This window comes from Gallinula chloropus (assembly GCF_964237585.1).
Source record: "Gallinula chloropus genome assembly, chromosome: 4".
Classification (NCBI taxonomy): Eukaryota; Metazoa; Chordata; class Aves; order Gruiformes; family Rallidae; genus Gallinula; species Gallinula chloropus.
The window spans coordinates 71,594,704-71,738,882 of NC_140088.1; the positions used below are offsets into that span (position 1 = coordinate 71,594,704).

The 144,179-nt window shown below is 39.4% G+C and overlaps 1 protein-coding gene across 1 annotated transcript; it reads right to left on the minus strand.

Moving 5' to 3' along the window:
* Positions 1 to 54,615: 54,615 nt before the first annotated feature.
* On the minus strand, positions 54,616 to 93,960 carry DKK2 (dickkopf WNT signaling pathway inhibitor 2; the record flags this gene model as incomplete). Its single annotated transcript, XM_084263919.1, has 4 exons — positions 54,616 to 54,866; positions 55,397 to 55,546; positions 56,180 to 56,330; positions 93,703 to 93,960. 4 exons carry the CDS (start codon positions 93,958 to 93,960, stop codon positions 54,616 to 54,618), a joined length of 810 nt encoding a protein of 269 aa, XP_084120045.1.
* Positions 93,961 to 144,179: the final 50,219 nt, after the last annotated feature.

Here is a 144,179-nt window from a genome sequence, read left to right on the forward strand (position 1 = left end):
AAGTGAAATACTTTAACCAAAGCAATTGCCAATGGGACAAGTGACTTTCAAAAACAGTGCAGGTCTGTACTACCTCTGAGTATTGTTTTATTTTTTTTCCTGTATTTTGAACTAAATACAGATTCCATTGAAAACTTGATTAATATTTATAAGCTGATAGAAATACTTGTTGAAGTAGCTTGTCCACTATCTCTCTTGGGGAGGGTTGGGGGAAAATATGAAAACTAGCTGACCATGTTGGTTAGGGAAATATCTTCAGCAGTGTCTCCACTGGTTTTATCTGTCTGGTTTCCAGCCACAGCTTCAGCCAGAATGCGGTTAGCTTGAAGTTATTTCAGCTGCTGTTTGAGAACAGCAAGAGGAAAAGATTGTCAGTAGTTTGAAAACCAGCTTGGCATTTTGGAGACCAGGCTAAAGCTTCCTTTTCTGCTACAGGCTTCCAAAGTGCCTCAGTTCACTACCTGTAAAATGTGAGCAAGAGTACTTTGTTATGACTAGTGTTTTCTGAGGAAAAATAGAAATATCAAATATTCAGAAAAACTGGAGGGGGGGGAGGAACCTCCATACAACACATTTGACTGGAAAATTCTTTATTTCTGGAAAAAAAAAAACCAAACCAAATGTCTAATGAATTTAGCAGTGCTTCTTTTTGTTGGGGCGCTTTTTTCCCTTCCCCCTCAGCCTGTCATTACATCAATAGAATTATGATCCAACTTGGACCCACTATGAAGAACCTAGTAGGACAGTGGAGTTGAAATTTTTTAAGAAATCCAGGACCTGGAATTCATCGTCTCTAAATTATAACCCTTTCAGGAAACACTTTGAGAAACATGGGAACTGATGAGACTTTTCTTTATTAAAGAAAATCAAAGATGATGAGTTCTATAGGCAGTATTGAGCTGTTTGTCAGTAATTAGCTTCAGATGAGATTGTTGTCTTTAATGTTTCTTGACTATTCTTGGATGAATTGGAACATACGATGAAAGTGTAATTACAGCCTTTGATATTTTGGTGGATGTCGCGATGCTTCCTGGAAATAGTCCAACAGGTTGTTTGGCCAAGTGGTTTGTGGGGTAGCTGGTTGCCTATGCAAATAAAGGAAGAAAGAGAAAACTCTTTAATTGTTCATGCAGTAAAAGGTCTCCTCACACACATTTTATGATGTGGTATTTTAAATGCATCTAAGGAAAAGTCAATCTAATGAAAGAACAAATGCTTTTTGTCTTTTATGTGGATTGTGTTACTTGTATGCTTATTGTATTTTTTTTAAGTTCAGGCTTTTAATGCTAATTATTAAAACAATAAGTTCAGTGTGTCTGGGGTGGGGAAAAGGAACACTTTAAAGAATACAGTCTGTGAAAGTAGATTCTGATAGGATGTATGCTGGTTTTGTGCTGGTATAACTATTGCTAGTCTGGGAGTACATGAATGCATTGCAAATGCAAATCAGGGTTTTGGTGTTTTGAAAACAATTATATATCATTTCAATCTGAATGTTTATAATTTAGTAAATCTCTAAGTAGATCTTTAAAACAAGATCTTGAATTTAGAGGTGCTTGTAATGTCAGATTTATCTGTTAGATTGACATTTAATAAAACCTCAAGTATGATATAAAGTGGAAAGTGTGGACTAGGTCTAGTAAGTAGTAGAAAGAAAAAAATACTTTGGAAACTGGGAAATTTAGTAGCAAATATGAAAAAGAAGCAACCTTATACCTGCTGTGATGAGGTGGAAAGGAGTAGGGAGTGTTATCCCAGATTCTCTTCTACAGAAGCTCTACAAAGGCAAGGAAGAGAAAAAACTGTCCTTTGGTTGAGCTATCTTAGAACAGCATCAGAATACCTGGGAGGTTGATGTCCTTGCTGAAACACTGAGTTGACAGCCATCACCTTGCTGTGAAGGACAACTTCAGCTCTTCAGGCATCAGTGGATGGAGATCTGAAGAAAAAAACCTAAACTTAGATATAATTCCAGTACAGTAAGTAGGAACTGTGAACCCACCAAATGCCAACATGTTTGAACCAGCATTTTGGAGACCTTTGGTCATGACATGTTTTCCTTATGCTTTGCTGGATGTCTGTGAAGGAGAACAAACAGAGTGAAGGCAGTCTGGTGCCATCTGTTTCAGGGCTTTCACAGGTATGCTTCTTGTAATACCTAGCATATAGAGACAAGTGTGCCTTGCATGTTCATGTCTCCTTGCCTTCTCTGATAGCTGCACCTATCACCCCTTCTTGCTTGCACAGAAAGAATAGTCAAATACTGAAGTAGCTTGTTTAATTAGGGGCATGTAACAAATGTTAATTTTTTTGATAAATCCCTTGACAATAGAGTTAGTGTTGGTGTTCTGAATTACACCTGTTTGAAACAGTGGTCCAATAGTAATTGAAGCCTAGTTCAATAAGGTCTGGAGGCATTTCAGAATATTTTGCAATGTAAAATTTAGACAATTCATGTTTGTCAACTTAAACAAAATTGGATGACATCACAGGAATTGATCATAAACCTTCATTTCATCTACGATTAACTACATCATTCTTTTTTTCTTAGTACCCTTTGATAATTGGCATACCTGAGCTATTTGGAACAGCAGATGCCTTCTCGCAGCAACTCTCACTTCCATCTTACAATTTAGGGACAGCGTGCATCACTGCATATGTCTCACCTTCTAGTTGCAAACCTGGGATTACCAGATTCTAACAGAATGGAAATTTTCCACATATTCCAGAATTCTCTTAACAAACATCATACCTATTCTGAAGAATAAGGCAATTCTCTGGTAATGATTGCTATTCTAATCTTATTTTCAAGGATTTCTCTTGCATTTCAAAAAACAAATGATGCTATTTCCATTGTACAACATTTTGTTTCTCTCAGTGTTTGCCAAGGAATGGGTGGAAAGAAAGAGGGGAGGACTTAAGCTCAGTACATAAGGAGGTCTTTCAGTATTAGTGCACAAAAACCCCATCTGTTATGCAACTATAGCTTTAGTGTAATGAATTATCTGTGTATTAAAACCATACACAGTTAAGTAAAGTTACCAGCTTTATTTAAGATAAACTAAAGTTAAAACTCCACTGTGGCCTTCTCCTTCTCTTCCTTCCCCTCCCTATACTACCTCTGCATTTTCAGATAAAATTTGAATACAGTATTTTGGAGAATTTGTGCACAATAAATGTGTAGGTCTGAACTGAGTTGTATTTGAGTTTATCTTCCTTAGATATTTCAAATTATCATTATCTCAAACAGATCCCAGGTAAAAGCATTCAGATGCAATGCTGAGGGAAGAGTTAGGGAGAACCATCTAGATATCAATTTTGTCTGTAGAAATTGCATCACTGAAATGGATGTCAAATGTCACATATAAGAAGACATTTGCTAAGTTCTAAGCAATCTCTGAGATGTAATTTTCAAGCACTGCATCTCATCAGACTGGGGAGTGAGATTAAATATGAAATTAAATTAATAGTTGAGACATTTTTGTAAGTATTTCAGCTAATGAAAACAGGGACCCTTTTTGCTACTGGTGTGCTTGTTTGTACGTTTACTGGATAAAATGGTGTAATTGAGGATGACTGTGTGCTATTGTATTTCTGTTTGCTTGTAACATTACTCTTCCTGTACATAGGAAACTAGTTGTTTAAGTGCACAATTGAATTTGCTGATGTACGAATGACCTCAAAACTCAAATTAGTAATGAAATCAAACAGGCAATGCAATTTAAAAGATTAGGCCCTAATAGAATGCCTGCAGTATATATAATAACTAAATTCATAGCAAAAAGAAAATCTTACAGTAGGTGCAATTACCAACATTATATTTGTCTTTTTATAGGACTAGGGGGTCTAATAAATTACTAAGTCTGTTTTCTCTTAGCTATGTGTATGGTGGTGCCTGTGCTAGATGCCTTTCATTTTTCTTGCCTCTTGGTCTGGAAAATGATAAATAATGCACCCTCTGGTATGAATTTCTATTTGCATGTATTTGGCATAACACAGGAATCTTAGAAATGAGTGAACATTTCTCTCACATCTGGAACATATCTAAATCATCACCAATAACGTCCCAACTACAAATGGCTGAACAAGACAGTAAGGCACTGTGTCAAATTTAATCGAATTCCTTCTGCTGTTAAATGAACAACCAACAAAACCTGAAGGTGTTAGTGTTCCTAAAGTCCTCTCTAAAAACAAAGCAACCAAATTTGGAATAATTTGGGTTTAGCTACAAGTTGGCTTGACTATAAATTGGTTTCCAGAAGGGCTTATCCCCTGTGCTTAAGCTAATACATAATAGATTATGTGTTCTGTAACAACAGCAGCATTTATACTCTAGTGATGTTCTGCTAAAATGTGCCTGCGATCTTATGGCTGTGTTTAGTTGAAGTCATTCAGTCTGTGGACTTGCTTAGCATCTGAAAAATATTCCCTTTTCGAGATGCACAGAACCATGCCTAGCGTTTCTCCTACCCTGCAAGCAGGTGGCCAGCACATTGGTGCAAAATGTCCAGCCACACTGCTGTCTTCAATTAGGATCCATTCAAAGCTGACTCATCTGTTACTATGGGGCTCTTGTCAACCTGGCTGCTTTCAACCCCTAAGTGTTAATGTGCATTTACCGCAGTGCAGTTGTCAATCATTCACACCAACACCCTCATGGCAAGAATTTGCCTCATAGGGTTAGCAGTGGTGCTGTGGGGATGGAACTGCCTCAACCTGCAGAACTGAGGACCATGGTTTAGTTTCATGCATCTGTTCCTTTTATTTTCCATGGACTGAGTAACAATTTACCACCCAAAGAGATGAAGGGATATATCCCATGCGTGTTGTGTTTGGATACCAGCACAAAGATGAGATGGTCTGTGGTTAAGTCTTGTGGTTTAGGAAATTGTACTGCCTATTTTATTTTTCCAGCAGGGTAAATCAAAGAAATAAATAGAAAATAAGTATTATTTCTTTTAAATTTCATTTTCCATGACCAAGGTCATATTCAGAGTAATTAATGAGCATGCCTTAATACTGTGCCCTCCACCCAACCCCCTGCATAGTTTACTGCTCTGCCCCAATTTTAAGGAGCAGCAAAATGGGAGCCAGTTGATTTTGTGGACTTTAAACCATTCTCTGGAAGCCTTTTTACTACTGCTAGCACACCCTCTTTCTTGTGTAGATTCATCACAGCTGCTTGTGGCAGAGCATCAGCTGCTACTCAGACCCTGTAGTTGAAAGCATGCCCTTCTGCAGCCCAAAGGCAAATTAGTCCATCCACTTATTTCTTATGGGATTGTGGCTCTTGATTACTGGGCTCCTGCCGCAGAGGTGATTTAATATCTTTTGAGTCTGTGTGGACCAGGGTTGATGGAAGGTCATATCCCAGCTCAGTGAGAAACATGCAAGTTTTCACTTTGGGTTTCTCCCAGTTTAGGCTCTGCTGACACTGATGCAATCCTCACCTTTTATTTTCCTTTCCTGTTCCCCACTTCTGGCTCTTGTAGCTTTGTCTAGACTACAGATATGGATGGTGTGGGAATAATGGGCATGCGCACACACATTTTGTGTCTTATAAAGTTTGTATTACCTATGTGAAGGGCTCCTGCCTGAATGAACAGCATTAAATCAAAACAGGCTGTGAGAGGGGAACAACAGGAAATGAAAGAATGGCTAAGATAAGGTATTCAGCTGCATCGACTTGTTTAATAAAAATGTCGCTGGTACCTCTCTGCCTTGCTTATTTCCTTAGCTCATCACAGCTAGAACAGTGTGGTGACTACAAAGCACATCAGGAGGTGGATTTAGGGAGAGCGAGTTGTACACTGAAGGAAATGTTACCCGAGCAAGTATCCCAACATACTGAACCAGCCAGAAACTCCACAGCCTGTGGTGGCCTGCTACACCTTTATGCCAGGGTGTCATTTTGACTTCTATACAAGTGCTCGTTATGGCATTGAGGTGGGGAGGGTCTTACTACAGGCAAAGCAGAAGGGTCTTGTGCGCCATGACTGTGTGCTCTGTACTGCCGCAGAGGTGGCTGAGTGTTGGCCTACTGATGCAGAAGGGTTATTCATTGCTGAAAGCAGCCAGCAGTGTTTCTACTGTCTTTGAGGGTCTGCCTATAGCCCTATTTTCATTTCTATGACACCTTTCCTCTAATGGCTGCATGAGAAAAAGCATTCAGATATTTTTTTGTCTTGTTAGATCACTTGCACACACAGAGGGTGTGATAATCTAGTTTCTCCTAATTAAATAGCCAAAACATTTTCAAAACTAGAATTTTTAGTGGTTTAGGCTTAGAGTAGAGCATGCACTGCAAATATACTTTCAAAGGAACACTAAACTTTCACAGGACTCTTCATTTTCTGTTGCGAATGCAAAATGTGTTTCTTCAACTGGCTTTGTCCTCTGCATTGTGTGCAAGGGTGGGAAAACCCAACTCCTGCTAACACAAAACATTCCCTGCACACTCACTTGTTCCCCTGGCAGCAAGATGAGAGGGAACCAACTGCATATGACTGGTATTAGTCACACTGATTACTATGTCCTACTGGAAGGTATATTGCTCTAAAGAGGCTCTTACAGGGAATTATACCTGCACAGAGCAGGGCTGCTCACTCCAAAATATAAGGACTTTTTCTGCCCAGTCCAAAAGAAACAGTTGTAGAACTAAATAAGTAATAACAGAGTATTTAGGAATAAAGGTCAAAAATAAAAATGTTTGGAAGGCTCACTAGGTGCTAATTCTGGGCTTCCCTCAGTCACCTTCTCTACCTCTTCTATGTTCCTTCCAGCAGAGCATCTCTTGTTCTCTCTACAGCCTTTTCCATGCTTATCCAGAATTTGCCTTTCGTTTTGGGTCTGCATCATCCCAATGTAAATTATTATTGTTTAACAGCCCTCTCTGGTTTTCTGCAGAGCGCTGTTTTCTGTCCAGAGCCATTTTTACTCTTTTAGTAGGATGCCTTACTCAGTGGGGTCCTCTCTAGTGGTGGGGCTCCAGGGCTCCATGGCAATGAAAATAATAAAGGCATGATACTTCATCATCATTTGCTTTTATGTTGTTGTCAGTAATAGGCCAGTGTAATGAGCAAAAAAAGTAGACCAACTGCCATGTTTTGATACTTTGAGTCTGGTTTGTAATAATTATCTGGCAAAAGAGTTTTATTAGTACAGGTTATGTGGAAACCACTTGGCTGACAATATAATCAGACCCAAAGAAGCCAACCTAATGGCACCCAGATGCTCAACAAAATCATTGGGTGATCTGAGTATGATTATACAATCATTTCTTCCATCTTAACTAGCGTGTGACCAAATATATTCTTTGGTGATCTTCCTTATTGCACTGCTATGTAAAAATCCCCAGGGCTGCAAAAGCTTTTTCCCTTGGTATAGGAATAAATTGTGCTTAATCATAGCATCATCATGCTACAGGGGAGGTTGCTGGGCTGAATTATGCACTATGACTGCATAGGTTTTTTTATGCTGAGAGAGGTGAGTCCCTGACACAGGTTTCCCAGAGCAGCTCTGGCTGCCCCCTCCCTGGCAGTGTTCAGGGCCAGGTTGGATAGGGCTTTGGGCAGCTTGGTCTAGTGGAGGGTGTCCTGGCCCATTGGACATTTGATGCCTTTGTAGATATGAGGACACAGGTAAATACCAGGTATAAGGGAAGAGGTTTTTCAGAAGCCTATGCTGCAGAGGCTCTGTGAAAGTGTATCTTTTCCCTGTCTTTTTTGGCAAGCCATTCAGCAGTCTGTAGGTGATATGAGTAGATGAGGTCCTCGTGCTGATGAAGGATGTTGCCTAGCTGCTTTGGCTGGGTGAGGCTGGGTATGAGAGCAGATCGCGGCCTGTGGGAACTAGAAGAAAGGTGTTCACATGGGAGTGGGATGAATATAAACTGAGAAAGGATTGTTTGAACCTATTTGTGCCTATGCCAACAGGGTCCTGAAAATCTTTTCTCCCCTACAGGCATTAATCACTCTCTCTGCTTTTGGATAAAAGTCCATTCAAACCTTTCTCCTTTTTTTTCTTTTTTCTTAACTAGACTGAATAAGTCACCCTGGCTTTTAATATCCTAACCCTCTGTTCTCTTTTTTGTTCTGGTAGCTCTGTTCTGGTTTAAATAAATGTTTTATGAGTTTGGCTGACCGTAAGCATATGCAGTCTTCCAAAAGAGGCCTTGCTAGTGTCTTGTACCTGGACAAAAATGTTTGTCCCTGCTGGAATTTCCTCGAGGTACATCCAGGGTCAGATGGCATAAATGCGTGTTTGGAAAATGTAGCCCAATGATTTTCTCCTCTGCTGTTTCCATCTCTGGAGATGTCTCTGTCACAGTAGAAATCTGTAGTAATCCTGTTCTTGATTTGCTGCTTTTTTGCAGAATTTTTCTGAGGTACTGTATCTGTTTCTAAAATTACTGGTTTGGTTTTGGTTTTGGGGTGGGGTTTTTTTTGTTGTTGTTTGTTTTTTTCTTTAGGTTACTCCAGTCCTCCATTGTACTAACACTGATAGGAAATTATTCCTGTTTGAAAATGTCACTAAACGAAAATAATTGGCTTCAAGATTGAACTCTTGAGGAATTTGTACCAGTAACCTTCTTTTAGCTTCATAGTTTCAGTATTTCCTCACAATTAGAAGCCATGTCCGCTGTCTCGTTTACAATCCTGGTGCTAATCTCCACTTTTACCAGCTGAATTAATAACTTCCCATATGGCACCATATAAAATGTTTCAGTGAAGGCCAGGGGATTAGATTTTTCTGTGTTTCTTTTGTCTAGGAAAGGAACTACCTTATCTGATAAGATACGCTAGCTGTTTGAAACATGTTTATGAGCTTGGCTGAGGAGCCAAAGGGACGATGCTACCATCTGTGGGATTATGACTTACTGATTTTGGAGAGTTCTTACTGATTTTTTGGATAAGAACTGTGCTTACATAGAATACTTTGCATTTTTGTTGTGGCTATTACCCAAATATTACCTGTAATCTGCTTTTATTATGGTGTTATATTTTTACCTTACTATCATTGGTTAACCACTTCAGTTCATTTTCATGAAATTTTATCTACTCCATATTAAATTTTGATATCCAGTGGGGTATGATAGTAACTACTGTGTGAATGGAGGGGAAAAATGCAAAATGTTTAGAAGAGTTTCCTTTAGTTTACTGTGTGGTAGGAAAAATTGTCTATTACTTGGACTATAAAATGAGTACTAAAACCCACTTGGCTCCATTCTCCTGGTTTAGTTTCTCTGGTACCCTTTCCAAAAATAAGACTTGCATCGTAGCTTTCACATCGTCTGGTCTAGTCATCATACCCCACAATTTACTACTGAAGTGTTTAGTAAGGGGCACAGCAGTTATTTGTCCTAAGGCTGCACAGTCCTTCCTCACAATCGTTTAACAGGGAATTTTAACAGGTAATAGCAGTCTGTTAAATCTTAGTAACAAGAGAGAAACTTCTATTGAAAAATTAAGAGAAACTATTTCCACTGTGTATCTGGGGTTCTTTAGAAGTTGTTGCCTGCAATTATCAGCTTGGCAGTAGCCAAGTACCACACTGCACATTCTTTGAAAAGAAAGTGTTTGTTCATGAAGGTCTGAGCAGAGTTGCGTCAGTGCAATTTATGCAAATAAAGGAAATACTGCAAGTATATTGGGCCTTCCTTCTAGGGATTGATTAAAGAAACCCAGAAAACAAACTATCACACTTCAAGTGAACAAAATAATAATTCCTGTAAATGAATGGTCTCCAGGTTAATCATAGAATCACAGGATGGTTAGAGCAGCTGGAAGGGACCTTAAAAATCATCAAGTTCCACCCCCCTGACATGGACAGGGACACCTCTCACTAGACCAGGCTGCCCAAAGCCCCATCCAGCCTGGCCTTGAACATTGCCAGGGAGGGGGCAGCCACAGCTGCTCTGGGAAACCTGTGCCAGGGCAACCTTATAGGGGAGAATTGCTTCCTAGTAGCCAATCAAAGTCTACCCTCTTCCAATTTAAAACCATTCCTCCTTGTCCTATCGCTGCATGCCCTAGTAAGCAGTCCCTCCCCAACTATCTTGTAGGCCGCTTGAGGTACTGGAAGGCTACTATAAGATTTCCATGGAGCCTTCTCTTCTCCAAGCTGAATAATCCCAACTCTCTCAGCCTGTCTTCATAAGAGAGATGCTCCAGTCCTCTAATCATTGTCGTGGCTTTCCTCTGGACCAGTCCCAATAGTTCCATGTCCCTCTTATGTACCTCTGTCACTATAAACCTTACTTGTTTCAGTGACAAATATAATAATGCTTTTGCTTGTTAACGCCATTGTAACACTGCTAATGCTTAATACTCATTGATGATTTTTCCAAAGAAATATAGAGCCAGTTGTTACATTGGTGAAAATTAGTCTGGATAAATTAGATTTCAGGGATCATCTTTCATTTTTTCATCCGCTGTGAAGTGGTATAGTATTGTCCAAGCTGCCAAATCCTTTTTCAAAAGGCTGACAGATTTTCCACCAACTTTCCAATTTTTTTTTTATTTCCATTCTCATTTTCATGGGAAAACACTAATGGTTTGTGCAGAGAACTAAAATTGGATGCAGTAGAATTATTCTTGCAAATACAGCACTTAACTCTCCATGTACATCAGCTTCAATAGTGGGAGCACTGAAAGCTCCTTGTGCAAGTGGTAAGTGTGAAAACCTACTTGGCTTATGCAGAAGGTCCCCCCCACATCTATCTCCTGAGATTCGGAAGCTGACATCTGTTTTGGTTCCTTGACTGAGAGTTTGGTTGAGATACAATCAGTAAAGAATATAATTTTTTATCATTTATTCCTAGTGGTAGTTTGCTGAATACAAAAGCACATGCACTTGTCCGTATGACTAAATGCTAAACTAGTTAAATATCGAACTACAGGGAGTCATTAAACATGAGAAGATGTAATACTTAGAGGTAGACCTGCATATTTGAGGCTGGAAGGTATCTTTTTGTACATATGCGTATGTATGTTTGTTATAGGGAGGCAAATTGTACTTCTCTGGACAGGTTCCTTACCAGATGTTTCTTACTACATCAGATGATTGAAGAACCAAAGTACATCTGGCTATTAAAATATCTTTATATGGTTACATGATTTATTCGGAAAGCATGATTGAAACTAGTAAGTTTACAACTATGTGAATAGCTCTTTACTAGTATCTGGACAGAGATAGTAAGCTTTGGAACTTGAATTAGGCAACAGTGCTGTTCTGTGCTTACTTATAAGGCGTGTTTGTTTATTTTTAAGATTATTACATTCAGGCAGCCTTCTATTTACTTTATGCTATTTTGGTATTTTTGCTGAGAGTCAAGAGACTTAAATAAACCCAGAGTCTCTATGGATTACAGTTATGTACTGTTTTATACATGCTGGAAAGCCATAAGCCTTCAGGCTGAGATAACTGCATAATAAACATATATTTTATAAAATAATACCTTTAACACATGTTGCTTAAAAAAAAAAAAAAAGAGGGGGAAGACAGTTCATCTCTGTCTGCTACAAGAGACTTCTGTTGAAAATAGATCTAGAAAATCTCCAGTTGTTCTCTCAGTTTTGGAAAAGAGATCATTTTACTTGAGGCTTTGTAAGGTAGCAAGGATACACTCTGTATCTGTTCAGTGAACCTAATGGTAATGTGAGATCCAAATTCTAACAAGCTGGTCCTCAAAGGGGAAAGAAGAGGTGTCATTTGGAACATGGATAGGATGCTTTTCATTTTTACCTGTTGGTGATTGCCACCAACGAAGAATTAGGTATTACTGCATTTGGTGTTTGCAAGGATGTAATATAATTCAATATTCTGGTACTATTATTGGGCAAGTATTTGATCACTAGATAATAATCATTAAAGGAGTTGCTGAAAAGACAGTTCAGTTTTCCTTTAACTCTGAAATATTTACTGCTTCAGGTGCCAGCTCTGGACTTAAAGGTGTTTAACTTCTTCAACTTTTCTCAGTCCACTAGACAGCAAAAGGCCATGTCACTGTCACCTCCTTGGAGCAATTTCTAAATACTGCTCCCTTTGTAATATCTGGATACAATCTAAAAAATATCCTATAGTAGCACAGCAATTATATATGGCACATAACAGTTTGCATGGCCTTATACAGAACAGCATTGTTACAGCTACAAGGGTTTTTATTGTTACTGCCATGTTGCAGTAAAGGATTAAATGAAAATGTTTACTCTTATGGCGTTGCTCATTTTAGCTAAAATTTGCCAAAATAAGTAGCTAAACTTTGTTTTTCAGGGCGTAGTTCCTCCTACAGTTTCAGGTAAACCTCAGTGCTGTTATGCAAATAAGGTATTTTCCTTTAAAGTACATACTTATAAAAATAATGACTTGCAACTTCTTCAGTTGTAGATGCTGGCATAAATATTTAAGGAAAAAACCACATCTTTCTGACTTTACTGTCTTTTGATATTACATTTAGCCTATGGTATATAAATTTCTATTTCCTTACTGTCTTCCTATTTTGATATAGTTTTAAGAAAATCTAAGTTTTTAAGCACATTTCCTGTCCTGCAGATTAAATTCTAGTGTGTAATTTAAAAGGTTAGTCTTTTCCTGAAAGGTGAAATTTTACTTTTCTGAACTAAAATTTATTTCTGTGCACATATTGTGGACATATATATCCAACATCTAGAGCTGTAAAAGTAATACAAGCTGTCAAAAAAATTAAGTTTGTGATTTTATTTTTTTTTCCAGAAGAGCAAATAAAGTAACAAAACTGAGAGTAATTAATGTTTTTAGTAAGATTTTCCTGAAATAATGTCTAAGTTGCAAGTGGAAGAAAAAAAGTACTTTGGCTGTCTCATGCTCTCCTCCTCCTTTTCCTCCTTTATGGATTGAGTTTCTTGGTCATATTACAATATTATGATAAACCACAGACTCTCTTCTTGCTGAGGAGAACAGATAGATATATCATGAGAGATGCAGCCCAGTTGGGAAAGGAGCGTGGTTGGTAACTTCCACAAGGCACAGTTACATATAAATGAACAAAAGCTAATATTTTACCAATACAGATTTACTTCTAGGTTTTCAATTGTAATGCTTTCTAGTTGATCTATCAGTATTTTCTCATAGAAAGCCAATAGTTTTTGCAGAAACATGTTCATTACTTGGAAAATACTGCTGCTGTCAGTTTGAGTTTTAAGGTTGAAAGAATGTTTCTCATTGGAAATTTTGCTCTTTGGGAGTCAGTTACCAATCTAGATAGTTATGTTTTATCCTGGCTGGAGCTTCTGTACACAGGTAGTCCCAGTGAAGGCATAAGGACAATGAATATTCATACAGATCCTTCTTGATTTGTAGCTCATAGAGCCCTCTCCAACAGAACTTTATATTTGATATAATTCTTTTTTAGTTTCAGTGAATGTTAGACTTTTCTGATTTTTTTTAAAGTGACTTTTCATGGTCTTTTTGTTTTGTTTGGTTTATCTGGATACACCATATTTCTGTTAGTTTGGATTAGCAATCAAGATGTATGTTTAACAAAAACAGAACTTGAGATGCGTATAGAACCATTAGCCAGATGGTATTGAGAAATACGGAATTTTATGCACTGTTGTATTTCTGTGGCTTTTTGGCAAGGTGATTTCAGGGTGGAAAACACTTGAGGCTGAAATTTAGGTTTTATGATATGTGGATTTTTCCCAAAAATGCACTTTCATTGATACAGGGAACAGAAACACTGCAACCTGTTAGTTTCAACTTGCGTCTTTACACTTGCTTTTCTCTCTTTAAGTGTTTTTTTACTGAAGTGTTATTTATCTTAGATGTCATCTCGATTCCTGGCATAGCATCTCTGTGTGATCACTGTTGCAGTTTTGTGGAGCTGTGCTGCTGAGATGGCTTTTGCAAGCAGCAGCTAGAGCTCACTGCAAGCCCTAGACAGTAAACATCGGCCAATTCAGGGCCAAAGTTGCTGCTGACCAGGGCCAAGCCAAGCAGAGATGGTCACAGTGCCTCTGTGAATCACATATAGGAGAAAAAATAACTGTAGGCAGATGCATTTTGCCACTGGAGAAGACCATGGTGGAGCAGGTGTCCCCTCACAGCCCATGGATGAGGATGTGGAGCAGAGACATATATGGCCTGTGAACAGATTGATCCACGCCTCAGCAGGTTTGCCTGGGGATTTGTGACTTTGCAGGGGACGAGGCCAGGGGAGTCTGGGCCCAAATGTCAGCACTCACGGAAAGGAGTCCTGCTTGTGGTGAGATGACTCCCTGGTAGAGAGGACTCACACAGCAGAAGTTCGTGGATATGACTCCTGTGTGGGTGGGACCCCATGGTGCTGCAGGGAAAGTGTGTTTGTGTGGAATGCCCCTCCCCCTGCAGCTAAGACAGAAGACAACTTGGGAGGAATGGACTGAAAACCCCCATTCCCCATTTCCTGCCCCTCCCTGTGTTGCAATGGGAGGGATGAAGGGAGCGAATTTATGATTAAAGTCAAGTGTGCGAAGAGGTGAGGGGTGGGGGGAAGTACAAGTGTTAAGATCTGGGGAAGGAAAGCAGCTTGTGAGGAAACAGCCGGAACCCCACTCCCCATTCTCTGCCCCTCCCTGCGTCTTGTTGCGGGGGGAGGAAGGGAGTAAAATCGTAAATGAAGTTTAAGTCTGCTAAGGAAGGGATGGGGAGAAGGTGCTTTAAGACCTGTCCGCTTCTCATTATATCCAACTCTAGTTTACTGGGTGTATTAGTTGGATTAGTAACAAATCACTTTTCTTTCTTTTATTCTGTGTTGAGTCTGTTTTGCCCATTGCACTAATTGTAAAGTGATCCCTCTGTCCTTATTTCAGGTCCTAAGCCTCCTGACATATTTTCTCCCCTTTTCGGCTGAAAGGAGGGAGTGAGCAAGCAGCTTGGTGGGCATTTGGCCTCTAGCCAAGGTCAAACCACCACAATCACCCTTTAGACCTACCTCCATGTGTGAGCACAACTGAAAACTCCATTTTCCTGCAATATCATTACTACAAAAATACACATATCCATTCCATCCTCATTTACTCTGGGCTTTTTTGTTGTTGTTGTTAATGGTGTAGCAATATTACCATGACTTTGCTCCTTTCATGGGAGGGAAAAGGAAGCAGGGCTAGCTGGCCTTATACAAACATCTGTGCAAGAAAGCAACAAATAGTCACTCTCCAAATTTGTGTAGCTATGCATATCCCAGCTCTTCTGATGTATGAATATATTTATAGATGCATACTGAATATTTGGAGTTTTTTGCTGCAGGAGCAAGCATTTGCTGCTAGTGACAGCACTGTATCTTATAAAGTTATTTCAACTATTTTAGTGAAAGGCAACTTGATAATGCATCCTTACATTCATTAACTTGACTTGGAAAACAGCAGGTTTCAGATGTGGAAGTATTTTGTGGTTATGTTTAAAGCACAGAAAAAACATGCAACCCTACAGGTTATGATGTATTCACACTGCTGCAAAAAAACGCTAAACACGAATGAGTGTCAGGTAGCGTGATAGCAGATGACCTTATTGTGGTCTATGGCTACCTGACGAGGGGGAGTGAAGGGGTAGGCACCCAGCTCCCCTCTTTGGTCATCAGTGATAGAACCCAAGTGAATGGTATGAAGTAAGGGGGGGCGGGGGGGGGGGGGGGGCGTTAGGCTGGGTGTTAAGAAGAGGCTCTTTACTGAGAGGGTGGTCAGGCACTGGAACAGGTTCCCCAGGGGAGTGGTCACAGCACTGTGCTTGACTGAGTTCAGGAAGTGGATGAATGATGCACTCAGTTCTATGCTCTGTCTTGGCTGGCCCTGTGTGGAGCCAGGAGTTGGACTCGATAATCCTTATGGGTCCCTTCCAACTCAGGAGATTCTATGATTCTATGTTGGAGATACTTAGGAAAGTACAAATTCTGTGAAGCTGGTTTAGTTCCTCTTATTTAAGTCCACATGGAGTGGCTACTTGTTTGAACACTTGGGTCTGACTGGGCTGAAAAAGTGACTGGCTAGGATGGGCTGGCAATACTAACATGGAAGGAAGTATTTACAAATCAACCCTGCAATGATGGCTTTATCAGGGAGGCCTGGATGATGACAGCTGAGCCCTTCTTCTGCACTGGTACCCTATTAGAAGGAGACTGGATTCCAGTCTCCAAGAACCCCCTTGGCTAGTGCAGCATTGTCTTCCCCGCTCTGATTTTTAATCTCTCAGGACTGGGGAAACCTCACACCGCACACAGGCGTGGGCTCAATTTATACAGTTCATTCATTTCACATTGTAATAACCTGCTCGTGCCCTTGACATTTCCAGCGAATGGAGAATTGGGACATTATCAGTGACTAGTGAGGATGAAAGGAAATACTTCACCTCAGCTGTGGAAGCACCAGCATCTGTTATATTTTAGCTGTTATCTTTGGCCGGGGACCTATAACTGATCTCACAGCTGAGACAGGAACCATATGCATCAAGAAACTCATTTTTAACCCTCTCCTTGCCCATCATTCATGGGTGCTCTGCGCATGTGTTAATTTGAGAGCCATTAGCAGTCCCTCATCAGGATATGCCACCTAAGAGACAAAGGGTTAATGACTGAATACAGTATTTCTGATCATGATTCAGGAAGATGTTTTCTTTGTGTGATCACGTAGCAACACTACAACCAAAAGACCTGATCCAAATTAGTCAGGTATCTGACATGTGCTACATGTACTTATACTTGCTGCTCTCCAGCTCTGTTTGTGGTTTCATCTGACATCTCATCTACTCTCAGGACATTTATATGTACCAAGAGTAGCCAATTGATTTATTTAAGGGGAATTTGGTTGAAAGGTTATTTGGTTTTCTTAATGTTACATTGATGGTTTATCAGGTGAGTAGTGCTTTTGATGTTGATAAATTTAATGATAGAAGTGTTTTAAAAATAAGAAAATGTCACAATTTTCCAGAAGCCATATAACAATTATTATCAGTAAGATGTTGGAATTACTAATAATTTCTGAAAGCTGCAACCGTCAAATGGGCTGTGGAATTAAACAGGAAAGCAAAAAAATCTGAACACTTTTCAGTTAGAGAGACCCAGATGAATGTTTTATGGTTTTGTAATTTCATTCTGTTAATCATTTCTCACACCATAGAAGCAAACGTACAAAACCTATTCACCTTAAAATCACCTTGCAATTGTCAGTCAAGGAGTTTTCTTTAAATTCTTAATATGTAGCTGAAGCTAATAACCAGTTGTACTATAAGAGGTCCCAAGAACTGATTTGGGAGAAAGGGGAAAGGAGGGAGGGGAAGAAAAACTTGAAAGCTCTTTGTAAGACAAACCTAATTACAATTGATGGGGTTTTCTTTTTTCCATTGTAGTTTAAACCAGCATTGCATGCTGTCTTGAGGTGACTCTGTACAAGTCTGTCTTAAATGGTCAGGGAAAAAATAAAAACAAAAGCCTAAGGCAAGCCAAAGTAAATATTAATTTTGAAACTATGAACTGATATCCACAATGAAGTAACTTCTTTGGCAAACACCTGCAGTTTTGCTTTTAGTTTTCATGCTTTTAGTGAATAGGGAAGGAAAGGATTTTTGATAATTGGGATGAGAGGTAGTGATATGAAACACACTCTAAAGTGGCTTCATGTGCAGTGAATTAAAAAGTAAACTTGTTATATTTCCAGAGTTATGACTGACACATTCTTTGGCTTGACTGTGTAATCTCTATTTGTACAAATGCCAGATTAGATACCTTTTTATTAAATGTTTGTAGCCCTTTGCTAGCTCTCACAGCTTCGAGAAAAATTTGCAATTGCAATGGAAAATGTTGTTCTATTCAGAAGGTAATACCAACCATTTCCAATATATTGTTCCTTCATGTGTCTCTAGAAAATGGCCTTAAAATTTTAGACATTGTACGGCCTATGAAACTAGCACTAGATAAAGCACTAGCCTATGCACTAATTTTTTAAGTTAAATCCTAAGGCAAAAAGTCCTTTCCAGGTGCGTCCCTAGTAAAGTAGTATAACCATCTATATGGCATACTAAATTGCTTTTTGACGATCCGAGCATCTAGGTAACAGATTAGGCAGTTTCAAATTGTAGAAAAGAAATCTATTTCTGCATTCCTAGTAGTGATGATAACAACAGTAGGGAGATGTCTGTCTTCTAGATAGGCTGTTCGCAGACAGTTTCTGCTCACAAGACAATATCTGAGTGAGCCCCAAAATGCAAATAACCTAATAGCCTATTTCCTGCTGCTCTATTTTATTATGCATAGGTAAAGAGGAAATAACCTATTCTGCTTAATGTTACCTAAGGCTTGTTATTAAAAAATCCTTTTAGCAGAAATTCTTTGTTAAACTTTTGAATTCTGATTTGAAGTTCCCTGCCTTTTCCTCATTTCTTGCCTTCCACCCTCCTTGCTCAAGAAATAAATTAAAAAAAAAATCAGGAAAATTAATTCCGTTGTTCAAAAACTGAATTAAAGATTTGCAAGATTGAAAACCTTCAAGGTTAAAGTAAGGTATTCTATATTTATTAAGATATTACATATTATAAATTATTTGCTTTTGTTAAAATGACGGATTCAGCTGCCGACTGAGCTGCTGAGGAGGGTAATCTTTTGAGAAGCTACTGAACATAAAAAATGAAAGCAGAAATATCAATTTTTTTTTCTGCTGACAACCAGGTAGTCTGGCAGGGTAGATGGAAACTGCTGTACTGAAACTCAGACAAGTTGGGGGGCAGTCTGAGACAGTCTCTGGGTAGTAAGAATATTCCCTCTATTCCTACTAAAGATTATTTTTAAATGGCAGGAAATTTTCATGTGCATTTGTAATTCAGCAAGGGAAAGGAGCTGCTGTGTAGAGGTATCAATGTGACAACATATTTCAAAGTTTTCCTATCCTTGCATTAAAAATGACTTTTACAAATGCATCTGACATAATTAAAAAGATACTCTGAGATATCGAGCAAGAAGGCTCAAAAATCAGTGACAGTTATGTACTTACAATGTCTTCCAATTCACAATTGCGCCCCATCCTGATTATTTCTAAAATTACGTCCAGGGAACAGACAAGGATTTAATTTCAGCTTGTACTAAAACTAAATAAATAACCTAACTACTACTTTCAGACATGTTTGTTCCCTTTGTTCACCGTGCCAACATATAGCTCAGCTAAGCCTTAGGATTAAAATAAGTGATCCATGATACTAATTAACAGATTTATAAGTCAGGCTGTATGATCAAGCCATTCATAATTTTCCTGTCATATAAGAGAAGGTGCGTGCAGTTGCCAGAAATTTATTACAAGCATAATGAAAACAAATAGTCCAAAACGCTGAGAAATCAAACAAAGTCTTATTAAAAATAACTTCAGTCACAGATCCAAAAAAGTAATTATCTGCACAGTTCCTATAACCCACAACACCTGAAAATTAGGTAATGTTTAACATATGTCAGATTGTAGGCCCAAACCCAAAGTCAATTGTGGAAGTCTTTGCCCTGGAGGAAAACCATAAATCAGAGAGACGATTAGAAATTCCATTAGTAATGGCGACTGACTAGCGCTGCTCAAGGATGAGGACAGGCAGAGGTCCTTCTAGTTCTAGCCTGTGACTCCACTGCTCATGGCATTGCTGGGAGGGTGCATATTTGCATGTGTGTACAGAGAAATGAGCAGGCTTTAGAGCAAGTTTTGGTGGTGGTTTGTGTGGAGTTTTCCTTTGGTTTGTTTTTTTAAACCCCTATTAACTCCAAATAACATTTTGCTGAAATTCAGCCTATTGAGTTTGAAGCAGTTCTCCAGGGGTAAGTCCATTAAAGGGCTGAAATATTTTAAACCATTTCAGTGGGAATTTTTTGCAGTTGTTCTCTGTGATTCTCACTTTGAAGCCAGTGACCATCAACGCTAGAAATGTTAGATTGCTTTTGAGGCAAAGACTGAAAAAGAAAACTTTACTCAGCACTCATTAGGCCACATCTGGAGTATTGTGTCCTGCTTTGGGGCTTCAGGACAAAAGAGATGTTAACAGACTAGAGTGAGTTCATCTGAGGGCCGCCAGGATGACTGGGGCATGGGGCAGGTGTCCTGGGAGTGGCAGCTGAGGGACCTGGGCTGGTTCCACCAGGAGGATAGGCAGCCCTGGAGAACTGCATAGCAGCCAATGCCTACAAGGAGGCTGCTGAGGAGAAATGCCACCAGCCTCCTTAAGGAAGTGCATGGCGGGAGGGGGACAGACAGTGGGCAGGCTCTCATTTGATACAGAAAACCATTTTTCACTATGACGGTCAAGCACTGGACCAGAAATTTTGTGTGACCTCCATCCTTGGAAAAGACAGTGTTGGAGAAAGCCTTGGGAAACATGACGTGAATTCAGACTTGGGACTGCTGTGTGTGCCAGGGTGTGCTGGATGGATGATCTTCCAAATTCCTTTCCAGCCTTGAAGGATCTGTGCTCCTGAATGAGGACAGCAGAAGAGAGAGGGACAGCAAGGAAGGGGTGAACAAAATTACTAGTAAAACTTAAGTACCTTGCTAAAACCAAATAGTTGATCTGTTTATTTTACTTAGTAACCAAAAGTACAGAGTGACATAATTGATTCTGACCATGACACTCCCCAGGCTACCACAAAAAATGTAGCTTCAGAAAGTTGTTCAGTATGTAATGTTGTAACGCCTTGCACTTGTGCAGAGCTCCTATCCAGTGATCTCTAACCCCATGCAAAGTCGACTAATGAAGACTCAGCACAGTCCTTTGAGGCAAAGGATATATTGCTGCTAATTTAATTTCTGCAGATGCAGCTTGCAGAAAGTTATCTTGACTGAAGTTGTGTTGGGTTAGACTGTAAATTTTTGTGGGGTCGGGGGAACTGGAGCAGATCAGGTGTACTGAGAGTGCAGAGCGATGGTCTACTGAGCCGGCATGGTGTGTATTTCTTTTTCTGCTTATGCAGGAACAGCTGATACACTGACTTTACACCCTGCTTTACTGGTGAGTAGTGGATACAAAGCATTGGTGTCTCAGCTTCCTGCCTGCTGCCCTTGTGATTGAAAGTACTGGGTAGAACCTCAGCTTATTTCCCACTGATGCTTCACGTAGCCTGGCCAGTGCTGCATCTCATTACATCACGACAAAATTTTTAACCTCTTAGGGAAAATTTTTGTTGCTTTGATCTGAGATTGGTGCGCCCATCTCTACGTGAAAAAAGTAGTGTTGTGGAAAAAAAAGCATAAAATATTAACGAACTACCTTCTGTTTAGCTATGAAAAGCCTTTAGGTACTTCATTGATATTTGCCTTGTAAAAACAGCAAATTTAAACTCATCTTTCTTGACTTTCTGGTTAGGCTTATAGGAAAAGTCAAGGAAAGAAATGTTCTTGGTTCAGCTTCTGGGAAAGTAATGGGTACACATCATCCCAGGTTTTTCTCTGCTGGCGGGTTTAGCCCCTATGTGATCCACCAAAATTAGAAGAATCACAACCTAAGCAGGTGTTCCCCACTATTCACAGCTACAGATCCCGGCACTCACCCCTGTGAGTTCACCTAGGAGAGTATACAGGTTTGGGGTTTTTTGGGGGTTAGTTTTTGCCTTTTAGCAAGTCTGACTCTATTGTGGGGGGAGGAGGTATCATTAGATGAGCTACTAGGTTTGGAAGAAAGAAACAGTCTGTCTCAGAGGTCGGGGTTGATGATACAGGTTCAAACAGAAAAGTGAAAAGCCGCTCTTTTTGATCCTGATTTAGAATGTACAGAAGGTAATACCACTTTGGAGTTAAGGATGTGTTGCTATTTGCTCTCTTGCCCCAAGAAGGAGAAAACACAGGCTGTGTTTTGCCTTAGCTCTCATGGACAGAATTGCTAATATTATGTCAGTTTCTGGGTGATTCTGAACACAGAATCCATTTGCTTTATTTTTTGAAGAATAAAATTGAGTTTACGTGTGTAGCTGTGTAGATACAATGTGAACTTAGCTCAATTTCCTGCTGCTCCTTCTTCTGGCTAACTCCAGGCAGATTACTACTTCTGAAACTAGATCAATCCTAAGCAGGCAGCACATAGATCTGAAATGTGCTGTTCCACACCTCAAGTTAGCAGCCTAGCCACAGGCCTATTATATTCCACTTATTCTGGAATCTAAAACCTCAAATGAGCAGTGTCCAATTTGGCTGTGACTAAATGAAATTTAATTAGAAATGTTCTGGTTAGCACTGTTCATTGAACGATAATGCTGTGTGACCAAATTCTGAAACTATTAAATGCTTGCTGTGTCCCCAGACTGGCAAGGGAAAGGTGAATAAAAACTGTTAATTGCTCTTTGATTTCCCCAGTCAACTTCCATTTCCTAAAAACTGCAAAGTGATTTGTGCCAATTTTTTCTTAGGTATGCAACTGTCTTTTTTGAACCATAGCATGTGTGCTTGGTTTTTATCTAAGGTATTTTTGTAGTCCTCCTTGAGTAGGGAAAGCAATCAAGCTTTTCATACACTTCTAAAATTTAATTTATTTTATAGATGTGTTGTGATTTGCCTGAATTAACTTTTTTTTTTTTTACATAGAAGGGTGTAATCCACTGAAGTCAATGTATCAGCCCTGAAGTCTTATAAAATAGTCTTAAAGCTGGGTAAAACCAGGCTGGTGGTTTCTGCGGGTGGGCTGGCTGGAGCCTGTGCTGGTGCAACAGGGGCAGAAGTCTGGGGCTGTCCCAGCCGAGAGCTGTAACTGTGTTCTCATCTCATCCTTTCCTTCCTCTTGCTTGCCCGATTATTAGGCTTAGCCTCAGGGCCCTGAGAAAAACCCTCATTCTCAGCACAAGATCATGGTGCCGTACTCTCTCAGGAACGTTTCCATCTGGTGTCAGCAATTCTTGTTGTCCCAACTCTTGGAGCATTTCATATTTTCCGGACACATGGGTGGCAGGATTTTCTGTGGCTGATTTCTTTTGTCTCTTTAAATGCTCATTCTTCATTGTGAGCCTCATGGGCAGTGGGGTCTCCGGCCAAAGTGCGTAAACATGGAGGGGGGCTTTTCCACTAGTAAGCTTTTTACAATAGACGTCTATTATTCAAAATAAGGAAGGCAGTTTTATAAGGCCAGTGAGTGCACATTTCCCAGTCTGCTGCTGCTTAAATTACCAGGAATGCAAAAATAACCAATAGTTTGACCTCTTAAATCACAAATTGGATAGGCCTACCATTAAAGGACATTGTAAATGTGTTTCCCATTATTTAGTTCATTTGGTGTGTTCAGCAGCAAGCTTTTGGATGTTTGGGGTTTTTTTTAATGCTTTACAGAACTCATCCGATAACTTTCTTTCCTCAGGTTTGATTAGGTCCTCTGGACCTACAGTGAGAAAAACTGAAGACTTTATAATGAAGGTTGGGTGGAGTTATGATATTCTTACTGTAAAAGCTAATGGGTGCATGTTATAAAGTATGGGTACAATAAATATAGTGACCTTCGTAAATAAAATATATCCATCTTCTATGACTGGAGACAAAGATTATACCAGAGAACTGTCTCAAATTCAGATGTGCTGTATACAGTTTACCAGAGACTGCTTTTCCACAATCTTATTTTCTGAAGGAAATAATTCTCTGGGAAATTTTTGTAGATGGTGGTATCTGTAAAAATTCTGCATGTTGATCTGATCTTGTTCCCATTTAAATCAATTATAATATCATGTGTTCTTTGTGGATGTCTTGTCTGAACAATATCACAGAATCACAGAATTGTAGGGGTTGGAAGGGACCTCTAGAGATCATCAGGTCCAACCCCCCTGCCAGAGCAGGGTCCCTAGCACATATTGCACAGATAGGCCTGCAGACAGGTCTTGAATATCTCCAGAGAAGGAGACTCCACCATCTCCCTGGGCAGCCTGTCCCAGGGCTCTGTCACCCTCACTGTGAAAAAGTTCTTCCACATGTTGGTGCGGAACTTCCTGTGCTCCAACTTGCAGCCATTGCCCCTTGTCCTGTCCCCACAGACCACTGAAAAGGGGCTCGCTAATTCACTCTGCATTCCATGCTTAAGATATAGACATTAATTAGATCCTTCCTTAGTCTTCTCAAGGCTGAAGAGCCCCAGTTTATAAGTATTTAGCTTTTATAATTACATCCTGTAAAGTTCCTATTTGTTATCATTGTATCTCTTCTCATAGATTTTATTCATTGATTAAGTTTTACCTTTTAGTAGATCTTTGTAACTCATGGTTTGCTTTTTAAGAAGCAGAGTCTGTTCATTGCAGCTGTTTCAGCATAGAAGTAATGGAAGAGAAGGCAATGCTCTGGTTTTACACAGTGTTTGTAAAAGTTTTTTTATGAGTGTTTACAATTTTTTTTCTGTCTGACACTGGACTTGTTTAGAAATGTTTTCATTATTTTTTCTTTTAAATATTTTCCTATCTGCAACCATAATAAGCTGCAAGTTGAACAGGAAGGAATTTTACTGGAATGAGAAAGTTTCAAATATGTTATTAAAATGAAATTCAAGTTCTTAATTTCAGATTAATGTGCAAGAAAATATGTGTCCTCTAAGTCATGTCTGTATTTGAGGTATGAGTTGGGAGAAATTAAGTGGCAGTGTGTTGTTCAAGCTGTAGTAAGTTTGGCCCTGTGCACGGTGCCTATTGGTAGGTCATGATCACCTTTTGACTGCAATCAGCTAAGCTCTGCTCCTGTGAAAACCTGAGTAGTTCCTTTTGGTTAGTTAGATGTGCTAAAGCATTTGAAGACTTAGGGCTTGCTGTCATACTTGCCTTGCTTTTGAGTGTTGGTTGAGGTTTGTAAGTATGAGTTTCCCACAGAGAAGGACGATCGCCTTCCTTACCATTGCACCTCTCAGGTGGGGGAAATGAGGCCAGCAGATCTTCTTTGTCTGACAGAATTGCAAGGAGATAGGTGGCTTCGACATAGCCATGACTATGCTTTCATAGCATTTAACTCTTAGAGCTTAATTGCTACCCAGTTGGCTAGAAGGGCATCAGTGTGAAAGGTGACCTTCTGTTAATCAGTTGGACTTTGAAAGCCTGGTATATAGGAGTGTATGCAAAATTAAGTCCTGATCTCAAAGGATGAGAGTGGTTTACCTTTATTTTTCATCTGGGGGGCATATAAAGTGGCCTGCTGTCAGGCAGAGGAAATGAAAGAGGGATGAGATAGACAACTGGAAGTGCAGGTGGTTTTACTGCTTTTGTGATGAAACTATCTTCTGTCTTTGATTCCTTTAAGGGGAGCATGCAATACAGCAAAACCCTACTTTATTTCACTGTATGAGCGGGTAAAACGTGTTTCATTAAAATGAGCTCCTAAATGTGTTTCATTAAAATAAGATTTTGAAAAATACTTAGATGATGACGACTAGATTCTCCAAGATAGCGTAAAGAAATGTGCACAGCATTCTGTGAACAGATAAAATGTCATCTGTAATTTTTTGGATATATTGCCTGTAATATGCACTGTCATCCTCTGTTTAAAGTCTTATCAGTAAAGCTTATGGAATAAAATTGTTATCAGTAACAGAACATTGTTCTGAAATGGCTTTGTCTGTTGAATGAAAGGCAGGACCAGAAATAGATAGTATTTAGCTGGGCAGCTGCTTTTAATGGAGATATCCAAGCAAAACTCACATAATGAATGTTCCTGAAATTTTGTTGGGCTGCTGCTAACTTTTTTTTAAGCAAATGTATTTATAGAAGTTGTAGAGCAGATAAACCTAAAGGTTCAGGATTCCACTTTAAGTGGTTCCATAGGTTGAAAGGCTACTGCTATCTCATGGAGTAGACAACTTCCATCCAGTCTGAGATAGTGGATAGAGAAGGCAAATCTCTGAGGTGCATTGAGGAAAGAAGCACTTTTTATACATATAGAATGTGGTTAAAAGGGTTTTGCTGTCACAACCTTTTCACTGGGCTTTCTCTATGTGTTTTTAGTCAAGTAATTTGAATTTTCTATTTATGAGTAACTTGTTTGACCTGAATGCTGTAGTTACTCAGTGTGTTCCCATTACATGATGTATAGCAAAATGCAGAACAAAAAGACAGTCTGTGACCTTAAAAATTTATCCTCTTTGCATAAGATGAGGAACACTGTATGTACACGGTAGAGGAGAGTAATAAAATAATTGTTGTCTACAGGACAGCAAGTGGTCTCAGCATGCAAGCAACTTAACCCCTGTCAGATTATTTTGGAAGAGCCATCTGTAAAAGAGGGATATGAGCCTTGTGATATGCATATACTGAAATCCTGTGTAAATACCAAGATTTCAGTGCAGCCTGGTTATGAAGGCAATAAATCTTACCAGAACACCTTCTTCAGCCTGTAATAGGTCAGACAGTGAGTATAAATAGATTTTGCTGGCAGCTGTTGAGGACAGGGTCTGTTGAAACTAATGACAAGTGGTTAATTAATGCTAAGTCTGTGCATTGATTCAAATTCATCACACAAGCCCGAAGGTGTCTTTATATTCAGATGTATTTATTGTTTTGAAACTATTTTCTCTCTACAGGATCTTTGTCTATGGGACCTTGCATCATACCCGTCTGTACCCTTTATATCACAACCCAAGGAAGAAGGAAAGTTATGCATAGGGGTCCTCACTAGACTGGTTTCCACACTGAAGGAAAATGGTAAGCAGTGGAAAACAAGACATGCATATACATGGTTAAAACAAATTTAGCTTTCATTAGGGTATTGGCTAAATACCTACAGATATCTTTCTTAAAAAAAAATAATAAAGTGCTGGGGTGAATATTGCAAAAAGATGAAGTAACTGGGTAGGAGAAGAGCCAGGGCTGGAATTTACAGTCCTAAAGAAAGGCATTAGGAGATAGGTTATTGCAGCATCCAAAAGAAGAACAAATGGAAATGAGTTTTTAGGGTCACCACGGCTAAGTGCACTTCAAAGCATGACACTGATTACGTGGAAAGAGTAAAACAGGAAGGCTAAGGTTTATCTGGTGAAGTAGTGAATTCCTGTTCAGCCTGAGGAGATCATTTCAGATAATATCCCTGGTGACTTGTGAAGCTTCTCCACCAGTGTAAATAACAAGAGAGGGTGAATGACCTATAGCATCACCTGCCTTTGCTTTCAGTAACAGATGCTAATGCACAGCATCTTGGTGGATAGAGGGAGATGTAACTCACACGTTTGCCTCCCAAAGTGATTCCAGCCAAATGTCTGTCATTATCAATACAGCTGTCATGCTGATCCTTGTGGGTAAGAGCTAATGGTGGGTGTTCGTTTACTTTATGGAACTTGTGGGGGTTTTATTGCCATGTTTTTTTTAAAAAGAAACTACTCAACAATTCCCTTTATGGCTGAGCAGCACATTAGTGCATAGAGTAATAGTGCAATCAAATCCTTCTACGAGACAGAGGAAAGCAGTGCTGCTTTTTTCTCAGAATTTAGCAGCATCCAGTAATCACAGTGATATATGCTAGGTTCATACGTTCTCCCAGGGAGAGAAGGCAAGGGAATAATAACAGATGCTAGGCTGGGTATCGGTCTCTTGTGATAATAAAAACAACATTGAAGGTTTCAAGTGGGAAAGGCCTAAATACAGCAAGTGTTGGAAGATCTGGTTGAAGATTAGTCTTAAATCTCACATGGGGGAAAGGGAGGTGAACTCTTTTCCATAAATCATCCAGATACTTAATTTGATATCAAACATGAGCCTTAACATGTGTCATATAATCTGGTTTAATACACATGGGTCTTATTAAAAGAGTGTAAGCCAAGGACTGTGCTGATTTACACAAGTTTGAGCAAGTCCTTTGCAAGGCAGAAAATCTACCTTAATTTAGAGTGCTTTCATTTAGAAGTAGAATTTAGTATGTTTTTAGCAATCACAGTAGTTTTCCTCATTAAGGGGCTGATCCAGTGCCTGTTGGTGTCATTGGAAAGATTTCTATTGCTTCACAAAGATTCATCCCCAGAGATGCTGGTGGTTATCTGAGGCATGGTGATGAAGCAGGGAGAGAAGCACTGCTGGAGTGTTTGTGACCCGGAGTCCAAGACCGGAGCTGCTTTGGACTGGTATATAATGCTGGATGCTGTGAGCCCCTCTCCTTTTTTTTAATGAGCAGTATTATCTCTGAGTGGACTGAACATTTCAGACCAGATGCAACATCTTTGGTTCTGAACTGGGAGAAATAGTTGGTGTTTGAAGTTAAGCGCATTGATTATGTTGTAGCTTTGTGACTCCTACTTTGATAATCCACAGGTTGAGCAGACAGTTGCCATCGAACAATGGTTCCTCAGCTGGATTTATCAGCCCTGCTTCTTACACTTGTGCGCTTGGTGGGGGTTAACGGCACTGCTTGGTCAGTACATCACTGATGACTGCTGAATGTACGTTCAAAATAAACTAGTAATTACGGTGTGCTGCTCTGGCTGACAGAGGAATGAAAATGCACAACAAAACTGAGTAAAGCAGGAGAGCATATTTCTTGAAAGACAAGTCAGCAGCAAAGTATGATATGAACCATCAGCTAACAGGCAAGCCTTAAAAATGCAAGCAGTGTAAAAGTATATGAAGAGTCCCTTCTTATCTAACTGAATTTATATTGGTTTCACTGCAATAATTTTGGTATCATTATCCATTATTTATATGGTGTGAGTTACATCATTCTCTAGTCCATTGTGATGGGTGGTGTTTGGGGGTTTTTCCCTAGTTAAATAGTTCACAAGTATCTTTGGGAAACTAAACAAACAGATATGCAAGATGTGAGAAAGTTCTGAAATTAAGTGAAAGAGGAGGATTTGATCTGCAAACTATCCTGAAGAACAGTATGCATATAAAATTTTTATGAAGATATATCTATTCATAAAGTATTGTCTGTAACAGCTTAAAAATGAAGTGAAATCAAGGAATACAGGAACTGTAGGAATCCCTGCAGGAAGAGAATTACTAGTTGCAATTGAATTTAGGAATTTTCAAGCCGCCCTGCCCCAGTCAAAAGATGGAAAGAAACTTTTATGCTCTGACATTTTACAGAATTCCTACAGGAATTCTCATTTAACCAACCAACCAAACAAACAGAGATGATGAATCTGGCATACTAGAAATGTCTTAATCTGACCTATGAGAAAAGATTCCCGAAGAAAGCTGGAAATGACAAAGATCTTAATTTAAATGCAGGAAAATTCTCAACCTCTGTGACCGAGGCACAGGCAACTCAACACTTTAAAAAAACATTTGTGTGTTGAAAAATATGGATGATTTATTGCCATTGTTAGATGTAAGGAAATTTAAATCTTCTGGGATACCAGATCGGTATTTCTGATTAATCGAAACAAATGCATAAAAAGAAGTTTTTATCTGTACAAAACTTCATCGACAGTATCTTTGTCCTGTTTGACGCTTCATTTTTTCTTTTTATTTCTTACATCTTGAAAGTATTGCAGTCCTTTGCATAAATTCTTTGTGGCACTGAGCATGCTCAGTTTCCCAAGTGTTAATCATGATGAATAATTCCTCTTGTGACGGGATATGATCCAGCACTAAACTGAAGGAAGGAAGGAGTACAATTGTGTTGAATTTAGCTCCAGGTAAATCAGGCTCAAGGTGTTGCAAAATTGAACCTTCAGCAAACACTTCATGGTGGCTTTGAACTGAGACAAAAATGAGAGCTATATTGCCCGTATCTTTCCTCAACAGTTGTCTTTACTCCACAGAAGTGACTTTAATGGGACTTTTTATAAAGAAAGGTATTAACATCAGGATTATAACAATGTCTCATAAATTTGATCAAAACTTACAAGGACTATTTTCAGAGTTATAACCAAGAATTTAATTGTTCTACAAAAGGGCTTGGCACTGCTTTAATCATATCACTTATTGCAGGGAGTCTCAGAAATACCATTCATTACACTTGTGGAGTAGTAACACTGTTGTTCAAAAAGGCCTGAAAGGTAGGATCTGGGCATAGCTAATTTTTCATAGTTTCTTTCTTGCTTTTAAAGTATTTCCATTGAAATGATAACAGAAATAAGTGTATTGTACTTAACTTGAATGTTACTGCCTCAAATAGCTGATTAAACAATCAGTATTTTCCATTGAAGGGACTGAAGATGAAAATGTCACAGAGTGGTATATTAGGACACATAAACCTTAGAAACTTTTTTTTTTTTTTGAGTTATGAGACCTTGTAGTTCCTCTTTATTTTTACTAAGTAGGGGAGAATACACATTAAACTGACCTCTGAAGCAACACTGGTAACTTAGAAGAAATATAGGATGCACAGTTTCCTCAACTGAAGGCAAAATATGGCGGGTGTTTTGTTTGGGCTTTTTTCTTCTTTATCTCTATGGCTCTTTCCTTCAATGTAACGTGCTGCCTGGTCTCTTCTTCTGCCCTCATTCCTCATACCCTGTCCAAAGGATGCACCATCACACTCTCTTTCATTCCTTCTCAAGTGCTCTGTTCAATGTTACAGTATGTAACTCCTCCCTTAAATCAGTTTACCTAAAATGATTTTAAACAGCTTTGCAAATACATTTTTGGAGGGGTGGGACACCTGTCTGAAATTTTTGTTTAGAGGCTTACATTTATCTGAAAGCCCTTAATGCTTTCCTTATCCGAAAGTAAAGCAATTATTATATACAACAAGTCAGGAGAACAACTTTGGTAAAAGCAAAGAAAATAGAAATATTTTTGAAAAGTAAAGCAAAAAATAACTTGAGAATTTATAAGAGTATTTAAAACTTACATAGAAGTTCTTTCTTTTTAATAGAGGATTTGGGGAATATATTATTTCCTATATGGTTGATTTGGCTACTGAGGGGTGTTTCTTGTTTTGGGAGGGGTGGTAAGACTCTTTTAGCATTTACTATCCTTATTATATGAAGCACAATAACTGATGAAATCTTGGGTAGTGATGATTATACATGAATATCAAATTATGTGATAGCTAAAATTGTAATGAAGACTCCATTTTGGTTGTGGGTTTGGTTTGGGGTTTGTTTGCTTCCATTCTGCAGATAAACACAAAAAGAATACTGCTGAAGGTATTCTATTTTATGATGGCTGTTAGAGAACGACAAACCTTGCAAATATCATTTCATACTATGAAAAAAATTGTTGGCAGTGATAGCCTGTTTGCAAAAAAGTCTGTTCAGACAGTGGCTTGGATTCTTCTTTCATGCTGATTGTGTACCCAGGTAATTCTGGTTTTTGTGAGTATAAACATCTGGAGAAACAGATCCAGTGATTAATAGTTCAGGTTCCATAGAACTGGTTTAATTGAGGACAGAGTTTAGTTTACCTAGATGATTAATCACACTTAAATAGAAAAAGAATTAATACTATTGATTAATAGACAGAAAATATCTGTACAGTACAAGTGCAAGCTGATCTCATTTGAGCCAACTATTAAGGTTATTGTTACAGAATACCTTGCACAGGAGTTCGAACTGTATAGAAATTCCATGTTTTCGTGATGGCGCAAATGGGCAGTTAAATTGTAGAAACATGCCTTGTTCCTTGCATTTTGAAAGGAGCAATTACCTGCTTAATGTAACATCTGTGCTTAGTTGCCATGAAGTACCCATGTACTTCAGCTGACCATAACTTTGATCAGTCAGAAATACTGCCCAAAAATCCTTTATTTCATTGTCTCACTGAGAATATGATCTGTAGGAAAACAGTTTATCTAGTTTACGTTTGCGCTTTCTGTAAGATCATTATGCTAGGATTGTTACCTACTACCCTAAATGTGCCATATGAAACTTGATAGAAATAGTAAGGAACAAACAGTCCAGTCTTTAAAAGTGCTTGTTGTAATGAACGTAAAGGTTTTCTGTTTGTAAATCCATACAATTACTATTCTGTATTTATTTTGCAATAATGCCAATTCCCATATAAAACTTTCACACCTCGCAATTCTTATGCAAAATCTCATCAGTTAAAAAATCTTTGCCTAGAAAATACATGAAATAAAATCACATAATGTAGGATTATTTCTATATAGATTTGTATTGCTTGTTATTTTAAGTCAAAATTGAAAGATTTGTATTCTGGGGCATTCTTAAATCAACATCCTACTGTACATTTTCCATGCATATATTAGAACTGTTCATATACTTTTTAGTTTTACGTGTAAAAGCTGCTATAAACACAGTCATATAAAGAGAATAATGCACAATTTAGTGATACTGCAGGAACTATTCAAAAAATATAGGGTTTTTTTTGAAAAAAAGTCATTTGAATACAAACTTTGCTAAAGAATGAAGAAAGTTACTCTAGAAGTATAAGTTATAGGAAGGGGGAGCAGAGTAATTGCTGTTTGTGGATCTTTTTTCTTCATTTTTATTCACAGTGTTGAAATATATATCAAGCATATAATCTAGCTAACTCAGAAATTTTATTTCAGAATAGTAATCTCATTTAATTTTTTCTAATAGTGTTTCTTACTAATGTTGAAATTAAGACATCTTAATGTTGACTTAGTAAAGCCTTGCATAAGAAGTTTTAACTAACATAATACATGCTAAACAAAATCTAAATAATTTAAGTCCAACAAAAAATAAATTAAAATATTCCCCATAATTTTACTCCAGAACAAATCTCTTTTACATGCTTGAACATTTGCTAGTGAGAAACATGGATTTGTTACTTATACTATACCTGCTTTTTCTGAATTGTCTAAATTATGTTAGATGCAGTTTTATATTTTCAACAGGGCAAGCCATGATGCATATATCATCAGCTCAGTAAAGTTAAGAATTATTTTCTTGGGTTCAAAATTTTTCAGCATTCAGATTTAGAGAATGTTATATTAATGCAGAATTTTACTGTGCATGGGAACAGTGAAAGTTTTTATCACAGAAATCCATTGCATGTTTTTTAAGACACTTTTCCCACTCCAACAATTTTATTCCTGTTTCTAATCCTAAACCAAACCTCTGATGACTCATCATTGATGGATATTTTTTTTTTTTAAATTATCATGTTGGGGGAATATTGTCTTTTTACATGAGCTTAAATTTGACCTGTGGTTTATGTCCCAGTATTACTACTTTTGCTTGAGGCATATAGTTGAGGACTAGAAAGGCCTCAACTGGCAGGGGAAGAACATTCCTATGTTAATTTGGACAAATAGCTTGTCCATCTTTCTCTTTCTCTTTTTAACTTGCAAAAGTGTGATCAATATCACCTAGCTATCTTAAACAGTGTTATTCAAATACAGCCTTTAATATATTTGACATCTGGGTGTAGACTCAGAAAGCAGCTCTTCAGGCAAGGCTTTGAAATGAAGCCTTCCTTTTTATGAACATTAGATTGAAGGATAAATGAGGCTTTGCATAATCATCTATTGGCGTGTATAGAGAGCTCACATTATAGCACAGACCACTAAAATGAGCTTTTTCTAAACTTGGTAGGGCAGTAAAAAATGTTTTTCTTGTAGTTGCTTCTGCATTGGAGGCATTTGCAAATTTGGAACAAAAAGCTTCTTTAGGATTTGGTCCAAACAGATAACAGATTATAATGTTGCTTAAAAAACCCCCAAACCATTTATAACAGTTTCCAAGTTTGAGAAGGAGCCCAGTTAAATCTATTTAAGTCCTCTCTCATATATCATTAGAGATTTCCCGTTCAAAATCTCTCCATTAATGTTATTTATGGACCATTCAAAATAATATTATTTTATGTTTGGGGGAAATAAAACTTTGGGGATTAAACATTTTACTTGTCAGTGTTCATTCCAGTGAATGTATTTTTCCCTAGCTAAATCCTAGAGTTCTTAAGATAATAGCTTGCACTTGTAAATACTTGTATCTGTGACCCTGATCTCTTTTTTCCCAACAAAAAATGAAATAATTATATTTCACAAACGGGTCGGCCAGCCAACCTTTCCTCCATTGTCCCACCAGTTCTATTTTGGTTTTGCTGTAACCTGAAGCTGACATTTTATAGTAAAATCAAAAACATGGCTATGAAGAACTGACTGCTGCCAGAAAGATGCTGCCTATGACGTTATAAAAGCAGAGACTAATTTGGTTCTATTATGTGCTGCTCACTGTTGATCAAATCCTGTTGGAGCACAGGTTCACCCAATGGAGGGCACATGGTATTCAACAGAATTTCTCCCAGTCTTCACAAATATTAGGGTAGCAATGGCTGGCCCAACTCCAGGAGTCATGTTCCAGTTCAGTATTTGTGTAGGGAAAATCAGTTCTTCCAGCTCCAGCCCTTTCAGTTACTGGCACCTCTACTTAGGATTGAGTGGCAGTTTTGGTTGTGGTTTTTCATGTGTGCTGTATAGTCATTTCACGTATTTGTCAGTGACATCCTGAACACTGGCACATGAAAAGCAGACTTTGTACAGCCTTTGATATTGCATAGGCATGACACAGCCTTTGCACATGTAAATCATCCCTACAAAGTGATTCTAATGAGTCTGAAAAAATCAGCCTGGGACTGAGTCTATTGCGTGCTGTGTGGGGTTCATTTTGGTGTGCCGAGGTTGCTTAGCACACCTGGTATACGCTGCACTCCTCACATGTTGGGGGTAGCCTGTGCATGAGTCACGGTGCTGGTCTGTATGTGAGCTGAATTGGTTTCTTTAGAACTGAGTCGGACAGTCAAGACCTAGTCAGTCAACAAGTTTTTGTCCATTCTGTAGTACTGCATATTTATTAAATAACAAATAAAGAATGGGTCAGAAAAGCATTTCCAAGCTATATACGCAATCAGAGGAAGAGGACAGTTTCTGGCTGATACCTGCTGTTGATGATCCAGTGCAAAGATCCTATGTTTGAAACCCAACAAATTGTGGGTTGCTTGACTGACATGGCAGTGCACAGTGAAGGATCAGAGAAATATACATTCTAGATTGTTTTTATATTATACAGGTTACTGGGAAAAAAAACTATACTTGAACTGGATTGGGATCTTTCATCTGTTATGCTACTATATGTAAGACTTTTTTATTTCCTTTGCATTCTGTGAATGTATTTTGCATCATGACATAATCCATTTTTGTTGCTGTGGAAACACAATATGTTATTTTCGTTGTCCTAGGAAACACAGAAACAACACCTGATAGCAGCTGTCATACCAGTTTGGATGGATGATTGTTTTCTCTTATGTCTAACAAAAATCGTCCATTCCCTACCGTACCTGAAATAGCAGAGGTTCTCGTGATTATTGTCATTATCTCTAAGTGTCCATTTGCACAAAATGGGACAGGCACTCCATGCATAAAAATACTTGGTCTCTGTGGCACTGGTCCAGCAAGTCACTTTTGCCCTTGCTTAACATCAAACCTGTGAGAAGCCCTGTTGAAATCAGTGGGACTGCTCGTGTGCTTAGAGGTAACTACATGCCTAAGTGCTTTGCTGGACTGGTGCCGAACTGAAAGTAAATGACTGGCCTGTGGTTCAGAGCAAGCATTTGAGAACTTGTGAAAGTTTGTGACTCTTGATTTTGGTATTAAAATGGGAGATGATATATTAGCTATCTGTGAGCTTCCATGTTTCCAGCAATTCTGTTGAGAAAGAAAGTTTTATCATGAGATGGAAGAAAAGAGAAAGTAAAGTTGTACACAGGGGAGCTGGGTGCCTTGTATCATGGGAAATGGGTATGGTTTGTTGTTGTGCTTGTTTCCTGGGTGTTTCAGCAAATGTTCAGCTTTTGTCTCTCTGCTGCTTTCCTGTGAAAAGGGAAGCAACATTCTGTGTAATTTTATTATCAATGAAGTCCTGCATATAATTTCTGGCTTTTGAACTGTGTGTGTGCACAGTTATAGATAGAGATTTGATTTTTGCCTTGTGTCTCCATAAAAATCTGTTTTCACAAAATCCTGAGACTGAATAATGATATTTACTTTATAAATAAACTTAGATTTATTTTATAATTCTGCATGCAAATGTTAAATATATAAATCCTCTTGTCAGTAAAATCAGGTTCATATTCTGTTATTATGCATGGCTAGAAAAAAAATTTTACTTAGACCATAGATTTGTGTCTTGTACACTCTTGCTCATATGTCTGTATATACTTACTCATTCTGTTGAGTTTGTAGCAGAAAAAAAACCCAACCCAACGAAGCATTTCAGCATGTAATACCTTTAGTCTTTATTTATATAAAGACCAAAGTTCCTGGAAGAAAAGTTGATAGGTTCAAGCATGATTCCAGTATAATGATAAATTTTGACTCCCTGTAGATTGTTTAGTGCTGAAAGAAAAAAATACCCTGGAATCCTGCTGGCCTTTTTCCCAAGCGGCCTGACCCCAGTTAATCCTGGTTACTGGCTCCATATAGTACTGTCAGTAAGAATAACTGCTCTGTATTCTGCGCAAAGCTTTGCGATTTGCCCGAAGTAAAGTTTGTGTGTGTGTCTGTGTGTGTGTGAAATGGAAGTGGGCAGGGATGGAGAGGGACCAAAGAGGAACAGCTGAAAGGGTTTTTTTTTCTTTCTGGAAGTCCCTTCTTCCCTTATTATTGTTCTAGGATTCCTTTCTCCACAACAATTGTCGTTTCTTGCTCAGTCTGAGTTGTGTGCAAAACAGTAGCCCAAGTGTAATTCTTGGAAAAAACATTGGGTGTCTCTGAGAATATTTTTCATTAGAAGTGATATTTTGTGAGGCCTTTGTTCAGGTAAACAGGCTGGTAGGGAAGAAAAGAAAAAGGCAAAAAGCTGTTAATAAAAGCTTTAATTCTTACATGCTTTAGCTGGTGGAGGAGGGGCATAGTTGTCTAATTCTTCAGAGATGGCTTGGGTGTGGTGGACATTTCTGGCTTCATTCTCGGTGGACACAGAGTTGGGTGTCAATAGCACGCAGAGCAGCACATCTGCATTTTCTGGACTGAGATAGTTTATTTCATTACTACATCCGTTTAGAGGGAGTAGAGAGTGAGTGAATCTGCTCCTTAGGGGAGAAAATCCAATGAAAAGCTTGTGCCAGAGTTGTTCTATGCTCAGTGCACAAGCTACGTAACACTCGAACCGTATAGTTGAGAGCCTACTGCAGTTCTCTTCCATATTAAATTAATTTATGTAGGTTTCTTCAATAATGCATTTTAATTTTATGGTGTGAGACTACGAAAGTTGTCTTCAGAGGAAAAGAAAAAGCATTCAATAAAACCTGATGACCTACATGATGCTCTGCTACCTCCGTGGTTGTTGAAAGGGCATTCCAAGGACACAGCAGAGGGGCTGCTGAACCTCAGTGCCTGTGCTTCCTGCAGAGCTGGGGCACCTGCCAGGGCATGATTCGGGCCACCTGAATTAAAGGTTTAGCTTCCTCCCAGGACTGTCAAGAGCCCAGCTTCCTAATGTAAGCACCTGTTTTAAGTGCTTTGTAGGAAGCATGGATTCCTCTGATATTTCCAAACTGAATGTTGGTATCTGAAATTGGTGGATCTACGTGTTTTGTAAGTCAGCAAAGCTCAGTATCAGGTTTGATTTTGGATGATATTTCCTAGTATAGATTGAGAAGTTTACCACCAAGGCTAAATTTGTTTTGGGGTTTATGATGCATAGACATAAGCAGAAATCCTGGCAGCACAGAATCTAACAGCAAAATGGTCTGGCTTCAGTCATACTTCAGTTAGAGATTAATTTAATCTTCTGTTAACTTCAGGGGGCTTGAGGACATACATCCCTTGAGAGTATTTTCTCAATCTTCCCTGCTGATCTTCCTTGCTAACTTCTTTCTGATTTGTTTGCTTTCTTTCATAGCTATATCTCTACTGTGCCTTTCTACAGTATGATTTCAATTTATCAAGCACCAAGGAGCTTCGTTTTGTGTCAGTCAAACATCTCCTAGAAAAAGCTGTCTTCTGCTCAAAATTTTCCCAGTAATACTGGTTTCCTCTGTAGCATTATGCTCCCACCTCTTCAGGTTTTTTCATATTTTTCTACAGAGTATGATGTGACAGTAGTTTAGATTTTAGTATCTTGAATCAAGTCTTTATCTTATGTCTTGGTAAAATACCAGATATAGTTACATTTCTCTACTCCCTTTGTTTCTCATTCATTTGATTTTCCATAAAAGCAACCTCCAGTGTGGAATCACGAGGAAAGTGAACACTTAGTCCATTAAGAAACAGTATCTGAAGAAAGGATCGATTTGCCATTGCAATCAAAGGAAAACATTAGTGTGATCTATGAGCACAAATAAAGATACAAAATTTTTTATGATACATAATCTTCATAATAATCATAAATGGTGTCAAAACCACTGTTTGATATGATAAGACCTAACTCTATGTGTGACAGCTCTCTTTCTGCATTGTGTCCTTTTTTAAGACACTTGAGTGGGAATAAAAAATAATCACGAACCACAAAAGCTCAAGACCAAAGACTCAAAAAGCAGGTAGGAGGGAAAGGAGAGAGAGAGAAATTAAAGGAGGAAGGAAAAATGAAAGGAAGGGAGGAAAGAGATAGGAAAGGAAGCAAGGAGAGAAGAAAGGTAAAATCATCATACTCTATTTAAAACAACTATAGAAGCGGGTGAGGGATTAACTGACTCTAGAAAACTCTGTCACAGCATTAAATTGTCCTTACAGGTGTTACCTATTACTTTGAATAAGCAATAATGTAATATTATCTTTTTCCCAATGTCAGTGCTTCAAATCTGGTTTTGTGCAACATAAGCTACTGGTTAGTCTAGTCATTGCGGTGCATCAGTAAGATTTATTTTCTTCCTAAGTAAATTTGTTTCATCAAACTGGTTCTCCAAAATTATTAAAAATGGGGAAATTGTCAATGACCATGGAGGTACCATTTGACTTCTTTACATACTTTCCATTTATGTGTAAGTTTTTCTTCTCTTATTCTCAGTACTTCTTGAAATAACTGTCCCAACAGAACAATGCATGTGTCTTTCAGTGGTCAATACTACTGTTGTAATAATTTCAACCAAACCCTACATAAAGTAGCACATAAAATTACTGCCTGTTTCTTTCAAAGTAATTTAGTACAAACTCTGGCTCTTCTCACCTGGTGAAACTCCCACTTGATTCAATGGGATTAGGATCTCATCCTCTATAGCATTTTGCCTCTTTTTTTTTTTTTTTTTTTTTTAAGTGGACCACAAAGATTATAACATTGGAACAACATAAGCATAAAGCTGGAAAAAAGTATCTTTTTAATGGATCATCAAAATGTGATACATAGTTTTGAGTTGCTCCTTGGGGGGGTTAGGTCAGTTAGTTTGGTACTCATATTTTGTTCACTGAAATTACTGTACATCTGAATCATTCTTAAGTGTATTCTGATATTTTCTTTGGCTTCATGAAAAGATGTGCTGCTTTTGTAGCCATGTATTTGTCCTTGAAGTAGTGAAAATGAACAGTCCTCTTGGGCAACTGAATTTTTAACCAAACTGTTATCTTAGTCCCTTGCAAGGTTTTTCTCATCTCTGTCTTTCCACGCTGCCAAGTAGGAAAGTCCTGTTCCAGTAGGAATGAGCCTGTAAAAAAAAAGGCTTGTAAGGATCTGATGGCCACATTTTAAGGTGTGTGGAGTAACTTTGGATAAACTCTAATTTGCTCCTCTAGACTGACCACCCATTAGCTGTTGGAGTACATCCGCCACCTTGATTTCATCCAGAAGGAGTCCAGGCTGTTCTTGAATGGGATCTGAAGCATAGCTAAGTGCTTCAAAAGTCCTCTCCTTAGATCAGACCATGTAATGTATGTGAGTATGAAGGCTTTGCAGACAGAACATTTTTTGCTGCAGGGAAGTAATTTCTGGAAGGATTTCTTTACTTCTGTCTTGTCTTTTCTCATAACATTACTGTCATCTTACTCCCTCTCTCTCCTCATAGTTCCCTCTTGGCACTGCGATACTTTCTCTTTCCTGTTTCTGCATAACTCCTTCACTGGTCTTTCCTCAATCTATATGGCCTTCTCCTTTATCATAAAGCAAAAAAGGAGGCTTTTGTTTGTAGAAGATATATGATCTGTTGCATTGTTACTGATCATGCAAACAAATATTTCTGGCCTATAAACTGATCTTCTCAATTACAGCTATTAGAAAAGCATGTTTCCATTTTCCCATGTTCACTGATTAGTTTTGTTTTTTTTTTTTTTTTTTATTGTGATCAAAATGAGTACCAGACCTTGATTTGGTATTATACTGATGAAATACATCAAATTTACATGCACATGAGTTTCACTGGCACTTACTGAGGACCATGCTTGTTATTATGATAAAAAAGGTGGATGGGTTTGCTAAGTAAACAAATATGAATACAAGAGAACCTAAAATTTCATTGGATATTTATTAAAATGTATATAGCTTGAATCATCTATAGTTAAAAATATTTTCTTAAATTATACCATATTTTATATAATTTATACATCCTAAATGTGAGCACAATATGGAGCAAAAAGCAGATCTGCAATAAAATTTAACAGTGGTAAGCAAAGGGGAAACTTAAAATGAAGGGAAACTTTGACTTGCACATATAAAAGTGCAGTGATATGATTGACGATCAGAGAATATGAAGACACCTTAGGAAAAAGCTGCTGCTGAAAGAAAATTTAAGCAAACCAATATAACCCAGTGTCTCAAGCCTGAGAGTGATAGAAGAGCTGCAGATTGTCTTCAAGTTTTCTCTGTCTGCCTATGTCTTCTACAAGTTCTTTGTTGTCTTCTGTCCTTCCCACAAATTGGGAGTTAGTAACTAAGGTATTATCTCACTCAAGGGAGAAGCCGCCTGAGATTATCTAAAATGAAGAAGAGGGCAGCCTGAATGCATTAACAGTGAAGAGCTGAAGCACGGTACTTGCAGATGAGTTTAACAGTTGGGCTACTTAACAACATAGATGTGTATTTATAGCAATGCAGCTAGAGGCATGATCACCTGGGGATTTAATTTGGTTTTACTTATAGAAGCTTGCACTCACAATAGATTGGTCTGGATCAACTATTTTTCTTGCAGGTTATACAGACTGTCACAGATAACTCGTTAGAGTGACAATGACCAGGCTTGCTTGCAAGAGAGTTCAGAATACGGCAAACTGCATGAAGGCCACAGGTCTGAAATCTTCCCACCTTGGGGTACCCATCTTCATGTTTTGTGATGTGCCACTGTAGTACCTGCTCCAACTAATAGCAAAGAAGCAGCATTTAGCTTATCATTAAAACTAAAATTAATATGGGATGAGAATAAACAATATGCTGTGGGACTCACTATTTGTCTTGCAGATGCAGAGGGTGAAGAAAATACATGAGTTACTGTTTACCTTACAACACGTATTCTGATGGCCACAGTCCAGAGCCTGACTAATGGTTTTGCAATGTTGAGGACAGAAGTTAAACAGGCATCTAGATCCTGGACCCCACCGGGGAACCCCTGATTAGCGCATGGAGGGTGAAAAGCAAGTGTAGTGCTGAAACTTGAAACCTGGCCAAGAGCATAAAACCCAGAGGGCTTGTGGCTATTGCAGGTAATAACAAAGGGATGGTGTCCATAGGAAGGTAAAAGAGACGGTTCAGGGAAGGGCAAGTCAAGAAAACCAGAAGGCAGATAGAGGGGTCTGGCATGAGAAGGTTTGCTGCACATTCCGGTCATGGCTTAGGCAAAGCACGGTGGCTGAGTACTGGATCTGTGCTGAGACTTGCCGATACAGGCGCCTCGGTCATTGCTGCGTAGGACCATGCAGAAGAATGATGGTCGGTGCGAACGGCAGTCCTGAAAAGCCATAAGTGCCTGTTCAGAAAGCTAATGGGTAAGAACATTACAAAACCTGGCAAACATTGTTGGGAGTTTGTTTTACAGCTTTACTGGAGGAAGTTTCCCAGGTTTCTAGAATGCCGTGCTCTTCTTGTATGGTCTAATTTTTCATTGTGCATCTTTCTTTCTTTTACTTATAAACCAAATGTAAACCAGAGATTTCTCCAAAAATCTAGCAGACTGGTGACTCTAGGGCAAAAGCTCTGTAGCGATCTAATGATCTTTGACTTTACCCCACATATCTCAAAAAGTAGGTTATTTTTCAATTTCTGTAGTAGAAGTGTTTGCTGATAGTCATATCCCTGGCACAGCTGAGATCATTTGAGGTATTGCTATAATTAGAGTATAAAAATTGTCTGGATCTGGGTGTTGTACTGTTCAGCAACAACATGAAGGAGTTTGGCACAAATAGAAGTCTGGGTTATATTCTTATTTTTTAGGTTTGTAAGAAACTAAGTATTGTGTCTGTACTGTCTGAGTTAGTAAGGAGAAATTCAAAGAGAAACGTCAGAAAGGGAAGCATCTTATTTAGCCATGAATGAAGAATTATAGCCTGTGCTAGGAGTATAGACAGCTCTCCCATTTAAGTCAAATGACTAATGGTATGAATTTTCTACATGGTGAGACCATGGTACTTTCTGTCAGAGTTCAGCTTCAGAAAATATCTCATCACTGTCAAAAGTCCTTGGAGAGGAATTTTCCTTGCTTCTGGTGGAGCTTTTGCTGATTGTGTTATTTATGATACCAACCAAAGCCAGGCATGGTTTTCTGGACACTCTACAAATGCTAGGGTAAGAGACTATCTCCTTGCCTTGAAGAGGTAGTAAATAAATAGACAAAATGAGAAGGGAAAGGACAGGAGTAGTACATAGCTATCAATGTTGTGATGATAAATGACATGTTAATTCTCTCTTTTTGGCAAGGGAATATTATTCAGGGATTAGAAAGACAAGGAAAAGAGGAGATTTGTGGGAAACAATAGGGGAGGAGAGGAAGATAAGAAGGGCAGCTGTGGAGCACAGCAGAGGTGAAGGGACTGAGATGAGAATAGAACAAGCTTGGATAAAGCAGCCAATTGTCAAGGGCAGTTTAAACCCAGTCAGAATCAAGAAAAGTATATTTGGTATCAGCAGTCCCTGCTTTAGCTTTTTTACAGCTGCTCTTCTGGCATCAGTGCCTGGTTGTTGCTTCCTTGCAGTTTATTTTGCAAAGCTTGTACAGCTGAAGTCAGCGATCACCTCTGCAGGGAAACACATTGCCTTAGACAGTGAATTGTCCAAGCCCCTGGCATGATATGTTGTAGTGAAGGGGACCAGGCTGGGGCAGCCAGCACTCCCACCCTGTCCTTTCCTCCAGGATGAACCTTAAGAAGCCATTCTCACAGCTTGGATGAGAAGGCTCAAGGCTTTTAAGTGTACAGAAAGTATCCTTCACTTGAGTAAAAGGTGTGGTGTGGTACACAGGATTTGTGTTACAAAAGTAAATGAGCTGTTTATATACTGTGTGTTAGAAGTTTATTGATAAGGTTTAAATTCAAATTGCAGTTCTGAAAGTATGTCTGCAAAAGATATGACAGGTGATAGTGTCACGACAGCCATGTAACAATTCTAGCAGTCATAAGAAAAATTTGTTTAATGAAAAATCTTGAACAGTTCAGCTCAAAAGTCAGAAGAATTGCTAAAAGTCAATGTCTCTGAAAATCTCCTTTATCCTCATTAGATATCTCATTCAAATGACAAATGAAAAAAGCCCCCCCATTTCAGGTCTGGCAGCTTCTGGATAGATATTCCTAAATTAAGTGTTTTGTCTCTGCCAAGCACCTATCAAGTAGAATACTCACAATTTGTGTCACTAAATACAGATTTTAAAAATTGGTCCTTCATTTTCCTACCTCAGATGCATTCGAAAAACAATGAAAAGAGCTCTAAGAGACAAAGTTAATACAAGTAGAACTATACTTTTTTGTTAGAAATATTACGTTAATCTTTTCAAATTTTCAAAAGCATTTGCAAATTGTTTAAATTATATAGAGGCATGGTCCTTAAGACCTTTTTAATTTATTCTTTTTTCAGGGAAATGGGTTTGTTAACAGAAACAAAAAAAGGGAAAGTGTGTTTTAGGGAAAGAGCAAGATAAGCAGATGTATGATGGCATAGCTTTTTTAAAAAGTAATTCTGACATTATACTTTTATCTTGGGAACTGAGTGAATTACCTCAGCATTTGAAATTAACTACAGATTTTCCCCCTCTGTATCTCTCTAGTGGTTTTAGGATTGTTTTGAAGATGGTGTAGGTATTAGACATACAGTTTGGTTGCAAAAAGTAAGGGATGCTTCCAGATAAACTCGGTCAAGAGTCATTGACATTACAGTCCTCTGATACATAGACTTCTGCTAAGTGACCCTAAAAAAATAAAGTTTTGTAATGTCAGGAATGGATGATAGGTAAAAACTCAATCATCTGCTACTGATTAAAAGTATCGGTCCAGCATTTGTCCCACAGCTCCATAACTGGTCAGCAAATACCAGCAAACAAAAACTGGTGAGCAAACACAGTCTGACTTCTAGAAAATACTTGAAAGGCCCTTCCTCCTTAGCAGTGACCTTCCCATTTCAAGAGTCTAAACACCTCTTCCCTTTCTACCAAAAAATCAACAAAACAACAGGGGAAAAAAACCTGTCCTGATACAAAGCAACTTTTCAAAAATGAGAAATAAAACAATTGCAAGGGAAAAGATCCAAGAAATTTACCCTGAACAGAATTTGGGCCCCTTCAGCAGAAGGAGTGATGTGATAGTTCAGTGAGACTTTTTCTGGTTTGGTTTGGTATTGGCTAGTAAAGGAAAGACTGTGTTGGGAAGAAAAGGGGGAAGAAGGAGAAAAGTTCTACTTAGCAAAAAAGGCATGATAGTCACATACGAAAGATGTTTACATGTCCAACTCACCTTTCTGAAGACTGACATAATTTTATGGTCAAAAGCTATATAGTGTTCACTTACTTTATGGGTGACAAGTTCTGCTTTCCTTTAGATATCATTATATTTCTCAGAATAATGAGTTCTTGTACTACAAAGCTTGTTTTAACTTATTTCCTTTCACCAACCTGGTAGATGAATGGGTTTTAATAACTGCTTGAATTAGCCTGGTATGCAGGACATCAAATAGGTGTCATATTGACCAATCAAATTGGTCAATAGGGCCCAGTGTGCCCAGCCTCTGTGGGTTCATGCAGAATCATACCCATACAGGTCTTTCAGTGTCAGACTTGTCCCTTTGTCTGAGCAGGGAGACACATGTCTGTAACCTCTTCTGAATTGGCAGGTGCTTGCTCTTCTCCCCTCCAGGAGAAATTAATGGCTCCATTGGACTGTACCACTCATGACTCCTTGAGGGCTGCCCTGTGTTCCCTGTGAATGAAATGACTCCACTTTTCCATGTGGGACATCATGTGCTCCTGTGGGCTGGGTTACAGTTGTATTTTTTTGTATGAAGCCACAGATGTTCATGACCTATTCCTCTCCCAAGGAGACTTCTCCTCATGGGTTGTGAGATGGCCAGGCAGTGTCACTTTGCTCAGCATGATGCAGGTCGAGCTGTTTGTGGCCCAACTCATGTGGCCACATCAGTGTGTGAGAGGCTCCTCAGAGAAGCACCTGTCAGGAGGAAAGAAAGAATGCACCTCTCCAGCTTATTTCCACCCTGGGCCTCATTATAACAAAATGATGATTGCCAGTTGGACCAAACTTAAGCTGAGCTGGGAACTCTATTTCTCTGGGAAGAGGTCCAAGACCACCAACCACCATGTGTGCAGAGAATTTTACCATCACATCATCAGGACAAGCTGGAATCCCTGTGGTCATGGCTGGACTTGGACCAGGGTGCTTCAGGTGAAAGGTCATGGGTTTAAATTTGGCTTGACAAAGTGCCCTGTTCTTCCCCTCTTCCTAATTAATGGTCCTGTCCAGACCCATCTCAAAATCAACTCCTCCACCTCCTTAGCTGGCCAAAGCCTGCACCTGTCCTCACTCCCTCTAGCATGTTGTTTTTAATTCACAGCCCCAAAGCCTCCCTTCCATCAGTCCATGGTTAGGTTGTTGAATTTTCCAGGCAACAGATAAAAAAATAAGATTGACAAATGAGTTTAGCATATGACTGTCACGCATCATTTATTAACAAAAAAACCCCAAAACTAACTGGAACGTCCATCTACTGCTTGTTTGCCTTGCCCATCTGGGAAATGGAATTTAAATTACTGCACTGCTTTAGGAGCAGTTTGTAATCCCAGTATAGAAGTCATGTGTTTTTCATGGGATGGGAGCAGCAGATAATAAAATTTTTTGTAGTTAGCATGATATCAAGTGTGATGGCAAGATAAACTTTAAAGTATAGGTGTCATAGATGGAAACGTACAGCTGCAGAAACGGCAGTTCTGCTTTCCTGGGAAAAGACACTAAAGCACTGCCATCAGCTTGCTGTGTGTGTATCTTCCCAGATAACCACAACTTGACTCATGTTCTCTCTGAAAATATGGAATAACTTCCCAGAGCCTGTAACAGACTCACCTTTATGAAGGCTATGAGTTTCCTTCCCTCCTGATTTAGTACAATGCTGTATGAATACACAACAAAAAGTCAGTCCCAGCATCATAGGGTTTAGACTCCAAGTACAGAGAGATGGTAAAGAGGGGTAAAACAATACCATAGGGCCATGCTGGTGGTGCAGCTGCTGTTAAGGATGGTGTGTCCTGGTTGTTTATAGGGAGTCTCTTATAGAAATGAAGGGTTAATGAGCCTAAAAACTCTGGTTGAAAATTTAATGAGTGATGAATGAAGGGAACATCATCAGCCAGGGAGCCAGAGCTTTTGGTCCTTGGGAGGACTTCAGAGGTGTCCCTTGGGGGCGAAGGCAGCTGTATACATATATATATGTTAGAAGTATGAAGAACAGACGACAAGAACCAGATGCAATGAGAGGCAGTTGTGAACTGTTGATTGGAGGAATACAAAATAACCTGCATCATGCCATAGGAAGCTTAAGTCACAGATAGTTACCCTGCTCAACCCTTGACTCTAAATCTTCACATATTGACCTTAGACAGTATTTGACTCACTCTTCCTACTGTCCATATGTTGCTTAATCCCCTTCCTTCCGTACACAAAGCATACAATTCTTCTCTCTCCTTTACTGATCCTAAGACTAAGTCTGGTGTGAACTCAGTGTCACAGTTCTAGCTTTACTCAGTAGAGAAACAGGCAAGCTGCAGTCTGTCAACTACCTACAACAGGGTGGGTAGATGGGGTGAGTGAATTATTTTCTCAGCATATCTTGTCTATATGACTGATTTTGTCATGACACATTCAGACAGTTAAAATTAGCTGAAAGGAATCCTGTGCCAGGTCCCCTTTTTTACTGGAGCCCTTATTAAGTATCTATATATTTTTTAAGCATTAAAAACTACAACTTTAAAAATATAGTAACCTTCAAGTTCCCAGGGATACTCAAACTACTGTTTTGCAGAGATATTTTCTGACCCTTGTACAGAACAGAAGAAGGAAAGTTACACTCTGTTTCCAGTTGCCAATGTTTCCCTCCTAAGAACAGGAAAATATTTCTGTGATGGCAGCTTAGATAGGGAGGACTGGAGTCTACAGTTGTTGCTATGACCTGAGGAAATTTTCTAAATATCAGGATTTCTGTATTGTTTTTGCAAAAACAATGCAGCACTGATAATGAGCACTTTGTTAGTATAAAACATATTTTTATCTAGAGCTGACCAAATGTAAAAATCCATAATAAAAAATGTTTTGTGCCTCCAAGTGCAAGCAGTGAATGAAAATTAAAGTCTCCCTGTGCACAGGTCTTCACACTAGCTCTAGTTCTTTTAATAGTCTAGATGAGTATTAAACTATGGCATTTGTTTGAGTTTTTCCACAGGTACTAATTTAAATGTCAATAAAGCTGAGCTAAAGCATTTAGCTGCTGAACACTTTAGCAGTTACTGTGCTTGTCCCAAAATCCCAAACAGTCTTATCAGTTTCCCTAGATGCAAAAGCCTCAGAGGTCCCCAACACAGCTGTCAGAAACCTCCTGCTGCCTTTCTTCAGCTGTTCTATAATGCTAACCTGTGTTTTCAGCAAAAGAGACCATGATACAAAGACTATTACGATGATCGAAATGTGAGCGCCTTCAGTGTAGAAGTACTTTGATGAGGAGAAATCAGTAGGTATTAGACATCTCCCTCACCTAGCAGAAAAAAGATCCATTTTTTTAAAAAAAGGGGATGAGATGGGTGTATTTAAATACGAAGCAAGCCACCTCTTCTCTTTGTGACTTCAAATTGAGATGATTGAGGGAAACATTATTTGCCATCCTATGCAAGTTATTCATGACTGTTTAAAAGGGCTAAGTGGGTAAAACAGTATTTTACTACTCGCAGAAATATTATGATGGCCTACTGTTTCTTTCTGATGTGAGCAACTTTAAATCACTGCATCAGGCTATGTTCTCTAAACCGCTCATTGTTTTATAGCACTTAATCATCATCTTCACAGTAATTTTCTCTCTAAAATAGTCAATAAAACCTTGTATCCCGAACTAATCCTCCTAGTTCTCCTCTGCAAATCTCTTTTCCTGCAATAGTTTTGCATTTCTGAGGTGTTCCTACTGCTGATCTCCAAAGTCTTTTTCTGCAGTGACTGTTTTCTGGGTTTCTTTTCTTTTTCAGGGAAGGTGACCCGCGCCAGGTAGTGACACAAGGATGTTAAATAGCTGTTCAGATAATAAAACAAACACACTGCTCAAGTAATTTTGACATGGACTTTTCTAAAGCTTCAGGTGGTCATTGGATTCATTAATGTGGTGCATTCCAATATTCCTAAAAATTTCTTCCAGAGCCATGTTTTTCATGACTTTGTGTATCTACACACCATCATGGCTCCATTTGAAGTAACTGTTATTAAGGAAAGACACTGTATCTGTGAGCCCTATGGTTATGAGCGTACTGAATTGTTGAATGTTTGATTGATAGTTACTTTTAAAAAATCTGCAAGCCTATGAAATGAATATTGATGAATAACACACTCTCAGAAATAAATAATAGCCTGTAAGAAATGGAAAACAGGAATATGCATGCCATTGCAATCACACAGGTATACATTTCGGATTCGTTTACTACTCTTTGGCTAGACTGGACATCAGCAGTGGAAAATTGCACTATGAGTTTTGCCAAGGACTCAAAGAATAAGATTTGTGTTAGGAAGTCTTTTTGTGTTGATTATGTTTTTTTCCTTCTCTCTTTCTCAATAGCTTTTTCCTGAAAAAGAAAGAAAAAAAACCCAAACCCAAAAATCCAACCCCAAAACCCCACCTGTGCTTCTTAAAATGTTAATTTCCTTTAAAAAATTATTTCCTTTGCTTCAGGAAGTTGGCATGCAGAAAACCCCTTCTAAATCAAGTTGCAAGCGGATACTGTAAAACACAGCTTATTGGTAACAGACATTTGTAAATAAGTAATTGACACTCATGCTATAACAATAGGCAATTCCAAAAAAAACAGAGAGCTGCCAGAATAAACAAGTTTTCAATGAGCTTCTTCCAGCGCTGTATATCCATCAAGGTCAGTCCCATCAGTGGTGGTCAAAATAATAACTCTGGGACCAGCTGGAGTTCTGCAACACAGCAGCCGTCTCCTGCTTTTGTGTCTTCCTTCTCTGCAGTCTTCCAGTGCGATCCCTCGGCATGGACAGGTTGCAAGCTATGGCAGTGTCATCTAAACAATGTGTCTTAGGGTTGGTGACAAATCCAAAAACCTCTGGAATTACTGGGATTTTTGCTACACAGAGGACCAAGGTGAGAGGCATGCTGCTGCCAGGGGGAGATAGCCTCAACACATGGGACCAGAATCACTCCATCACTCCTCCCCACTTTGAATCAGTGCTGTGGGAACACAGCTCAGAAACAGAAAGAGCATGTTTGCTCTTCCTCTGGTCTTGGTGACTGGGTAGGATAGGATGAATGTTCATGATTTTTCGCACTAGCATCTAATGAAATTCTGAGGTGGACTTCCCCCCCTCACCCCACCAATTCAAACTTCTTGCTGGCTCACTCCAGTCCTTTTTCTGTCCATTCTCCTTAGCTACTGCATTGCTGCCTGAAGTGTGTCTGTATAAAAGCTGGCAGAGCAGTATGGTAAGAGGGGGCTGCAGCAGGCATTTGCCACATTTCATCAACTGACGACCACTGAGGAACAAGCTGAAGGTAAAGCATGAGATAAGAATGGGTGTAGGGTCTGCGTTGAACCATATCAACTCTGGTAGTAGTGGGCATGTTAAAAATTGTATTAGACACAAGGTACTTGAACAGAAAGTTTCTGTTCATCTCAATGAAAGGCTGTGATTTAAGTGAGGGAGTACAGACCCCTAGACTAACTCTGTTCCTTCACTCCTGTCTACTGCATCATCAGAAAGATGCCACACATCAGTCTGGTAAACTAGGTAAGAAAGCAGAACTTTATTATTAGTGTATTTAAAAACAAAATTAATGATGCCTTTCTTTGGCATGAAACTATACGTAATGAAAACAAAACAAACCCAAATGAAAACAAAACCAACACCTCCCCCAAAATAAAACACCAAAAATACCAACACCCCAAAAAAACACCTCATCAACTTGCATTCACTTTATCAGGCACAGGTGAGATTGTTTTGGGGTGGTTATTTTTGTTTCCACCCCCACACTGAGGACAGTTATTTTCAGAAGACTTCACTCATGATCCAAAGAGCTAGGTTTCCTTATTTGTAAATTTGGTCTTATTGTCTACGTAATTCTCTTAGAAATTAAGTTTTTGCAAGTTAGAGGATTGATCTCAAGACTTCTAAAAGCCTTGGGTTAGAGCATTTAGTACATGAATTTCCGCTGGCTTGGACCGTCAGGTGATCTTTCTTTTTTTTTTTTTTCTTTCTTTTTTTTTTTTTAAATGGCTTTCCCAGGAGGAAAGAAATCCAGAAGAAACTGAAAGTACACATTTACTTTGATAACGATTACTGTTCCTGTGGGAGGGTGACGATGCAGGGCTCTGAAGAGAAAGCAGAGAGGGCTGGTGGGATAGTGACGAGAAATGGTTTAGGACTGTCTTTTCTCAGCCTCTGAAAAAGACAGTTCATGGAATTTGGTAGGGTTTGGGTTTTTTTCTGCTGTTTTTGGGGCAACAAGAAGGAAAGCCAGTGTATGTGGCAGGCAGCTTGGATTCCAGTGATTTTTGTTTTAAATGTCAGGTGCTGGATGTATGCTGTTGAAGGTGGTGTTATAAAAGTAAGTGCATAAATCTATATTAATTGCTTTAATTTAAAAAAAATGTTTAAAAATCATAGATACTATGGGTTACAAACAATATGAGACAAAGCAAATAATATAGTGATACACACCCACATTTATACTGTAAATCAAATATATGCTGGTTTAGAGCAGAAATGCATCATTTTTAGGCAAGTCAGTAAATATTTCCAAAGAGATATTGCATTTCTGAGGCTATTCTAGGCTAATAGGAAGAGCATTTGAATTGTTCAGCAGTAATCTCTTCAGTACTTTTGTCATGACAGCAGATTTCTGAAATCTTACTGAACCAAAGTCACTCTTAATTCCCTTGATGAGTGACACAGCGAGTGAGAGCAATTATCCCTAAATTTAGCTGTTCTTTTATTCTCAAACTGATGTATATTTCCCCAAAATATTAACTGAATGGCTTCTAAACAAAGTTCAGTCTTGCGAAACTGCTTGCATGCTATTCAGTTCAGTTATGTTGCTCAGTATTTGTGGTGTGCAATGAAGCGCCTATGCCTATTGTTTTTGTTCCCGGATTAAATCTCTGAAGGCTTTGGCAGCCTCAAGCGTTGTTGAAGTCATTGTGCTCTGAAGAAGCTCAACTTTATTATGTTGTTAAAAGTGTTAGCATTTTCAAAGGAATACCCACCAAACATTGCAAATAACAGTAGCAAAATCTTTTTGTTTTGTGCAAACACTAGTGCCACTTGGAGACCATTCCGTCCTCCAAATGTACATCTGTTTGAGCAAAGGGTTACCAGAAACAAGTAACAGGGATACTGGGACCATTGCTCAATAACCACAGCCATTCTTTTGCAATGGGTTTTGAGCTCTGCAGGGGTTTTCCTGGGGTCAGAACTTTGCTGGTTTTAGTAGCAATATTTTCAGTCCTGTTGTATGGATTGTTTCATGTTGTTAGAGGTGAATGCTGTTATCTGCCATTTCAGAACAGCTAGTTACAGGTCTTTCAGCATCCCATTTGTAGGCTGTTATCTATAGCAAAATGCTGTGTAATTTGAATACTGGCTTTAGCCACCATGAGTCTCTTTGGTATGTATCACTATCCAAAGAGTGGGGCTGGGCACATGTTTTCCTATTTAACCTGGTTGACCGAATATGATGCGTTATTTTAAAAACTTATTCTTAAATGTGTTTAGGTGCAAAATGGCCCAAGAGAAGCATAGAGATAGTTGCTACTTAAACCAGTTCTGTAGAGATGACACTTGGGGATTTTAAGATGGTCTTCATGTGTTTTACCAAAACTACATAGCACTTTGAGACACAAGTACAGTCAGATGCTTTTTTCTTGTACGGGGAAAATACATGTTGGCTTTGTTGTGGTTTTAATAGATTTACGTATCTATCCAGAAAGAACTACTCTTCTTAAGTAGCAGGTAAGTAAAAGAATATGGATAAAATATGTGGGGAGGAATGGGAAAGGACATTTAATATATTTAATCTTATTATACACTTTTTCTACATTAAAGTCAACAGGCTGCAAATATATTTTGCTACAAAGCTTTGTGTAAGAAATATCTCTATAAGAAAATACATCTCTCTAAACATTTCCTGTAAATAAATTATCCCAAATAACTATGTTTTGCAAGAGGAAAAGTGGGGGTAGCCCAATGACAAGAGCTAAAAATTGCTGAGAGACCATTTCTGCAATCCTGCTGCTCACGCTGGGTATCTTTTTTTTTTAATATGCAGTCACATGGAGAGCAAGAGTTCCTCTGCTGAGTATGTGCTGAGTCAGTGTAAGTAGTACTTGCCAAATTGGTTCCTGTACTTTTTTTTAATATTTGAAATTCTGAGCCTTATTCCTGTTTATGTTACACTGGGAAAAACTCCGAATTGAGCAGAGTTGCAATGATAGGACTGAAAGATAAAACTCTGACTGAAGTCCTTCGATGTCAATGAAAAGTAACTCCAGTAGGGAAAGAGGCCTGTAAAATAATCACCTTATTTAGACTCTTATGAAAGATAAAGGCAACATAGCTGAGGCCTCTGTTCTAGTTGGGAAGTCTGAGCCAGGTGGTGTAGCTAAGCTATAGCTTTAAAACAACCACTAGTGGAGATGTGTCAGTCAGAAAAGGTGTCTTAGATATGGGTGACATGGTCTTCAAAAAACTGCATACTGATGTACCCGCATTCTTCAGAACTGATTAAAGAGAAAAGTCCCTTGTATTACAAAACATGAAAATGGGTAATTAGAAATGGGTAATTACAACTTAGCAATAGGTCAATTATAGAATCAGACAACTTTAAAGAAATATCAGTCTCTTTACCAATGTCTATACAAAGGAATACTTGGAAAAAAGTAAAATGAAAGAAGTTTGAAAAGACCTGGGTGGTGAGTCAAGGGAGAATGACTGTCCTTTTTTTTTAACCATTACACAAACAATGTAGAGTTGTCCACAGTCCATGTACTTGCATCATTCCAGGCAGAACAGTCCAGACTGAGAGGACATCAAGTCTAGGCTGAATACATGCTGGAGGCTGGTATGCTGTGGCATCTCATGATGTTTAGCAAGTCATTTGTGGTCATACCATCTTCTTACATACTTTTCTGCAGGTGAGGAGGTGCTCACAATAGCCAGCTCCTTTTTCTTTGTTGCCTCTAAGAAACAAATCCATTATACTTCTGCAGAGTGCCATCAGTAGCCATTTGAGTTTGTAGCAGTATGCTCTACACATCTCAACAAACGTCTACATCATCTGTTATAATAGCAACAGTGACCCAAGTCCATAGCTCTTTGTGTTAGGCACTTCAGTGCTCTGCTACTTCTTTTGGAAATGTCTATAATGCAAGTATGCTTAGGCAAAGAAAGTATATTTAGGACTAATGAGCAACTGCCTGTATATAATTCTGGATTCAGCATGCACATATTTGCTTCATCTGTTCAACCCAATGTATAATACCAGTAAACTGAGGCAAATACAAGCGATAAAGAGCCATACTATGACACTGAACTACATAAAACATTTCAATTTACTTGTGTATAGGAAACAAAACCCTGTTTAAATGCCTCCACTTAAAGAAACTGCTGCTCTCTGGAAATTGTGAGGTGGCGATTTTTCCCCTCTATTCTGAGGTTCCGCAAGCATAGCACTCTTGTCCTGCAGGAGTGCTCTCTTTGCTGAAGTGTCAGCCCTGAATGACAAGGGCATGTGGACATTCACAGTAACTTTATTTCCATTTCTCACACCTGCAATGTGACCAAAAACGTTGACAGATGAGTCTTCCTGGCATGCATTGCTTCCTATAAGAGTACAATGTATACAATTTATTTAGGAGTCATTACCATGCTGGAAACCTACTGTAGCCCTAACACTGAACCCCTGAAAACATCACAGGACAACACAGCAAGGTAAGTGAAATTAATTTCCACTGTACTTGTTTGTGTGCTAGCATTTCCCACAAACTGTAGAGGTTATTTACAGAAGAGCTGCACAGTAGGAGAACTCCAGCTGCACTCACATTTACCACCAGCTCAAAAAGAATTGCATTTGGTGTGACTTCTACCCTAACTGTTACTTTAGCCAGTCCTCATTTCCCACCATAATGTAATGCATTAAATACATAAAGCCACAGTCACTTAATACTGTCTTCCCAATCCTCATTCAGATTTTCTGGCACACGTGAAGTCTTGATTTAGAAGAGGAGGTCGCATCTTTCCATACTTTGCAAGACAGGCCCTTGGCACAGTCACATCGTTGGAAAATCTCCAGTCCGTGGGACCCTTTCTTGCGTTGTTTGGTGCATACCTCCCCCTGATGCAACACAGGCTTGCAAATTTTGGTCCAGAAATGGCGCGCACAGCAGTGTCCCTCAATACAGTCCGATGACCGTAAGCAGGGATCGCCTTCATGTCCTAAAAAACAGCAACCAAACTATTTTACCTCATGGGAAAACATGAAAGTACAGATTCAGTGCAGGCTGACATAAATGAAGCTCAGAAAAAGGAGAGATGTAAATTCTGTCTGTGACTAGTTGAAGGATGTAGACACAAGGGCAGATGTGAATTAGGAAGGTTCAGGGGAATAATCAATGAGACTTGCCATAAGACTTAGTAAGGATAAATTCAGCTATGGGATTGTAAGTGGAATTACAAGCACTGCATTACATGACTGTTACATGTGTGCAATCTTGCATGACAGAAAATGGATTGTCAGTCCACCCCAGGTATAGAGAAGAAAGCAGATGCTATTTCAATCACAGCAACTGTTGTTTGATAGAACTGTTGTTATATCATTTTTCAAGTCATGCTGTGAATTCTCATGATAGACATTCACTCCCTGTGAAAATATTGCCTATTTCTGGTTTGCATTGCTGCATCTTTACAGCAATAATGTGACTCATTACATGAAGGAACAAAGCAGTGCAGTGCAAATGTGATCTTACCTTTTATGTGTGACAGCTTGGAGCGTGGCCTCCCTAGGTTTTGCCATCCCAAATCCTTGCTAGCATAGTGACCATTCTTCTTGTTGCGTGGCCCTTCTAGAGCAGGGATGTGAGGTGTAAGGATGCTTTCTGTTACTGGTATACAAATACCTACAGGGAGAAAACAGTCAGTCAAAGATTTGAACAAGAGGAAGAGCAGCTGAGAGACATACACAGAACAAGACTGGCACCATAAAAACACTGTGGCTTGGCCTCAGTGATGCTTGGCTCTAATTACACCTCTGCACCTAACTTCACCTCAGCTCTGCAGTGTCATTCTGGCTTCATGGTCTGAGCACCTGGAGACTGCCTTGTAGACCTCTCTCTCCAGAGGCAAGTATGGGAATGCAAACACTACCCTTATAACCTTGCCAGGGAGAGTAGATCAAGGATTCATTAAATCTCTTTTGCTGCCTTAAAAATATGGGTTCTGGGCAGTCTTCCAGTGAATCAAACCACATTGAATGCAGTGCTGTGACTTCAGGCAGCACCAGCATTTTTGGGTTTCGCCACTGCAAAATGGGAAAAAACCTGGTAGGTAGCACAGAGGCCTCAAACATAAAAATATTGTTGAAGAAAATGGAGTGGAATGAAGTAGGAAATGAGGTTTTCCAGGTTTAGTAAAAAGAGCATGGTCACCCAGAAAAAAAAAAATAGCAGAAGTTTTGCTGGGGATAACTCAGAGAAATAGGTGCTATGAAAAAGCTGATTTTATGGAGGAAAACCAAGAAATAACTGAAGTACCATTGTTGCACCGGTTCCCAGGGCAGCACATGCCATCTCTGTGGCAACGCTTCTTCTTCCTCCGACACATCATACATGCAGATGTTGCTTGATGAGGACTGTGGCAGTATCGCCCAACTTCACATTCCTTATCATTGGTACAAGGATAGGCCTGGTGAATAGAAGAAAGGTTTACAGTGAATACTGTTTTGTACAAGGTGTACAAAGCCCATAAAAGAAAAAAAATAAAATAAATTAAAAACCCCAACAAATCACCACTGAAACCCCCAGACAGTTGAGCTAACGTTCACTGGGGCCAAGAGATGCAGGTAGGATACTTCACTGCAGCCATACAACAATCTTTAAGCTACTGCTGCTGGGTAAGAATCAGGGAATTACAACCACCTTCCTCGTGTTTTCATCTTTTCTTGCCTCAAACATTATGTCGTCACAAGAGAACTCCTATTCTTGTGGTTTCAGGAATCTGTTTCATAGACAAGAGCGTAAAACTCCATAGTGAAGAACAAACAGAGCCATAAAAGTCCTCTCAGTAAAAATCCCATAATACACCCTGCAATACTTAACATTTTAGTTTAACCTCCAAGAAGACATTTTGTTTTGATAGTTGTCTAACAAACTGATGGAAAATAAGTTCACTGTTCTCACAGCGAATATCTACATCACATTGGTACGAGCTCCTTTGCGATTGCATCACTCCCCACTGGCCTATCTCAGTTGGACTCCTTGGAAGTAAACAAGCACTGGTCAGGATACTCCTTAAACTTTCTGCCTGCTAAAAACACCCTATGGTATGCAGCATGGAATATATTACCAAGCACAAACTGTATTGCACATATAATTCCCTTCAAGCAGAGAAACATATGTAATTCTCCTATATTCATCAAAACTAGTGCTATCTTACAGGGAAAAATGACCTTTTAAAACAGGATTTCAAAGTGCTGTATTCTTCCATGAAGAGAGAGAAAGAAAAGATTATTCCTATAAGAAGAAAAGACATGATGCTTAAAGGAGACTTAACAACACACACTGCCACATTCCAGGATACTTTCTGTTGACTCCCACACAGCTACAACTATGTTCTCTGTCTGCATCTAATTTTACTGCCTATTAAATTAATCATAGAATTTTTTTTTCATTCCTTAAAATTATACTTGAGGAATTTGTTTAGATAAAAAGATGAGAATAAATTTTGGGTACTTTCTGGAAAATGATGTTTACGCTTCCTCAACTACTTTTTTCCAGCATTTTAAACAAATTGGAATATTCCTTTTACTGCTTTCAAAATGACTCTTCCAATTAATTATTCACTACAAACAAAAAGATCAACTGACTAATTTTCAATGTAGGCTGATTACTTTTCTAATAATATTTTAAACAAGGCTTGATTATATTGTTCTCAGAAAAGAAAAACCTGGAGGCTGTTGAGAATTTGTTCCGAAAATTGTTCTTTTATAGGGACCCTGTCTTTGTGCCATTCTATTGAGAATCGTAGAAGAAACAAGAGATTTGATAATAAACCCAAGCAAGTTTCTCCAGTGCTGTTTGTGGGAATGAGAACCATGCTGTTTCCCATGTGATCTCATTAGTTGTTTTCTTTGTCAAAATTTACTTTACAGTACCAAAGGTGCTGGCTGGGTATTTACCAAGTGCTGCAGCCCCATTACCTCTGCCCTCTGAATATGTATCTTTGAAGAATGATTCCGGAGTGCAGCTGCTTGGAGTAACCTGACGTATGTGTAAGACTTTCTCCCTTAAGGATAAACATTTCCTCTTGCGTTCATACTCAAGTGGATGAACATGAAAGGCCAGATCTCTTAGCTGGGAGGAGCAACCAAAGACAAATGCAAGCCCTCACCTGTTTGGTACTTTTCAGGCAGAAGTGGATGCTACCTACTCTAGCAATAAGAACTAAAATGCTCTCCCCTCAGTCGCACCACTCCTTTCCCTCATTTTTCCAGCCAGAAATCATTAGCACTGACCTACAATTCATAATATAGTTAAAATAAAAGTAAGGCTTCCCTCACTCAAATGAGACCTTACTAAACTACAAAGCACACAGTGCAGAAAAATGATTTTATAGAGACCCGTGCATGGTTATACTGAGTTTGGAAAATACTAACACTGCTAGCTGGGGGAAATGCAAATAGAAAACAGATGAACTAGCTAAAACCTGGAGATGAAGGCATTTTAGACCCTTGTCTGTCATCAAGAATTTCATAACCGCATCTTTTTTCCAATATGGGCATGTGGTATACACCTGCAACTTGTCAGCAAGAAGCCTACTTGCAGTTTTCTTTTGGTTCCTCAAATAGCTTTAAAAAAAAAAAAAAAAAAAAAGAGTCGCCCAATCCTGAAGAGTGCTAATGAATGCTCTCACATACTGTATCTAGTGTCTGGTCTACTTTTGGTTTTTAGGCTGAGTGACATATAAAAGATATTTAGGATATACATCTGATTGCCAACTCTCAGCTCTGCCTTAAAGAGTGGTAAAAGTAACAAAGGAAAATTTTTACATTAAAAACTGTCAAGGAACTTGATGTAACTCAGCCTTTAGTCCCACTCTAGAGCCCTGTCCAAAATAAAGATAACACTTTTGAAATGAAAAAATAAACCTGAATGTTCACCTACCTAAGGCAAATGACTGCAACACATCAAAAACATAGTTTTACATTACATGTAGTTCAGAGAACAACTGGCAAACCCCAAAATATGAGCTGCCAGCCAGCTATATGAAAAATCGTCGTCTTGCAAATGCCTGATGCCATCAATTGTCTTGATCTTTCTTCCAAAACCACTATCCATTTGATATCCTAGCTATCAATCACAGGAGCTTGAAACAAAAATGCCTATATAGCCTTGTGTCTGTCACCTAATCACTAAACATTCATTGGAATAATTCATTCTCCCAGCAAAGTAATTTCTATTGCTGCAGATTATTCAGCATTAAAACACAAAAATAAACCAAAATAATATAGTGTGTACATAGCCTTGGCTATCAGGGTAGAAAAACGTGTTCACAAGTGTTCCATTCTTGGCAGTAGCTGAGCCAATCTATGTATATATTTTTTAAAATACAGAATAAAGATAATTGTAAAAATGCACGCGCTAAAAATTGTCTATGCATGGTGTCAAGGTTTTCAAAATCTCCTGCACCACAGCGCCTGAAACACAGCCTTTACGTTTAGAGAATTGCAGAGAACATTTCCTATATACAATGCAAAGACACAAATCAGTCCCAGATGGAGCGGGAAAAAGCAAGCTGTAAACCAGCTCTACTTCCCCAGCAATGATAACTAATTCTACAAGGCACATCATCCTTTCACATTCTTCTGCTATACATATCATTTTCTGGTTGTAAATCTCTATTCACTAAAAAAAGCTTTGATATTATGGGAAACCAGATGAAACCAAGATAAAATATGTAGCACTCCCTGAAGCTACATTTAAATAATCTTTTTTATTTTTTTTTGCCCAGATTACAGGCGAACAAGTCACCCGTAGCATGACATAAACTAGATTTGCCTGTGATAATGAGGTGCATTTTTAGAATGTGTTGTTTGATTAAGAGTGTTGCTTGCTGAGATGTTTTCTTGCAAGTCATTTCAATGACTTTTATATCTCTGTATTAAAGATACAGTTGAATGGATGTCCAAAAAAGGTACAACAAAGATGTACTGGATTTTTTTTTTTTTTTTTTTTTTTTTCAGTGTTGGAGGATTTGGGCTAGACAGCTGAACTGGTGCTGTTCTTACTGTGCCAGGATACCTCCTGTCCATAAAGACAGAAAGGCAGGAAGAGCCACTGACATTTTTACCTAGGCTGTGTCATCACTTATCCAGCCCAAGTCATCCTAGATACTGCTGGCTTCAGAACCCCCTTCAACACTGAGAGGAGCTGTGTCTAAATAAGAGATTTTTGTGGAAGAGATATCAGTAGAGACTGGAAATTTTTTTTTTTTTAAACCACATCATAAAGTCCAAATGCAGAGTCAGTCCTGGGAGGAGATCATGGCTACTACCACTCCCAGCAGAAGAAAGGGTGTGGAAGTTGTTCATTACCATTTTACTGTGGATGCTGAGCAGCACTTAAGAAGAGAAATAAAGTCTCACATAGCCCATAAATGACAATATCACTGCCATTACTGTACAGGACACTTGGCCAATTTCTCTTTTATACAATCATCCCATGATGGTACTAAGGACTGAGGTGAAAAACAGGTCAAAGACTACAGACAGTTGACAGCTGGAAAGTAAGAGAACTGTAGGCTACCAGGGCAATCCTTCATCACTCACTCTTACCTGGCAAAGAGGCACTATTGCAAAGATGAGACAAGTGGCTCAAGAAAATGCACACATACCTTACACCGGAAATGGTCTTGCTTCCTAGTTATCAGTGTGCTAGAAAACAAATTCAGGCTACTAGTCACAGTCTTGTACATCAGAATCCTAGTTACTAATACCCTGTGCAAATACCTGTGCCATTAGTATATGCTATCACATCCAATAGAACTGTCTTTTTCTACCGTCAAAAGGCTTGTCTTCTGTGTCACACCCATATATTCTTTTGTATTCACACAATGCCTGTGAGACAGCTTAGGGCAAATGAATTGCTACTGCAACTCAGTCTATTACTTACTTGTTACTTAAGGAAAAAGGATTATTTTGTCTATGTCAATTAATTACACTTTCATAAATTTAAAAATAATTACTGCAAGAGAGGTGGAAGCCGACCTCTCTACAGCCAGTGTGCTAACTGAATGGTCAAAACGAGCCTGAACCATAGGAAAGAGGACAGAGTTTCCACCCTCCACATAAGAGACAAAAAATAAAACTTGCCCACCCTTTTGTCTTGGGACTGTGCATATTGCTTAATATTCCACAGCCATCAGGCACAATGAAGCAACCAACTGGCTCAATCACGGTGAAAGATTGTCCTTCACGTCCTGCTTTGGGCAGGACAGAACTAGCTCTCTAAGCAAGGACTTGGTCCCCATAGACAAAACGTGAAATAGCCACAGGGGTGTCAGGTCTGTTTTTACTTTCCCCCCTCTCTCTGAAGAATTAGTCCAAAGTAAAAGCATGCCAATAAATTAGGAAATGCAAACATATGCTTTAACCAAATAGCCTGCTGTCAAGATTAATTACAAAGAATGCAAGTCATTGTTTGGTTCCTTGGTTGGGCCTGATTCCGAGTTGGGATCTCAAAATTGTTTTGGTTCTTAGATCAACATTGGTGGGATGGTTGCATGCAGTATGTGGCCTGTAAGAGCCATCACACATGGGATTTGTACCACTTGCCTCTGGAGACAGAATGACAACTCTCTTTATGGAAATCAAGGGCAAGACCTAACACTACCTCACAGGACAAAAACCTTTGTAACAATGGAGTTCTTCATTCAGAACCACATAAATGAGATAGAGAAAAATGGGGGGGGGGGGGGGGGGGGGCAGGGCAAGCGGGCAGGGAAGAAGTCAAAGCTTTTTAAGGAAGTAACCAAACAAAACAAACAAACTCCCAACTCAATGGGTTGTTTACTTCCCTGCACAGCAATTAAACTACTTTCTGATAGCTTCTCAGGTGTCTTTAAACAAATCCATGTCTAACTGACAAACTTCAGACTAGCTTTCTCCTAGCTGCTAAGCAAACGTGTAGATTAAGATGTGGATGGGAAGTGACCGTCGTTCACCACTATTTTGTTTTTAATCCCAAATGAGAAGAGACTTTATCAGCAGCCATCTGGAGCAATGCAGTTTTCCCACAGCACTGCTGATGTTGCTTTTTTCTATTCTTAGCTCAACACAGGCATAGATGATAGCGAGGGATCTCGCTGTGCACAAGCAGAAAGCCATGGTTAACTTATCCCACAGAGGAAATCATGCTGTGCTTTCAGACAGCTCCAGACATGGATCCTGTCTCAGACTGATTTCACCAGAAACTCTCAACTCTCTGTGATTACGGTAGCACAGACCGTTCCTGAAAGCAAAACTCACAGTAGTTGCAATGAAACAGATTTACTTCGTTTGGTTGCCATGACAAGTTTAATGATTCAATTTTTCTCACCAAGCCTCCTTCTTGTTGAAACAATACAACTCTGACCTGCTTCCCCACCAGACCCAGAGAGAAAGGCACCATCTTCTGCCTCTAGATTAAGCACAGGCACTTTCTTCCAGCAATAACCTATTTTTAACTCTTCAACTTAAAACAATACTTCTGTTCGTAAGGTCTGATTCACAGAGTGTTACATCGTTGGCTACATATAGTGCAACCTCCAAAGGTCATTCCTTCAAACTGTGTGGCTAATGGCCCCAGAAGCCTGCATTATTAAGACAATAAATATTCATGTTTCAAAGTCATGCTCAATCCACTGCTAGACCACCAGGGGAAGAAGATTTCTGAACCGTGCAGTAGTCCAGCTCTCATGATGTGCAAGAGCCAAGGAAAACTCAGATCTTAGCGACCAAAAAACAAACCTCACTAAGGTCCCTCTGAATTGACAAGGCTGCAGGACTCACATGGGTCCTGACTCAGGCTTTCTTTGCCCCATCAAAAATATCATGGGAAACAACTTTGCGTTCTGCAAGCAGTAGGCAGTTGTGTGGGAAGCAGCGCTTAGGGCGAGCATGTAGCTGCACCTGGCCAGGGGTCAAACACCTTAAAATAAATACGGGAGCTGTGTTGCCCTGTGGCACACAAAGCCAGCCATTGCAAGCAGTGCCTCTTTCCCTGCAGACAGAAAACCTCCAGTGACTTTTTCTGTATGAAATCTCATTCAGACTGTGAAATCTCATTCAGACTATGTGATGTCCTGGCCCATGTGGTTGATTTCTATAAGCATTTTACATCTACAGCAGAAGCTCTTACTCAATAGCTTACAATTCAATAGCTTTTTTTTCAGAGCTGCCTACATTTTGTGTTCTACAATGTGAGGAGGTAGTGTCTGTCCAAAGCTGGTCTTGGCTTCAGGAGGACATACAGAGAAGGTAATGTGAAAGACTGCAAGTGAATCAGTTAAATTCCTGGATAGATACTATTATCTAAATTAAATTTGCCTTAATTTAGTACATTTGCATGCATTACTCAAGTTTAAAGTCAAAAGTTTGAGGAACTTAAAGTAATCCACCTTACAACCTTATTCAACTTGATTCACCGCCAATGCCTCCCAGAATGAGTTATACTTCCAAATGACTTAAAGGGCAGCACACTATGCCCAAAATATGCACAGATGTTTGTACCACAGAACAGCATAAAACTATCACCAGGACACGACATATGCATTCTAGTCCTTCTGTTCTATCATGTCTTTAAGACAAATTGTCAACTTCAGATCCATACCGGTGTCACTCTGCTGACTCATGCTATTTCAGAGGAAACGTTACGTTCCCTGCCCCATGCATACTGCACATACACAGGTGCTCAAGTTTTCCCTCTCTACCTTGTATTGTGCTACATAGCAGTGCTTCCATCTCAGCATTTGGACAGACCATGAGGCTCCTATGCTAATTGGTTTTGAAGGAGGTTTCCTGCTCATTAGAACTGGTACCTTACAGAGAACATGATGAAAGAAGAATAGAAAATTTGGGGAGCTATCAGTTTGACCCTACGTTTTATGGAGTTTCTCTTAATGTGTATGATTCATACTGTCTGGTGAACTACCAGCAGCAGGATTAGAACAGAAAGCATGGCAATGTTAGGTAATCTTTGAAGTACTAAATTAACATGACAGGAAGCCTCTAGGTCTTGATTTCATGTCATTTTTGAATGCATTACCAAAGACTGCTCCAAGAATAAAGGTCTGTTAACATGCACTTTGTTCTATGTCCAGCCTTTTCAGCAAACTGCTCTTGCCCTTTTATCTCTGCCTTCTCTCCACCCCTTTTCTGATGGCTTAGCTCTCGTTTTGTCTCTAATTGGCTATTTATCATCTGTTCCAGAGTAAGATTCTTCTGGCTTTTTGATCAACATGTTTACTGCGATGGATGAACTGTGGGTTGCCAAAAGCCATTTTCCCTCTGGATCTATTAACTCTAGAAGTATGGAGGTTTTTTTATTAATATAAGACTACTATCCAGATGGAAACAGCTAGCAGATCCTATGGCTCACAAAGCATCAAGCATTACACTACAGGTACATACTCAGATATTGAGGCTGGGAGTAGAATAACACTGCTGGGAACCGGCAGTAAGTTACTGTTCTAACACCTGGATCCGAAGACCCCCAAATCAGGATGCACTTTCAGGGTGGAGCTTTTATTGGGGACAATCTCTGCAAAGATGTTTTCACAGCAAGAAAGATGAGACGATAGCTTTACCTTCTGCAGCATAGCTACTAAGGAAGTAAACTTCCTTTGCTTTTAAACATTCACAAAATTTAGAAGAAGTAAAAGGGGAAACCCTGTTTTATTGAAGTCAGTGCAAAAACTTCCTTTGTCTGCTCCAGCACCTGGAGAGAGAATGCTTCCAAGTCATAAACATTTGTGTATTGTCTGCAGTCCTCACCCTGAAAATGACTCTTAGGTATGCCTTGCAGAAAACACTTTTCATTGCAGAATACAAAGCATTTAAGACACTAGTTTTAAAAATGTGGTTTCTCTAGCCCTCGTGTTTAAAAGGACAGCCCTGAAAACATGAGTTCGTGTCAGCTGGAGAGACAGCCAGATGCCATATGTCTGAGAAGGATGAACCGCAGTCTCCACCTCAGCAGACTGCTGACTGCAATCTAACATTGTTGCTGAATGTCAGCATTATTGCTTGTCTCCCTGATGGTCATTTATGTGAAAACACCTGGCTCATATGCCTCTTTCAATCCCCAGTTCTTTTCTATGCATCAGAAACCACCACTGTCATCTGATATTGAAAACACCTTCCCTCTTTTCCTGCTCTACATGACCCCCTCTGCAACATGATTGCTGTGACTGATCCATTGCAGGGCAACTAAGAGGGACCAAGAATTTTGAACTCCAAAGCACCTACAGAAAATTGAGATCAGACATCAAAAATCAGTTAGCCCAGTTTTAATATCAGAACAAACAAACTTCATTGGGGCAACTGCATCAGCTCCCACTCTCCAGTCTTGTGCACCACAGAGAATTCAGAGAGGTAGCCATAGAAATTCATAAGATTTAAGGACAAGGGTAAAGAAAAAAAAGAACAAAAAAGTTATTTCTTTGGTTCTTATGTTTGGCCTGCATGAATGAGGCTGAGAAACAGGACAAGTCACTAATGCAACTTGAGGCTTTTGCCTTCATAACAACAGGAAGAGTTATGATACCAGAACACGGCTCCTCAACCTGACTCATTCTAGGATCAGCTATGCTTGTACAGGGAGCCAACAGTGCTCACGCAGTGGGACTACCTGCAAAAGAGCAGCTGTACAGGGAAAGGGCTGGTCACAGTCCCCTGAGGACATGGGTAAACACTGTGGTGGTTAGACGAATGTTGCTGTTCATCTGACTCCTCAGTAAAAGGAAAAAATTGTAATACTAGGCTATTAAGGCAAATTATCACACTTTACTCAAAGGAGGCCAAAGATGAAAGAAAAGGAAAGGAACCCTAACAACATCATTAAAAATATCATTGTACTTTTATTATATGATTAAGTTAGAGCTGCCTACCCAACTTCAGTCTGTGGTAAATAACGTAGCAATCAAGGTTTCAACACTATTTACCCTCTTTTCCTTTTTCTTTTAAAATGATCCTGGTTAGTTTTGCACAAACAGGAAAACAGGAACAACACAGCAAGGCAAGAATAACTTGTGAGTAAAACCAGATGAACACTAACATATTTACATAGTGTAATGACTTCACTATTAATTCAAACAAACCCAGGCCCCAATTCTCAGAAGAGCAAGCTGAGCACATGCAGTCCAGGAGGCAAAAACAGGGTGGCTTCAGACTACATATATGTCTGCAGCCCCTGAGTTAGTAGGGACTGCTTGCAGTTTCAGTCTGCAATAGCCACTGCGGGACCATCCTTCATTCCAGACGTTGTACTCTGACTACACCCTCTTCTCAACCTTATGGGCCCCTTTCCATTTCCAAGCAAGACTTCCTTCAGTGCTAGACACCATAGCACATAAGAAAAAGGACAGAAAGATTTTAAAAAAAATCTGATTATATGAAAAGCACCTAATGTCATAGAAATGAGAGAAAAAAAAAGAGAGAAAAAAATCCAGACTCGGGTACCCTACCTACAAGGGACAGTCATTTCTTGATACAAGTACCACCACCACCCTCAAAAAGAAATTTAAAAAAAGATCCAAAGAAACAGGAATAATCCTATGCAATTTCTGAATGAAGCCAAATTGGACATTCTCCTAGTCATTGTCAGCATGCAATTACCTACGATTCTGGCATTTAACATTGAATTAGCTATAAATCTGTTCTCCACCCTCAAAATAAGCTGTTCTGCAGCTGAGACTTGTATTTATCCTCTTCCCTGCTACGTTTTACTGTATCTTCTGAACTTATGTGTTCAAGCACTCTCTTCTTGTCTGAAAATAATATTCTTTATGTGGAGTTACGGAATCTCCTCTTTGTTCCTAGATGTCTTGGATGTTGATCAACAAAAAGTCATTAAAAAGTTTAATCCTCTATGCTTGGCACTACATCAGTCTGAGAGCAGTTCCTTTGTAACAGCCTTTGGAATAAATATCCATTAAAGATTTTTTTTTTCCTTATATGGGTCACCCACACTTTATAGTGGGTGGCCCTTTCGTTTATCCCGTTACTATATTTCCACTTCTAAAGCTAAGCCAGATGCAGCAACCTGATACTACTTTTTCGTTCACGCAACTTTATTGTAATGAAAACTTCCGTGTATATCTGATACTTGTTAAGAAAGCCAAAGAAATAGGAACCATGGTAATATTGCACCACCTTCTTGACAACTTCTTTTCTGCAAGAGTTGGATTCTCCAGGGTACTGCATGCTTCGTTAGTAAGCACTTTTCACATTGAGATGCCCCAGAATGCAAGCACGGTCAAGCCATGCCTGAAGCTCTCTTGATGGCATTATCTGCATTATAACCATGCCCAAAGGCTGTGTCTAGGTGCTATTCTATGGGATGAGTTCTTTACCTGCCACACAATCTACACAAGCAAGACCAAGCAAGAGCAGAAAAGATTTTAAGGTTTTTGGTTGTTGGATTTGTTTGCCTTTTTTATTTTTCTTTCTTCACTCTTCATTCTTTTAAATAGTTTTAGTAGTGGAGATGAAATGGCTTGGCTATGCCAAGGCCACATAACAAGTCCATGGAACACAGGTTACTTTCTTCAACCCTCATCCATTTAACCATACAATTCTTTTCATTTTCTGAACGTATACCCTTCTTTTCAGATGTGCTAAATATAAGTGACTGGGTCTTTACCTCCTCTGTACAGGGATATAAACACAAATCAAGGTGGCCAAGTATGAAAAAATTTAATCCTCCTTTCTAATGATACCCATGGAAGCATATTTTTTAAAAATAAATTGATTGCTTAAAGCATATTTACAAATTAATATAGCCTATTTAACAACTGCCAGACATTGCTAGAGCATGGATATGTGATGAGCTCTCCTTAAACTCTACATGGAAACCAACCATTGACTGTGACTATGTGACTATGGCAAAGGAAGATTTCCTTCCTTACCTTTTTTCCAGAGCCTTCGCCAGAAATGTGATTTGTTGTTTTCCCTGTACTTCACATGCCCCTCAGCATGGAGGGGGAAGGAAAGAAGCAAGTTTTAATTAGGTAGATAAAAATATTTGTAACTAGGCCTTGGGTAGTTCAGCTAGCAGCAATGGAATTACTCAAATGCTTGATGCTATTTATGTGTTTACATTTGTGAGAACATAAGCATATTTGTAATAGTTTCCTGTACACAAAGCATGATTCACCTCTTAGGCAACAGATTGTTTTCCTACTTACATTGCAAGGAGGCAGAAAAGCAGACTAGACTGGCATGAAACACACTTCATCACAAAAAAGCAACAGAGTAACATCGGTTGGCTTTCCTCAGTCATGGCAAGGGTATTTCCCAAATCAACCAATTCCCTTTCATTTTCCTGCTCTTCTAATTCTCTAAGAGACTGCACTGCACAGAATACCTTGCACTCAAGAAAGAGAGTCAGCCCATGTCCCTGGCAAGGTGCCTTTTGCACTGTGCCTCCAGCACTGTGCTCTGACCAGCCCTCAGGCTTAGGGAATTTCTCTCCACCTGCCCTGACCCAACAGTGGTGGTTACACTCCTAATTCTGCAAAACCCACTGGGCAACTCTTTGTGTTATCCATGTCTCTCAGTTCACCTGAGTGTTTGCAGGATTTGTGAACACACACAGGGAAACAAACAAAAACAAACAAACAAAAAAAAAGCAGCACTTGCTCCCTTTCCCACAGACCACTCAGTCCCAAAAAAGGCACAGTTCCCACTGGCTTCAGAAGTTTCTTCCTTAGTAGGAAAATCAGCTCATAAAGAAAGTGTCATTGTTAAAATGTTAGTGTGTCTCCTACATTTGGTGCATTTTCCTTGATACCAATTCAGAGGGTCATATGGGGTAGGATCAACTTTCCCTACCAGGAGGATTTCTCAAAACTGAGGCACTGGGACACGCAGCCTTGCAGCAGCTTGCTGCCTCCCTGGGAGTCATGCAAGATGGTCACCAGAATACAGTGGAGAGGGGCTAAACATCAGGCTTTGCCATCATTTCCTATGTCAGCCTCTTGCCAAGTGTTCTACATACAAAGGAGGGGAAGAGGGGAAGGAGTACACTAACTTTGTAGTATTTTAACCCATGCCCAGCTGAGTATGAGTAGAAATGCCCCTCCCCAGAAACACTGAAATGCCATTTTCATTACTCTTCCTTATCCCTGTCAGCTTTGACTGCAGCCCTGCTTTACAGGTCCTAGTGCTCCACATGCTGAGTGTGGATGCCAAGGCTAAAGGATGAAGGAATGACTCCCTCCACCCCCAGTGCATGCAGGAGAAGGAAGAGGTGCTAGAGAGTCCCACTTTCTGCTGTGGAAAGTCTCTTCTCTGAACACATCCTCAAAGCCCGGACTTTCTGAGGCAATGCTAGAAATATTACAAAATATTTTTGTATATATATAGTCATGATGGATAGCCAGCACTGATTTTATTCCTGAAAACCCATAGTTGGGCCCTGTGATGCACTGTTCTTTTTTTAATCAACAAAACCTCATTTAAAAGGGACACTTCAGGACTTGGCCCAAAGGCAACACAATGCTCTAGCTTAAAAGGTTAACAACTGGGATATGTACTGCAGAGAGGTAAGCTTTGCTACTAAAGGAAAAACAAACATTTTCATCAGTATAAATAAAATGATCAGTGAAAATTCTTTGTTGGAAGGTGTCAAGCTATCTTGAACTCAAATAATAGGGCATATCATAGAATTATAGAATGTCCTGAGCTGGAAGGGACCCATAAGGATCATCAAGTTCAACTCCTGGCTCCACACAGGGCCAGCCAAGACAGAGCACCGGACTGAGTGCATCATGCAGACACTTCTTTAACTCAGTCTGGCCTAAGTCCCCCCTGTCGCAGAATTAATTACTTAATACTTAGTGTAAGTTTTCAGTAGCACATAGTGTACTTGCAAAGATTTCATCTTATTTAAGTACCTTTATAAAGGTTTATTCAATAGAAGAACTAATCATGCTGAAGCCTACAGGTTGAATGTGTAAGAGAGCACAGGTATCACTGGTAACAGTGTAGCTACTGAGAGAAGTCCCTCAGTAAGCCATTATCATACAAATACTGTTCATTGGTTAGATCTCAGTATACTTCAGAACATTACTTGAACATGCAAATACTATTTAAACATGTTTCTGGAACATTCTAAGAGAATATAAAAAATCTGCTCCAAAACATCCCTCTCCAAATCTTTTCCCATTTCCCCTCATCTTGCATTAACAGGATTTACCATGCTTGATCATGAGGTCTGTCCCATCTTTCTTTAAACAGAGGACAAAGTCTGTCTACACACACCCACCTTTGCAATCATTGGCCTCACTGTTTCTCTCCTGTATTTTTAAGTCATTGTTATAAAACTCAGTGAAAGGAAATCGAAGGTAATGACAAATAATCAGCATTAGCAACACTGCGGCAATCTGTCACACCACTAGAACCCAGCTGTTTGCAGAGTGATGGCCAGTAGGGACTATGTGCTAGGAGCAAAACAGAAATGCCTGGATCCTCCCCAGCACTTCTTCCAGCTATTTATACAAACCTTTGCCGACCTTCTTCCCTCATTTCTTTTCAGTGTCAGCTTGTTTTTTACCCAGGGCTAAGCCACAGTTGTTTACCATATACCAAAAAAACCCCTAAACTAATTATCTTAAAGTCTTCAAGTCAAAGTACATCTGTTTTGGAAATGAGAGTCTGTCTTAGTCCTGGCTTTCATGTACACATCTGAATGGGAAAAAGCCTGTGTGTTACAGATTTGCTGAGGAACGTGCAGTAGTACCCTTATCATCCCTATCGGGTGTAACTCAAGAAAGACTTTTGAAAAGTTCAAAAGAAAAGCAGCAAACTGCTGTTTTAATGAGACTCCATTAGGCAGAACTCTGTTCATGACTCTCCCAGATCATTGTTTTCATTAGCAAGCTACATGAATAACAGTAAAGCTATTTGTACAGCGCTCGCTGCTCGGGTGCAGGCTCCCACTCCGCCAGAGCACTGTCTTTTAGATGTTCAATCCAGCACTGCTGTTATCTACTCTGTGAGAAAAAATAATATGATGCAAATGAATGGAAATTTTGTGTCTGGCCAACAAAGGGGCTTTCCCAGTCAAAGTCAGAACAAAGGTTTTAACTTATTTAGGAAATCAGAAGGATCTCTCCCTAATAGGAGTAGCCCTCCCTGTGATATATAATCCCATGGTTTCTCTGGGCTTCACAATGGATTTACTCATTAAAGACTTAGCACACGAGTAAAGATTTGAAGAGTGGGTCATCAATACATGACAGAATAAAAATATTATGAAATGTAAATTACGTGTTAGTTGGAAGCAATCACTTCATTTTAGAACAACTTGGACAAACTCTTGACAAGAGGCACGCAAATGGTCTGGTTTGTTCACATAAAAGCTAAGACTGTGTGTGCAATGTCATGGTCTGACAATGTCCTCAAAAATCCATTTTGTACATCTGAAATTAAACTCTTTCAAAGCTTAAATAATCTGCTTTTGTTGAATAAGTCTATAAATATTTAAGTCATTAGACACGTTAAAAAATCTAAGAATACTTTTAAAACTATTACTGCATTCAGGAAAAACAGCTGTTGAGCACTTCATAAATCTCCTTTTCCTTCTTCCTTTGAGCAAAACCTGTTCCAATCTCAGAGTTAAGTCTGCAGTGCAATGCTAAAGAACACATACATCTGAGAGAATAAACCAGATTACTTTTTGATCTTAAGCCTTTGAGCATCAGTATTTATGGCTGAGACAGTGCTTACATTTAGGCTGTTTCATACGGCCATGCAACCTTCCCTAGAAATCTACTTAAGTACCCACAAAGTGTCCAGTACATGCATGGCCCCATCAGTTCTGATGGAATTACTGACTGACAGTTTTGCCCTAAATGAAAGAACTCATGAGATGAAGGAACTCAGGATCTCCATACTTTGAACGTCAGGCTACTTGTGCTGAATTACGAAAGACCTGCAGGTTTGTAGTCAAGCCCCTGCTGAGAAGAGTGGCAGATCTCTACCATCTCCTGTTGGCTCTAACTTCAGATCATGACGTTGCTCCTCCATGGGTCTGTGATGGATGCTTTCCCACAGATCACAGAGGAAGTGCAGACTATAAACCTTACAAGAGCAGGGTGCCAGGGCACATGGCTACAGGCTTGGGGCTTGTGCTGGCAGGCAGCACCTCACAAGTGTGCTGCAGCAGATGGACACTGCTAACACCTCATCTCCCCAGAAATGCTCAGCTGTGAAGTACAGTGACACTTTGTTGCTTTTCAATTGACTGCTGAGTCTTATTTTCAAAATTTAGGGACTAACACATTTCAGAAAGCAAACTTTACCTAAAAAAAAAAAAAAAAAAAAGAAAACCCACCACTTTTTACTGAAGAGTTTGCAGGAAGCAGCAGTACTGAAAAGCTACCAACACCCTCATCCAGACTCTCGGAGGGGACTCACCAAGCAGCACAAGCAGAAAAAAACTTTTGAAAAGAAGATAATGGGATTTTTTAAAACAATCTTAGGAAGAGCACATTGACAAAAGGAAAAAATGCAAGAGAAAGTGCTAAGAAGCAGCTTTGGGTATGATTTAGAGATTGGCTTGTGTCCATAACCAGGACTAACAATTACTATGAGCCAGGTTATCACAGGTTCTATATGGATTTTACCATGTTCGGGATTTCAATAGAAGGAGACACACGTATGCTTTTATGCTTAAAAAATGTCCCTGTATCACACGCACATGCCAAAATGTGTACAGAAATGCTCTGATGATCTCACCTTTAAAATTTCTTCACTTATCTATATATGTCACTGCATGTGTAGGAGAGAGACAACATGGGATAATGCTGGCATATGGCAAATGACAACACAGTGTTACAAACAACTGCATCAATTGCAAGTATTGTTATAACAATGTCATTTTTATTTTCTACCAAGAGGCAGCAGAGGAACCTTGGTTACAGACAAGACCTGCATTGTTCTAAACAAAGCAGAAATAGGAATTCCAGTGTAAATGCCAGAAGGGTTCAAATCTAGCTCTGTAGTGGATTTACAAAGAGCTGAATGAGGTCCAAAGTCTTTTAGGATATGTCAACAAATGAAATTGAAAACACAGCTATTCCAACAAGGGATCTGTATGTACTTACATACTGCATATTGGTATACCTGCCATGTAAGAATTGGGTTTAGTTAATGTAGTTAGGAAACTCTTCATTTAAGTTTTATTTGCTTCTCCCTTTTGAAAACGGCTTACTATTTTCTTTTTTTCTTTTATGGGCCACCAAATTACATGTGACCAAATGTACCTATTTAGTGAAAATGGGTTCCATTAGTATGTAATCTTATCCTTGCATTGTTTTCTTCTGAAGGAAAATAATGGAGAACAGGTGGTGATGCTTAGCATCAGGCTCCTGTTTCTAGAATTACAATCTACTGGGAGCCACCAGCAATTTCTGAAAGCTGTCATAAGCGCTCAGGAACTAGTATGATCCAGAGCACACTCAATACATTAAAGCGTCTTTTTGAAAATTTAAGTAGGTGTGACAGGAGAAAACTGGCTGAATGGCGCAGGGATTCTAACGTGTCCCTGCAAAGGGTCGTGATTTCCTTCTGCATCCCACAATAAATAACTCAAGCTGGCCTCCATTTCCACAGCAGAAATTAGACATTTAAAAAATTCAAATAGGTACCATATGTACTATAAACCTTTCTGGTTTAGCATTCAAATGTAGCCCACATACACATTGTTGAAAAATATGAGATTTAAATTAAAAGCTGTTCCTTTACACTTAGTTATCCTTCTCTCAGTGTTACAAAATAACAGCAGTCTTGATAAAATCTCTTTGATGTAGTTTGAAAATCTTCTGCTGTCACACTGCGCGGTGTGCAGCATCCAATGGATATTTCTTTGTCTTATCATCCATCCCACCCTTAGTCTACCAATTAGATAATTAGATATTACAGAAATAATTATATATGACTAACAACTGTGTTTCCAAATGTGCTCTCATGATGAATGCAAGACAGAAGTAGCTAACAGACCTATATAATCAAACAAGCAGTACAGCCGTGCTTTAAAATTTGGCTCTGAACCTGAGGAGTAGGACAAAGACAACCTGTGTTTGTATGGCAATTTCAACTGACGCACAATTTTGCAAAACTGGACATCAAAGGCTGGTTGACATCCCTAACTACTGTTTAGTGTCAGATATACCAAGGTACACACTTACATGAGGAAATAGTTAATGCAGGTTTGTTTGTGGCATTAAAGTTGAAGAATTACAGGAATTAAATGAAGATAAAGTTATTTGCAGGGCCAGATTTTCTGTTCGTGGAAGTTGGCAATGTCCCACTGATTTCCACAAGAAAATACTAAGTCATACCATGTAGGTTAGATTCTACTTCACATTCCAGATTCCTTGTACAGATATATAAAAGCTATGTAAAATTTATTGTGACAGTGGTTATTTCTTTTGGGAGACCTTAGTCAAAGTGGGTCCTGCACATTGAAATCAATTAGACACTAGGCTAACTTCAAGAAGTTTTGGGGCAGAGTATATACATCTTAGCCATCTTCAGTCTCACCTGTGTTAGCTCTCCTCTAAAATAGCAGGCAGTGTGATGAGCTGCAACACTATAGAAATCATATTCCGATTCAACAGCGCTCAAGAAATTCTTACACTGCTTCTTGGTTTTCCTCAAAGTCTTAATGCAGAGGATGCCTACAAGTCCCATGTTAAGTGTCTTTCCACTTGAAACCCTGTAGCTACAATAAAAGAAAATTAAAAGGTGCCCATTGCTTTGAAGATAGTACAGAAGGAGCTCCATCTTACAGAAGCAAGACAAGTCCAGTCCACAAAACTGGGAGAATTTGCAAGATTACAGTATTAGGGAAAAGAGAATTGCAAATATTATTTTTTCTTCTTAGAATCATGTGTTGTGGTTTCACCCCGGCTGAGAGCCGAGATCCACGCAGCTGCCTGCTCCTTAAAGGAAAAGACCAGGGGAAGAGGGAAGGGGGGCGGTGAGAGGCAAGGGAAGGGAAAAGGAAAGGGGCAAATAACCCCAAAACCAAGAAACTAAGAGGCCCGTGGGTTGGGATAAGGATAGTTTACTAAGATAACAGAAAGATACAATATAACAATGCTAACAGGACTTCAGAGCAAAAAATATATGCCGCTGTTGATACACAATGCAGTTTCTCACCGAACCCACAACTCAGGCCGTGCCACCCAGAGCCGTCCCGGAACCCGACCATCCCCCAAGAACCGCGCGTCCCGGACCCGCCCTCGGCCTTCCTCCTGTCAGCCCCCGATATCCTGGGCAGGACGTAATTGGCATGAAATACTCTCTTTGGCCAGTTTAGGTCACCTGTCCTGGCTTCGCCCCTCCTTTCTCATGAAGAGCTGAGAAAGTCCTTGACTATCTGACAGCAACTAAAAACATCAGGGTGTTATCAGCACTGCTTTCATTTTAACTCTCAAACACAGCATTCCATCCGCTGCTACAAATGAAGTTAACTCCATCCTGACCAAAACCAGGACATCATGTTAGTTAAGTTTTTCCAAGATGAAAAACACAATGACTGTCACAGGGGTTTTTAACCTAAGGAACACCAGGTTTTGCGCTATGAAAACTTAGTCTTAATTGGTCTTTGCATGTGAAATCAGGTTGCTGAATTAAAGAATTACTTCAGTTAAAGTGTCCAGTCAGATCTATCTAGGACCAGCTGGTTCTAGGTTTGAATTTCCTTATATGGTAAATATTTCCCCCATTTATGCCTCCTGTTAACCTGGATCCAGCTATAGTAATTGGAATCTCTTCTAGCACATCCAGCACCAGCAAAATTCTTGACCAAAAGAATGTTGGTGATGAGTGAACCAGAAAAAGCACACTGTCTGATCCCATCAAAGTTTTAATTTGCAATAGATAAAATGTTCATCCTGTTTGTGAGCTGACTAAATTTAAGCACTGGAAAACAATACACATGAAAGTGCACCATGCCATTTTTAAAGAAAACTGTTTCACAATAATTTTACTTTAATTCCAAACTTCATACTTATCTTCAAAAGATGCTAAATACTAGCTAAATCAATTGCAGCACAAATTCACCTTACCTTGGAACATAAATCTTTTGGATTTAGCTCTCATGATGTCACAAACTTAGAAGAACTGTATTGCTGAAATTTCCTTTCAATTCAGAGGACTCGCACAGATGGGAACAAAATCAGTGTGATTCAGGGAGAATGAAGCTTTCTGAGTTAAAATAACTTAGAGTTATTTTTCTTTTCAGGAAAAGAACCTTGGATTTCAAATAGACATGGCTGCTTGAAGAGGCAGAAGAGTTGTAAGACTGAATTTTAATAGGTTTATCGGCCATTAAATCCCTATAGTACTTTTCTTTGCACCATGCTTGGATAACATACTATTGCTAAACTTATCTCCATGGTAGAATCAAATTCTTTTCCTTCTGAAAGGATATTATAAGGGCAATAATGATGAATTTAACCAAGGAAAAACCATATTAGAACAGAAAATAAATGGGGAACTGAATGCTTGATTTTCCCAAAAGTCTTATCTCGTGCTCTGTTTTTGTTGCCTTCTGGAAGTAATGATTCTTTGCCATCTTTTTTCAAAGTTTAATTTTCAAAATGATGTGTTGCCAGATGAATCTGTCCCGAATTGTATCATTCTGAACTATCAGGGTAAAGGTACATATAGACGAATTGTACATATTACATGATAGATAACGTCATGGTACTGTGACTTCAAGAGTCTGATGATAAAAAACCTGTTTACTTTTTTTGCACAGATTGCACTTCTCCATAAGCAGAACATTAGTACCTTGTGACAACATACTTTGTAGGCTAACTGCATTGCCCTACATTTGACACAGTTGTTCACCCTTCTCAGATTGTAAAATCTGGATCCAATTTTCAAATGAAAGATCACTTTGCTGAACATTTATTTTTCCTGTGGAATTACTTTACCAACATTTGGTGAATAGGCTCTTTTCAACCTTGGGGGTTATTTATTTAGATTTTTATTCTCTTCAAAATGTTGGTGGAAAATGTTTGTCTGCTGAAGGGGCACCACATGCTTCTGATCTGAAGGCTGACAGACTTCTACTGCCTAAAAGGCAATGAGACAGCAAGTACAAATACAGACAGGAGGTTAAATATCATTAAGTATCTAAATGAACTGGGAATTACAGTCCCAGTTTCTAAAGTCTGTCAGATGAACTGAGTTCCAGTCTAATTCAGAGTCCTGGGAACTCAGCTTTCTATAGACTCAAGAGTTTACTAAACTAAACAATACAATATTGCAAAGAGATGGATGAGCAAATGTGAAAGCCGAGAAGGATGGAAAATTAATGCAGCAGCAACCTGCCGATTCAAGAACAAATGCAGGTTCCCAAAGCAAATACTTTTCCTATCTGCAATAAATTGTGATACTCTTCTGTTTAGAATCTGTACATAATTGTGAACACAGCGCATTTTTTTCGTGGAAAGATTAAAAAGAAAAAAAGCAGCTTTTTATTCCAAGAATTTTTATGGGAAAGCGGAGCAGTCCCTGTGAAATCTTGCAGTTTCCATTACATTTTTTCCTGTTTCCTCTTAAGCACTAAAAGCACTCACTAAAAGTTCTGCTGTTTCCAGGGATTCTGGAACCAGAATATTTTGTCAGAACAAGGAGTTCCAATAGTAGAAAATGTGTTAGGTATGCATCTTTAAAAAAAAAGTATTTCTAAGGCAAGTTTAGAAAAACTACTGTTTAAAGGAACGTTGATTTAAATAGGATCATTTTCAACCTGTGTACTTCCTATTAAACTTTATGATATTTAGCACCATCATTCTGTGGTGCTAAACCAAAGACTTTTTTCTCTGAAATAATCTACTTCCCACTGTGTAAATGATTGGATTTAAGTTATCATCCTCCAAATGTTTTGAGTTCCCCAAAATATCATACAGATGTTTCGGAGAGGAGCATTTCCACATAATGGGGAAATTCAGATGGCATATAATGACAAAGTTTTAGAATCAATGCCATAGAAGTTTAGCTTAACTGATGACTCAACAGCCAAACTGTAGACTAGAAATTATATGCTTCCACTCCTGGGTGAATCTAAGGAGGATTTATTAAATTTTGTTTAACACTAAGAATATTCATTAAATTTTAAATTTTGGGTTTTACTGTAGTCCTGTGTTACTCTTTCTCCTCAGTTGTCTGTACCTGTTTGTAGAAGGAGCCAACCAACTGTGTACTTTCCTAGTGAGAGTAGTTGATGTCAAATCTGTAGCAACTTTGGAAACATTAGACTTTTCAGAAAGCTGTATGGTCAGTCTAACAGCAGAAATCATAAATATAATTTGCACTAATAAAATGTTCCATTAATGCATTGCTGAAATATGGAGTGTATTTAAAGGAGAAAAATCTCACGTCCTGAGTCATGTATTTTTCATCAGCTTAGATAACTCTTCACCAAGAGGCGGGAGGAAGCACTGACTGCTTCTGCCACGAGCTAATGAGAAAAATGACACTTAATAGGCTGTCAGATCCAAGTTTGTTGACCTTGGCTATGGCAAACTCTGACTTCAAAGACACATGTCTACAGAAAGGCTGAGAGACCTGAGCAGAAGGTGGATTCTGAAGGCAAGTTTAAGTCAATTCACCAAGTTATATGGAATTTACCATAGAAGGTCACTACAAAATTATAAAATATATTTATGAAGTTTCTATACCTTATGAAAATACTCAGCCCTATGTATAATTATTATAATGATAATTCTGGAGGAAATATTCATGAGCACAAAAGAACTTGAGGAAGTAACAAAGAAATCAAAAAGACCCCAAAACCCCTTCATTCTGAATGACAAATGACTTCAAAATCTGACCCTTCTGTGAAAGTATTTACTTCCAGAGCTAACTACGTAGTAGCAAAATTCTTTGAAAAGTCTCCCCTAACTTGTGCGTGCTACATACTTTGTAAATCTGGTCTAAGCTTCTGTCTATTTCTTTGTTTTTCCATTTCCTTTACAGTATAGTCATGTTTTCCATTCACCACGGGAATCTCTTTGGAATATTTAACATGTAGTCTAGAAACCTCTCTGGATAACAAGCCCACACCAAAGTTTGTGGGTGTATTCACACTGATTTCAGTGAGTGTTGGAGAGGATATGAAAATCGATGCCCACTGTCATAGACCCAAAGATCAAGTACAGCAAAGTATTTAAATATTTGCCTGACTGATATATATACCCACACACCCTGAATGGGGTAAGCAAGATAATATGGATGCTTACATTGAACCACATATGCTTAAGCTTCCTGATAAATTGAGGGAACAAGCTGAGTTATTTATGATACTGATAAAATATAACTTTATTTATTACATTGATAAAAATATCAGATTATTGATAAGCTACATAAGCACATAAAAGTTGCTATAATGTATCAGAGAGGTCAGGCTGGTGTCCTGCTTGTTGCAAATACTACAAGGAGTAAGAAAATAGGCAAGTGCAGAAGGATTTCTCCCGGATATGTTCTCCCAGCTCCAATCAACAGCAGTTTAGACAGATCTGAAGCCGGAAGTTTTGCCACTGTGTTTAGTACCTACCAGTGCAACCTCTTGTGTGTGTTTGTCGTATCTTTGTTTAAGCAGTTCCATATGGCTCCCACAGCATCATGTGGCAATGAGCTATACAACATGAAAAAGTAGTTCTTGTCTGTCTGGTAACTTCGCATGGTCTGTTCTCGGCTCTTCTTCCAGGACAAATACTGAGTGATTGTTCCCCACTCACCTTTTCCTCACCCTTCGCTGTTTTACATCTTTCTGTCCTGTTCTTCCATGGGCATCCCTTTTCCAAACTGGCATGTTGTGTCCTATTTAATTTCTCCTATGCTAAAGCAGTTCTGATGCTCTGATCATCACTGCTGTCCTCCTTCCCCACCTAATCCCAACTACTTCTATAGCCTTTTAACAGCTATCCAGCACCATGAATTTAGCAGAGTGAAAACACCCTCTGTTTTGTGCTCTGTTCCCAATGTTCTGTTTGATGCTTTTTATTATTTATTTGTCTCTCTTTGCTCTTGCTTCCCCATGAACTGAAAGCTAGAGTGAGTCTAGAATTTACTGTATGTGCCATTATGTTTTGCCATATACATTGCTTTATACCTATAGAAATGGAATTTTACCTATGGGTTTCCTCAGATGCTCAGTATACTGACATTTACTGCAACTCTTCATGAGCCATGTAGGTTCTTACTGTTCTGAACCCATTTCAGAAAAGCTTCTTTGCCTCACCAATCCCCTGCTTTCTGGGCAGTTTACCAAAGCGTTGAACAGCATCAGTCTCTCAAAAATTTGTGTGAAACTTTGCTTATAGCCTCCCTGCATTGTGAAAGCTGGCCGTTCAGTCCTGTGTATTTTGTCCTGTGTACTAATCAGTAATTAGCTATTCTAATCAGTTATGAAATGGGCAACTCTGTTTCTTTAAAGCTTTTGTACTTGATCTATAGCTGTGTTCACACAAGTATTTGAAGAGCAGTGGTAAATTACTTGCCAGAAATTATGCTATTTCATTACGATCTGCCATTACCCTGATAAGAGAGTGAAGTTATGAACCACTGACTTTATCATTATCTTTAAAAATACAATTAAGACTGGGTACTAAGAGAGTGTTCTGTGAGGCAGGCTGGAAGGAAGAAGGAAGCCTCAGCCTTGCATGTGTTATCTGGACAGCAGAGTATTAGAGGTTTTTTTGTTCTGGAAAATATTCAGGTGAAACATACTGTGAAAATAAACTTTAGAAGAAGCAAGTATTCACAAAATATGTTATAGCAGCTACTGTTAAAATTAATTTCCTGCCAATAGGGTCATTTAGGATAGGAGAGGATCAAAAGCAAAAGCAGCGTGAAATTTTACTAACAAGTGGTCACAGCGTACAAGCACAAAGACTTCCAGTGAAGCCAACAGAACCAGAAGCAGCAGAGCTCCCTGTCAACACAGACACACCTTGTACTACTGACAACCTACAAACCGTGCTCATGGCTGGTCTTGTCTACTCATGCTATTTCAGCAGCACGGAACACTCTGGCTCAAATCCAGCCCTGTGCCACCTAAGCAGCCCTTCAAACTCTCCAGCTGGTATCTCACAGAAACTGGTCTGCCCTTCAGTCAATGGGTAAAAATCAAATTTAAAGTGATACATTGCAAAAGGCTTGCATTAACAGAAAACCAAACCAAACCAAACCAAACCAACAAAATTCCCAAAAAGTAAAACAAAACACAACCCTCCAAAACTCCCAAACAACCCTCCCCCATAAAAAAAGAGCTCTACAGTTTGAGACGCAAATACTGACACCAACAGTAGGAAGAAGCGTTGGAGGTCAAACCAGGGAAAGAGAGGAAATCAAATCCAGAAACTGAGTGTCCGTCTCTCTTGTGCAATCTGTTTTCACAGAATCAGCTAAATCTGAATTAGTGAATTGCACTTCAGCTTTTGCTTCTACTGTTGTTATGTCCATGGTATCTGGGAAAAGACTTAGACACATCCCTGGAGAACAGCATGGGTCCAGTGCTTCCAAAAGGCCAAAGTCAATACATCCATGTGTCAGATACATGTGCCAGGGTAGCCATCACAGCTGCACAACACATGATGTGTGTTTTACATAGGGTGGGTCAGGAAGAGGTTCATTAAAGAGAAATGCTACAGCTCTGCTTGCGACATCTTTGCATCCTGGTCCATTTTTACACCAAAAACAAAATATTAATTAATTTGTAGACCAAAACCCACAAAGAAGGGCCAGAGGAACTGTGTGTGGTACATTAGATACAGGTCCAACACCAATTTTTCAAATTACTATTTCATCACTGAGGGGACAATGTAAATTATTATGAATTATCTTTTTCCATAATAATAATTGTAAAAAATTATTCTGATTACCAAATTCTGACTGTCTTACATAGTTTATGAAAGACAAGACAGCTCCTTCTCACTAGAGGATGTTTCGGAGAAAGGGAGCCTCAGACGAATTATTTCCCCCAAGCTGAATTTCTCTCCTGCATGGAAAATACCACAACCCTGCTCCCAAAAGGCATTCAGAACCTAATTCCCACTGAAAACATTCAGGGAGTTGGGTACACAAACATCTTTCAAATCCATCCTATCTATAAACAGGGCCTAACCTCTGAGGTGGCTTTCTGCACAGAAAAGCATGTTGCGCCTCTTGGATAAAATGGGCAATGTGCAGAGTAAGGAGCAGAAGTGTGCCATTTCTGGGCAGCATAAGCTTCATCAGTAGTCACATTTTTTTGGTGCATCTGCTGGGAAGCAGTGCTGGAGGGAAGTGAGTTGCATCACTTTTTTGGGCACTGAATTGTCACCACCACTATGGACATTCCCCTTGATGGACCTGAAAGCTGTTTCTGAACAAGTGAAGAGACCTGCACGTGGCTGTTACAGGACATAACAGGGTCTGTCTCATTTTCCCCATCCTTGACCCTCTGTTCTTGGCCCTTAGCTGTAAAAGAGGCTTAACTCCAAACAAGTTCAAGAGCGACAACTGCACCCCAGACCTAGAACTCATACACTGCTATGATACCTGCTTGTACAATATTGACACTAGCTTCTGTTCAACTAAAACTTTTAAAGTAAAGTTAGGACTGCTATCCTACTCTTCATCTCTCCCTCTATTGGAGGGGGATTTTTTGGGTAACTCACTGAGACAAGATCCTGCAAGTGGATACCCCCTCCGGAGTGGAACCCTATTTTGGTTAGCCGGGCCTGTCTGTGGTACATGCCTGTTCAGAAAAATGAAAGCTTTTCATAGTGCTAATCCCTGTTACACAGACAATCTGCCGCCCATTTGCTATTCCTTTTTGGCTTTATTTTTAACAGGGCCCTAAAACATATTTTTCCTAAAAACGACAACATTCTTTTCTGCCCTCTTTGTTCATGGGGCTTTGTGTGCTCATAAACAGTTTAAGAGCTCCCTTCACACCTGCAGTGCACATGTGTGCCTGTAATAAAGACTCTCTTATCTGTCCTCCAGTGATAACTGAAGAGGACAGTGTTTAAGAAAAGACACCATCCTTGTGACTGTGATGAACAAAACCAAACCCAAATCCCAAACCTACAGCAGTGACATTAAAGTCAGCGTGCCTGGGAAAGGCTCATTAGAAATCTGCTTTCACAGGAACTGGGGGTGCCTCTAGCTTTGCTCTCTGATATTTAAATGCTCCATAAACTAAGTTCATTGAAGGGCGTCAATAACAGAAATCCCCACTCGCACGTTAAATGAACATTTTCTGCCTATCAGGCATGTCCACGTATGAAGGTCTTTAAAAATTTTTACAAATGTTTTTTAATGAAGCCATCCAAAATCCCTGTCAAGCACAGGGCCAGAGACGTGCTTCTCAGCTTGGCAAATCAAGAAAGCAAGCAGGGAAAAACTAAACGTGAAACTTTGACTTTTAAACTCATTCTTTCAACCACCTGATAACTGTCTGCCTTCAGCAGTCCAGCCAGTTGTTTCTTCTACACTTCCAGTGAAATCCAAAGAAAAAAAACAAAAAACCTCTTGGATTTTTAATAATAATAATACCACTTTAATTTAATTTATCTCTGTCTACCACTGTTGTTGAGGTAATAACTAAACCACGTTTTTTATACGTACGTAGACAATCATGTAAGCTAAGAAAACCTGGCTTCTTATATTTAAAATCCTTAAAATCTTGCACTCCCCAGCACATTTTATGTATTTGTGTGATACCAACACTTAGAGCCTCCTATTTTCCACCTAATAAAAGATGCATCTTCTTTCACATTCTGGTCAATTCTCTAGAGAAATGAAGGGACAGAATCTTCTTCATCCTCCCTCCTGGCCGCAAAGCGGGAGCAGAGAGGCTGAGGGTAAGGCAAGAAGACCTGTGACTCCTTTCCAGCTGGCAAGGCCTGCTCGAAGACATGAGGAAACAGCCTGTACCATCTCAAGGTTTTGCTCCATCCTTCCATGACCTCCCTGGACTTCGTGTTGCTTATTTTGGAAAGTTGTGCCAAAATTGCTTCCCAATTTGCATCATCTGAGCTATGCTAAAGTTACACTGCTACTCAAAACCAACTTACTCAGAAATGCCCCCCAGAGACTTGTTTACACAGTGGGGAGTGGATCAGCACGCGTTAGACTGCTGTACTGTGACTTTTCTTTTCAGCTACCTTGTGCTGGCTGTACTCTTGCTTCTGCTGCCATCACTGGCCATTACCCGGCCCCAGAACTGAGCTCTCAGTAGAAGTAAAACCCTAAGTCAACCTAATCATGGGACAGTTTGGGATCAACAAGACTTTCCCAGCCTCTTTCAGCTTAAGCACCGCTTAAAAGTCTGACAGAAATTTCCATCCACAGAGAAAACCTTAATCTTCTGGTTAGACACCACCACACACTACAATTTGATACTTAATAAATTGTCATGAAGCTATAATACAAGTATTCACTTGGTCACTTATCCTTTTAGCAATAAAAAACAATTGGGACTGAAGTTCAGTTGCAATTTGTTGCAGCTGCTGTGGCAAGGACCCCCTCAGAAAGTAATTTCCAGAGGATTCTTCTTGTTAAAAAGCCATTTCCTTGGCGAGGAGTGGGATGTCTGGAAGATAGCAACAGGGACAAAACCAAGCACAGAAGTTTACAAGCATTCCTGAAGAGCATTTTAAAAGCCCTGTATTTATTCAAACAATTACAAAAACATTTTATGCAGCTAAGCAGCTTAGCCCCTCCACCAAAACATGAATTAGACTTTCAAGACTAATTTCTGATAGACAGTTTTCCTCATTACCCCTAAGATGACACGTGACACAGTATCAAAACTTGGCTCCACCCTAGAGATGGTGTGGAGAGAGGATGGCAACCTCCTGGCTTCCTGGTCCTTCCATGGCTCCCAGGATTTCCATTCTTCATATCCCTCTCCCTGGTACAGTAGTTGGTTGAACTACTTGGTTGTGAATAATACAAATTGCAAATTTATCTTTGTTGGGACGAATGAGAACAGAGAGGGTCTGGAAAAACAACTTCCAACCTTGTTGCACAGTCCCACAGAGTTCAGCTCATGCCTTACGGCATGTGGACAGTCATGGGTGTCAGATGGTATTGTTATTACTACCTGAGCAGATGACAAACTGCAGTTCAGGAATGACAAGTCTGCTAAAACTTTCAGGCTATACTAAATATAAGAAACAGTTTTCACATTTATTTGGTGGCTCCATCATCCCAGGGTGTTAATGAGATAATCTCCGACAAAGAGAAGACTAATGATGCAAGGCTGGTTATCTCCATAAATGCTCATGAATTTTTCATCAGATAACACATCAGCCATCACACCTGCCAAACGGTCACCCTGTTTCCTAATGCAAACACAGGATAGCAGTCAGCTTTTTCCTTCCCTTCTGCTTCTTCCATTATTATTCCATCATGTTAATCACCATATGGTCTCTCTCTATGTGAAAGCTATAGGTTAACTATTTAATCACCATTTGTAACTCTTTCTTTGGTAAGGAATGCTATTGTCCTGTCTATCTCTAAAAAAGGAAGTGGCCATTTAACATCTCTCCTTCCAAGTATCCACCCAGTACTCCTCCCACCAAAGAGGAGAAGTGCTCCTACCAGAGACTCACCACTTGGTCTCTGTGTCCTGGACAACCTGATGCCCTGTATGATAGATACAAACACCAACTTTTATTTTTTAAGAAAGAAAACAGGATCCTAAGTCTCCCAGGAAATTCACAAAGAACTGGATGGGAGGCAGGCTCTGTTCTCCTGTATTCAAGCCAAACAAGAAGAAAAAGAAATATGGCAAGTTCTGCAGTCTGTAATAGCCCTGCCAAGTCAGGCCAACAGATGCTTCATTTGGCTATTTTTCACTCAACTGCTACTGAAGACACTCTGGGAATACAAACTGTCTGCCAAACCCAAGGTTCCCTAACACCATCTCTTGCTTGCAACTCTGTCCTATTGTACAGAGGTTTTTTCTCCTTTTAAACCCGTCCTCCATAAAACTCACCCAAAACAGAGATAATATAAACCAAAACACCTCTGTGTCATACTCCACCTGAACACGCCAATGGTAAGAAAAACCAGGGAAAGAACTCAGGTACACCAGTTCTAGCCTTATCTAGCTTTAAGAGTGGAGTGCAGGTGGAGTCTTCCTTAGAGCTTGCAGCACTGGGAAGCCCAAAATCTATTTTCAGTAGTAACTTCAGAAAACAATCTAAGCTATTTGAGATGGGATCCAAACCCCAGTTAAACACAGAACCCAGATTTCTATGGCTTCCTTTGAGTTGACTTGAATACTTGACGCTGACCACCCAGAGCAACACGGCTGAGCTTCATGAAACACAAGGTTTGCTGTTATTAAAAAAAAAAAAACAAACAAAAAAAATCCAAACCAAAGTTGAACTGTCCACCAGAACTCTTTGAGCATCACTGCCCAACCAACTCCTTGTCCACTGAGTGATCCACCCATCAAATCCATGTCTGTCTAGTTTAGAGACGAGGATGTTTTGTGTGACAGTGTCAGATGCTTTGCACAAAACCAAGTAGATGATGTCTGTCACTCTTGCTTTATCCACCAATGCTGTAACCCCATCATAGAAGGCCACCGCATTTGGTATGCACATCTTACCCTTAGTGAAGCCAGGCATTTTTTCCCTGACTTTTACTTTGTTGGGATGCATCACTCCTGAGCTTAGAGGTGATCCTCGAATACTAGCCAGATGTCTTGGGCCCCTCTTCACTCCAGGCTTTGTCCCATGTGCTCTAACAAGAAGGTCCCTGAAGCTGCCAAAGTCTGCTCTCCTTAAGTCCAGGGAGGTAAGACTGCTGCATGTCGTCCTTCCTGCCCTGAGGATCTTCAACTCCATCATTTTGTGGTCACTATAAGTGACCAGCAATGCTGTCCTTGAGCTGCACATCCCCTACAAACCTCTCCTTGTTGATGAAAACAAGGTTCAGAATGGCACCTCTCCTTTTTGACTCCTCTATCATTTGGAGGATGAAGTTATCATCAATGCATTCCAGGAACTTTCTGAATTGTTTCTGCCCTGCTTTGTCATCCCTTGAAGAGATATTGGGGTGACTGAAATACCCCATGAATACTATGGAAGACTTCATCAGCTCAGTCTTAGTCAGACATCCTATAGCAAACCCCCACTGTAGACTCCCCTGTCCCTGCCCTGCCTTTAATCCTGACCCATAAACTCTTGGTGGGGTCCTCATCCATCTCCAGGTGGAGCTCCATGCACTCCAGATGGTCATTGGCTTAGAGAGCCACATCCCTTTCCTTTTCCTCTTTGAGAAAGGTGAATCCTGTCTGACTTCAGCAAGCCTAGTGCTGAGTAGAACACAGTCTAAAATCTTTATGATGATTCTGAAAATTAATATGAATAAGTTAACTCCAGATAGATCAGTTAGGCTTAGCATTTTGCATTTCTGTTAGTAGTTTAAAATAAAGTTGTCTCCTCCACTTCCAGAGACCTTGTTTTGCAGCAAAATGCACAGCTTTAGGATCTTTGCAGTCTGTCACGAGTAGGTTCACCGTTTTCTATAGGAACACATAGCAATTGTTCTGGCAACAACCCTGCTCTGTGCAAAAGGAAATATAAAGGAGCTTTTCCCCCATCAATGCACTACTTTCCCTGATGCCATTCTACTTAAAGATGAGATTCTGTGAGTAAAAGCTTCCTGCTGCAGTATAAACATATTCTGTTGGCAATTCCTTTTAAGAGATCTCTGATTGCAGCATTTCAGACTCACAGGGAAGAGATCACACTGACAGCAAGTCACTGCTTCACTCAACACAAGCTGCCAAAATCCATAGAACTGAACCCTGTCCTCTTGTTCACTGGACCGATAAATATGCTTTTAAAAGCATGCACAGCCTAGTTCACACTTACATGATGCACAGAGAATGAGGAAAAGGGCTTGCAGAGTGAAGAAACACCTCATTCCCAAGCATGTGCAGAGCAGTCCACCTTCGCTTACTGCTAAAAATGCTAAACCAGTGCCATTTGCACTACATATGTGCAACATGCATGTCTCCAAGATTCATTATTGCGCATAGGAAAATTCAATCATATCAAAGCTTAGCTCTAAGCAAATCCCAAGGGGGCGAACCATGTGCTTATGCACTTTGAGGAGGGGGGGGGGGGGGGAAGAACTACTCAAACTTTCTTTTTTCTTCTTTTTTTTTTTTTGTAGCAATGTCCCAGTCTTTCCTTTAGTAAGAACAAAACAGCTGCTACATGAACGAACCCCACATTCCCATTGTGTGTTCATAGCCATTCATTTTCATAACTCAAGTTCTGTTTGTATAAATGCAAATTTATAAATCATCGATGGATTTAGGGCTGATCCCAAGAAAACTAAGATGAACAAAACTATTTTATTTGAAAACTGCTTGTTTCACAGGCAAAATTATTTTTTTGCAAACTAACAAAATAAACTTTCTGATCTACTTGGCTTTTCTATTGGCCATTCACATCCATGGATATGAAGCTCATTGAAGCTGTTTCAAGCTAAAGGTACCAGAAACATAGCCCTGAAGATCAAGGGAAAAAAAAAAAAAAATCTTTCCCTTCCTGCTTGGGCTTGCAGGTGTCCCCCACATTAAATTTTTTACTTATATTTAAAACTTGTTTGGATATATTTAAAAAAATTCATAGATATACAAAACCCACAGAGGAAAGCAGCACTCAAAAACCAAACAGAAGCAGGATCTTTATGGGACTCCTCCTTTGTAGAGTTAAATTCCTCCTAAATGACATTTCCAGGGTGAGGCATTTGTAAATACAACTGTAAAAGGACCAAAGGCGCAACTGACAAACCCTGAGATATGAAGTGCTCGCAAGATACATCCGGTGTTGAGGTAATTAAAATCAAAATTAAGCTTGTGCTATATTTGCATCTGCAAAGCATCAGTTAATCAAACATAATGAGTTAATCAGACTCATTTTTCTGAGGGCAAAATATAATCATGCTTCATCTTTTGTGTTGTCCTTAAACTATGACAGACTTTCCAGACAGAAACTAACTCTTCCTAAGTACTTGCACACCCAACTGCACATCAGCGTCCTGGAAGTTTTCTAGGCATTGTTGCAACATTAAGAGGAAATGGTTGTAGTAAAGCCACTTTATAGAAGCTTTTGCTCTATATTAAGAAGTCAGATAATAATAACAAATTGAAGGGGACGCCAAGCATGACCTAGGAAGGAGATAATACTCTGCATCCCATTTTTGCAATCAAGAGACAAGCCACTCGGCTGTTTAGCAAGACTGTTGCCAGTAAACCAGTATGTCTCCCAGATTCCTAACAGCAAACAGCAAGAGCAAAGAATACATTCTCTGGTGACCTCTGCAGATTTAGCAATTCTATACTATTTTCTACCAAAAAGAAAAAAGAGAGAAAAGCTGTTGCTGGATGTGATTTCTAGGTACTGTAATTAATTTATTTTTAATCCCATGGAGAAATAATTTATACTTTCTTGGTTTCTAGCTATTCAAGATATTGTGGTTACATTTTTTGTGTCTTTGGTACATTTTATTGTAACATTCTCAGGGCATTGCAGTCAATTACTACATCTCATGCTGTTTTACTTGTTACAAAGCACCATCCAAGCGTTTCCTAGCAAGTACTTGTGGGTAACTACGGCCTGTTCAAGAAACACATGTATGTCCATGCATTGATAAGTATGAGATCAGCATCAAAATAGATATTTTGATTAATGCTTTTTTGGGGGGGAAGTAGGAGGGACAGTCCCAGCAGGAAGCACAACCCCAACCAGCAAAGGGAATGAGACACACATCTTGCTGGGGAAAGAGCTGAAGCAATGGCTTATCGCCAAGGCTTGGAAAGGGCAGACGATAATACTGCCCATGGATTAAAGAAAGAAAAAGCCTGGAAATAAGGTTTGGTAGGTCTCAGTTTACCAGATCATTAAAGATGGTTGAGTGCAAAGGAGTGCAAACTGCAGCTGTAGTGGAGGGGACAAGCCTCAGAGGAGAGAGGGAACTGTGGCTCAGGGGCAAGAAGTCAAAAAGATGGTGAAGTGAATCACAGAGCATACAGAGCCATCATCCAGGAATGTATGGAATGGCTATGCCTTTCAATCACAGCTGTAATCAGCGGGATTTTTCCTTTCAAGTTGCATCATTATAGGTGAGCAAGAGCGCTCACATGGGAGAGTTTACCCTAACACAGTGGAAGCTGTGTCTAACATGCAGAAAAAATAATCCACCATCATTGCTAATCTCATTGCCTTCATTTATGGCTCTATTCACTGTATTGTATTTATTTAGGGAGGTGATATGTCCAGCACAATTTCCTACAGAGCTGACACTACTGAGGGGTCAGCTGTTCCTAGAAGCCATTTCTCTAAATCAAGTTTTGAAAGGGAATTGGTGGCAGACAGTACATAGTACCGACCCTCAAAGCAGTAACATAGTCTAATACGCACCGTACGGTCCTAGTCCTGAACATATTTTTCCCTTGTGTAAATGCTGTAGATACTTTCTGATTCTCTGTGAAACTGAGAAAACATTAACAGTTTGTAGAACAGGGGAAACAGGAGTGACATTGAAGAACAGTGAAGACAGTGAAATCTCACCGATTTAGCACGTCAGTGCTTCTCATTCTCTGCTGATCCAAGGTAGTAAAGGGAATAAGAACGGAAAATAAATAATATTCCTCAGAAAGACATAAAAATGTAAGTCTTACTAAAATTCACATTTGCCCCGCCAGTTCCTCCAGCAAGCTGGATCAGCTTGCTGTGCTCATGTGAGCGTTTTCATTAATTTGAACTGGAACTTTGCCTGACAAAGGAGAGCGGGAATCTTCCCTTTCTGGGCAGAAGCACTGTAACTACCAGCTGAAATACATCAGCACTCCAGATAAGCCATGAACTATTGTATCCGTTGATTTATTGCTGATTAAAGACTCCCAAGCTGCTCCTAGTCCTGAGAATTAACATAATTGAAAATGTTATATTAACATATTAAAGAAACGTTCTGAAAGTGTGTTAGCCTACCAAGCTGAATGAGCAAATAGGTTGCTGGCTGATGGTCCTTTCATCAGTTCTGGGGAGAGTCCTCTGAGCTGTCACAACAGCAGAATTTATTATTTTTCCTTTAAGCTGCATGTACTTGGTCCTTAATAAAACTAGTTCCTAGCTATAAACGAGACACTCAACTCACCATTTAATGTTACCAAGATATAAAAAGTACTCCCACCCTTGACACATTATAAATTCCACTAATGCAACAGATAGTTTTAGGAAAAAAAGCATAGCCTATTCTTTTAGCGAACAGCATGTAAAACTTCGGCACAAACTCATGTCATCTAAACAAATCAGGTACTAACCTAATAAGAGAGCACTTTAAAAAAATTATGAAAATGCCATGTCTGAATTGGTTGCAATGTGTGACACTGCAGTTAAAAAAAGCAGCGGCTTACCAACCCACAGTTGCAAGTATCACTAGAGATGCACAAGTTATTACTTTTCCCTGTCTCCCTTATAGTGCTACGCTAATTGCATTGCTTTAGGCAGATGGCTGAAAGCAACATCTACAATTATTGGTAGCAAATCTGAGTCGTTCTATTATAACTGCATCTGCATGAGACCACGCAGAGTCCCGGGGAGAAAGGATGAAATCAGAACTGACAGCCCTTGATGGGAGAGTCAGGCTCTGCTTCCTGGGAGCAAAACTCACTGATTCTCTGGGGGTCTTTCATGTGCTACAAACTGGGCATCTTAACACACATGCCACCTCTTCTACCATTAAGATACTTACAGTGTTGTCTCTGACTTTAATTGTACCTTATGAGTTCACAGAATCACAGAACGTTAGGAGCTAGAAGGGACCTTGAAAGATCATCTAGTCCACCCCCCTGCCAGACCAGGCACCTAGACTAAATCACACAGGAACATATCCAAGTGGGTTTTGAACACCTCCAGAGAGGGAGACTCCACAGCCTCTTGGGGCAGCCTGTTCCAGTGCTACATCACCCTCACAGTGAAAAAGTTTCTCCTTATATTCATACCCGTAACTGGAAATCCCAAGCAAACACTCTGGGTTGGCAAGAAAGGGGCAAATCCTGTGAATACAACTAGTGGGCACTGCAACTTGTTATCCAGGAACTGGGTGAATTATAATCAATCGCTGTCGACACTGCAGTAGGCGTACACTGAAGTGTTAAGGATGCTGTACGCAGGGAAAGGTGGCAAGACTTCCTCAAAAGGCAAAATTACAGATCATGTTTGGGGCTGTACAGGGCAGCCAACACAACTCCCACAACCTGCACAGAAACTCATGAGACTGAGAAAACACTCAGGTCCTATATACTGATTTTTTTGTAAATACACAGAATACAAAAGAAAACCCAAGAACTTATTAAAGAAATGTATTGTGCTCCTGTATTTCTTCAAGGTGATTTAACATAGTAATTATTACAATGTGCACTAGGAAAGAGTGCAGTACTTTAGTAATATGAAACTTCAGCACAGCATCTGTTACTAAACTTTGCTCAGAGGTAAGGAGAGGCAACCAAATTCTGAGTAAATTATAAAACAATTGAGTGGCTAGGGAAAGAAAGCTTGGTGGGGTTTAAAAACAAATTTCTCACACGCAGAAACCAAAATTACCACCACTGTTGTTATGCCTGCGTACAAACCCAAACGATAACATTCAATTATTGGGAAGCTGACGTGAAACGCTTTAGCCAATTCAGTGGATTGCTTGAATTTGCAGCTTCTCTACTGCTTTGAGGAAAACATAGGCAAGAGACAGACCCCTTCAGGCATTGAGTATTTTGCCTTTTTAGTGCTGAACATTCGCAGCTCCCTTGCTGCTACACTGTTGCTTATGAAAAGCAGCTGTATTTGGAGGTACTAATAATACCCAGTAGTATAGTATCTATATTTTCTGGAGAAGCCTATCTCCTTCAACACCGCAATGCGCAACATTCACACCATCCAGGCTGAGACTTGATAGGGAAGTAGAGGACTGATGGCTTAAAATGCCACTTTATAGTTTACCAGAAAGATAGTTGAATGAAGGGAATTTTGTATCAGACTTCCAAGTTTCCAAGCATGGTAGAGAGGAAAGAACACTGCATTAGCAAGTCAGCGTCTCTTTTTCATAATGTTTCTATAGTCTTTGCTTGCTCCCTTACATCAAAACTTCATATTCAGGACAGCTACTCCCTGCTTATCTCAACTGGACATAACTAAACAAGACTTCCACAACCACTAGAGCTTATTTGGACAAGATACCTAAAGTTTATTTTCTGTCATACTAAGCAAATGAATGTGCCTTAAAATACACCGCCTTTTTATTCTCACCATGGAGAAAGAGATCAGAGATCAGATTGCTAGGTGTGTTTTGTGATACCAACATTGTTTCACTGCCATAGAAACAGTTTTCTCTTCAAGCTCAAGTTATCCTCACCTGTTCAAATTCAATTCATTTATTGCCTGAGAATTAACAAGAAATCACTTCCTTTATTTCTAGCAGCCCTTTGAAGGAGTCAAAGAAAGGCTCAACCTGATATTTTCTAAGATTACTTTTTCCATCAGTTATTAATCCTAGAGAGAGAAATGAAAGGTTTCAAAGCTTCCAACTCTGACTTTCACAGTTCTTAACACTGATTATCAATGATACTGTTCCAGACAACCCTGATGAAGTAAATTAATTAATTTAATACAACGAGCTTTGAAAGCTATGCAAGGGGAAGAATTATTTGCATATAGCATGCAGACGGACAAACACTTGAGCAATGAAGCAACATCCTACCTCTCCTTGCCGGTGATAGTGCTTGGGAGGTTTCCCCATCTGCTCTAGCATTTTGCCCTTCTTACTGCTAGCAAGCGTCAGTCCCTGGTGGATGCCTGCAGATCTGTTGGTTGCCTGAGTTGGAGCCTCCCCCATCAGGGTGGACTTGATGGAGTTCACCTTGGAGCTGGAGCTGTCTAGCTGGGAGCTCTCCACGATCAGGACCGCGGCTAGTAAGAGGAGACAGGAGGAGCACTTATTCCACATCAGCACGATCATCTCCCCTCCCCCCAAAAGGGTTATCTTTTTTGTTCTTTTTTCTTTTCTTTCTTTTTTTTTTTTTAAAGCAAAGAAAACAAAAGAGTGGGGGGAAAAAAGTTTTTTAAAACATCTCCCAGAGTTGTTAACAAAGCAATGGATTTCAATGCCACACACTCAAGGAGCTGCTGTTCTGAGAGACACAGGAGAAAAATAGTAAAAAAATAAAAAGAAAAGATCCCCTAGGAGAAAAAAAAAAAACAACCCAACAACAACGTGTCAAGTCTTTAGGCACTGAGCAACTATCAGGTCTGTGCAGTGATGGCTTTTCCCTCCAGGTCCTCAAAAAGTCCAGGCAATTCTTTAGTAACTGAGAGCAATAAGCTACGAGGCAACTGCACCCAGGGCAGCTTTCCACCAGCACGTTTGCCTAAGCTTCAGAGGAAGAGTGAGTGAGTTACTTCCCCCCACTCCTCCTCTCTTGCTGCACAAGCCAGCAGAGAGGAAACTCAAACCAGATCCAATCCAAGCAGCACCGGCAAAAACTGGGCTTAGTTTTCCTTCACTCTCTCTCCCCCTCTTTACTTTTTATTCCCCTCCTCTTTCTGCCTTTTGCCTCAGCCTCAGCAGCCAGCAGGAGTGAAAGCGCCCGGTCTCCTCCTCCTTCTCCTCCTCCTCCAGCACGACCGGTGCGGGGCGAGGGGCTCCGGGCATCCGGCGGCGGCGGGGCGGGCAGGGCGACCCCTGGGACTGGTGTCCCGCCCCGCGGCAGGAGCGCCGGGACACGGCCAGAGGGGTAGACACCCCCGGCGGGCTTCCTGCGCTGCTCCTGTTCGCTCTTGGGGGTCGTCATCAGCCTCCCGCTGCCCCCCCTCCCGTTATTATTATAGCCGCCGGCAGCGGGTGTCCACCCGCTCCCCGCCCCAGCCCGGCGGAGGGACATGCCGTGCAGCGACTCTCGTCCCCTCCGTCCCCCCGCTCCGCTCCCACCTCTCTGGGGGCCGCTTTCTCCCCATCCCGGCGGTCGCCCCTCTCTCCGGTCGGGTGCTGCCCGCGGCGCACGGCCACGCACAGCCCCGCACAGGGGCGCCGCGCCCCCGGCTGCACCTCGCTGCCGCTCCGGCACCCAGCCCGGAGGCGGAGGTTGAGCCTCGCCGAAGAAGACGGCTGCGGACAGGCTTCCCACACGGCTCCCCGAAGCGTACTGCCTGCCGCACGGAGTACGCGCCGAGGCGCCTCAGCTCCCCGAAACGCTCCGGCGTGCAAAAAAGTTGGTCCTGCAGCGCTCTGAGAGCACGGGGTGTCCCGCAACTCCTGCCCGAGCCGCTGAAGTCCACTGCTTGGGTGAAGAGCATGTCCAGCCACCAATGGTGCACCGCACTAGTCCCAAGTGTGACACTGCACAGTGGCACTAGCAGCCCAAGCCACCTACTTTGCATTCATCTTCTCAGGTTCCTCAGCATGAGCACGCATGTGACTGCTGTGAAACTTCCAGGTGCTAGTAACTGCACCCCCACAATCCCAGGCTCTTGGAGCTCCCTGCCACAGCATGAAGGTACTGTGCTTCAGAGACAGGACGATAAATGTGGACACAACGTAAAATTAGCAGAACTGGGGTAACCCTGGGTCTTAACTTTTCCACAGTACCTACAAAAGGGTGCATGCAGAGGACAGCACCGCAGGGCACTTGTGTACTGCACGGGAGCAGCTACAGGCCCTTGTCTTTCCCTGGGCATGTAAGAGTTGGGTGGAGGGAAGAAAAGGTGGTGATAAGGGCAGCCCTCTGGCTATCCCATACATTCATGTACAAACTGCCCGGTCTGGGAACCATGCAGAGAATTTCCATGTTCCCCCCCTCTCCTGAGGGATGCCTTATCTAAGCTAACAACTCTCCAGTTATTTCACCTCTTTCCACAGCAGAAGGAATGAAGAAAACCACGCCTGAAAGTTCATTTCTTCTAAACAAGCAGCTGTGCAAAAGGAAGTTACTAATGCAAGAAATGCCAGGGAGGAGCAAAGCAGTCTTTTGGCACCCAGCACTCCTGCTCCCTCCCAGAGAGCAGAAGCTCTCCTGCGGGCTCAGGAGCTCTCTGCAGGAGTATTCTGTGCACCACCTCACCTTTGGTAAGTTTATTAAAGTGTTGTCTATCGACATGTGACTGCTATCAGTTAGTGCTTGTGTTTGATTAAACAAAGCATCTTGTGAAGATTAGATTAATTTACATCTTTTTCCATAGCTCAAACCTTAGAATTATTTGGGAAGATTTAATCCCATATCACAGGGAAGTTTGGTGGGTTGTTTTTTTTTTTTTAATCTTTCTTATCTAATGCTCTTTTACTTTAGGGGATTGTTACTTGTTTGGGTTTTGAAGTGGGATTTTTTCTGTTTGTTTGTTCTTTAAAGTAACTGAAATGACCTATAGATCTCTAAGACTGGATTTTGAACTGTACTACAGAGCACAGCATTTGCTTTGACTGGGGCTTCAAATGAGCTCACGTTTACTGGTTTTGAAGTTGGAAACAGTTTTCTTAGTATTTGATTTCAGAAAATTAGGTTCAGAAAAAAATTTTTGTCTTCCTCACAGCATTTCCTTTTTCCATCTGGATGCAGCCTTCGATACATGAAAATGACACTTCTTTCTTCAGGCTTGGTTATTCCTGAAAACATTTGTAAGTAAATGTTTCTAAAAGATTAGAAAGCAATCTATTCACAAGAAACTGATAAAAGCCTGGATTGGTTTTGACACCCAGCCCTCCTAGTGTTCCACCCATCCCAAACCCCAAAGCAAACAGATAATTTCATAGAAAGCTGGCAGCAAACCATATAAACACACACATGGGATGGGTAAAATCGCAGTCACAGGGGAGCACACAGTCTGTTCAGAGGTAAAGACGCTGTGTATACGCACGTGCGTAGGCAGACCTGCGATGTCCACCCGCCGCTTCACGTAGGATCAAGCTGACATGGAGAAACACGGACTGGTGACAGCTCCCCGATTTCCAGGAAGTAAATCCTGTGTTTTCTCTTCCTATTACTGTGGACATCCATAGCCACATTTTGTTTTCTTGCTGGTGATAAACACACTGCAGAGAATGCCAAAGTGTTCCCCATACATGCCACCATGGAGCCTTATCTCTGGTCTCTCCTGCTTCACAGATGGTGCCAAATTTGTAAAAAATACCAAATCATCAGGGTTTGCAGGATAACCATATTTTCCTTGTCCAATTTTTTGTGGTATTCTCATCCCTAAGACATTTGATAAAACTATGGGTGGGTCTGGACTATTTGTAAAAGTATACAGGACACTGTGCTAATTCACACATCAAGCAGCCCCCTTTCTCCAAAACACTTTATACAAATCAGAATTTCTGTTACATTTAACTGGGCTCTGAATCTATTAACTGACTTGTCACTCTGGTGACAGCAATAGTAACACCCTTCAAATCATAACTTTTTTGGATCTCTTGTTTGCACTCAAGAAATCCATCTACCCACTTGTCCTTTTCTTCACTGTGCTCTGTAGTATTGTGTACTGTGTTAGTACCAAAAACCAAACCAAAAGAAAAAATACCCACCTGTGTTTCTCTTGCACAGGAGGGAACAGAATTTTCTGAAGTCATCAGTGGAACATTCTCCACCAGAGTTGCTTTGAATAAGGGAGGATTACAAAGGGAACAAAATAAATTGATGAGACACGCAAAGAGAATCCATGACAATAAAAAACACAAACTGATGACCTCATGGAAGTATCATTCAGCCATTCCTGAAACAAATGGACATGTGTGGCATTAGAGACAGGCACAGAGCACCTAAAGGACCAGACTGTAAGTAGACTCTGTCTAAATTAAATAGCCATGAATACATCAAAGTTATTGTTTAAATTAACAAATGTAAAAAGCAAGCCACATTCCAAACCCTTTGATGTAAATAACAAGGTCTCCATATATTCATAACCTCTAGAAATTTGAGGAAAACTAGGGAGGAATGCTCAAAGTTTTTCACATATTTAAGAACCGGTGCCCAAACTTGTTCCTAAATCAGTCCTGATTCAGTAAAGTATGAATGAGTATGAAGTTCATCAGTCAGCTGGATTCAACTAACCTTCCAGACATTAATTTAAATTCAGTGGGAATGGAAGCAGGGACCTTTTCAACAGGGTAAGACCTGTCTTGTAACTCACACCACCGAATGGAAGACAGTTTGCAGCATCTCAGGGGAAATGGAACCCCGACAGATGGATCACTCCAAAGGAAGCAACAACCCATGTCACTGCAGGGTAGCTGCTGCCAGACCAACATGCTGCTCAAGACTGAAGAAATCAGAAGTAGATGGATAGAACACTAAACCTGTTTTGGAGAAGAGCTTTTTTCTTTTTTTTTATTCCCCCTCCTTAGCAGAAGCATGATCTATAAGATAAATAGAAATGAACTATTTTTGTTTTGTGGGTTTTAATCTTCACTTTTAACTAGCATTCAGCCCATGCCTTCAAGATGATCAAATACAGGCTTCCAAACCTAGGTGTGGATTTCCTATGCTCCTCATTGCAGCAATTCTTGTGTCCTTTAAAGACACAGATTTGCTTCACAATACCTCCTCAAATAAGATGGTAAGGTGGCAAAAACACAAATAAGCATCTCTGTTTTTCAGATTTATGTCTGTGCCACTACAAAATATATTTTGAGAGACACCAAGAACTTCTAAAACACGTAAGTGTCATAGGGTATCTAACAGAGGAATCAGCTACAACACACAGTGGTAGAGTGCACAAAGCATACCAGGTTGCTACACTCTTGAAACCAGTCAGAGAGTGTTTACTGTTAAGTCCACCACTAAGTTTGGGTGCCCAGTTTGAAGAAGATAAGGCACACATTCTTTTCTTTTCTGTGTCAGACATTTCAGAGCAATACAGTCTTTCACCCTAAACAACATCTTGCAGCTAACTGTACAGCATAATGGAAGAAGAATCACCCCAAAAGCCACTGTCAGTGGCAAATGATGCAGTCACTAGAAATCTCTCATCACACACCGCATTGCAGAGACCAAACCTGCTCCTGACCAACGTGTATATAACCACAAATCTTCCTGGGATCCTCCAGAGGTGGCACTTAAGCTCAAACTCGGGGGGGCAGATTATTTGAAGACCCCCATACTCAGCTCTAACTGTTAAAGTCTCCTGCAGATTTCCAGTAGGCAGAAGGGGAAGCTGTGCTGGTTACAACCCAGACACATGCAGCTCAACAGTCAAGAGGGCAAAAGTTCATTAAACACGAGTGAGACCTCCAGCTGCCAGCACTGAGAACTACATCACTGAGCCACAAAAACTCGCTTCTCATTTAATGTTTAAAATATCTACGTTTCAATACAGAAATATGCATTTACATGTCTTTGGGACTAAGTTAGCAAGCTTAGCGTAAGAAAAGTCAGATCTTCTTTTGTCTTATTTGCAGCCGTACAGAGGAGACACACGACAGAGTAAAGCTTGTATATATTTCTAAATCAGGTATTTGCATCCTGAATAAATGCTGGAAGCTTAAGTGTGCCAAACACCTATTTCTGTTTTACAAATGCCTTTGTGTCTCTTTTAACTACACTTGTTTATAAATGTAATAGGAAAAAAAAAAAAAAAAGATGGTTGGCCTAAACAAACTTTTTATAGAATTTGTCCAGTTTTGCTAGTTAATACTTGCCAAAATTAAAAAGAAAAAAAAAAATCAATGTTAGTATTTTCATTGAAAAAAATTTTAATTCAATTTTCCCTATTTCGTCATTTTTCTGTGTGAACTCCTCCCTTATATTCTTTGCAGGGAGTTCCATTAGATTCATTGTAGCACTTTTAAATTTCTTCTTGAAGGAGAGGGCATTGTATGGGGGCAGGAAAGGCATGGAAGAGTAACATTGTTTCTTTATTTCTCACACGTGCGTGCACACACACACAGTTCTTCCTCTGAAATTTTATCAAAAGTAGATGTTTGGAAAAGCCAAAGTCTAGCAGAAATCAAGACAAAAGCTAGAATCAATGCAAGAAATTAGTATGTTCGGTTTAAGGACAAAAAGGAAATACAATGAAAGTGGAGAGATCCTTTACCCAACCTCTTCGAAAGGGACCAAATTACATACTGTAAATGTAAATTATGGGCAAGATTATAATCCTGTGTGTTTTATAGCATCTATATTTTAAGCCACTTGCCTTCAGTTGAATCTCTTTATTTATACCAGCTTTAGTCCAGTCTAATGTCCTATGTTTTTCTTTCCCTTAAATAAGCAAAATTACCTGTTATTCAAATTAAATGTGGTTTTAATTCTATATGAAGCATTTTGGGATACTTTTTGCATGAAGGACAATCTGTAACACAGAGGTGTATTGTTTTTTGTTATTATTTTTTAAGTTCACCAGCTGCATTGAATTTCAATTGCCCCTTACAGCAACTCTCACAATTTGGATATGGCCAAACCTCCCAGGGCAGCCCCTGGGGCCTACTCTGTCTTTCATTTAATGTCTGACTCAAAAATTCAAATTAGGACCATCAAGCAATATATAGTTTTGTTAAGGCTGCAACTTAGTGATATAGCAGTTTCTTAAAAAAAAATGGCATATTTAGGGAGTTCCTTCCTCTTTGTCCTCTAGCTCTTTATGAGGATGTGTTTTGGGCTCATTTCTCTCATTTTCACCATTTTTTTATTCAGCTTACAACCAAACCCCCCTCCCCAAGAAAGCTTTCCATAGAAAGCAGCACAAGGGCAAGCCAGCACAGGCACTATTAGTAGGATGGGGACAAAGAGTGAAGGGACAAAACTTATCCCAACAGATAATATTTCAACTACTCGTTAGAGTTTATGCCATGTTTTCACTAGTGCTGAAGTCCATAGGTGTGACTACTGCCCCAAGAGATGGCCTCCTCCTGTGTCTCCTGTGACAGAGGACATTTGCAAACCGCAGCTCTACGCCTGCCATCCAAAAGTGAGCCCCTTCTGCAGCCACTGGGACAGGCTGCTGGGTGGGTAAAGCTGTTCCTCCTCATCCCTGACTACTCTGTGCTGTGGGACACGCTGTCAGTGCAGTGCGAGGACAGTGTGGTGAGGTACTGGCAGCAGCATCTTGGCATCGCTCCTTGGGACTACCGGAACACCCAGCAACCAGAGCAAGCCTGCACAGCACCTGCTGGGCTGCCACTACGAATCACCCCTGGCATGGGTTTGACATCGGCTGTGGAGCATCCCTGTGCTGACGTCGTGCCTCCGTAGCCTGCCCACATCAAGAGATCCCAGCTCACTCCCCCTCTAAAGGTTACCCTCTCCCCCAAAACTGTCTGTAAGTGCAGCCACTGGTGTAATTGCTGCCTGGCCCAGCTGAGACATGACGGGCAGCCCTGGCTGCAGTCAGAGCAGGAGGCACAACCGCAGCCCAGAGAGAGGCAGACTCGCAGCATGCAACCCTAGTCATGGAAACAGGAGAAGAAATATCACATCCTTTGATTTCTGTATTTTTGGGTCTAATTCCTAATGACACACTCCTCATAAGCAGGAAGGCAAATGATGCAATAAAACTGTTTTGAAATCCATATTTATGATTTTTCTCCTGCTGATTTTTTTTTTCAAGATGACAAGTACTGAATGTTACTGTTGTTCCTCATAAATAACTCCTTTTCCTGATTAAAACAGTCCAGGATGGTGTCACAGTTAATTAACGACAGTGTGCTGTGACTGGCTTGATTGCTCACAGTTCAGGATTTGAATCAACCCCTCTGACAAGCATTAACCCTTCGGAGTAGGAGTTGCCAATTTCTTGGGAGGGCGACAAGAGCAAAGGGAAAAACTCCCACACCGCCAAAATTAATAACCATTGATGAATATTGCTTCAAAAGCCAAATGTAATAACCACTCAATCTAAATTACTTAAGTCATTTAATTATTTTCTCCAAAATATCTTCACTGTATCACCTAATGGAACTTGGCCTGACCAAGCTCCCAGAGCAATATGCATTTCAGAGGAAGTACTTTCCAAAAGTAAAGGTTTTGGCAAACCATGGGAGAGGTGCGGGTCTGTGCCCAGGGGGCCAGAAGCTAAACTCTCTGGTCTCCCTGACAGGAGCAAGCCACATGCACAGAGCAAGAGCAGCAGCAAAGGTCAGGAGGAAATTTCTCCTCCTTCTCCCACGTCCATGTGCAGGACTGCTGGTGGCCCCACCACAGCGCTCCCCACAGCACACAAAGCCCTGCAAGGAACCGTGAGTGCGTTGTGCTGCTGTGCATGCACAGCACGTGGCTTTCCAGAGGATCACAACACACAAACCAAAACACAAATTCGCGGTAGCCCAGAAAGGCGGCTGACTTGATATGGAAATAGCTGCAATTTCAGCCGCCTTTCCCCAGCTGCATATGTTGAAGAGTTGTTAAAACAATAAAAATACTTCTAATTAGCAAGTCTACATACACCCATTTTCTTTGCAATATTCTTGGCAATATTGGAGCCAAGTTACTCAAACTTTCCAAAGAAAAATAACCGTAAGGAAAATTCCCTTCTCAGGAATGAAAGCAGCAGAAAATTATGAGGCTGAAAAGGGAGTTAGAATGGAAACCATTGTGCAACCTTCACTATAATAAGTACTGAAAAAGCTGATTGCTCTTTATTGCATGTATTCTGCGTTTGTGATAAATGCAGTCATATCTGAAGACTGTATCAAACAGCAAATGTAAAAATATTTTCAATCTTTTGCTTTGGCTTGCAAACCTACTTTAAACAAATGTTTTTGCAGCTAGGATGGCCTATCTACAGGCTGCAGTAAATCTGCTCTCAGAGAAAGAGTAGAGCCTCTCCTTTGCAAAAACAGGAGTGAGGGAAGTGGCTCCCTTCTCAGTGTGATTGCTCAATTTTAAGTTCCTGTCTTTATTTAAGAAAAATCTAAAAGATAGGTAAGTCTTCTAGAACACGGCCCCCCATGGATGGTTCTTTTAGCACAAGTGTGCTGTTGTAGAATCAGGAGATAATATAACATGACAAAAATTCCTTATTTACAACAGAAACATTTATGCTGAATGGTAGTTCATTACAGTAAAAATCTGTTCTACTAGCAGGCTAATAGGCCTACATTTGACAACCTGCCTCTCCAACTGGGTTGTGTTTAAAAAAAGATAAACGCAGACTTTATGAATAATTGTCCAAAATAAGGGACATCTCACTTCTCTTAATGAAATGTCTGCAATTTAATGTAATTTCTGATTAACTTATTCCATCCGTTCCAATATGCTTACAACAATTGGCAATATATAAAGTGTCTAAGTAAAGACTGCTTTTGAGAAAAAAATTTGAACATTTTGCTTTGCACAAGTATTTGACATTTGTGATTTTTTTTAATTCTGATGTGTTTCAAAACAGATTTTCCACTGAAAAGCCAACTTAATGACTGCTTTCTGACCGCTTACAAAGGTGTGCTTTGCAGGGGACAGTGTTAGCTGGGAAAGAAATGAACAAAGATTTCCATACACAATTTTCACAAAAGCAGGAAATGAACAGATTTGTATCCCACTCCTGCAGAGCAAAAACAGAGAACCTCAAGCTAGCACTGAAGATAGACTATCTCTTTGCTGTATCTGTTGTGGAAAGTGGACATCAAAAAAAGAGGTTCAATCCATACTGCTTTAAAGACACTGCCTCTACGTCGGCTAAATAAAGTAGCAGCAGAATCCAGAGTTACATGACTTTTCTTTCCTCCTCTTCCCTCCCAAATCTAAAAACAGGGTAACATTAGGATAACAATTCAACCAACTGTGCAGTCTGCATTCTTGATTTCTTGCACAGGTGATGGAGCGCAACTGCCAAGCTCAATAGTTACAGGCATGAACTGTGTATTGTGGTTTTACTCTTGTGCATGTACATTTACACCCCTTCCATTTGCAGTTGCTCCCCAATTTTTGTCTCAGCATAAGATGATGACAAAAATGATCAGAAGAGGAAGGAAGAAGAGCTGTTTCTCTTTGATGTGCAGCCACTGTGATAGAGAAGGGAGCTTGCTTCACTGTTCAAAACACAAATATCCCAGGGAGCATCTAAATTCTGGCCTTTGGTAATTAAGAGACAATAGCTGTGTAAACCTCAGCCTAAGCTTCCCAAAGCTTGGCTTTCTCTAGTGCTGTGCTCCAGGACCTGCTCTGGTCCAGATTTTTCCAGCTGAAAGAGTTAATTGGACCTTTTTGCCAGCCTTACTCAGCATAATTTTTCTGGAAAGAAGTTAGTACTTGAACCTCAAGTGGTGACTCGAAGACCCCTGACAAATTAATTCTGGGTTTAAGTCCATTGACACCGATGGAGTAACACAAGGAACAGAACTAGTCCTTTGCCTTTTTTTTGCTATGATCCACAATAGGCAGCTCTATTTTTCTGCATAACAAGTACCAGAATACTGAATGTACTGGCTGCCAAGAAATGCAGAACAAACAGTCTTACATGTTTTTCCCTTTATTTCCATCATCTGACCTTTGCTTTTTAATGTCTTAGGAGCAAGCTGCAACTTTATTTACATGTATAATCTAGATGAAATGCTAGTTTGTGTGTAGAAAGCTATGTGGACTTTGATCTTTGAATTTGATTTTCTTTTTTTTTTTCAAAGCAAAACATAATGAATTAATGGAAACATGGAAATGTTAGGTTTTAGAATGAGTCTCATTTCATGTTTCTGATTCTTTCAGCCCAGGCTAAATCTTTTAGGCTTCCCTAGAGGCTTGAAGCATTAGTTTGCAGCCCAAAATACTGACTTGTACCCTGACATAGTATGTACTGAACTCACTCATATCGCTCATTTCAATAATGACAGATTTTGAAACCCCACGGAAGTACTTGACGGCAACCTCAAAATTGTATAAAATACCAGTCATGAAAGGATGAATTATTAAATTATTAAAACAGTGGAATTCAAATGAAGAGAAAAAGTAGAAGATAACAATAGGGAAAGGGAACAAGTACTGAGACAGTCAACAAGTAGTAAATCAGGTAATAATCTAGGAATGTTTTAGTGTGCGAGGGTAATAGGTTTTAACCAAAGTTTTCAATGCTGCAGCTTACTGCATCGGCTCTATTTCAATTTTGGACATTCCATTTACATTTTAACATCTCAAGGGTTTTTGCTTCTATGTATTTGCCTAGACTTGGCTCTGATTGCCCATGTGCAAAGAAGACCTCACGTCTACCCCACACTTTGTGTTTGGGCCGATCTTCCTAATTTTACATATCAAATAAAAAAAAGTTGTTACTGCTACATGCTAAATCTTTTTTGGTCAGGAATTTTTCACAATGGTAAAAAATCTGCAATGTTGAAATGGGGGAAATGAAGAGGAAATAAAAATAAAGCATGAACTTCGATAATTTGCTTCTTATTAAGCAAAGTATAAACACTGATATTAATTTATAATTCTGTGTAGACTTACTGAGAAAGTCTTTTATACCCAATGCATCACAAGCATACTATTGTGTTAAAACCATACTGCTTTATGTAAAAGTCTGAGCAAGTTCTTCACAGAGATTCTATAAGCAATCAAAATGAAATTAAAATGGGATTACTCTTATAATATCTGTTTAACTATTTTTAAGCATAGATATTGTCTAACTACACATCTTTATTATCTCTATCCCCACTGGTTTACAGGTGATCATCAACAGCATTACTGGGGCAGAAGCAGCAAGTATCTTTGTGGAACTAACCCCCTCCTAAATTGCATCCTATTATCACGTGACCCTGTTAAAATGCTAAGAGACTAGTCACTTTTATTTGCTACCACATACAATCCACACCGTTAGTAACAAACCATTAAAGCAACCCACGTAGTCACTATCACACCTAGGTACACTTCAGGAGGAGAAAACAAAAAGAGAGTGAGAATCTAGTGCACTTCTCAGAGGATGCCATCTACTACTTGAGTTTCTCATGGGAGCAAGAGTGGAATTAACTCTAAGGCAAGTGCCCAACCTAAAGCAGCCGGGAAGCGGAGCTCTGCTGCTTCAGTGAAAGCCACTGCCTGTCACCTTCCATTCATTACCAAAGAGTCAAAATTCCCTCAGAAAAAAAAAATCAAGGTGATTAAAAGCACACACACTCATTCTCTCTATCACTCTGATATGATAAAAATTATCCCATGGTTCATAAAAATTGTATTTACAGATGTCCAGCCAATTACAACAGCATTTGATAGCTTTTTCATTCTGCAGCAACTTGGGTGCCATGCTCATTTTCAACTTGGAGTTGTATTATTTTTTTTTTTATTGCACGGTTTGAACTGAGAATATACATAATCTACTCTAGTTCTTAAGTTTTCATATGATAGGAGATAGGATTAATTTGTCAATATTTTAGAGGACATACATTCCTACAGGTCCATCGTTCTTTCCAAGGTGGGGAAGGTGACCGATGTTTCCAGAAGACAAGTGCAGTAGATGGGGATGTTGTACAGCAAACTCAGTTAATCTCTGCAGTTCAAAATTCTCCTGGAAAGAGAAGAGCAAGCTCAAAAAGCAGTTAATACTGAAGGAAAGGAGCACATGTCCTTGCATCTTTTAAAACCTCTCAGAACTGTTGAATAGACCTCCTGTCAGCGTGTCAGATACCAAGCTTCCCAAGACAAATGAAACCATCTCAGTTTCACAGGACTTGTAAAGCAAGGACGTACGTAACCTGCTTTCTCAAAACACACGTGCTACAAATAAAGATATCAAGTGTACTGACATTTCTGCATTACAGCTTAAAATAACATCCTGTATGATGCCTATATGCTGTGCTGTTAGCTCAGTTTTGGATTTTCTAAACACTGGGTTTGCTTTCAAAGAATAACGCTCTGGTTCCTGTACAATACATCAGTATATTGGCTCTTCAGCTGGGAAAAAAAGTTAAGAATGTGTGGGCTTTGGCTTCAAAATTAACCATGCCTTAGTAATCTAGTATACTAAACTGTTTCTTATTAATGTATCATGCAAATACTCTCCAGTCCTCCCGCAAGTCTGACACTTTCCCAACATATCAATAGCAAATGTTCTGTGAAATGCAACTTTTCTGATGTAGGCCACCCTGACTTTCAGTGTGATCTCAACCCACCATCCAAATCTTCATGGCAGATGCAGAATGGGGATCTTCTTTAATAAGAGAAACAATACTAAAAATGAATCTTGCTAGTTGGATACATCGAGTTTGCTTTTCTTCAGTAGAGATGGCTGCTTTTTCTAAAAAGAACCCCAAACTTCCCCCCCCCACAAGTAAGGCTAAACAGAGTTAAGTTTGTTGTGTTTTGTTTACTGACTCAGAACATAAGGTAATTTAGGGCAATGGTTGGTATCAATCCCCACTAATATAACCATGCGACTTAAAATACAATTTTGAAGTGCGTCAGCTTAACCCCAGCTGTTTTCCGTCTTACTGCAGATGAGACAGAGAACGTATCCAGGGACTTTTGTTACATGACAAACGAACTTCGCAGAGGCTCTGCAGCAACTATCCCCATTTCCCAGAGCAGATTTTTATTTAATGTTGCTGTTGCTATGTCACCTGGCAGCACCAGCCAGGTTCACATCTCGTCTCCAGACGATGGATACAACTAAGCGAGCACACAGTAGTGTCATATCAAGCTATGAGAGCTATTTTTAAGTTGGCTGGGTGCTGGCTGCAGGAGACAGCAGGTTAATCTGCCCTGCTATTCAAGTGGTTTTGTGGTTTGCCCTGGGCTGACAACTGCCCCACCTAGATTACTACCAGCACCAGGCTGACGCTCATGCTCACTCTTTCAAAGCCACCTCTGCACACTTGACAGCAGCCCACAGCTCAGGCATCACCATAGGTTCTGGCCCCAATGGAAGATGGTTTAAAACTACATATGAAGAGCAAGGGAGGAGTACATAACTGTAGTTTAGTTTTTATAAACTTATGTTTTACATCTTTTTCACTCAATCCAAGCCTCAATCTAGTCTCCTCTGTGCCTCAGTCATATCGTCCTTCAGAGGCTTTTTATAGGCACAGTTTAAAAAAAAACCCTCAAGAAATTATTAAAGAGGATAGCTTTTATTTTTTACCTATTACATAGGTGGCTTTTTATCTCCCCTCTGTTTTTAAAGTTATCTGCACACATGCACTGTGTTTTTTTCCCATATAAGTGTACATTTATCATTTCACAAAAGGAATACAAACAGTACAGCAGAGAAAAGCCATGTGAACTGTGTGAAGGCAGATCCAGGGTGGCTCATGACTAAGTAGAGGAGAAAGATGAGAGGAAAAAAAAAAAAAAAAGAGTGCTCACATCAGGGATGGGAGTCAAAGTGACGAGGTTTGGAAGGCTAGGTGGGGCTGGATGTTGACCAGACACTGGTACCTGGAAAACATAAATGAAAAACTAAAAGAGAACAATGCCATGATCATTGACATAAGTCAGGGAGAAAAATTTAACAAATGTGCTTCAACTGACTTGCATGTCAGAGAGGAGCTGGCAGACTTCAGTGGCCACTCATGGACCACACAAACATTTCACCTCTTTCCTCTTTAGGCTTGGACGGGAGATGAACAAACAAGCTCAGCAAACAATGAAGTTAGAGTCATTCTGCAGGGCCAAATCCAAAAGAATCATTGCACTTTTTCTTGTTTGTTTCTTTGCTCTCTTTTAGTTGCAGCTCTTGGAGCTAGGAGATGAAGAACGATGCCCGGAAGAAACAGGCGCTACTGCTTAACCATATTCTGTCTGTACCAGTAAGAGTTATGACTAAAGTGAGGTCCATAATCTGGCCCAGGACTCCCAAAGTGATGTCTTCTGCCATATTTCATTCATCACCTATTCTTAACCAATCAATACTACACCTGTGCCTTCTCATTCCAGCAAAAGCAAAGTTGTTATATTTGTAGATGACATAAACGGCTTTGCATTCAGGAATAATAAGGGACATGGCAGAAAGCAAATAAGGGGAAAAATAGCTTTGCTAGTGTTATTTGGATTATGCCTTTTTTTTAACCCCAAAATTGAAAGCAACTGGAAATACTTGGGAATTCAGGAGGTTTAGGGGTTGTTTATACAGCAGATGAAAACAACTGACCCAAATGCTTCTAAGTTTTAAAGCTCCAAGGTAGGGGAATAGTTTATATATTAAAAACGACCGGGTCCTCTAGATTCTATTGCCTACAGAAAACCTAAATCTCATATAATTGTTTGTAAAAATTTATTTCCTTTAACATGTGTGCAGGATTAAGTGGTTGTGAATAGAAATGCTAGATATTCTGAAATATTTGTAATGAATACCTGAGTTGCTTATTCTGGCAGCTTCCATAAGAAGGGATCAGCGTGGTATCTACATTTTTTTTTCAGAGAAACATTAAGAAAAAACCAGTAAGAACAAAGAAGCGGATAAAATTTACTTCAGAGTAAATTGTGGAGCATACCTCTGCCTCAGTTCCCTGGTAAAGGCTCTACATGCATACTACAAGAGTAGTCTAAGCTTCCTTTCCAAGCAAGGTACTGGAACGAGACATTTAAGTGGACTGCAAGTATAACGTCTATTTGCAAAGCAACAATATCTGATTTATACATTTATTTTCTCCTCTTGAAGCAGAACTTTATCTTCGGGATTGTAAAATACAGTCACATGCCCTCTAGTGAGCTACACGGCAACTGCATCTTCCTAGGAGAACTCATCTCATTTAAGAGATGTTTCTTTACACTACTGTGTGTAATTCTCAGAAGTATTCGGTATGTTTTGAGCTCAAACCTTCTCAATCATCTATTTCTCTATGAATCCCTATTTTAAGGACAGGAAACAATGTCCTGAATTAGGGAACACAAATACTTTGTTGTGAGAGCAACATCTAAAGCAAAGCTAGACTTCAGAACTACAAAAATCCTCTTGTTAAGTATCAAAGGCTCAAGCATATCAAGAACATTTTCATAAGAGTTTTCATATCACCTGGAAGAAAAAAAAAATCCTAATGCAAGAAATAAATGCACAGGTTGTTACTGATTCAAAAGCTGTAATAATTGTACTAATAGTAGTATTACAGCTTGGATGTGCTTTTCTGTGTTTTGGAAATAAAATCTTTCTACCTACTCGCTACTGAGTGAAGCAGACTGAGGAGCATCTCCTAGCATGTGTGCCTGTATCAAGCCTTTCAGGACTGGAAAGTCTGTCCACTTTTAGGCAGTAGACATTTGGAAATGAAGCCCTATTGGTGTTGAGAAACAGTGCCTGTGGCAGGTTTATACCATGCTAACACTCGCCTGGTGGATATTCAGCCTTCTCCTTCAGTGGACACTTGTCAAATAAATCAAGATGCGTCACGGGCCACACGTGCCTTTTATGCCACAGGCTGGCAGCTCCTGCTTTAAAGCGATGCTCTCATTCTGGCTAGATAGTTCAGGTCTCAATCAACAGCTTTCACCATTCATGAGTACAGTTTAACATACACTTAAAGTTCTACAGGATTTGATTCAAACCCAAGATCACTCAAAGCTTGTCACGGTTCCTTTTTGCTCATTTGTGCCCCCCTCAGTGCATCATTGCCCTTAAAGACACTTACTCTGTCACAATACATAGTACTTGGCCTGATACTAATAAAGCCTGATTCATATGAAAAGAATAATAATTGCTATTTCCAATGGTAATAATGAAGTGTCTTATTCACTTTGTACAAGTTGCAGATGCACAGAACATGTGATTCCTATTCTATTATAATGATTATCATTCACCATTAATAAAAAATGGCACTATAATTATTCTGAAAGCAACAACAAAAAATAGAGCAAAATTTATTATTAATCCCATTTCTCTAGATATGCTCAGAAAATGGCATAATACATCAGGAAAATTAGCTGCTGACATACAGATTATATATTACGTTTGAAATGTCAGTCTCATCTGAAAAGTATAAAATGCCTTTTTGAAATGTTAATTGATTTTTTTGGTGACAAATGAGGAACTTGTGTATCCAAGTTAGGCAGTACAAGTGACTGTCATTCACTATTTTGTCATACTAACAGCTTTAAAACAAAAAAGCAGCGTAACAAATGTACTTTCCAATTGTTAGGCTCTGGAATATTTTCCAGCTAACAATCTTGACCCATACACTTGATTGAAGTCCTTCTTTAGCTATGCTAGGTTCAGCTGCGTACTTTGCTCCTGGCTTAAACATATTTCAGCCTTATTTTATGGGCTCACCTACCTAAAGAGACACATCAGGTCTAAAATCCCCTTTCCACAGGGAATAGCTGCACATTGTAAATGTGTTTTAATGTAAGTCTATCCCTGCTATGAAGGAGTTTATGTAGAAGTTACTACCACTGTCTAAAAACCTCATCATCCCAACTGGAATAGTAGTTGGAATTTGTCCATGTTGGGCAACAACAAACGACTTTCACATGAAGAAGGTTATCTAGATGCAGCAAGGTAGTGATTCCAGGGGAAATTATTGCTGACAACATAACAGAGTCTAGTTAGAAATGCAAGGAACATCTTAGAATATGTAAAAGAATAAGTACAATGCCTGGACTGGACTTATACCGCTTTTCTCTGGTTCACCATTTTGTCATTGGTGGATGCCTATCTCTTTAGTCAATTGTTTATAACAATAAAATACATTATTTATATTAATAAAATCTATTTGTTAGCAACAGAGCCTGATTCTTACCAAATATGGTTCTCTTTCTTTGTGTAGCCCATTACGGGTCATAACCAAAGGAAAAAAAAATGAAGTTTTACTATTCACATCAGAAGCTTTCATAATGGATGAATGTTTATTTCCAAAGCTTTCACCCAGAAGTAGAGATCAGAACATCTGTGAGGAGGTACAACTACATTTATACTTGGAGGAATAAAGACCATCTTTTCATACTGACAGCGGTCTGCTGAATTTCCCTCCCTACCAGGTATCCCTACCAAGCTATAAAGTTCATGATCCTAAAGATAACTCAGTGTATTTGGAAATCTTGCCAAGAGAGCTTTGACCTGGTGTATGCACACAACATTTTTACAAATGTGTTATTTCTTTTTAAAATCAGTCTGCCTGTGTCATCTTTGCACCTAAGCAAGAAGCAGAGCTGTCTCCTTATTAATTCTGTGTGAAAATATTCTTCCTACACTAATAAGGCTTTAGTCAGGACAATAAATCACCTAAACCTGCAATCAGGCAACAGAATATAGCCAAATACTACTAAAACTTATGAACTTCTAAATAAGAATTCAGCAACCACCATTCATTTCCCCACCATCTAAAACCTCATAGCCCAGCCCTTCACATTAAAGTTTAGTAACCTGCCAGCACCATCTCTTCATTGTTGTGAACCATTATGGGGGGATGATAATTATCAAAATACCCTGAGCTCAATAAACATAATCTTCTTGGTAACTAAGATAACTTGGACTCAACTTTGAAATGAAATGAGCTAGACACTTTCCTCTGAATAACGGTGGTGTTTTTGTCCATGCCCCAACTTAAAGATTTGTGCATGTATGTTTCAGAGCTGCTGAGCCCCTAGAGCTCACTCTGCTTTCAGGAACGTCTTTCCCTAGCTCTGACAAAAACACTGGAGGAGAGCTAGAATAGCAAACCTGAGTGAAGGTTACATTTGGAATCCCAGTAGAAGACAATTTACAGCTCATCCTCTCCTGAGATGACCAAAATGTCACTCCCTGCAGGCAAGTCTGTATGTATTGTAACTGCTTGAAGTTACATGCAGTGACCCAGTCCCGAAAGGAGACACTTTCTGAAGCATTAAGAGCAATGTTAGAACCTTTGTCCCCTCCATCAACTCTTTCACTGTTGTGTTGATTAGAGGTGATGGTGCCCCAGGCTCACATGCTGGCCTCTTAGATAAGAGATGTCATAAAGGCAGATAACTGCATCTCCGTATTAGGAGTCTTACCTAAGTCTTATGGTGTTGGACAGGAAAGCCTCTGAAAACACACTCCTAGGCAATAAATGATAATCAAACATGCTTCAAAAGAAGTTAAGCAGAGCTCTGAAGACGGAACAAGAAAGCAGTCTACATACACAAAACTTGTACTGTGCCATAAATCTAATCTATGTCTCATTCAGAATTAACTGCCCTGCTCTTGCTCTAATGAAGTACAAGGCCAACATATTCTGCCCACCTTCACTGAAAGCCAGTAATAAAGCTGTATGTGTCTCTGTGCAGCATCAAAACAGATTTCACATGATTGTTTTAAATAGCAAGAGGACTGCATGGAAAGATGTCTGTATTTTCTTAATAGCTGTAACCACACTACACAGCACATGTCAAAATGCTGAAAAGAGAACAGATTCCCGATGCTTTGTACGATGTATATAGTTTCTTTGCTTTGATGTCTCTGCTTCTTTATTGTATTAAATTATCTGGATTAAAAAAGACAAAAAAAAAGAAGGTTGTCTTTTGTCTTATTACTGAACTGTCAAACATTATTTAAGCTAAGAGAACAGCCAGAGCCTCCACAACAATTTGGAGAGTGAAGGATGGAAGAAAGAAAGTTCTTACATATCCTGCCTATTTGCATGGTTAGGTATTTCAGCCACAGAGATGCTAGGAGACCACATTGTTGTAAAAGTTGCTCTAAGTGACTTTGAAAACTTATATTAAAAGTTATCTAACCTACCACTCCTTAGGGGACTCCTGCATCCCCCTTCCACCACGTTTTTCTGCAGCTCTCCTACCTCTCCTACATTCCCGACGGGCTTTTGCACTGCAGGATGGAACAGTGACAGCAAGTATCTCTGGTCAGTGCTCTGGGGATCTGAGTGAGATTTCTTGCATGCTTTTTCTTCTAATAAGCAAGCATGACAGAGAAAAAAAAATAAATTTCTCTTTTTTTTTAATATCTAGGGAAAATAGCCTGCCAACAGGAATTATAATCCATACAGTGACTTTTTTTCTTTACCTGGAGCATCTTTAAAATCAATACCAGCTGTTGCAGAGAAGGATTTTGGTGCCCTAAACAGAGATTTATGACTTCAGGAGAAGGAATAAGCAAGACGAGCACAGAAATCTCATAGAGGAAAGATTCTTCTGCCATGGCAGAGAGCTATACATCAAATAGACCTGTGTCTGCAGAGGAGCTGAGAAAACACTCCTTCAAATCACTCATGCAATTGTAGACCTGGATAAAAAGTACGCCCCTTTGAAGTCAAAGGCAAAACTCCAGATGACTTTAGCCTGGCCACAGTTTCAGCTTTTGACTCAAATTTGAATGTAAACTTAACAAATCACCAGGCATAATATGGCTCAGGTTGTTATAAAATAGGCATGAGAGAGAAGTGACTGTGCCAGATCAGCATCCTGTGTGTGGGGCTGGAGGCCTCCCTCACCCTTTGCTCTGGCCTGTTCAGTGGGAGCTTCCACATGCTCTGCCTGCTATGTAGCTCAACCCCCGAAGATAGTTAAGCTCTCACTGAACTAAATGGTGCTTTCTGTAAAAATAGTTCCTAAAGTTCAGATTCAAGAATCTGTCAGACCAGGATCTCCTGACCTGGCTTGAGGTCATCTAGGTCCTGAACATTCACAAGTCTGTGTAACAACAGAAACGTTCAAATGCTAACAGATTGTGACAAATCATTATTTTGAGGTCACAAGATAAAGAATTGAGAGTTTAAAAGAAAAAAAATGTTAGTGGAAGTGACATGAACTCCTGTGAGTTCTGCAATTGATGATATTTAATAAAAGCTGCTCACATATTTCTTGATATAGAGCCAATGTGCTGCTTCTGAGCCATAAACAAAGCCTGACAAAGAGGGAAAATGGATACAGTCACTATTTAGTCCTGTAGTACAAACTAAGCATAGAGTGTAGGCAGGAAAGTGCAAATGTCTTGGGGCAGTGCAGGGAGTTTCCACCAGTTCCTGGAGGGCTCCACACAGCAATGGCTAGACCATTCAGGTTGTTCTGCTGCTCTCCTTTGCACAGACAAAGCATACATTTGTTTACTAGTTTCTTAGATAAAATCATTGATAAGCAAAATAAATAGAGCTGGAAAGATGACTGCTGGACTACATAATATCCAGGACGGTTTAGTATTTTTCCCCTTGAATTCCAATACTTGTAAGAGTTTTGCTTAAACCGGGGAATTTGCATAGGAAAAGTCATGAAATTGTAGACCAGTTTTATCTATTTTATATGCTGTACTTTAAAGTCACCAAGGACAGTAGCAAATGACATTACTAACACTAGGAAATAAGCTTGGATAGCACATGAGTCAAGAGAAGTCACTGAGCATTGGTGGGACAAAGCAGGAACAAGGAAGTTGGCTTTGCCACCAAAGCCAACATTCTTAGTCCTATATACCAAAGTACCAGTTCCTTTCCTTTGTTAGCACCAGGGCCAGTTTTGGCAGCTATTTCCTCTTGCTCCCTTCATCCCATGCCACCTCTCAGCTAACCCAGTTCAGCTATCCACAGCACTACATGGAAAACCAGAAGAGGGAATTGATCTTACACAAACATGGCCACACATAAATGTTTATGAAAGTAATCTTACACAAATGAAAGCAAAAAGAGTTGTTTTAACCCAGAGGAGGCCAGTAATCTCATTTGCCATGCCGTATGACTGAAGCACCAGCAGTTCTGTGGGCTAGCATGGGACTGGAACAAACTGTGGAGTCAGAAGGATAAGCAATGGATGGCAGAGGGAAGGCAAACATGGGCTCTCAGCAAGATTAATACTTTATCTATCAGTGGGAAACAAGCCCCATGAATACCACTGAAAGCAGAGCTGAGACTGCTGTAAAATATCTGATGTTTAACACTGCTTAGGAATCACTCAGGATACCTTGAAAAATGCAAATTTACAGCTCTTAAGAGGTGATGTTCAGTGATGGTTCCTTACCCTGGTAGCAACTCTAATTACACCTGACTACATGCTTTGGTGTATTAGATCCTAGTCACAGCTGCATGTACAGATTTATACATTTAATCCATTATAAAAGAAAAAAAAAAATCAAGGCAGGAAAAACATTTAAATGCATTTCTTAAGGTGTCTTAGACTTGCCGAGTTGGACTGAAACTGACCATGCCCAAGTACTATCATTTCCCATGTAGGCATTATTTCACCAACAGTATGGGCATTTTTTAAATATTGAGCATTTAATTTTTTTTTTTTTAAAACTTTCCTTCACTACTAAAATAGAATGACTTGACTAGACTTCCTTCTAATGAGGCCAAGAATTATACCACTTCTCTTTGTAAGAAGCCTATTTAAACAGAGGCTGGAAAAAAGGTGCAGATTTCTTTCTGATCTTTAAAATGGTTTTGCCTTCTTACTTGCAAGAATTTAACACTGAAATACTGCTTCATAACTCCAAAAATAACTTCATTCTAACAGAGGCTTGTAATTTAACAAGCACTTTATTTACCATAGAAAATTGAAGGATAGTGTACAACAGCTCATACAGAGCATCATAGTCTCCTGAAGACACACATGACCAAAAAAACCCAAAAAACACCTCTCAGAAAAATCACGGTGCATCATTTCAACGACATGAAGCTGAGTTTACAGCAGCAGCATTCACCACTTAAAATGAGCCCTTAGCAAAAGCAATTGCTGAGACAAACACTTTTCTTCTGCTGTACTTAGGAGATGGACACAATAGCCATGGGGAAATTCCAAGCTGCAAAAATCACCCTTGGTGGTTTTGGCGCCAGCCACATCCTGCTCCAAGGGAGCTCCATAGGATGGGAGCAGAGTGCTCTCATAGAGAGAAAAGCAGGAGACAGCTGGGGAACATGCCGCCTTTCCTGACAGAGAGGAAGAAAACCAGAAGTGACACCACATGGAATATTCTATCATGCATGAAGTTGAACTCGTTGGTTTTTAAGATATCAATAGAAAAACAGCATAGCAACTGCCTCTGTAATTTCAAATATCAGAAAAGAAACCAAAAATTAGTTATATTTGTCTCATGATTTGTGAAATTGCAACACTAGCAATACCAGCATGTTTGCACAGAACTTAGCCCCAGCTAAGTCAGGATGTACGCAACTGTGGGAACTCATCTCTCCAGGAATTGGAGGTAAAACACATAAGCCATCTCTAACCAAATAAAGTAGCACGTGGCGTGTTCCCTTCTATTTCTTCCCAAACATGGTCACCTCAAATGTAACACTCCAACAGAATGGGGAGAGAAAGAAGGAACACATTTGTTTACTTCTTGAAATATCTTGGATATCAAGTGATGTCTCATGCTAAACACCTGAAATGTGAGGATTAATCTCAGCTACAGACAGGTGATCTGACAAGGTAAAATTTGAATTCCAAAGCATTCTGGGATTTAAAATCTTGCTAACTGTTGGCTATTAAACCTCACCAAATATGCTGTCCACAGGAGCTTCCTCTTCCTGGCAGAATCCACCGACGAACACATACTGCCTACCCCAGTGACCTTTCAGGAGATGGTTTTTGTCATTTTAACTGACCTTGTTTTTTTCCTACTACTTTGGTGATGAGTTCAGCATGGAAAGCTGTAACTAAAGCAACATTATTTGAAGCAACTTCTGATTTACATCTCTTAATTGAAATCTCCTTTCTTGACAGAAGATACCTTGCCTACTCTGCACTAAGAATCTCCATATAATAAATGTCTGTCATTTCCACTCCCATTGTTCATGCTCTAACGTCTTAAGTATCTCCATCAGATATGGATAAAATGTATACATTGTATGAAAAGCACACATTCAAATCTTTCCTATAGATTAAGATCTTCCCAGATTTTTTTAAATTACTTTTATGCTTTGCCTCTTATCTATTCAATTCTGCATGCAATTATACTCTTTGAAACGGTGTTAGCGTCCTGACTTGGTTTTGCTCCTTCTACTTCATCACATCTCATCTGCAAAACACATCACTTTGGGATAGATTAATTATAGAATCACAGAATGGCTGGAGTTGGAGGGCACCTCGAAGACCATCTAGTTCCAACCCCCTTCCATGGGCAGGGACACCTTCCACTAGACCAGCTTGTCCAAAGCCCCGTCCAGCCTGACCTTGAATACTGCCAGGGTGGGGGCAGCCACAGCTGCTCTGGGAAACCTGTGCCAGGGACTCACTACCCCGACAGGGAAGAATTTCTTCCTAATGCCTTATCTACCCTCCTTCAGTTTAAGGCCATTTCTCCTTATCCTATTACTCTATGCCCTTGTGAACATCTCCAGCTTTCCTGTAAATCCTGTTTAGGTAAGGGAGGGCTGCAATAACATCTCCCAAGACCCTTTTCTTCTCTAGGCTGAACACCACCAACTCTCTCAGCCCATCTTCATGGGAGAGGTGCTTCAGACTCCTGATCATCTTAGAGCAAGTCCAGAGGAGGGCCACAAACAACTCAATGTCTCTCTCATACCAGGGACCCCAGACTTGGATGCAGTATTTCTGGTGGCATCTAACATGAGCTGACCATAGGGACAGAATCACCTCCCTTGACCTGCTGGTCACTGTTTTTGATGCAACCCAGGACATGGTTGGCTTTCTGGGCTGCAAGCAAGGACTGACAGTTCATATTGAGCTTCTTATCCACCAACACCACCAAGTCTTTCTCTTCAGGACTGCTGTCTGAATTCTCTAAAAGAGTTGGTCTGAGAGCTATCTTACCTCTAACATTTTCCTGTATCTTGCTCTGAGCTTCCATCTCATATTGACTGTGTTTTCATGCAGCATGATAGAGAAACATAATCTGAAATATTAATTCCAGTATGACAACTTTTTCTTCAGGAAGAAAAGGTGGCTTTAATTATGCCATGTGGACTAAAATCTATTTCCTGGGACTGTACACATGCCTAATAACAAGATCTTATATAGGAGCTACAGAAGCTGTGCCTGAAAAAGGGCATTCATTGCTAGCATCAAACCCTGGATCACACGGATTTCTCAGATTTATGCGGCAGGTTTCATTCAATCACAAAAATGCAAACATACATCTCAGATTTAGCATAACACACTATCAGAACTGCCTGGGAATGTCACATTCTGAAACCAAGGTATTTCTACAAAGTTAGGACTCGACAGCTGAGCGTTTGTAGAGCTGTTTTCAATTATAACATTAAGTCCAACAGTTTAAAGCCAAGACTCCTAATTTACAACAGTACTTGTTAATTTACAACACTGAGCTTGTATAACGTTTAAGTAAACACTGCACTTCTGGATGACAGAAAGCTAAACAATGAAATAAAACTTCAGAAACATATCTACTCCTGCAGTTTTCAAAGAGCTTCCAGTTCTCCAAAAACAAACAGCTCCCAGCTGCCCAACATTTATACTCATGCATCCTGTACCACTAAATACATGGAGACAAAAGGACCAACAACCTCAACATCTTTCATTTAGAAGATCCTTCCATCAAATCAGATTTTAAAGGTAAATTCTGCTTCCATCCAGTATATTTAGTTTTGTTTTGTGAAGGGGGGGAAGTATGGAGGAGAAAATAAACACTAAGGATAAACATGAAACGTACTGGACTTTTACCACTAAGAGCTAACACAGTCCTCAAGTCTTTCTTCTAATTAATCTAAACTCTAGTCTTTTTAACAAGCATTCCAGCTGAAGACAGCTTCCACACATTTCAGTCTTCTGTGGTTGAAACAAGTCAAACGGCAGGGTCTCCTTCCTAACCATCCATTGCCTCACCTCCTTTCCCACAGAAAAAAAGATAATTTCAGCTACCCAATTTTATTTTTCTCTATAAAATGTCACTCTACTTTTCTCCCTCTTGCCAAAACCTGAACACTAAGTCTGATCAAATACATAGAAGCTGCACAAAATGTCAATTTTTCACAAAAAATATCTTCAACAAAACCCCAAAAATACAGTTGCACTGGAAACATACTATTTTTCAACGAATTATTGCAATTGTTACAAGGGGCATACACTTCATTTAAATTGACCATTTAACTGAAAAATCTACGTTTTTTACTAATCCTGTGGTTTCAAAAATTCTGCAGAAGATGATTCCCTTTAAGGTCCTACTTAGTTTTCCCCTCAGGTCTATAAAAGCGAGGCTTTCAAAAGTTTTGAGCTTTATACTCAAATGAAGAGGTTTGGAGAACATTTCAATATGGAAGCCCTTGAAGGGGCAAGAATGCAGAAAATGTGTTTCACAACAGTCTTCCATGGTACAGAGTATGAAGAAAAGACTCAGAGACTGGAAAAGCTGAGGCATGTTCAAAAGAAGTTGAGAGCCTGAGGCCAGGTTTTGCAAAGCCTAAATAATGACTTGAATAACACTGGTGAGCCACGGAATAGGACCAAGAGCATCAAAGGCCTCTTAGGGAGAAATGGGATAGGACAGTGGCTTCACAACAGTTTTCTGAATATGCACTATTCAGGACCTATAATACCATAACAAAATAAAAAGGGTTTAATAGAAATTATTCTTTGGGGGTGGGTGGGAGGGTGTGTCATGTTACCAACAACATTTAGTCCTTTGGGAATATTCTGCATATTTGTGAGCAAAACTTTGTGTAACATCTTAGGAAAATGCCCTCCAGACTCTTTTTCAGGTCTCTGGAGCAATCCTGCTGGAAGCATATACAGCCTAGTCCAGAGAAAGGCCAAAAGCGACAATTTCTTCTCAAATTAATGGGATTTTAATGGGATTTTTGAGTGTTCAGCATCCCAGAGTTGGCCAAGCCCTTTATGTAGCAGTAATTGCAGACAGCTCTCTGACTTGGGCAGGGAGAGAAACTTGGGGCTGACAACCTGAATAGCGCACTGCCCATGCAGCCATTCAGCTACTGTCTTAAGACAGAAATCCTGACATTAATTGCTTGTTCATTTTTGAAGGAAAAATTCCCAAGGACACTAGTGGGATTCTGCCTATGTTAGCAAGGACTTTGGGCTTTGAATTATTCGTGATAAAGACATTAAAAAGTAGCATGGATACTCTCCAGGAAGATCAAATGTCATGTGTCTAGCTTAAATTTTGAGGGTTTTGTCTTTTTTAAGGTCTAGATCAAAGATGAGGATGTATTACATTGAAGACCCCTCACAAAGAACTGAAACTCATATTCTAATATAATTCTGCAAGTAATAAACATTTTCAAAATACTAACACAAGACAAAGTCAATCCCTATCAAAACCAAAACACACACACAACCAAGAAACACAATAAGGAATAATATCTCATCACAGTACTCAAGTAGGAATGAAAAGCAGGCACTGAGAGTTCAATACTGAGAGACAAGAAGTTTGAATAAAGCTTAACATGAGCTGGAGAAACAAGGGGTGTATTGCTACTAGCACAGAAAGGTTAGTATTTTACAGAAATAAAATAAATTAGGCTAAAAGGTACGTATAAGTCACATCAAACCAATCTGCTCTCCTGTTACAGAGCACATGCCTAGTGGGTAGTAGAAATACAATAAATGTCATACAGTTTGGGCAAAGGACCCTTTTTAATACTGTCTCCCTTGCTATTTTCATAAGCCAGCAAGGGAGAGACAGACTAGATAAAACACTGTATTCAAGGAGTTCTTAAATACAGGTCACCAACTGGCAATACATATGTACCTATGTATATATAGGCAGACATTCCCAAGGAGTCTGTCCTCAGTTAGGCATTGCCACTATTTTTAATAGTGGTTTGAATATCCAGGGAATTAAATAAACACGCTAAGTGGAAAAGGGCTATGAGGATAACGAAGACAACAATTATTTTTCATAACAATACTGATAACATTGAGAAGTAATCCATGTTGAAAAGGAAAAAGAAACCCATCAGTCACCAGCAATAGAAGGCATGTGAAAGGACATACAGCTGATAAAATCTAATCACAATTAGACCACACAACATAAGGAGCCTAAAAAGAATTGTCAGAAAACATATCATATTTTTAATTAGTAAGAACTTGTAACAACCCATGGGTATTCATACAAGACTAGGCCAGCACAAATGTGAAATCGCAAGTCACAGTTAAAAATGTATAAATAAAAATAAAGTATGTATCTGTGTTTTCTTCCTCATTTCCTTGGTTTTAAGCTTGTTTTTGTATCTTGCAAGTTCAGAAAGAAACTGTATCCTCCAGTTCCAGTTACATTTCACCCAGGATTGCCCCAAGGTCACATAAAAGAGAGTGGTTCTGGCAAAGGGTTGTGAACAGATGATAAAACATTGTGTAGGGATTCCACTAGCAAAACAAAGAAGCAGCTCAATATGAATGCATGGCACAGCAAATTCCATTGCTCCTACCACCCGCAGAGAGGAGGGTTTCCATCCACCCAGCCTCTTTCCTCACTTGCCCTCGCCAGTGGGCTCCAAACACCCTGTCATCATGTACATTTCACATTCCTCTGGCCTATCAAAGATATATTAATATATTCTTAGCATGGCATTTGGGGGAAAAAGTATGCCCAAGAGATGTAACTATACTCTCAACTCTCTCAAAGTGAAATACAGTCCATTGCTATCAGGAGATACAGGCAACACATCGGAAGAAACTTATTCACAGGCAATAAAGACAAGGTGTGTTTCATGAAACTGGAATTGAGCAAAATTTGTTTGAACGGCTGTTTTCAATTTACACCTCCTGAAAGCACCAATAAGCTTTAGAGATATGCACCAGGGCCAAAGCTTGTGGATGTCAATGGGACTGCAAGCAAGTACAGGGCTCACCCAGGCTGCACGCTCAAGAGATAAAAGCATGCCTAAGTATCTGGCTAGATGGAGCACCTACGGACCTTTAACTTATACTAATTGACAGAAGAATGTCCTCTTGCAGTAAATCAAAATAGGTTTTGTATCACTTTGTGGATAACTTGGTTATCAAGTATTGGACACAGTCCCAGATGTTGCACTGAGAGCTGAGTAGTGCAAGGGTATGTCATCACAGTATTCAGTGAAGTCATAAATCTGCTAAATTGCTGTGTGACTCTTACAACACCACACTCAAGTGAACTGCATATCCTAGAAAAATAAAACATTTCATATGGATTACTTTCACAGTGTGTTGCCTTATATTGCCGTTTGCACAATAAATATCACATTTTGCTGTTCTGTAAAGTCATGCAGGAAGGTTTGAGGTCATACACAGAAATGCGTAAAAACCTGTTTAAGGAAGAGGATCCATTCCCACAGGCAATGAAATAAGGCTCTGACACAGTACCTTCAAAATCTGTAGGAGTTTTGCTATTGAACACAATACAAATAGGATTTGGACTCGAATGAGGGGATTTTCTACAACACCTGTGGATGTTTTTAATTTCTACAATACATGTTAAGTCCCAAGACTACATTTGGCAGTGGTCAAGGAGATTCTCCCTTTCCTGTCTCTCTAGTATCTTTGGTAGTAACTTCTGGATCACACTGACTTTTAATTCATACTTCCAGATAACACAGTATGATAGAGGTTCCCACATCAGGCACCTCAGGCATCTTTCCTTTTTCATCTAAAAGAGGTTTCTTCTAGGCTGCAGTAACAGCCTTTTTTTAACATAATCTGTTTCTCAGAAAACACAGAAATAAAAAATTACTTGAAAAGTACAGTTAAAAAAATAACTGATTCAACAACATATCTTTCACATTTCATTGTTCTACTCATAACTGATTGGAAAAGCCTGCTCATTAACAGCAGTTGCTCTAAAAAAGAGTATTTTTGAGTTTCAAGCATGTGAGAAATAACTAGAGATCTTTAGAAGCAAGCATTTGACTTTGTGGATTCTTTAGTGATTCTCCAGTATTAAAAGCTAATAATAAAATCAGCTGTGCCCTTGTTAATTCTTTAAAGAAAAGTAATAGTATTCGAAGCACATAAATACAATATCTGTCTCATCTATCAAAATATACTCCAGGTATATTCCATATCTAAATATACTCCAGTATCTGTTCCAATATACACCATATGAACAGCACAGCTGTTTGCTCCATTTTATGAATTTTGAGTAAATAAGAAGATAATGGGGAAAGGGGGGGAAAAAGGGCACAGACAGCCAAAGGAGAAAGTAGGCCTCTATGATACAACACTAGTCCACTCATCTCTTTAATGTAGCCCAGTGTGCATGAGAAAAGTCTTCTGAGGCTCCACAATCAAAACCTCGTGCAATTTCTCGCTCAGAAAACTCTAGCACAACAAAACGAGCCTTGCAATGGGGCCCAAAGGACAACAAAGAAAGTTCTTGGCAAAACGATAAAAGATTCCATTTCCATAGCTGTGACCCTCTAACAGAGTATGTCCCTTTTTGATTAAACCAACTATGAGATCATCTCCAGCACAGAGCAAACAACTGCTATATTGTCATGCCAGGACTATGTTCCTGTTTGCACTAAGGCAGGAAGACTTTCTACTTAACACTTAATTTATTTTTATTTAAACATGACATAGCTGTAACATAAAACAACAAGAACCTGGTGCTGACTGGTGTGATGATCTCTGCACACCGCGCTCCACATCGAAAATGACTTTTGGTCTTTTCAGACATACGTAACAAACATGGAAACACTACAGAAGGAATGAGGTGATTTCTGAGGTATCATATTCCCAAAGTGTTCAAAACCAGTTGCAGACAAAATTTGCACTTAGTTCCTAAAATCAATTTCTCTTCATGCTTTTTGTTATCTTGATTAAAATCCCCCTTGGGACAGATATTTCTGCATAAAAATGCCTTATTTCTTAATAAAGGGAACTTATACAGCATATTTGTGGAGGTTTTCTTGCTTTCTGCTAAGAGACTGGCATAGGAGGTAGTCTAACAGTTATTAAGAAAATCACCAAAGTCAGTTTTATAGAGGTAAGAAAGAATGTGCTTCACAGTCAAAAAAAGATAAACAAATCCTTGAAGTCTTCAGTGGAATAGAAGATAAAATATGAATGCACCTGGACTGACTTATACTGCTATATTCTTCCAGTGCTGCATACACGTGGGGTATGACTGAAGAAAAGTAAAACCTCTTTTTCCTACTGTTTATTTCAAAGAAACAATGTTATTGGTTCAGAAAATGAGGCAGAAATAACCTGAAGGCATATTATTAAATTTAAACCTCTGTTATTTCTTCACTTGGTATCTACTATTAGATTCAAATTTTACAAGTAGGCAGGAGAATCTTTATTTCATGCTATTGTTTCTTCATCAATTTTATCTCAGGTCTTTAAAAAAAAAACTTGTTTGAATCTTTGAAGCAAAGGCAGAGGCATCTATAAGAGGTCGTGTAATATATGTTTCCAGTGAATATTATCAGAGTCTATACCCACTCAATGTATTGCAAATTAGTGTAAGAAAATGGATTTAGCAAACAATTTCCTTTAACAGACATCTGCACTGTTCTCGTGGATAAAGACATACAACAGATACCTGTCTCCTGAAATGTTTTCTTATACTTCCTGTAGTCATCAGCTATCCCTCTAATATGCAAAGAATGAAAGCTTTAATGAAGAGTGAAGTACAAGTGAGAACCTGGAGAAGTATCTAAATCACTGAACCCCTTATTATCTCAACTTCTACAAGATTTAAATTTGGAAACTTAAATCCTTTACACCCTCAACTTTGAAGAACACACCAATGTTAAGATCCTGTTCAGGCACACAAAGTGTCCTATAGCTGTAAAGACCCAGCTGCTGACCCAATCAAAAGAGGGGAGTTAAAGATACTGAGAGACTTGTTCAACTCCACAGAGCAGGAATGCAACAGAATTGAAATAGCTTCCAGGCCGTGATCAGGCACCGTATCATGAGCAGTTAATGTCAGGTACCCCAAAGAAAAGTTTAATTGCCTAGGAGTGACTGAAAGCACTTTGATGACTTGAAATATGTGATGCCTCATCAACATTTAATACCATTTCCAAATAATAAAGGAAGAGAATCAAAGCTGACAGAGGAATTGAAAAAGGACCAGTGATATCATCACTGTTGCTAACTGCAGTATCTATATTCTTTTTATTTGATCCCTTTCCCATAAGTAATCCAGGCTGGCACAGAAAAGCTTTGTGGTATTTCACGTGGCAATTCTTCAAAGCTCTGCGCAGTAGCAACAGGAGAGGGTAAAAGCAGTAACTTAGATCAGTAGTTTCAGCTCAGAATGACAAAGCTGAATGCTAGCAACATGCATCAACAGGGACTGACCCTAGTAACTACTTCCACCTTTGCACAAAAGCCCTGTCCCAGTGGCCCACCTGCAGAAGATACCCTTTGGAAATCACTAATAGGATCAAAATTGTTCCCAGTTCAGGTTCAAATGGAGCTTTTTCTTTCAGATTACCTGGTCTCTTTGAAAAACAATCTAACTATTCTATTTACCACCCTGCTTTGGATCCACCGCTGCATTAACCCCATACAAATGTTAATTACCATTACTAAGGCATCAAGAAAAAGATGGAAGTCTTCAATCAAAGCCATACAAATCTAACAGTAAACGAAATGAGAAAAAGTTCAGTTGCAAATGCTCTTCTTCCAAGTGTGAGCTATAACTCTTTTGGAGTGCATGTTAGAGTGGAATGTACCATCTTATTTATCAAGAGCTCGAAGACCAGGGGAAATAAATGGCTCCTGAAAGGGTGATACTCAGAGATAGCCAGTAATTCCCTGTTTTAATCCATCACAATCAATGACAAGAAATGTATCGGAATAGTCAGCTCTCCCTTTTACTCATTACTTTTCATTCAATTAAGCAGCTTAAACCAAAGATTGTGCTGGGTCACATTAGCAAACTGAAAGCATATCTAAAGAAGTTATCTGCATAATTTCTGTAATTAGTATAATTGCTAATTACAATTGATCTAATATGATATTTGGGAAGCATCTTTGAGTTCTGAAATTAGGCCTACTTTGCTTTCAGAAAAAGACTGTAAGACAAATATTCAATACATCCTTAGGCCAGACCTCAATGTAAATCAATGAAAAACAATTTTGAGCTAGTTTTGAAAGCCTGACCCTGTGGACATTTGCTCTGAAGGGTAGTAAGCATCAGGAGATTGCCTGTGTAAAATTACTGCATGATTGTGCTCCCACCTGGCTGCAGCTATTTGTCCAAGCTATGATTTCCGTCCTATGCCATTCCTACATGTTTGAAGCATCACAAATGAAATATCATGTATCATTTTATACCACCCTGGATTACTTACGGGAAAGGAACCAAATAAAACTGGCTATTCTACTGACAGTCCACATGCTTTCTACCTGTGGTTTAAAACCATAGCTGTCTTTTTTCTTTTTTTTTTTTCCCTTTCTTTTTTCGTGCTGATGAGAGTAACATTTTGCAGAGGAACCTAGCCCAAACTGGGACTTGGCACATTTCGTATTATTAACCCTCAGGGAAAACAAAGAAGCAAATCCCTACTTGGTCTGTTTTGACCATGTCCTGATTTTTTAAAAAAACCCATATTATTTCCAGTAAAAATATTAACAAAAAGACAGATGGATTTGGGATATTTTTCTTTCTTGGTTAGTTTTTGTTTGGGTTGCTTTTTGTTTTTAAGAGGCCCAAGGTTCATATGCAAAGGGACTGTACAATTCTCCATTTAACTTTGAGTGAAATATGCCTATCAAAATATATGGGGATGGATCAAGGGTTAAAAAGATGGATGAAAACCTTTGAGAAATACTCGGGTCTTCAGGCTACTATGATTAAAATGTAAAAAGTATACAGATAGATTTTTACTAGGTTGCCACAAAAATGAGGTATTAGTATATTTTTCTAAAACAAACAGTAAATTAACCACCCTCATGTTAAGTTCTGGTGCTCATTCTTTCTTGATTAGAAGTACAAGCCATCATAAAGTACATTTTATTATTCAAAATATTCCTAGGGTAAGTATTTTGCTTAAACAATGCAAAGAATTTTTGCACAGTGTAAATAACTTTTCAGCTATAAAATAAAGGAAATATGAAAGTCCATACTTCACCTTTTGGCTCCACATCACACATTGAAATTCAATGTACGTGCTCCCAAACTAGCTTGAGGGAGCAGAGCCATGCAAAGTCAGACACATACACTCCTCATGGATGAAACATAACACCTTTGAAGTGCACAGCCTAAAGAAAACTGACATTTATACCTCCCCTCCCCCATAAGTACCTATTTGTACCCCAAATTTACAATTTTACTTCACTCAAAGAAAGCAAACACCTCTATCTTAAGAGGAACTGACCCTTGATTTCCCTAATAGCCACTTCATTCTTCACCTTCATTCTATTTTGGGGGTTTTTGTTCCTTAAATGGGAATACATTATGCAAGCCTGCGTGTTGGTTTGAATTTTGGCATTTCTAGGGCTGCAAAGCTCTTCTACAGCTCTTGCACATCTCTCACTGGGTCTGGATTACCTTACTTTGGCCTATCTGCCAAGGGATCAGCACATCGTATGCCTCCTCGGATTCTCCCCAAACCTTTTCCCGCACTGGGGAAGCAGCCAGGATCCTGATGGTACCAGTGGCTCTCACTGACTTCATTTGACCAGGGTACAGCTCTCCAATACTTCTACTCTGCAGAAGGGCAAAGGAATGTTACCTGTTTTAAACACATCAGAGGAAGGCAGCTCTTCTTCTGTGTATTATCAGAAGATCTCAGCTTGGCCGCCACAGTAGGTCCAGGTGAGACAGCCCGGGTGTTTTGCTGTGAGGTTGCTGGCCTGGGTGCACTAGTACTTGTGTGCAGTAAACACTGGCACCTGGTGGCAGCCGGTCGAATCACAGCCCTACCCTCCTAGAGGCATAGCAGGGAACAAATACAATTTCTTTTAATTTTTTTTTTTTTTGTGGCAGACTTCATGAAGTGATACCCAGTGAAAAGGTGATCAAACCTCTGATTGTGACCATCGGCTGCATCAACAGTCTTGCAAGCCCCTCGTGATAACATATTTATATTCCTGGTAGGAAACCATGTTCATCAAGTTTCTACTGCAAATCTGATATGAATGGTTGACCTGAACTCTAGGGGAAAATCTCTAAAGATAGTATAGGACAGGGCTTCTGCATGTGAAAAACTGGATGATGCTGCAGTTTGTCCTAGATTAGTATTAGACCAAAACCAAATCATTTGACTGACTTCATATCATTGGTATAAAGCTATTTTGTTGACATGGATTTAGACCGTAAACAAGTGCCTACAGATTAGTACATGCCTTTTCAATGAATTCCTAGCTAGAATTTAAAACAACTCATCATTTCTACTCCAATCTTCTGTCAGCATAGAGACCAGCCTTGTAAAACATTATGTGGTCTGAAATGCTGTTGTTATTGGACATAGACACAAATAGGACTTAAACATTGCACAACAAGGCTGCATCTCCTTGTTAAAAAAAAAAATAAAGGAGGTGGTTTGTGTATGCATCTATTATTATTCCTATTTTTTTTTTATTCATCTCGGTATTTTCTGTTGTATCTCTGCTGCAACATTAGGGAGCTCTTCTCATGCATAGTCTAGACAGATACCACATATTTGAAATAGCATGAGTAGTTTGGAATGAGGCTTGTTTATGAATCTGGAGTTTTATGTCCTTATCTGAACCAAACTGCTCATGCTTCTGAGCATCATAAATTGTTGCTCATCAGTATGTTGTCTCTCCAGACAAGTCATATTGCTCCCAATTTAGAAGAACAAGTAAATACAATTGAAGTGCAACAAAATGGAAGTGACTAACAAAATAATTACATGAATGACTCGAGGTACTTAAATTAATTTGCTTTCTTCAATAGGAGGAATAGAGAGTAGACTGATGTCCTTGCACACCTATCTGGGAAGAAAAGAATAAGGCTGATGATGGATGTTGAAACCAAGTCAATAAAATCCAAGATCCATTGACAGAATCTGTAAAAACCCACATCAGAAATCAGAAGTCTATGTTTTCTGAGTGAAGATTAACCATTCAACCAGCCAATGCACAGTTATATATCATTAACTGTCCATCACTTGAGGCTTTTAAGTTTGGATCTTTTCCAAAAATACTGTCCCAGGCAGCCCCTGAAACACTGTAGAAAACATGGATTAATAGTTTACAAGCCATACTAGATGATTTTAACAGCTTTTGACCCTCAAAATTTCTGAACACATGTACCAAACTGAGCAGGCGAATAATTTCTTCTCCTTTTGCTAGTTTGGTGACTTCAACAGGACAACTGAATGGCTTAAATTTGAGCATGGGGTGACACGTGCTACTGACAAAGACTGCAGTTAGAATCTGTAGGAAGTTGCAGATTTGTCTAAGCAAAGTTGATCTTACAGTAGCTAAAAATCCTGTAACATTCTCAAGAAGAAAAGGTAACATTGCCCAGTTCTCAATGACAATTCCCCACCCCTCAAGGAAATCATCTTTAGAAATTTGGATTTGCTTAACAGCTGAGAGTCAACTACCTTTCAGAATCTGTTATAATCAGACATTTTAAATTTTTGAAATCAGACATTTGAAAGTAAAAGAAACTTGGAAAGCTAAGTTATGTTTCTATTTGTCTGACTCCATTCTAAGTCTGTAATAGTTATTACACATCAGCTGGGTTATATTTGAGGCACATTTTAAGTAGTAAAAAACATTCTAACATCAATATAAGTTTTTATTTGATGCATCACAAAAGGTAGATTTATATACAATATTGACTATCTCATACCTAATACATCACATCAAAACTATGCCAAGCTCTCTTGCTTTCTTCAAGTCTTTAAAAAATTATGTCATTCTATGCTATATAAGTCTCTCATTAAGAGCTTTAGAGCCTTTTATAGGTTTTCTGGATTCTCCACAAGTTTCACTCATAAATAGAACTAATCTGACCCAGTCTGCAACCTGAGCACCACATTTTATAGCCCACGTCTTGCAGGTGAGTCCCACAGTTGCCACAATGACTTCCTGTGTTTGGTACCAAAATTTAGATTGTCTGTCCTTTTAGGACACTGCACACGGTAAGAAATGACCTGCTACTGTAAAGCTAAACAATCACATACTCAGAAGTCACTTCATCAAGAAAACGTAGTCTCCCACTGTGTTTTTTGTAATTTTAAGCAGTTCCCTATGAGTTTATTGCACCCTCCAGGAGGTATGGGAACTGCAGAATGGCAAGACAGTGAATATGGTGGGTGCGTGTCTCTGTGCACGTATTTAACTATCACATAAAAGCTCCACACCAGATTTCTCAAGAAGGCCTGAGAAGGAAGGCCTTCTAGTCTTCCCTGTAAGAGAAGCACGAAGAAAAGACTCCAGTCACCTTGTAGAAAGATCCTGTCTAGTGGTACAGCATCTGAGGTGAATTTCACACTTAAAGCCAGAAATCAAATTCTTTACCTTATATAGATCTATAAGCTTAGATATACATACAATGTAAAGAATTTGAAAACATATATGTGCCTGTATTTAGGCACGTGGATTTGTGTGCGTGTATAAGCACGCACTTGCATTCATGGTGTGTTCTGCATGGGTTTTCTGCTGTCCTTTGCCTGGAAACTGATGAGATATCTGGCAGCCTCGAACACCGACCTCAGCAAACTTTGCTCAGGCCTCTTAGAAAACACCAGGGGACAATCTGAATTCCAGAATTAAATTGTTTTGAGTGGTTTCCAAGAAGACAAACAAGAAATTTTTTTCTTTTTTTTTTCCTGATCACAAAGCCTTCTGAACCTTTTGGGTAAGTCTTTGAACTTCCATTAAATGTGATCTGTTTAATGTTTGGATCTGTCAAAGGAGGAGTGGCCAGATAAAACTGGGTCAATGTTGAAATTACTTGCTTCCAACACCTCTGTAGTTTAATTGCCCCTTCCTGAACACCTCTGTAGAAAAGTTTTGAATTAACCATTCGAAGAGATGACTGTCAAATAGAAATAAGGCAAATATATGAAGATAATCTATCCTTTTTCTAGACATCCAAAGGGACACAGACCTACAACAAAGGAGCTTTTTGTGTTCCACTGCTTACCATAAGCATTAAACTCTTCATGACTGACTCTTATTTGAAGCTGAAACCTGTTGGCAAAATGTTTCTTGTTTTTGTCTCAGTCTATGAGACAGAAAATGAAGATATTGTTTCTGTATTATAATACTTTGAAATGAGTCACCTACAGCAGCATAACCTGCCATATCCATTTGGTAACAATAGAACAGACATCAATTTTAAATCTTATCAGAAGTCACCAGTCCGTAAGTATTAGTGGCGCCTACTGAATTTTATCCCAGCACCTAACAGAAAACATCTGTTCTTTTACTTCACAGCAAATCAATAGATTAAATCAGCGTTCTCTTTTCTTCTTTATTCTGTTCATTAAAGGCATAGGTTTTCTTTCTTTTTTCTTCTATTTCTTTTAATAACTCACTTCTTCCAAGTCAAATCCTAGTATATTACAGAGATTTCTGTGTCTCTTTCTGGGCTTACTTGGGGAGACATACATCTATACTCTAGCAAACGACAAGCAGAAGTCATTATTTTTGAGGCACATATTTACAAAAAGGTTGGTAAAATTATACCTAGTATTTGGACTGGAGCCAAGCAACACAATAAAAAAATTAAAAGAAAAAATAGGTAGTAAACCAAAACCATACCAGGACAAATAACGTTTATTGCCTTTTTTCAGGTTTATAATTCATGCTACAAAATGCGATGCTATTACTGAAAAATCCACCTCTGACCTCATACATTTCACCAACATGCTATAACATGGCAACTGTCAACTATGATGTGCTTTGCTGAGTCACCCACATTATGACATTTATTTAGAAATTTCAGTACTAGATTCAAAACTGAACTATGCTTGCACACACTGTATCATCCCACCAGTACTGTACATGATTTTTGCACCACGACATACCAAACAATACAGCCTAATATCCAGCCTAATATGTTTATAAATGAAAAGCATTCTTTACTTAAACAGCAAAAAAAAAAAAAAGCTAGGCACTTCTAGACAAAGAGTAAAAGAGATAAAAGTAGAAATGATAAAAAACAGAGGCAGAAACTGTCATTCTTCTGTAAGCAGTAGAATTAGTACTAAAAATTATCATAAAAATAGCAGAACTGAGTTTTTCTTTACTTGACTGATGTTAAATATGTCTAAGTACAGCCTGAGTATTGCTTTCTTTTTCCCTTTGAAATGACAGCTCCAGATAGGCACCTTTAATATTAAACTGAGAACAAATGTAAGTACACAGTTTGTACCTTTTCTCTTACCTGTTGAGATTCCTCATTGCTTATGCAATCTCATATGAAGCCAAAATAGGGTGAAGTATAAAGTAACATACTACATTTCCCTCTCAATAGGTAGATGTAAAGGAAACACAAAAGGAGATGAAATTATGTTAATTGATGATATGCATTACAGGGGTGTTACAAGAAGCATATGATAGATTTATTTCCTTATGTATGAGAAGTTGATAAATATAAACAGAGCTGGTCTCTAAGAAGACAGCATATACAAATATATAAAATGTTTTAAATCATGCAAAGATGAATCACTGCCTGAACTGGATAACAAGAGTTCTGCTAGAACACTTCATAGTGCATTGCGTATGTACTACAACCTGGCAGAAGCTCATACATAAAACCAGTAACATTGGAACAGGCTCATATAATATCCACTGCCTTCCAATGATTTGGATCAAGGCTTTTGCCCTACATCATGACTGACTTAAGTCACAGTAAATCAAAACCCATTTTTGGCTCTGTGACTTTGAAACACATGATAGAGCAACTCCGGAACCACGTGATGAGATTTTTTTTCCATCAAATCAGTGCAGCATGATGAGAGCCTTGCCACTGGGACTATTAGCGGTCAGCAAGCTAAAGCTTCAGGGAACTTCTCCTTGCAGCTTGAAGGAACTACTCACAGATGAGGTGAATTTTGATTTGAGAAAGGAAAGCTATTACTGGAAATTAACTGAGTAAGGTGTCAAGGCAAAGAAAGATGGAAATAGAGGAGCATCTCAAGAGAAGACCAAAGCAGAGACTGGGGGAAAATAATTTAAAAAAAAATAATAATCAGAGATGTGGCAATCCACAACCAAGTACATATTAGCCTCTAAGGGTGCAATGGCTTAGCATACCAGATGTGGGCTATCTTGTCAGCCAGGAATGGAACTGATTTAACAATCATCTCATGAATGACAGAACAGTAAAGTCAGTCTAAAAGTGGGATATTGTCGCTTTCCATCTCAGTTCCCATGAACAAAGCAGATTTTTTTCATTTCAGATTTCTCTTTGTTAGCTATTAAAACAATGATGCTTCACTTGCTACTGAATAAAAACAATAAGAAACGGGAGGACCCAATATGACTGAAACAGAACTCCATAAAATAATTAAACCTCAGACCTACCCAAATGCTGACATCAAATGTGTAAAAGCCATTGATAGTTCTCTGTCTCATTATGGGAAACAGAGATTGATGAAACACAGCTGTGTTCACAGCAATTGATGGCATACATCATCATTTCCACAGCATTCACATTAAATTACTTAGCAGCTATAGTGCCAGTATAGATTATGGGATAACCCAGCCCTTTCTTTTAATCTCAGGCATCTGGTATTTCAGGGTCAGATGAACATTTTTCCTTCCTCCTTTTTTTTTTTTTAGGCAACACAGGCAAAGTAGTAATACCAAAAGTATGAGAAATACAAGTCTCTTCTAAGAAACATGTATTCACATCACACTCAAAAATAACTTCTAAAGTAAATCCTGAATTTTAATATATATTAATATCCAACTGCAGGAGCACAGGAAAAGGGAGAGAGACTTGCACTAGCAAGAAGTTCAAAAAAGGTCCTGTGTAAGTATTGGCAATGCAGCATCCTTCTATATGAACCACAGCTGTGCAACTTGCCTATTTTCATTGTATTATATATTACATATAATATTGCACTAGGATCATCATACCATCAGAATCAGAAAGGCAGCTGAAGTGTCAGATGGTCCAAATGATCCCTTCTAACCAAAACTAGATGGTACTTAAATGCAAAGCCATTCTGGACCATATTAAGTTCATCCTGGAATCACAACTGAGATGCTTGAACACAGGAACTTTAAGCACTGAGAGATTCAGCTGAAATCCAGCCTATATGATTAAAACTGGGCAAGAGCTTTGCTTGCCAGTTCAAGGATTCAAACACAGGTTCTGTATCTAAAGTAACTTTTATTTCAAAAGCAGACAGTACAACTAATAAGCACTGTGATTTTTCTTTGTTAAAAAATAAGAAGCAGCAGCAACTGAACGTGTGTTTAAACAGGAGGCCAAACTAATACAAATAAACCCCTGTATTTGCAGGTTATAGTTCTCAAAAAATTAAACTCACCATGATATCTAACAGAGTAACAACATAAGGAAGCAGCAACACAGTAAAGAGAATGTCTTCTAAAAGCATCAAATTGTAGTTTAGGCTAAACCACAGTGTAAAGTGTGAATAATAAAAGCAGGAAGCTTGGGATGTCCGGTGGACTAATCTCTATAAAATAGCAATAGCCCCAGGAAACCGTAAGAGTAAAGCCAGTTGACAGTGTTACTGATTTTATGAAAATATGTTCCAGAAAACCCTCAACTCAGACATGTACCCATTTCTATACCATAAAAATCCCTTATGTTCTAGAAAATCCGAGTTTCCCACCATTTCATTTTATTACACTTTGATGTGATTGTTATTTTACAGCTTTTTTTCCTGGTGCATGTTGATGTGTTTTTTCCTTGTGACCAGCTCCATTTACAAGTCCATTTTTGTATACTTTTTAGGAAAGATAATAAAAAGTTAATTTGACTACTAGCAGGTTCAGTAATAAACAACTTCACGTAAAGTGAGTGAAAGTTACCAAGGTCCTTAAAAAGATGCTTAGAAGTCAGAGCAGATTCTGGTTTGGTTTCTGGTCACTGTATTCATGTGGAGTTCACATTTATAAGGTTCATTACAATATCTTAATAAATTACAATTCAGCTGTCCTGAGCCTAGCAGTTTTGAAGTGCATCATGTGAAATAGGTAAATACTTTGAAGTTCAATTCAGCATCACTTTTTTAACACACAAGGTCACTTGAACAAAAAAAACAACCCAGCAGATTATACCCTATTTCTTGAAAACTTGCTGTTGTTGCTGATGACACCAAATGGCTGTGGCCTAACTGCTTACAGGTTATGCAACATTTATTTCCACAGAATATGGAAAAGTGCATACCATGGCTGCAGTTTGGCGCTGAGACCTGATCTCTCCTGACAACACCCAACACCAATTTTCATTTTGAACTGAGAGGACTTTGGTGCTCTGGTACATCAGTTAGGAAGCTGCAATAATTAGTCCAGCACCAGAGGATAATATTCCACTTCAAAGCATATTCCAACAAATAACCCCCTCAGTCTGCTGGAAAGAGATGGCCAGATTGTACCTACTGTGTGAAATTGCTATCTCTCATAGTAACTCAGCTTCTAAGAAGACAGAACAAAATAGCAAATAAGAATAGATGAGCATCCAACTTTGTCTTCTGGGATATCTCAGAGAGAAACAAATACAATATTTGAGTATAGGTTATTTAGACCCCATAGTCAACTTCATACAAAAGCCTGCTGTAAATGGACCCAACTGCTGACAGAAAAAAAAGCAGCAATTCTTTCAAGCCTGCTGAGATATTCTCCACATAGGAAGAAACTGCCTACCTGGAAAGGACTCTGAATGATTTTTTCCCCCAGTCTTAAAACACCCAAACAAAATCATATGCTACAACTAATAAACTGATGTGCCTACATCTCAATCATCTCAGGACATTGACAAGCCCAAAAGATTTAGGAGAGCCAAAACACACTATTGAACAGACCATTCCATCATTTCTTGAAAACAAATAGACTCATTAACCTACTGTATATATTTGTATACATACAAAAGTACAGCTGTGCAGAACCTTCCTCAGAGAGAGGAGAGGCAGCCTGGACTGTTTTCCAGGCTGAGTGGTAAGGTTTCACACTCCACAATTTTGGCAGGTTGCTACATGTCACAGTGACATTTCTGTTTTCTGTCAAGGCCAGATGCTTTCCCTCCTCTCCCCCCTTTATTTCCTATGTTTGAAGAGACACCTCCCTTTCCTGGGAACTTTTTCTGCAAATATTTCCCTACCTAAAATGTTTGTCCTTCCTGAAAAGCAGTATTTATGCAAGCAGTAACTGAGCCATACTGCACTGCAATATAGCCATTCAGTAGTCATACAACTCTGTAGCAGCCTAGTATACGTCTGGTTTTATGTGTGACTGTTTGTTCCGTTGGCCAGATGTAATCACAGAGCCTGAGGAACAATGATATATAGCAGTACACTGTAGCCCCATTTTTACTTGTTATTTGATCCTCTGATGAGCTGTAGCAGAACGTGTATTGGTTGCTTTAGCTAGGCTGAGCTGGAATCTAACATTACACGTATTGATTAGAAAGGGTAGATTTTGACCTGTATCCATTTTCACTGTGCTCCCTTGTGCTGTTGAAAACAGGATAAAAAAATGCAGCATAATCAGCTGATGTTTTACACCTCAGAGTGATTTATCTATGCCTGGCATATTCATTGCTGTTATTTCCGAGGACTGAAGTCACTGCAACCAGTTCAAACTATGTTTGACCACCTTGGCAGAAAACTCCTCAAGAGATCTGCACAAAAGGTGCCATGCAAACTGCAACGACCATTTGCATTTCCTCCCTTGTAGCATCCATCACAGTGCCTTTCCGTGCTCCCCAGGATCAAGTACTTCCCAAAGAGGTTACTGTATTTCTCGAACAGCTATAGGTTTAGCTCCCTCCGCCTGCATTATATCCCTACTGTATAGGTAGGTACATAATGCCTCAGATGAGTACATTGGCTCATAATACCTCCTACATCCTTCTGTCCACAACTTGCTCAACCACAGAGCAGGAAAAAGACATGACTATCTGCTTGTGTCACCATTGCTGAGTGACCACAAGCAGCAAGTATTCTCTCCTGAGGGTATGACTCCTGCATACCCTAAGCTGTGTCCTTGAGAAGCAAGCCATTCAGTATTGCAATCTATTTTATTCTTCCTTCTTCAAAAGCGTGCTCTCAGAGCGGAAGTAGGTAACACCCTACAAGCGTATTTCTGATATGCAAATGTCTACAGGGGCAGCTCGCTGGGTGGGCTGTCTCCAAGATGGGAAAATCCCCAAGACTAGCTCCACAGAGGCCAGCAGCGCTTACACAGGGAGCAAGACAGCAGCGATGGATATTACAGTAACTGCACTGGAAAATTCCCCCCTCCTCCCCTGAGCATCTGTTCTACACGTGTTGAACAGATCTTCTTTGTCTCTTGTCCAGCAACATGCGAATGAACCCAAGTTCCCCCAGGGAATGGAGGGATACAAGAAAAGTCAGCATAAAGATTTGTGCTGGAAGGATAAAAGATAACAGCCTGTCAAACTGCAGACCTTTAAAGCTTAACACTTTCTTTCAAATTTGCTCTCACACTGTTATCCACTGCCAAAATATAACAAGTTTGTGACCCTGACTTAAGTTTAGTGCTTATCAAGACATTTCAGATGGAAAAAAAAACCCCACCAACAAAAAATGGAGGAAAAGTACAGACTATAAACACAAAAGTCTAATTGGTAACTATCTGTATCTTAAAATAATGGTGAGATCTGTTCAACTTTTAGCAATCACAACTGCACAAGACTGCCTATAGACTCAGGCCAACATTTTCTTTGGTCCTTTCTTTGCAGAAGTGACTTTATTACTACTATACACACACCCTTTTCCTTCATACCCCTCAAAAACTTTCAATTTACATTTAATCTGGCTAAAATGTTAAGACATCAGTTCTTGCACAGTAGAACTATAGTTGGACGTTGTGATCCTTATGGATCCCTTCCAACTCAGTATATTCTATGATATTCTATATATTCTATGAATGTCAGAGCCACCTCATCATGTCAACTTAATGCAATGTAGAATCACTGCATAATCCAAGATCACTCAAAAAGCAGCAAGAATTAAAAAGTGGGTTTTGTGTGTGTTATTTTATTTTAGCTTAGGTTGTCCCCATGAAGGCACTATGCAGATGCTCCCAAACTCACAGCAACAGAGTTGGCTTCAGAAAAGTACATTTAAGTCAGGGCAGGGCAATCCCTGAGGTAAAAATGTTTTACAACTAAAACATGTTAGCACAGTATGATAACAAGATCATGTTGTCTTCAGGTCCCAAGTTCCTCATAAGCTATTCAGTCAGTAGTATTAGTCTATACTGGTCCTCCTGGAGTCTGTCCCATGCTTCAAATTCACAGCCTAGATAAATCTACCTTCATTTTCTGACTGTAGCACATATTAAAGCATTTGTATTTCAGACTTTGCTTTGAGTAATTCACAGTTTCTGTGAATAATTTTCATTAGAAGAAAAATGTCCTAAACCCCATTCTTTTGTTGCTACCTGAACAGAAGGACTACAAATGCACATCCTGAGCAGTATAAACCATGTAACTGAAGTTAAAATCTTCAGCTACGTCACAAAAGAATTGGGGAAACTACTACATATGTATGGTGGACAAATATGGTGGCCCAAATTTTTAACATTATCAACTAATTTAGTCAAAGAATATTTTGACTTTTACTCTGTAGTACTGCTGCATTAAAATGTTAGCCTACTCTCTTTCTCAATTTAAACAATGAGACAAAACGAACATTATTTCAGAGCCTGTGAGGCATCTCACTTTGATATTTTGGAATGGTGTTTGCTGAGATGTAAAGCAAGTGATCAGTATGTGAAGGACTCATGAGAAAAGCAAAAAGGGTGAGAGCAGTGGAGACAAAGGGGTAACAGGACGAAGACCATATGGATAGCTGAGAGGGCAGTCCTGCTTCCACAGAGAGACAGGAGGTAGAAACTGTATCTGTCTGCTCCCTCCATATCCCTATTTCTAGATGCCTCCCGCATGCTCTGGTATTCCCCTCAGGGGCACGGAGGAGGCAAACAAGATGGGAACTGAGTCATCCCCCTGCTTACCTTGTCTGCACTTGGAACCAGCCTGCACAAGCTGTACTAGAGACAAGAATGTGAGCTGCTTACTCGCACACCCGTTTCTGGGAGAGAGGGGTGTAAGTACCACAGCATCAGTTCCTACAAAAGCACCCCTGGCCTCCAAGGTCCACTTACAGAAGAACACACAGCATGTGTCTGAGATCAACTGGATCCATCAGCCTGTGTGTTTGCTTGTCACAACTCACCTCTCAAAAAAGGCCACCCAGGAGGTGACTAACAGGAAAATCTATTAGCTGCTACTCACCTGGTCTAAGTTTTAAAAGGGGAACAAGAGGGCCCATATCCTATTATGAATCCCTCATGCTCTCCAGCCCCACTGACTATGCCATTATTACATTTGTTGTTGAGTACAGATCCACATTTTGATATTGTGCATGCTGGAAATTCTCTTGGTTTTCTGGAATTCATTACAACCTTGATCCACTCCAAGTGTACTGGAAAGCATGAAACAATAGAAAGAAACTTCCAACTGTCACCTTGGATTTGTCATCAAATGTGGAATATTATGGGAAAAAACTTTCAAGAGGTGAAATATATGCCTTCCAAACTGGAAAAATAAGCAAAACAATACTTCATCATGTGTAACGGGCTCTCAGGTGTCTCCCTATAACATTTAGCTGTTCCTGACCTGAAGTTAGCTGCAGTAATCCTGCCAGATGGGTTCTAAGGGTTATCAGGGGTCAAAACCATGCAAACAAACATTCCAATGATTTTTGATATTTTTACAGCCTGATAAGAATTTATCATTGAGCTGTAAGACTCAACTGCCTGTGCATATGCCATATACATAGCCCACAGTGAATCTTTTAATACAGTGTGGACAGTTAAAGTTACTGAACTGTATCAGCTTATTTCTAAGACACAAATTCAACTGCAAACCATCAATGAAATCTGTGCAAGGAAACTTCTCAGTTCTGTTATGGCATGTATGCAAAACACCTAACATTTTTCATCTACAGTAATATCAAGACTGCTCTCCCAAACATTTGAAACACAGCCATTGACTTCTGGTCTGAAGTAAAATGTAGCCGTTGCTGTAATTTAAAATGTGCTAGTTATAATATTTTCTTCTATGTGTTAATGCCATGGAGAATGAGTTAGCTGAAAGCCGACAGAATTTTTGATAGCTTCTACACATGTAGAATCATCAAAACAATTTTATGTGACCTGTATGGTCAGTTGGAAAACTTTGTAATGCCATAAGTATATAAAAATAGTCAATAATTGATTCAGCAACTATTTCTGATGTAGTAACCTTTGTTATTTAAAAAAAAAACAACATGAAAAATTAATGCTGCAAGCCTTCTGCTGCTGACTATTTTTCCTCAGTATAGAAGCACTAAAATCAACAGTCTCTATCTCTCAGCAATAAAAGCATAGGCTTATGTATCCACATACCAATACTCTGTAACACTTGAAGATTCTGAGTCTTGGTTAAAATGACTCCATCTGTTGTGCTCTGAGTAAGATATTCCCATAAAATACAGATGCAATAAGAGATGTATACTTGCATTATCATGCTTTGGAGTTTAGGAAAAAAACCAAACCTCCTGTCTTGAGGAAAAAAAATATCTAAGGCAAACCAGCTAAGCACAAATGGCTTCATCTTTTGATGTTGTTGGATCAAGCATTCTTTGCTGGCATGTTCAGAATCAAAAGAAACATCCTGATAATGAGACATAGTGTTTTTTGTGATCTTTTTTGATTTCCTGTATTAACATTAATGAAATAAAGAAGGCAACATCTGAAGTCTAAGGTCTTCATTCTTGCATAGCACATTTAAAAAACAAAAAAAAGTCCTTTGTGTCCAAAAGAAAACAGTAAAATAAAAAGTTACTTATACATCCCTTAAATAAAAAACCATATAAACTTGTTTTGTGATATGCAAACCTATTTCTCATCAAATTTAATGTTCTTTACTTACTTCTTTCATCTGTCTGCTCATGATTCATTTATGTGAGAATTCACATAAACGTTCACTCCATTTACATTGCTCATACACCCAAAACAGAGTTTACCTGGAGCTAACAAATCATATAGGTACCTACTGGCCTATACACCACATATATAAGAAACAGGTGAAATTCATGACACTTCTGTAGCAGCAAGTCTTCTTCAAACTCCTTTCACTCCCTGACCTCCCAGAAAAATTGTTTTGGAAAAAATAAAATCTAATTAGGTGTCTATAAACAGATATGCTTTCCTTTTCCTTATTATCAATTGTGAAAAATCATCTTCCCTCAAGTAAAACAGAGTTGGAATACAATTTTGACAAGTCCCTCCAACCTGTATATCAACATATGAACTAATTTCAGAGGAGTGTCTCTTTCTGGGTTTTGTTCATGCCTGCCATGATGAAGATACAACACTTCCAATTTAAGCACAGAAACTAAACAACAGTAATTTAAAAACTCTTCTAGATAAATGTTTTTAGAAATATTGAAAGCTTGCAGTTCATTGAAGCACTTAAATGTGTGCATAACTTTCAGGATATAAGTTGATTGTACTGACTTCAAAGATGAAGCTGGGCTTGTTCAGCCTGGAGAAGAGAAGGCTGCGAGGGGACCTCATTACAGCCTTCCAGTACCTGAAGGGAACATACAAACAGGAGGGGAATCAAAGTTTTAAAAGGGTAGATAATGGCAGGACAAAGCTAAAGGAAGGAAGGTTTAGATTAGATATTAGGGGGAAGTTTTTTACAGAAAGAGTGGTGAGGTGCTGGAACAGGCTGCCCAGAGAGTTGGTGGATGCCCCATCCCTGGAGGTGTTCAAGGCCAGGTTGGATGGGGCCCTGGGCAACATCGTGTAGATCCAGGCCTGAAGGTTGGTGGCCCTGCCTGTGGCAGGGGGGTTGCAGCTCTATGATCCTTGGGGTCCCTTCCAATCCATGCCATTCTATGATTATTCCCTAACTGATATTTGAGGTATATACAGCTATTCTCTGTATCAGACAATAGCATCTTTGATTTAATAAGTACAACAAAAATGTGCACAATGATGGTCAACTGAGAAGGTAAGTCAGCCACAGCACAGAAACATTCCTCATTTTTAAGCTGTTTATCTCTGCTGCAGACACTGTTTTCTACAGGGCTTTGAGAAAATAGTCTTAAGTCCTACTATATACTGGAGAAGGGTGTTTGTGAGCCTCTCATTAGCCATCCAGGATGCTACAGAAAAAAAACAAGGCCACGGGCAGTCTTCCCTCACTCTCCCTCTGAACACCCAAGCAGGATTCAGAGTCAGTAACGACAGGCACAAAGAGCCTGTCATCTCCATGCTTCACCATAGGACAACCTAATGGTTATATGCGGAAGATGTCTCCTAGCCTCACACATTTAAGACCAGATCTGCAAAATAACATGTTATACAACATGTATCTAGTACAAATTTAATCTACAACCAATGGGGACAGAAAAAAAAAAAAAAAAAAAAGGCATTTCTCTCAAATTAGCCAAGCTTGAGTTAAACATACTTTGAGATAGCTAAAGAAGGACAGAGGGAATGAAACCCACCAGGGAAAAGTTACCCTCTCCAAGCACATTTCAACCAGCAAGTTTTTCTGGATCAGTTTGAACTGTTATAATGCTTATCAATGACATATTCGAGCCTGTGCTGGGCACCCTAAAATTGGATTTGCCACCTTATTTAACCACTCCTCATTTTCTCTCCTCCTTGGTGTCCTACCTATATCAGTTTTGTAGCCAAATATGATTCTGAGCGGAGTATGGTCTCCATAAAGCTCGAATTGGAAATAAAAAAGTTTCCTTTCCATTTCTTTTATGATTATACAAAAGGTTACCCCCACACAGGTTTTTGTATTGTATCATAAGAGAAATGAGGTGTGAGAATAGATGTTAGTTACAGTCACTTCACTGAACCGAAAAAAAAAAACCAAAACATCATTCTTTGGACTTTCAGTTTAGTTACTTCATCATTCCTATTAAAGTCTTATTTTTGAGTATCTAATTTCTCAAAGCTTATGCCTGCATAAACATTTAAGCTTCTTAATAATAGAGCTGAGCTTATTTCTTTTTATCTTAATATATTCAGTACCTCAGAAGGCGCCACAGCTGGAATGCAGCTCTTGGATATGATCATAAGTGCTTCAAAGGGAATGGGAGAGGTCAGCATGCCTGAGAGAAAAGATATTGCCACTGCCAGGGACTAGAGAGATTGTGACAAGATGGGGATACAGAAGTTAGTATAGAAAAGAAAAGACAGCTAAGAAAACCAGGGGCAGAACTAGTGAGGTTCCAGTGGTAGGAGCATTAAAACTCTTTGCTTGCTGAAAAAGAACCATGAAGCAAATACAACAAACAAAAAAATCCTTCACAAGAGGCAAGTGGAAGGCATGGGACTACAACACAGA